The sequence below is a fragment of the Euleptes europaea genome, chromosome 21 (assembly GCF_029931775.1).
Source record: "Euleptes europaea isolate rEulEur1 chromosome 21, rEulEur1.hap1, whole genome shotgun sequence".
In the NCBI taxonomy this organism is placed as follows: Eukaryota; Metazoa; Chordata; class Lepidosauria; order Squamata; family Sphaerodactylidae; genus Euleptes; species Euleptes europaea.
This window is the reverse complement of record NC_079332.1, coordinates 19,230,225-19,356,163: the sequence shown is the minus strand read 5'-3', so window position 1 is coordinate 19,356,163 and position 125,939 is coordinate 19,230,225. Positions and strand designations below refer to the sequence as shown.

Sequence of the window (125,939 nt, the reverse complement as noted above, 5' to 3'; positions counted from 1 at the left end):
CCGTCCGGCCGGCCTGCGAGCGAGCGTGCGTGCGTGCGTGCGTGCGGAGGCGAGCCAGCCAGCCAGCCTGCCTGCGAGCGCGCGCCTGCCTGCGAGTGCGGGCGCGCGCGTGCCTCTCGCAAGGCGGGAAACAGCTGGTGCGAGCCCAGCCCGCCCCTCCCCCCGCCCCCCGGCGCCGCCCCCTCCGCCGCCGCCAGCCCATGTCAACAAAGGACCATGGGCCCCCGCCCCCGACGACGCCCGCGCCCGGACCCCCCCCCGCCCTGCTCTGCGCAAGAGACTCTCGTGTCCCTGGGACCCCCCCCCATCCATCCATCCCCCGGTGGAGCAGCACAGGGCTGGAGGGAGCCGGGGGGCCTGAAGCCCGCGCTCGCCCAGCCCCTGCTCGCTCGGAGACGGGGCGCGGGAGCCGGCGGTGTGCCCCGCTCTCGTTGCCCGCCCGTCCCTCCCTCCCCCACCCACCCAAAGCAGGCCCGGCCGGCCGGCCAGGCAGGTGACGTTGGGGCCTTTCCAGGGTGCAACGATCCCGCTGGCCTGCGCTTGTGCAGCCCCCTCCTCGAAACAAGCGCTTGTGGTGCCCAGGGAAGGGGTCGGGTCCATTTCGGGCCGGGGGGGGGGGCTTCAGCGCCTCCTGGCTTTGGCAGGCGTGCCAAGCTGACCAGCTGCCTGCCTTTTGTCTGCAGCAGCGGAGGGACCCTTGCGGCGGGGGGGGGGGGTCAACACCCAGCTTTCCCTTTCTGCCCAGGTGTGGGTGGTCATTTCGGGGGGGGGCATCCATTCCTTTCCTGGACATAGGCACCGGCAGCTTGAGCCCAGGAGGCCATGCCAGCCCTCGCGTGCTGCTACGGGTGCCAGGGTGGCTCAGTCTGGAAACTGTCCCTGCTCTTGCACTCTGATTAAAACACTCGCTGGTTTCATTCCTCGATTAATTCCAGAGGAAACACCCCCGGAGAAACAGGGCAGGACCCCCAAGTGTTGTGCCCCAAAGTCTCCCCACGTTCCTTGCTCAAGGCTTCTGCCTCTTCCCTGCCCCACTCCCAAGAGGGCCGCAGATGGCCTCTTTGACCAGAAAAGCTGCCAGGGCTTTCTCTTCCCAGCAGCAGCCCCTGTCACCCCATTTGTGGGAGGGGGCCACCATGTGGGGAGACTCCTATCACGGCACTGGGGTATCCAGCACCAGTGTGAATTTTCCGCCTCCAGCAACGGCCTGTGATGAGTAACACCTGCTTGGCACACAGGATCTGGTGCATCTCCAGATCAACTATTGCGGATCATGCAGGGCTAGGATGGGGAGGATTTTGCTGGACGCCTGGGGTCAGTCTACATAAGACTGGGCTGGGTGGACCAGTGGCCGGATCCAGCTTCTGTGACATTCACGGCCCGTGGAGGCGGTGGTGACCACAAGCGTGGATAGCTTTCAACATGGACTAGGCAACTGCGGAGGATCGAGAGGTCCCTCCATGGCTACTGGGCACTGGCGACTACAGGGAACCAGGGGAAAAAGGGACAAAGTACCAGGGGTCCGGAACAATAATTTAAAAAGAAACAAAAATTGCCAAAGTAAATATAATTCAAAAGTTTACAAAAAGTGAAAATACAACAAATTATTGTGATTCACAAAATTGGATTGTTGCACCACAATAGATCAAAAACTCTGCCAATCTCACGTCATGGAGGAGCGGTCCCTCAATGGGCATGGTGGCTAAAGGGAATCGCCACATCAAGAGGCAGTAAACCCCTGGATACCAGGGGAACATCAGGAGGCAGCCTCGGCCTCCGTGCCCTGTGGCTGGCCCACCAGGGCAGCTGGTTGGCCACTGTGGGAGACGGGATGCTGGACTAGATGGACCCTCACTGGTCTGATCCTGCAGGGCTCTTCTGAGGTTCCGTGCAAATTAAAAACTGCAGAGTCTCTTGGGCACCTGTTGTCCTTGAGGTGCCAGCAGCACACCACCTGCATTTTTGTGTGTGACTACAGACTAATCTGGCTCCCTCTCTGGCACTACTGTTGATCTGAACACACTTCCAACCACCTTCTACTTCACCTGGCCAAATCTCATCCCATCAACGAGGAATGCACACTTCCTGGTGTCCTCCGCCCCCCCCCCAAGAGCTCTGCTAGTGCTTTGCATGCGGCCCCTTCTCACTAAGGGCCTTAGTTTCAGTTTCCCTCTGCACAGCTGGCGAGGAGGAGCCGGATGCCCCCAGCGGCAAGGAAGGAGAGGAGTTGTCTGATCACTCTCAGCTCCCTCCAGTCCCCTGTTCTGCTTTATGCAGAGAGAGAACACTCTCCGGTGCCAGGCAGGCCTTTGCCAAGCAGATATGGCCTGCTCCAGATATTTGCACATCTGGAATTGGTCCCCCCCCCCGAGTTATTTCCCATCTGGCTGTGCTTTGACTCTGGCCAGCCTGCCCTGCCGAGCTAGTGGCCGGTGCCTCGAGGAAGACTCCACAACTGGCAGCAGAGTTGTTCATCGCATCAAGGCGACCTCCCTGGAAACGGCAGGATGTGCTGGATGAGATTAGGTGAAGCCGACAGCTGCTCCCTTTGTGCCCTGAATGTTTTGCTCGCTTGGAAGGATGGCTTTTGGCACGCTCGCTTGGAAGAAAAGGCGGCCTTCCGCTTCCGGAATGACTCCGTCTTCCACTGAGAGCTGGGTGCGCAGGAGAGGATCATGAGGGGCCGCAAAGTGGCGGGCACTGTGCTCTTGCCAGGCTGGTGCTAGGCAGGAAAACCCTCTGCTGAGATCCGAAGGGAGCAGAGAAGGGGGCTGAGTGGGAAGAATGGGCAATTGAGCCAGGATACAGCTGACCCTCCTCGGATCAGGACCAACCCAGAACCGGGGCAAGGCTGTGCAGAGCAAAAGCAGGCCGCTGAGTGGGATCGCCACCTTATTGCCCAGGCATATTTATATTTCCTTCTTTTATACCCTGCCTTCTTTCCAATGGAAACCCAAAGTGGCGTGCTTTGTTCTCCTCCCCTCCACTTTATCTTCACAACAACCCTGTGAGGTAGGTTAGGCTGAGAGCGTGTGACTTGTCCAAGGTCCTTTAGCGAGCTTCTGCAGTACTGGTGGGGATTTGAATGTGGGTCTCCCAGAGACTAGTCCAGTACTTTTAACCGCCACACCACACCGGCATAGCGAAAGGCAGAGCAGAGCCCGGCTTCTGCCCGGATAAACTTGACGGAACGAAGGCTGGGTGGGGCCGAGGGCAGATGCCCGCTCACTGGGAAACGCGCCACCAGCTCCACACTCACAGGGACGCCAAGCCCACCACGAGCCTGCTGGGAGCTCAAGAGGGGCCTCGCATGGCACCGCTGCAGCCTCTCCAAAGGGTGGGGTCCCTTCTGCCGGCACCCCCAGCCACAGGGCAGCGTGCATTTCTGGTTGCCCAGGTCCGGCTCAGCTTCTTTGCTCCCTGAGACGAGCCCTCCAAGTCAGGCTGGGCGCTGCTACAGGGCCCCATGCTTCAGCTCTGTGTCTGACAAACTCACATCCAAATGTCGGGTCACAGTAAAATCCCGCTGTGTGTGTGTGCTTCTGCATGTTCTGTCCCAAATAGGATAATAGAAATGGCAGCACCATTTTTCAAGTGGGGAGCAGGGCGCTTAATCTTGGGGGGGGGGCAGCCTGACCAGTCCTGTGCCCCGTGTGCCCGAGGGCTGAAGGGATATGGAAGAGAGGCTCCCTCGCCCATCCAGCCACAATGCAGGGCAGGGCAGGGTGCCCCAGAGCTACAGAGAATAGTATTTGTGAGTGCAATACAATCTGAAAATTACCTCTTTGCATCATGCAAAATTAACATGTAGAATTCACTGCTAGATTTCTACTTATGTTCTTGGCTCAAGATTGCTCAGATAGCTTGCAAACAACTTAATGGAGCCAGAGGTCTCTATCGGTAGCTGCGACAGTCAAATGGAACCTCCATATTCAGGGGCAGTCTCTTCTTGAATGTCAGCAGCAAAGGAGGATAGGCTTTGGCCTCTATGTCCTGCTCACAGACCAACTGGGGGCGCCTGGCCATTGGGGAACAGGGTGCTGGATGAGGCGGGCCCTTGACCACTCTCAGCACCGCTTCTCTGATGTTCTCGATGGCCACTGGCCGTTTTCCAGAGCCAGGGTGGTGTAGTGGTTAAGAGTGTCAGACTAGTATCTGGGAGACCTGGGTTCAAATCCCCACTCGTGCCATGGAAGCTCACTGGGTGACCTTGGATCGGTCACTCATCCTAACCTCCTTCACAGGGCTGTTGTAAGGATAAAATGAAGGAAAGAAGAATGACAAGCTGCTTTGGGTCCCCATTAGGGGAAGAAAGACAGGGATAAACAAATTAGATAAACACATTCCCTCCCAATCCCTGAGGAGAGTTTTAGCAACCCCAGAAAATGCCCTCCGAAATCCATGCAGAAGATGCAGATGGGGGAGCGAGGGAAAAGAAAAGCTTAGTTTAGTTCTGATGAGCAAAATGGGATTTGGGAGGGGGCAAGAGAGGTGGGGGGAGAATGACATAGGAACATAAGAAAAGCCCTGCTGGATGAGACCCAGGCCCATCAAGTCCAGCAGCCTGTTCACACAGTGGCCAACCAGGTGCCTCTAGGAAGCCACTAACAAGAGTGCAGCAGCACCATCCTGCCTGTGTTCCACCGCACCCAAAATAATAGGCATGCTCCTCTGATACTGCAGAGAATAGGTGTGCATCATGGATAGCCCTCTCCTTCATGAACATGTCCGCTCCCCTCTTAAAGCCTTCCAAGTTGGCAGCCATCATCACATCCTGGGGCAGGGAGTTCCACAATTTAACTATGCATTGCGTGAAGAAATACTTCCTTTTGTCTGTGTTGAATCTCTCACCCTCCAGCTTGAGCAGATGACCCCGTGTTCTGGTATTATGAGAGAGGGAGAAAAACTTCTCCCTGTCCCCTGATGGGACTTCTGGCCTTGCTGCATCCCCAAGCCAGAGGCAGTCAAGGGTCGGAGAGATTCAGAGCGAAGGACGCCCCCGCCCCTGCCGCACAGGCTTCCTTGGCGAACGCACCTCTTCCCTTTGGGATCCCAAACGCCCCCGCCCCACCCATCCCCAGCAAGGGCGCTGTGGAAGTGAGCAACGCAGAGGAAGCCTCGAGAACCCACTAGCGGCTGAGGAAGTCCACCGCAGCCTCCCCAAAGCCAGATTCAGGCAAGGGAGGCCAGAGCAGAAACCCTCATTCTCACCAGGCGGCCCCTTTCAGCGTCTTCTTAGACACGTGTGGGCACTCTAACCTGGGCTCAAGACACTGGCCCAGAACCAGTTCGGGGAAAATTAAGCTTTGTGTCGGGGGAAATCTCCTCCCACCTCCACAGCCTTGGCTAGCTTGAAAAACTGACACACGCACCAACGAGGGTGAGCTCACTGTGGTTTTGGGATGCTTACCTGAATAGTCTGTGAGCGAGCTCAAAGTGCCTCTAATCAGCGACCAGTAACCAGATCTTTGGAGCCTTGTGGCAGTACTGCAGTCCAAGCTCTGCTCACGACCTGAGTTCGATCCCGACGGAAGTCGGTTTCAGGTAGCCGGCTCAAGGTTGACTCAGCCTTCCATCCTTCCGAGGTCGGTGAAATGAGTACCAAGCTTGCTGGGGGTCAAGGAAAGACGACTGGGGAAGGCACTGGCAAACCACCCCGTAAACAAAGTCTGTCTAGGAAACATCGGGATGTGACATCACCCCATGGGCAGGAATGACCCGGTGCTTGCACAGGGGACCTTTACCTTCATTTAACCAGATCTTTGCCAAGGCAAGGTTTAGAATTTATTGAGGGAATGTGGGAATTGAAAGGGTAACACAATGGATGGGTTCAGAAGTTACTTGAGAGGAGAGATGGGGAAAGAGAGCCAAGTTTCTGGAAATTCTGCAACAGGGAAGAGCCAAAAGGAGGAGGAGGCAGCGGGGGGGGGGTTAACAAAGGAGAAAAGGGAGCTTTTAAAGAGAAACGGAATGGACCGAGAAGGCATTTACCTATCCTCAGTCTGCTGTACTGGTAGTGGTCTGTGTAGGCAATCCAGAGATTCGGTGTAGGGGGCAGACAGTGTTGTGTGGCAATAAAATATCCCAAGGTCCCAGAGAGCAAAAACAGAGCTGGCGGCCTCTGTGCCAGCGGAGGGGTGAGGGGGGCACAACTTTGGCTCCCAGAACTGTGACACTTACAAAAGAATCCACGGTGAGAATCAGTGGGTCTCCTGACTTTGACTGAGTAAGGAATTGGGGACTTCCCAGAAAGGTAACAGCAGGTGACCGGTGGGCAAAAGGGCTGGCTGGGTGGAGACATCTCCACGAGGTCAGCAGGAGCAATTGGGCCCACCTAGGAACTGGATTTTGCGCCCAGGAAGACTTCCATTTGCTGATGCCATTACCTTGACAGACTGAGGTGGGTGCCTGGCTCTGCAAGCCCCAGTGACGCTGGGCAGACATGCAGAGATCTTCCCAGCAAATCAGTTTCCCACCCAAGGTTTTGGCCACTCGTGAGCATAGCTTGAGGAGACCCTGAACTCGAGAGCTGCACCCAGGAAGGAGGATCTCTTGGGTCATGTGGGAGTACGGTAAACTCTACTTGTGGGGCAGCCACTGAAAACCAGGCCACTCCACGCCCTCTTGGCTGAGGGAGACCCTCTGGAAGGGCCTTTGGCTCCACACCCTGAGAAAGTGACTGTTCAGGCTGAGGGAGCCCCCCCCCCCCAGGCACGCATACATGGTGGCATTTAGAATCAAAGAATCATAGAGTGGGAAGGGACCACCTGGGTCATCTAGTCCAACCCCCTGCACAGCGCAGGAAATTCATAACTACCTCCCCCCCCACACCCCCAGTGACCCCTACTCCATGCCCAGAAGATGGCCAAGGTGCCCTCCCTCTCCTGGTCTACCTAAGGTCATAGAATCAGCCGTGCTGACAGATGGTCATCTAACCTCTGCTTGAAAACCTCCAGGAAAGGAAAGCCCATCACCTCCTGAGGAAGCCTGTTCCACTGAGGAACCGCTCTAACTGTTAGGAAGTTCTTCCTAATGCCTAGCCGGAAACTCTTTTAATGTAATTTCAACCCGTTGGTTCTGGTCCGACCTTCTGGGGCAACAGAAAACAACTCATAAGAACATAAGAAAGGCCCTGCTGGATGAGACCCAGGCCCATCAAGTCCAGCAGTCTGTTCACACAGTGGCCAACCAGATGCCTCCAGGAAGCCACAAACAAGATGACCGCAGCATTCTCCTGCCTGTGTTCCACAGCACCTAAGATAATAGGCATGCTCCTCTGATCCTGGAGAGAATAGGTATGCAGCATGACTAGTATCCATTTTAACTAATAGCCATGAACTCTCCTCCATGAATATGTCCACTCCCCTCTTAAAGCCGTCCAAGCTGGCAGCCATCACCACATCCTGGGGCAGGGAGTTCCACCATTTAACTATGTGTTGTGTGAAAAAATACTTCCTTTTATCTGTTTTGAATCTCTCACCCTCCAGCTTTAGCAGATGACCCCGCGTTCTAGTACTATGGGAGAGGGAGAAAAGCTTCTCCCTGTCCACTCTCTCCAAACCATGCATAATTTTATAGACCTCTATCATGTCTCCCCTCAGCCGCCTTCTTTCCAAGCTAAACAGCCCTAAGCGTCTTAACCGCTCCCCATAGGACAGTTGCTCTAGTCCCCTAATCATTTTGGTTGCTCTTTTCTGCACCTTCTCAAGCTCTGTAATATCCTTTTTTGAGGTGTGATGACCAGAACTGTACACAGTATTCCAAGTGTGGTCTCACCATAGATTTGTACAAGGGCAGGATGATATCAGCAGTTTTATTCTCTATTCCTCGTCTAATTACGGCCAGCATGGAATTTGCCTTTTGTACTGCAGCCGCACACTGGGTTGACATCTTCATCGAGCTATCCACTACCACCCCAAGATCCCTTTCTTTGTCTGTTGCTGACAGCACAGATCCCATCAGTGTATATGTGAAGTTGGGATTTTTTGCTCCAATATGCATCACTTTACACTTACTCACTTTGAATCTCGTTTGCCATTTTAATGCCCATTCTTCCAGTACGCAGAGATCCTTCTGGAGCTCTTCACAGTCTGATTCTGTTTTAACCACCCTAAATAATTTGGTGTCATTTGCAAACTTGGCTACTTCACTGTTTAACCCCAACTCCAGGTCATTGATGAACAGGTTGAAAAGCAGTGGTCCCAGCAGTGGAAATGCTGGGCTGTGCCAGCCAAGCGAGGAGGGGGGGGGGGTTCAGCAGCTTGCCTCCCTCCCTCCACCAGGGCATACTCCCCAGTTGGGTGCCTGTTGACTCTGCCTCCGGCACCTTCTTAGAACCCATCTTCCATGTTGTCAACCGTGAGCCCCCTCCTCCTTTTCTCTCTCTGGCTTCCAAGGGAGTTTTGGGTCTCCCAGCAAGCCGGAGCGACTCCCCCTGCCTGAAGGGGGAAGGGCAGCGTCCCTCCTTGGGGGCCCTGGAGCCGCCCCGGGGCCAGCAAGCGCCCGCCCAAGGCCCTGCGGTGGCCGGCCCGCTCGACTGGCAGCCCCGGGGCGGCAGAGCCCGGCTGGACGGCTCCCTGGGGCGGGGGCGGCGGCGGGGCCTGGGGAGGGGTCGAGCCGCTCCCCTGCGCAGGCTCTTCCCGGTCCGCGGCGGCCCCCCCTCCTCCGCCGGGCGGCCAGCGAGGGCGGCTCCCGCTTGGGCCCGGTTCAGGAATGCATCTCCGCCCCGGGCCTCCCGCGGGGCCGCCGCGCTCCCGGCCCCCGCCTCCGGAAGGAGCCGCGGCCCCCGCGGGGCTGGAGCGGCGGGCGGCGTCTGGCCCGGCAGGGCCCCCCGTGGCAGGAGGCTCCCCGCGCCCGGGTGCGCCGGGCCGCCCCCCGCCCCCCCCGGACAAAGGGGTCGCCCCCCTCCGTGCCCCCGCCGAGGGCACGCATGCGCGCCCCTCTCCCCGAGGCCGGCCGCGAGCCCGACGGGGGTTGGCGCGCCCCGCTGCTGCTGCTGCTGCTGCTGCTGCTGCTGCTACGGGCAAGGCCCCCTCCCTCCCTCTTTCGCTCGCCCCCCGCCCGCCCCGCCCTGGGAACCCAGGAGTCTGGCCCTGGCCCCGCCCACCGGGGCCCCCCACGGCAGCCGCAGCAGCCTCGGGGGACGCGCAGCCAGCCCCGCCCGCCCGGGGAGGGGAGGGGGGACGCGGCGGCGGCGGCGGCGGCGGACCCCCGGGCTGCACCCCCGCTCTGCCGTCTTGGCCCGCCCCGGCCCGGCCCGGCCCAGGAAGGGGGCGGGCAGGGGTCGGGCGCCGCCCCTGGCCGGCGGGCGGGGGGCGAGCATCGGGCGCCGCCTCCCAGCTCCGGCCCTGCAGAAGGGCTCCGGCGGAGGCCGCGCGGGTGGCGGCGGCGGGCGGCGGGCGGCGGGCGGCGGAGGGCGCTGTCCCGCGGAGCCGCGAGCGCGCAGGCCGACCAGGGCGCCGTCCCGAGCAGGCAGGCGGGCAGGCGGGCAGGCGGGTGGGCGATCGCCGCGCTCGGCAGCCCCTCCGCGCCCCAGCCGGCGCCCCTCGGCGGCCCTTCCCCGCCCGCTCGCCCGCGCTCCGGGGCGCAGATGCGGCGCTGCGGAGGGGCGCCCCGTGGGAGCCGCTGGGGCCGGCCGACCCCCGCCGCGCCCCCGCCGCTCTGAGCAGCCGGTCCGCCCGCCCGCCCGCCCGCCCGCCCGCCCGGGGGGAAGAAGCAGCAGCAGCAGGACAGCCCGCCCCGCCGCCCCGGTAAGGACTGCGCCGGGCGGCCGCCCCCCCCCGCCGCCGCCTACCCTCCCCCCCCCCTCAAGAGGGCAAGAGGCCGCCCCCTCGGCCTGCCCCCTTCCGCTCGGCGGGGGGTTCCTGGGACGCGCGGAGAGCCATGCCCGGAACGGCCGGGCGGGGGGGGGGGTGACGCTTTCTTTCCCTCGCCTGGACGCGCTTTTTATCCAGCCCCCACTTCCCCCCCCCGAAAGACGGGCCTCTGAGCATGTGCAGAGCGCCCGCGGCTCAGCCGCCCCAGGCTGGAGGCGGGGCTTCCAGGCGGGCCTGAGCCCTCCGGGGGGGGCCCCGAGATTTCCCGGGCCAGAGCCCTCGGCTGCACGTCTGAACGGGCAGGGTCCTGACTCGGGGCTCTTCCGCGCCCCAGTCCCGGCCTAGGTGCCCGAGAGGGGTCCCGTGCAGCTCGGCCGCCTCCCTGGACCCCTCTCCGGCTGAACCCCGACCGGCAGCGCTCCGCCGCCGCCCCCGCGGGGCCCTGAGCTGTGCGCGCGTCATGGCGCGGGGTGGGCGGCCGCGGAGAAGCGCAGCCGGGCGGGGGGGGGTGGCGCGTCCTCTCCACACCAGCCTGCTCGCAAGCGCGCTTTGCACGGGGAGGATTAACGTGTGGAGCGGCCCTCCAGGGGCTGGCGGCTCGCTCCGGGAAGGCTCGACCTTAGGGCGCTGCCCCCTTCCACCGCCAGAGGGCGCTGTGCCCGCCTCCCGGCAGTGTGTGTGTGTGTGGGTGGGTGGGTGTGTGTGTGGAGTGGGGGGGGGGTTCCTGTGAAGCGCAGCCCCTCCCCATCTGCTCTGGAGAGGAAAGCCCAGCTGGCACCTGAAGGCCGGAGGTCTGAGCTTGTGGGGAGGCGGGCTGCCGCGCCCCTCTCCCGGCTGCAGTCCTTTGGCGGCTGGAAGGGAGAAGAGAAATGCCTTCTCTCCTCTCCCCTGACCTTTGCGCCTCCCTTGTGGTGGAGCAGCCCTGGGGCCCCTCCCGCCGTTCATCTGTGCAGCCCCCCCCCCCCACTTGCCCAGGCAGAACTGGGCAGATTTAGCCATGCTGAGGAGGGGGGGCAACAAATAGGCATGCGCTGGGGGTGCCAGACAGACACATCAGGGAAAGGGGCCGTTTGGATTCCCGGGGCCCGTGCATGCGTCTGGCGGCTGCCTCCGAGCGCTGATGCCCGGCTCCCGTGAGCCATGGAGCTTAACGGGTGCACCTCCCTCCCCTTCCCCATAAAGGTCTGTCATCCCTCTTCAGAGCCTGGTGGCCATGGCCCCCTCTGGGGGCTGGGAATTCCATCCCTTCATTGTGAGAAAGGAGAGCTTCCTGCTTCTTTGGACCCCCCAGCATCATCATCCCACAGACCCTGTGCGCTGCCTCCCCCCTTCCTAAGCTGAAAATCATCCAGCCTGTCCCAGCTGCAAGGCCTCCACTGTGGGTGGGTAGGGGGCACGAGACGGGTTCAGAGTTTTTCTCGTGCCCGTTTCTGCCGTTGCTTGCCTTGCAGAGAGCGAGTTGCAGGTGTGGCTACTGCCATGGAATGAAAGTTGGAGCTAAGCCGCTATGGGTCGTGGTGACCTCAGGCACTGGCAAGGTGGAGATAGATGCCAACGCTATCTTTCGCCAGGGAGTCCAGCCCCGGCTCTGCAGACTCCTGCACGCCTCGGGTACCCCTGGGGGATAAGCTGGCTGCCTCTCTTGGTACGCTCTCAGGCAGGGCCTTGATGTGACTTCTGGGTTGCCCCGGCACTCTGCCAGCGGCAGCTTTGGCCTTCCCAGGGCTGAACTGAGCCGCTTGTTGACAGTCTGCAGAAAAGAGGATGTCTCTGTTTCTATAACAAAGAGAAAAACACTCCAAGGGATGCCCACTGCTGACTTCCAAGACACTTTTTTTGGGGGGGGGGAGGGAAGACAGGGGTTTCCCAGCCCCCCCTCCCTGCTAGGCCCAGCAGCCTGCTGCTTCCTGTCCTCCTAGGGCTGGGCGGCTTTTGGGAGAGCCCTCTGGGGGGCCGTCTTGTCCTCTGCACCCTGTGGGGCACTCCCCCCCATGGGCCACCCACAAATCTCCAGTGTGACTGTTGGGAGGGAGGGTCCCCGGAGCTCCAGCATCATCTGAGATCAGCCTCCATTCAAACTGTGGGAGAGGCAGCGTGGTGTAGTGGTTAAGAGCAGTGGTTTGGAGCGGTGGACTCTGATCTGGAGAACCGGTATGGTTTCTCCACTCCTACACATGAAGCCAGCTGGGTGACATTAGGCAAGTCACAGCTCTCTCAGCCCCACCTCCCTCACAGGGTGTCTGTTGTGGGAAGGGGGTGATTGTAAGCCGGTTTGAGTCTCCCTTAAGTGGTAGAGAAAGTCGGCATATAAACACCAACTCTTCTTCTTCTTTGTTCACCAGAGGCTTTCCCCAAACATTTTTTTTGGGGGGGGGCCAACCCCAAGTCCCTTCCGCCCTCTTGCTGGAGGAGAGCCAGTGCTGCCTCAGCTGCCATATGCTGGAGTGACTAGGGGGTGTGTGGCCAAGATCTGGGCAGCGGGTGGGCCTGGGGCTTCCACGGCCCCTCAATGCCCCCCTTCCTGACCAGCCTGGGGCAAACAATCAGCCCTGTGCCTTCAGGTCTGTCCCCCCCCCCCCGTCGTCGTCGTCCCTGCTATTTCTGGCTGGCTCAGTCTCCCAGCTGCGCCTCTGCAGACAGTGTGGGGGCCTGCCTGGCACCCTCCCCTTGGCGTCTGCCCAGGTGGAATGCTTGGCATACCACTGGCTCATGGTGTCTAGAGGCGGAGCAAGAGTGGCCGGAGGGAGGGGGCAGTGCAGGTGCCGAGGGGCGGCCCAGTCATGCCTTCAGCGTCCAGCATGGTCCAGCCCTCCAATTGCTCCCTTCCAGGTGGCTGCCTGACGATGCCACTGCCCCCCCCAGACCCTCCGGAGGGCCCCTCTCCTGGGACCTGGCCATGAACCACAGCTTCCCTGCGGGTTCCTACTGTTCTCCTGGCCTCGGACCCCCCCTCTTGAGGAGCAGCTTCAGACTTTGCAGGGGCCGCTTGCCCAGATGTATGTTTTCCTTGTAAGAAATCCCCCCCAGCACCACCATGCTAGCCTGAGTACTGGGTGTGAAAAGAACTAGAGCAGCCCTGGAGAAGCAAGCGTGGGGGGTGGGGGCTTCTGAGCACCTAGGCTTGCCCCCCATATGCTAGCTGGACTGCAGGTGGTGGAATTGGTGTGTGTGTGTGTGTGTGTGTGTGAGGGTTGTGGCCTGGCAGCTGCAGCAACCCTGCCCTGCTCTCAGGGGCTTGAGTGTGGGCAGAGACAGAGGGCGGGGTCAGTAGACTGCTGCAGGGGTCAACACAGGCAGGGCAGGAAGGGGGCGCTGCCTCCCGAGGAGAGGGGGCAGGGGGCCTCCCCCAGATGACCTCTGCAGAGTGTCACCATCCCTTTAGCCACCGTGGCATCTATTTGGGGCCAAAGTCTGGTTTGGCTGCTGCTGGTTTTTGGGGATACCTTTAGAGTGGAAGCAGAAGACGGCCCCCTAACACAAGCTCCCCCCCCCCCCCGCCTTCAGGTCTGAAATATCCCCTCCCTTCCCCCAAACCTGGCAGTGGTGATGGAAGCTGCCTGCTTTGGGAGGGGGCAAGTCTTCTCCCCCTCTCCTGGCAAACCGGCTGGGACGGTGTCAGGCCTAGCACCGGTGCCCGGAGACTGGCTGTCTGTCCTTGGCTGTCCCCCCCAGGTACCTTCATAGGGCTTCCCCCCCCCCAACCAAGCACTGCTCTCCATCCCTGTCGTGGAGGAAGCGGAGGGGCCATCTCGATTTCAGCCTGGCCCCAGTGTCGCATCGCAGTGCCCCAGGTCAATGCCACCAGGGCCCATGAGGGGGTGGCAGGGCCCTGTAGGGGTGGGAGGGACTAGACTGACGGGGGGGGGGGAGAGAGAGGAGCCTCTTTAGCTGGACTGGAGCTGAAGCCCTGCAGCCACCCAACCGCAGCTGTGCGCAGGAGCGGGCGATGCCCTCCCTTGCCCAGCAGGAACCCCGGGGAGGGGGTGGCAGTTGGCAGGCGGGCTGGGCATCCCGTGGCCTGAGAGTGCCCCCTGTCTGGGTCAGCGGAGGAAGGAAGGCGGGGGGGGGGGTGGGGGGTTCCTTGGGCCTGGGGCTTTCCAGCACCCCCTCCCCCAATGGGCTCATCTCTAGGGGAAGCCCCCCCCCGGGCTCTTGGGGGGAGCCCACTTCCGCGGGCCCGAGGAGGCCTCTTTCTCCCCCCTCCCAACCCGGGGGGGCCGGGGGCTGGGCGAGGCGGCTCTTCCGGCCCGCGTGGCCAGGAATGCTGCGCTCGGGGCCCAGTTTGGTTTGGCAGCCGCGGCCGCCCAGGCAGCGCCGCTTCCCCGCCCGCCCCCCCCCCCGCCCCAGCCAGCCAGCCAGCCAGCCGGCCGGCCCCACCCAGGCGGGCTCCCGGGAGGGGCGCAGGAATCCGGCGGGAGGGGGCCACGCCAGCCCGCTTCCTGCCCCCGGGGGCTGGGGAGGGGGGGAGCTGGCACGCGGGGAGGGGGGCGGGCCGGCGGGCGGGCGGAGGCGCCGCTGGCGCGGGCCCGTGGGGGGGGGTCTGCCCCCTCCGGCGAGGCTCCGGCCGCCTTCTGGTGGGAAGCGCTCCGTCCGGGGCGGGGCGGCTGGCCCTGGCCGGGGAGCGGCGGCACACCCCACCTAGCCGCTGCCCCCCCTCCCCAGCTCAGCGCCTCCTGGAGGGGCGGGGGCGCTGGCAAAGGGGGGGAGGGAATCCACCGCGGGAGGGGAGGAGGGGCAGCGCCGCTTTTGTGTCCTTTGAGGACAGACGGGGAGGGTTGGGGGGGGCGGATTTGCTGCAGAGGGAAAGCCGAGCGGGCCTCTCAATGCAAAAGTCACCCGCGGACCCCCCCCAGCTGCTGCCTGGCTCCAGGGGATGCGCCCCCTCCCCACCGAGCAGGGTCCCCTGCGCCCCCCCCCCCCCGCAAGGTGCAGCCGTCTGGGCTGCCTGGTCCGAGCCCAGCGCCTGCTGCGATGGCTGGAGGGGGGAGACGGCGGGACCCCTCTGCCCACCACCCTGCAGGGACGCCCCCACCCCCCAAACGCCCGTTCGGGGGACCCCGTGGGGCGACCTCCCCCCGCCCTGCGCCTGATGGATGCCTGGCGGCCACCCCCCGCCCTTCCTGCCTAGCGCCCCCCGCCTTGCCCCGCGGCAGAGGGTCGCCTGCCTCCCCCTCCGAGGGCGAAGCCCGACGAGGCCCCCTGGCCCTGGCGGCCAGCGGTGGGGGGGGGGCGGTGGGCAGCGTGCCAGCCCGCAGGCCCCTGTGCGCCGGCCCGGCCCCACGCGCGGCGCGGCGCTTCTGCATTCCAGCGGCGCTGAGCCGTGGCCGGCGGGCGGGGCGGGCGGGGAGAAGCAGGAGCCGTCCTGCTCCAGCCGGGCCGGGCCGGGGCGGGCAGGCCGGTGGCGGCCGGGGCCCGGCCGGGTGGCAGGCCTCGCTTCCGGCCGCCTGCCCCCATTCACACGCCTCTGGGCCGCCGCTGCGGGCGATCGGGCGGGGAGGCGCTCCCCTCCCTCTGGCCTCTGCCCTGCGGGGCTGCGAACTGGGAGTCCGGAGGAAGACTCTCCCCAGCTTGCTGGGTGACCTGGGGCCAGGCCTGCACGCTCAGCCTAACCTGCCTGGCAGGGTCGTTGTGAGGAAAAAAGGGAGGGGAGCCACTTGAGCCACTTTGGGGGGGGGGAGAGGGGGAATGATGGCAATAAAAATGCACCAATAAAAAGAAAAGGACCCAGCCCAGTGGTGTGCGCATGTGGACACCTGTCTGAACGAGCCCCCCACTTTGTTTTCCGCTGCAGCCCCCACCCGGATGTTTCATAGGCCCCTCCTCAGCACGGCCCTCTTCCGCCAATTCCTGGGCATTTGGGGGAGGGCGTGGTTTGGGGAGGGGCCACAGCAGGGTAGAATGCCACAGAGACGCCCCCCTCCGAAGCAGCCCATTTCCTCCAGGGGGACTGGTCTCGGGTAATGCTGGGAGCTCTCCAGGGCGTACCTGGAGGTTGGCAACCCTACTTTAAGGGAGCCCTTCCCAGACGTATCCCCTGCCCAGCAAACGGTCCTGAAGGGAAATGCTTGCGGGGGGGGGGGGTCTGTTTTCTTGCACCCTCTGGGTTCAGAAGACTTTGGGGGGGGGGGAGAACAGGCAGCTGCATTGTAGGGGAAGCCAGCTGTGCAGGGATGGCTGCTGCTCCCTGATTGGCCAGTTTTGGTGGGCTGCAGCCCACCTCCCAGAGGGCAAGTGGGGCAGAGAAAGGGCACAGGTGGGGTTCCCAATGGACAGGCGTCTTCAGCCCCTGCTGCCGGCTGGAGGGACCTGCAGTCGACTCCTCCCTTGCCATGGGGGGGGGCAGCTCCCTCCTTCCTGCCTGCCTCTTTCGGGATTTGCCCCCCCTCTCTAGCATCCTCTCTCAGTGTGAGGTCTGTGCCTTGGGGAGAATCTCCCTCTGCCGCTGATTCTGCCTCCTCTTTCTCCGTCTCCCCCCTCCTTTGGGACTGGGGTTGGTGGTGCCCCCCCCCCCGCTCCCAATAACTTGTACCGCACTTGGTGGGAGCCTGCCTTCATTATGCATGTATTGCTATGGCAATATAGTTCGTTGCTTGCCCAGTCTGGAAAGGCTAGTCGTCTTGTGGATCTGCTGCAGGCTGACCTTTCTTGTTTTAACAGATTTATAGGCCTGCCTGGCTGCCAACATTTGGGACTCAAGATGGGTAACAGCAAAGTTATAAATAGTCACCGTAAAACAATAACACTGAAGGCGGCAAAACCCCCAACCATTCCCCTTCCCTTCCAGATCATATCCCTGCCTTGAGACAGCCGCCCTCTTGGGAGCTCTTCTGAAACGCTGCTGTGACCGAGGGGGCTTTCCTTATTCTCCCAGGCAGGCTGTCCTGAGGCTGGGGAGCCACCACCGGAAAAGGCCCCGATCTGCCAGGCAGCATGTGATCCACTCCGAACCCTCAGTCAACCTCTAGGGGCAGGCCGTGCCCTTGGCCTGGGAAGCAGGCAGCTATGAGCATTCAGATGCATCCCTTGTGCACCCAACAGGTCTCCCCCTAGATGCCCTTGCCAGAAGGCAGGGAGGGCAGGCGGGCATGCTCCCAGCGGCATGTTGCTCCCTGGTCATTGACCGGGACACACAGGCGTGTTCCGAAGTCTTTGTCCCACCTGCCTGGGCAAGCGCAGCCGCTCAGGAGGAAGGCGGAGATGCTTCTGGCAGAGTGGGGCTGCTGCCCCAAAGGCCACGGAGCTAGAGGGCAGGTTGGCGTTTCCAGAGGTGTCAGTGGGGCTTGGCAGCCTACCTCTGCACACCCCACCTTTTGGCAGGCTCTGGGGGGCTAGGTGGGATCGGGGAGGGGAGAGCGAGGCAGGCCCTTCCGGAGCCTAGGGTCTGCCCCCCTTTTCCTTTGCAAAGCCAGGGGCACCAGGATAGGGGCAGAGTTTCTGCATGCGCCACCATGGGCCCAGTTGCACCACATAGGGATTGGGGCCCAAGCAAGGCCGCACAGCCGGAATGTCGTCACACCTGCACAGCACGCACACACGCCCCCCCCCCGGTGCTGCAAGATCACCTGTGTGCGCCCAGTCCTGGCCACCACATGGATGGGCGGCACAGCATTGCCAGGGAGGTGGGCATGGGGGGATCAGAAGTGGATTTAGCTGGCCTTCGTGATGCCCAGGGGTGCAGCGAGGGGGTCCGGCTGCCTGACCCGCTCTGCTTTCTGCTCCTCCGTCAGGTTGGGCACGGCCTCCTCCCTGCTCCCCCCCCAACTGACCGGAGCGTCCCGTCCCTCGCTCTGCACCATGCACTCCCTGGACGAACCCCTCGACCTGAAGCTGAGCATCTCCACGCTCCGGGCCGCGAGGGAGAAAAGAGACAAGGAGCTGGGCGTCACGAAGCGCCGAGGCCTGCGCCAGGAGCTCCCGGCCCTGGAGGATGGCCCCGCTGCGCCCAGCCCGGGCTCCCCCCCTGACGGTTAGTGCAGGGCCCAGGCAGGGAGGGAGGGGGCCGGGGTGGAGGGCACCAATTCTTTGGGTGAGGCAGGCACAGATCTGTGCCTCTGGCTGGCCCTGGGGATTGTGGGAGGGGGTGCCTCACTGGGCAGCGGCTGCCAAGTGCTCTCTGCTTCCTCCCCCCCCCCCGCCCCATAATGCCTCTGTCTCCCTGCAGGCCTCCTGCCACACTCCAAAGGACAGGATGGCTTCTCCTCGCCCCCCACCGTCGACCTGAGCCTGTCCCCTCCTCCTTCGGGCCTGGACTCCCCCAGCGGCAGCACCTCCCTCTCCCCAGACAGGCCGAGCAGCGGGGAGCTGGTGAGCGCCTCCACCCTCCGAGTGAGTGGCGCAGCCCTCTCGTGGCTGCGTGTGCGGGGGGGGGGCTGTTGGGGGGGGGACAAGGAGTGGGCCGAGGGTCCAGAGGAAAGCCAGGCGGACTGAGGCCTGGCGACAGCCTGGGAGGGAGGGGGGGCTGCCAGACTCCATGATGGAAGGAAAGGGGGGGACCAAACCCATAGAATCATAGAGTTGGAAGGGACCACCAGGGCCATCAAGTCCAACCCCCCGCACAATGCAGGAAATTCACAACTACCTCCCCCCTCCACACACCCAGTGACCAGAAGATGGCCAGGATGCCCTTCCTCTCATCATCTGCCTGCCTAAGGTCACAGAATCGTGTACAAAGGGCAGGGATTTCTTCTGGCATTGATGGGCTGGGCTTTTTCAACTTATTTCTGTTGCCTCCCTTTGTACCTTGCCTTTCCCCCTGCTGGGAGACCCAAAGTGACTCACAGCATTCCACGCTCCTCCAATTTAACATCCCTGCTGAGCGTGCGCAACCGGCCCAAGGTCACCAGCAAGTGGGGATTCGAACCTGCGTCTCCAAGATCCTAGTTTGGCGCCCTTAATCACTACACGCCTCGCTGTCTGTCTGGAGTGGTCCAGGGACTCCCGGTGGAGATCTGCGCTCTCCCTCTCCCCCCACCTCACACACACACACACACACACAGGGTGCAAAGTACTTTAAAAATGCTGCTGTGCTCTTTGCTACAACGTGCCTGCAAGGTAGGGCCATAATGACCTGCTCTGCTCCCCCTGCTCAGGAGCTCCAGTCTCTGCGCTACATCGAAGGGCTGCACCGTTCCTTCCAGTTCTTCCTGCCCCTGAGTTCCGGGGGTTCGCTGCACCTGCCCACCTCGGCTTTCCTGAGCCCTCCCAAGGAGAAGCGGCTCTCCTCAGCCCTCCCCCTGCAGAAGCAGCTGGTGTGCCGATGGGCCAAGGTGAGCGATGGCCAGGGGCATCGGCCTGTGCCAGCGCCGGGCACACAGAGCCCTGGCCAACCTGTGGGGCTGCCTCCCACGTGCCCCACAAGCCACACAATGCCCCCTGTCCTCTTCCCCCCCACCCACAGTGCAACCAGCTCTTCGATCTGCTGCAAGACCTCGTGGACCACGTCAACGACTTCCACGTCAAGCCTGAGAAGGACGCCGGCTACTGCTGCCACTGGGAGGGGTGTGCGCGCCATGGCCGGGGCTTCAACGCCAGGTGAGCCTCCCCTTCTCAGGGGCCGTCGCCATGCCGCTGCCAAGGTGTGCCCGGAGAGGTGGGCTGCTGGTGGCCCGTGCCGCTGCTGGCGTGGCGTTTGGCTAGAGGGGTGGATGGAGCGGAGGGAGAGCCGGGGTCATGGCCCACTTGGCCATAAAGCCATGTCACCTCGCAGGGTTGTTGTAAGAATGAAAGGGGGGTCCCTGCCAAGCACACCTGCCAAGCAGGTGTGGGTCTTTCCCCCAGACCCACACCTGCTCCTTCGCAGTCCTGCCTCCCTCGTTACCCCCACCCCCAGTCTTCAGGCACCCTCCAGCAGCCAGGACATCACCAGGGAGCTGCCAAGACCTCCCGGGTTTCCCTGCTTCCTTTCCTCCCTCCCTCCCTCCTCTCTAGCACTCCACCCTACATGGCACCCTTTATGGCCACTGTAGTGGCCCCTCCTGCCTGGGGAAGGCTTGCTGTGTCTGGGAAGGAAGCACGGTGGCCTCCTGCTGACCCACCCGTTACTTACATGGGCCACACTCAATCCGGCTCCTTCACATCAAGCCAGAGAAGCGCTCCTGCCCGCCTCGGGTGACCTGTGCGTGGGGGCAGGAGGCTGAGAGTTGCTCCCTGACCTGGTTGGCCCAGGCGAGCCTGATCTCAGGTCTCAGAGGCTAAGCGGGGTCGGCCCTGGCTAGTATTTGGAAGGGAGACCTCCAAGGATCACCAGGATCGCTATGTGGAGGCAAGTCAATGGCAAACCACCTCTGAACGCATCTTGCCTTGAAAACCCTGGTGGGGGGTCTCCATAAGTCAGCTGTGACTTGACGGGGGGGGGGGCAAAAAAGGAGGAGCCGGCCAGACGTTTCTTCCTCTGTTTTGGAGGCGGCTCTTTGGCCGTCCTCTGGGCGAAAGAAGGCCGGCCAGAGCGGACCCACGGGAAGGGCAGTGGCTCCTTATTCTTCCCCTCCCGCAGGTACAAGATGCTGATCCACATCCGCACCCACACCAATGAGAAGCCGCACCGCTGCCCCACCTGCAACAAGAGCTTCTCCCGGCTGGAAAACCTCAAGATCCACAACCGCTCCCACACGGGTGAGTGGGCGGCAGGGGAGATCTCAGCATCTCCTGAGCTCTTCATTCTTTGCGCACCGTCGCAAGAAAGGCAGCCCCCTATCCACCTCGCCTTTGAGCTCTGGCATCCTGCCAGCATGCGCACACTTTGTTGGGATTGCAAGAGAGGAGAGCTTTTATCGGTCTGCCAGTTGGTTCCCTTTGGTGCCGCTTCAGGAGATGCCATTCGGTGCTTGTGGGGACTGCAAAGCATTGGCTGCCCTTAGGCAAAAGGTGGCATGAGTGGGGGTGGGGTGGGGGAGTTCCCAGTGCTCCCACTTGCTGAATCTCTCCATGGTGCTATCCCCCCCCCCCCCAGTCAGTCGCCTGACACCAGCATGGTGTAGTGAAGAGCGGTGGTTTGGAGTTGGGGTTGGTTTCCCCACTCCTACACATGAAGCCAGCTGGGTGACCTTGGGCTAGTCACAGCTTTGTTAGAGCTCTCTCAGCCCCACCTATCTCCCAGGGTGTCTGTTGTGGGGAGGGGAAGGTGATTGTAAGCCGGCTTCCTTAAGTGGCGGAGAAAGTCGGCATATAAAAACCAGCTCCTCCTCTTCCTCTTCTTCTTCCTCTTCCCCCCTGCCAGCCACCGTGGCTGGGAGAGTCCCGGCTGCTTCCAAAGCTCCTTCTTGTAATCAGCGTGGTGTGCTTGGAGACAACCCCGGCGTAACGAGAGATTCCCTCCCGCATCCTATTAAAGGACCTGCACTAAACTCTTTTAAAGGCTTTTGCCTGTGCACAGTTCTCCAGGATTTAGCTATTAAAAGGAGATTAATAACTTTTAATTGTGATAGTACAAAAAAGGGGGTGGGTTCAGTTCTCTGAACTATTAACCGGCAAACCAGACAGAACACCTGTAAGAGACTTTTATCATTTTACTGAGAAAACAAAAGATTCTTTTTATTGAGCAAGACAGAAAAATACAGGCGTGAAAAAGCCAGCCCTACAACTACTGTGAAGCTAAATGCTAAAATGATCAAAGTTCCTGGCATTGCTTAATTGTATTATAGCAGGTAATAGTTTTAAAAGCAAACCAGCTTTTGTCTCACTGCTTTTAGGGGTTATCGAAAAGCCCAGGTTACCTCACCTGGGTCTCCTTCTGAGACTCCCACCCAGAGAAATCTGAATTGCTTGCCACAGGAGTGCATATCTGTAGAAAAATTATCAGTTTTATCTTTCTTTAAATCTGTTCTAGCATAATCGTGTGGTTATTTATCTAGACAACTGATTGGTTCATAACTAAATATGAGATAATCAACATAAGTGCAAATTAGCTAATCGGCAGGCGCACGTGAATTACATCCGATACAGCAAGATACGAAGTCCAGTCTCAACTGTTAACCCCTGTTAAAAAGCAATTAGTCTAATTTTTCTGTGACTGTTTCAATTAACTGTCCAAGATGAAAGCCGCTCTAAGCAAATACGGTTCATTGAGGGTTGAAAAGTGCTTGAACTCTGTTAACTTGCAAACTCCGCAAGAACAAAGTAGCGACAGTGTAGCTACCACGCCAGTATCAAGTAGCCAGGCGGGGAGTCCCAGAGTGGTACAAGACCCCCATACACCCTGGCAGGGCTGGGATCCTGCCCCCCACGTTCTCTTCTCACATGTCTGTGCGTTCCCCCCCCCCTGTAGGCGAGAAGCCCTATGTCTGCCCCTACGAGGGCTGCAGCAAGCGCTACTCCAACTCGAGCGACCGCTTCAAGCACACGCGCACCCACTACGTGGACAAGCCCTACTTCTGCAAGATGCCCGGCTGCCACAAGCGCTACACGGACCCCAGCTCCTTGCGCAAGCACATCAAGGCCCACGGGCACTTCATCTCCCAGGAGCAACAGGAGCTTCTCCAGCTGCCGGCCCCCGCCAAGGCCCACCCCGCCGGTGCCGCCGACCTGCCCTACATCAGCGGGGCGCAGCTGGTCATCCCCAACCCCGCTGCCCTCTTTGGGAGCCACGGTCTGCCGCTGCCCCTGACGCCCACCCCACTGGACCTCAGCACCTTCGCCTGCGGGGGAATTGGGGGGGCCTCTCTGCCCAGCCTGCCTGGGCCCATGATGGCGCCCCTGAACTTGGCCAAGAACCCGCTGCTCTCCTCCCCCTTTGCTGCCAGCGGCCTGGGACTGCCCGTCGTTTCTTTCCTGGCCGGGGCCGCCAAGGCTGGCTCCGAGAGGGGCTCCCGGGGCAGCGGCCCCCGACCGGCCAAGGGCGGCTGCCCGCAGGGCCCCGAGAGCTGCAAGGAGGCCAACGAACGGGCCAAGCTGGCCAGGCGGCGGCCGCCTCCTCCAGAAAACCTCTCACGGCTTCCGGGGGGCGTCTTGGACCTGTCAACGGGTGTGAACTCCGGGGGGAGTGCTGACCCCCTGCCCCCAGGCTGGGTGGTCATCCCAACCGGCTCCGTTCTCCTGAAGCAAGCCGTGGTGAACTGACGCAGGCGGGAGGGACTTTGGGCTGCCCTGGGAGGACTAGCGCTGGGGCAGAGGGCTGCCATCGCCCCACCTGCGGGGCTCACGTTCTGACTCATGATGGTGCGGGGGAGGGGGGGCGGAGGAAGAGGGACCACTGCTCTTCCGTGGAGCATCTCTGTGCCTTGAAGCTCACAAGAAAAGGTGCACCATCTTGGGCCAGAAGGTTGTCTTTACGCCCTCTTGTCTGGCATCATGCCCTCACTGATGCCCCCCCCAGGGCACCTTCCGCACGCCCACCCTTTGGTTTCTTACGAAGGAAGAGCCTGGCTCTTCCGAGAAAAGCAATAAGGCCACCACCTTGACTGACCCCATCCCCAGGAACTGGGGGATGGTTGACCCGGGGGGGGGGGCAGCGGCTTCCCCCCCACAACAACCTCAACTCCTCCCCAGTGCAGGGCTTGGCACACTTCCTGCTTCAGCTTGCCATTTATCATGGGCGGGGGCACTTTGCAAAACCCTGGTGGGGAGTTCAGCCATCTCTGCCTCTATTCATACTTCTCTAGTCAGGGAGAAAAGGCAGGCCTGGATCCAAGCCCCCCCCCCCCTCGTTCACACTCCTCCATTAGCTTTGGTAGGCAAATGCTCTTGTCAGGAGTCTGGTCTCTCCATCCGCACCTGCCCTCGGCCAGGGCATGAGTATGTGTGTGCAGGGGGGGTGCCAATCCGCTGCCCTGCCCAGACACAGAACCACTTTGGATCGGAGCTGCTGTCACCCCCCCTGCTTTCAAGCGCCCCCCCACTCCCTCTGCCCTCCCCGACAAGGCATGCCAAGGAGGCACGCTGCACACCGGACCCCTTCCCCTGACGTGGAGGAAATGAAATAGTCACTTCCCCCTAGCTGTAGGTTTTTTGAATTAAAGCTGCAAAGCAACAGGCAGAGAGAAGGGGGGGGGGGGAAGCCAGCAAATAAAAGTGGTTTTGAGCCCTCCCTGCACTCAGTGGCCTGCCCCTTTTGCATCCATGAGCCCACCCCACACCAGGACGGGTCACAAGCAAGAAAATACTTGCAGTGCTTGAAAGTTGCCAATTGCTGGGCTGGCAAGCCGGGGCCGGCGCCCTGTAGCTCAGCAATGCATGCTGGGACCACAAGAAGGAAGTCCTGGGGGGCACGCTGGGTGGGGCCGTTTGTGTACTTTTCTGGTTGGCTGAGGTGGTCCCTGCCTCCCGGCCTGACAGCTGGTAGAGCAATCTGCTCTCTCCCCCCACCCCTAGCCTCTGCTGCCTCTCTCCCGCCCCCATCCAGCAACGATGCCCGCAACTACTCACTCTCCCCATACCCCGTTCTGTGCCGGAGGAGCCCACGTCGCTCTCGACTGCCCCCCGCTTTCGGTGGGGTCACTCCGTGTCTCGATTTCTGAACAAGGGGGTCCCCCGCGAACCTCTCCCTGTTCCTCGTGCAGTGGGACTCCTGCAACAGGCTTCCCCTTGCTGCTCTCTGCTGCAGCTGTTGCCTGGAGAGGTCCCCGGGGCCACGCTCCTGCCGTAAAACGTCCGGGTGCCGCGGGGGAGTGTGCCACAACCAGGCAGGGGAGCCGGCCTCCCAGCCATGAACTGCCCCCCCCTCCGTGGACCCGGCGAGAGAGTGGCGCTTGGAGGGTCCCGTGCGTTTCATTTCGCTGACCGACTGGCCGGCCTCCCGGCTGGTGGACATTTCCGTTTCATTTGCTGTCCATCGTCCTCCCTGGCCATCAGTATTTTAAAACTTCCTAAGTGCCTTTTGATTGTAGTCTGTTGTTTTATTCTCCTTCCTCGTCCCTCGTTGTTAGTGTAGTTTCAGACCGAAAGAGATAAGCTATGACCCTCACCCTCTGCTCCTCCGGGAGAGAGGATGTTTATCAAGGAAACAATAAAGAGAATTTGAACATTTTCTGAGTCTCCCTGCTGTTCTCAAGGGGTGGGGAGGAAGAAGCAGTAAGCTGGGTTTCCACGGGGCCGGGGGCTCCTCCGTGGGGTGGCCAGCTTCTGGGGGGCGGGGGGAGAGGCAAAGCCATGCAGAGATCGTACTGAGCAGACTTCCTTAAGAGGGGGGAAACAGCTCTGGTTTTTGAAAAAACCAGAACGCTGACATGTGGGGAGGGTCAGCAGAAGCAGCAAGCTTGCTGGGGGGGAAAGAGGCTTCAAATTCTTACCAGCCACAGCTGCCCAGCGCTGAATGGCATCACCCCGCAGGTGCATACCCCAGCCACCCCCCCACATAACACTACACCCGCAGCCATGAGCTACAGAAGGACAAATTTATTAGTTCGCTATAATGGGGAAATGGCGCTCGTGGGGAGAGAGGGGGCGCTACGTGTCCGGCTTGCGCGCTGCGTCTGGGTCTCCCTGGGACTGGATCCGTAGTTCATCGTCCAGGCGCTCCTTGGCTCTCACCACCTGCAGAAGAGAGCACAGCTGCGGCACGGCTAGCGAAGGACACCTGTGGGGAACAGCCCAGCAGCCAACGCAGAACCCCGCACTCAGGACTACAGAAGGCACGGGGTGGGGGGGGCACAGCGAACAGGGCTCCAGTTGCTGCCAGGAATTTCCGTGCAGGTCTTCCGAGGAGCAGGGGACCTCTCAGACCAGGCAGAACCATGGGGCTTCCTCATGTTTTGATGCTCTAGAACAGCTGTCATCTAAACCTACATGGGGACTGGATTGATTGTGGTGTAGTGGTTAAGAACGGTGGTTTGGAGTCGTGGACTCTTTTTGAGAACTGGGTTTGATTCCCCACTCCTCCACATGAGCAGCGGACGCTGATCTGGAGAACCGGGTTGGTTTCCCCACTCCTACACAGGATGCCAGCTGGGTGACCTTAGGCTAGTCACAGCTCTCTCAGCCCCACATACCTCCCAGGGTGTCTGTTGTGGGGAGGGGAAGGTGACTGTAAGCTGGTTTTATTTTCCCTTAAAAGTAAAGAAAGCCGGCACAGAAAAACCAATTCTTCTTCGTTTACACCCCACCTTTCTTCCCAACAAAGACTGAAAGGGACTTCCAGTATTGTTCTCCTACCCTCCATTTAATCTTGAAAATTCGCACCCGGCCTCCCAGACCCTCCCAACCTCCACACCGCCCTGGAGAGCCGTCCATGGGGAGGGTCTGCCGGCCTCCAACGACAGCAGCCAGCATGGCAGCCCCAGAGCCATGGCTCCTCTCCCCTCGGGTCAAGACCCTGCAGGCCCCCCTCACCTTGGACTGCAGGTAGAAGGAGCCCCCCACGGACTTGTCGTTCACCTTAAATAAATGCTCGTAGTTCTGCAAGGAGAAGTCAGAGAGACGGGCGCCTGAGCAGAAGCCTCTGGGAACTGCATTAAACGCAGCAGAGGAGCGGGGGGGGGGCACCCCACCTTGCCCAGGGCTCATGCGCACGGGGGGGGGGGGCGAAGCAGCGAGCCCAGCCCCCCCACCCAAGCCCCGCTTTACCTTCTGGAGGTCGTCTGGGTTCAGCGTGGGGAGGTTGAGGATCTGCTGCGCTTCCTGGAGGCTGATGCCGGCGGCGCTGGAGGCGGCCTCCGACGGAGACCCCGGGGGGCGGCCTCGGGCCCCCGCCGCCGCCTGGCTGGCTGTGGGGGGGGGGGCGAAGGGCGCGGGTCAGGGGCCGCAGGGGAAGGCGGGGGGGGCGCCGTCGAGGAAAGCCCTCCCCCACCCCCACGGCCTCCGGACGGACAGCCGAGGAACCCGGGGGGCCCTCCCTCCCTCTCGGCCCCCCCGGGGCTAAAGCGGGGCGGGGGGGTGCTTACCTGCGAACTCCTGCCGCAGGGCGCGGGCGAAGGCCCTGCCCACCACCTGCACGCCCACCAGCACGATCTGCGCCAGGTACCGGGCCTGCGGGGGGGGGGGGGCGGCAGCTCAGCTCAGCCTCTGCTTTCTACCCCCCCCTCCTCAGCAGACCCCTCCCCCCGGGCGCCTTCGGGACCCCGGCCCACAGCTGCTCCGCGGGGGGAGGGGACACCCATCCCGACCCCCCCACAAGGGCCCCCGCGAGCCGGACCCCCCCCCCCGGGCCCTGAGCGGAGGAGCCTGAAGGAGGGGAGGCGGGGGGAGGGCCTGGACGCCTGGGTCCCTTTCCCGGGGGGGGGGCCAAGATAGGGGTGGTGGTCGCGGAGGCCTGCCCCCCTCCCTGGGGGAGGGCCCGGCTGCTCCCCCCCCTCCTCTCACCATGGGGCCCGGCGGGCGAGGGGGGAGCCGGACACGCGCGCGGACGCCGGCGGGGGAAAGGGCGACAACCATCGAGGCGGAGCGGCCGGAAGCGGCGCCGGAAGCCGCGCGGGGGGCCGGAAGCGGCGCCCTCTGGCGGCCGGAGGCAGCTGCGGCAGCGGCGCTCCGAAGCGCGTCGCGTGTGAACGCCCCCCCCCCGACACGGGTGCGGCGCCGCAAAAGCGGGCTTCAGCCCCTCCTGGCCCGGGGGGGGAGGGAGCCTGGCCAGGTGGAGCCAGAACTGGGCCTGCCAGCCGGGGGGGTGGGGGTGAGCGACCCCCCCCTTGGCGTGAGGGTGGCCAACCTGCTCTGACCACTGATCTCCAGCCCACAGTGAGATCCGTTCCCCGGGAGGAAAACGGCCGCTCTGGCAGTCGGACTCTACGGCACCGAAGCCCCTCCCTCCTCAGGCTCCGCCCCCAAAAACCTCCCGCCAGTGGCGAAGAGGGACCTGGCAGCCCTGGGTGCCCCCCCCCCCTGGAGAGTGCAGGTGGGTGGGTGGGCTCCGGGCCCCTCCCTGAGCCCCCCACCCCACCGGCCCCCCCTCCCTCCACAGGCCCCACCCTCAAATGTCCAGGAATTGTCCAGCGTGGCGTTGGCCACCCTAAGGCGCACTGGGGCCGGCCCCTCGTGGGTAGGCGGAGCCGGGCACAGGCCCTCCCTGGCTGCGGAGGCCACCCTGGCCCAGCAAACGGGTGCCCAGGGCACGTCTGGCCCTGCTCCGAGGGTCCGGCCATGCCGCTGGGGGGGGGGCTTGTGTTGCCCCCCACAGTGGGCCAGATTGCAGCCACACCCAACCTGGAGTAGCTTGCTTTGGCGGGGGAGGCGGAGAGAATGTCACCCCCCTGCCTCCCTCCTGTGTTGGTGGCTCCGGTGGGTCTTGTCGACTCGTCCATCCCTGCCCGCTGACCCCCACCCCCCTCGGGGGCCACAGCTGCTTCCGGGCCACACCTGCTTGTCTCTGCTTTCTGGAGGGGCAGGGGAGTGCCAGGGCCATCCCTGCAGTTCCCACACAGGACAAGAGGGCCCAAGGGCACCTTTGCCAGCTGTGCCTCGCTGCCAGGGGGCGAGTGGCAGTGGTGGAAGCCCCCCCCATTTCAGTGGACAGAGTCTGGTCACCTCCATCCATGAGTTGCCCGCAGCTTCCTGGTGTGACTCAGATGCCCAGCGGGCGGTGGGGAAGCCAGGGAAGATTTTTCCAGCCTGGAGTGGGTGTGAACGGCCAACGTTTGGCATCAGTGAACAGAGGTTGGAGGAAAGCTGGCACAGGCCGCGTGAGGGGGGTGATGCCCGTGTGGGGCGAGCGGGTGTGCCAAGTGGTGGCAGCAGGGGGGGTTTTGTGGGGGATGGGGCAGGACGGGGCCTTTCCATGCTGCAGGCCAAGGCGGAGCGGCTTCCCCTGGGGCCACCGGCTGTGCTTGGAGCAAGAGAGACCCAAGAGAGAGAGAGAAGGAGCCAAGAAAGAGTCTGAGAGCTGAATCAGTTTGGTCATGTTGCCGCCGCGTACACAGCTATGCCAAAGCAGCCACCGAGGAGGCTGGCAGGCCGGCATTTCCATCACTGCACCTGGGAATCACCCGAGAGCCCCGCAGGCCAGAAGGGAGGGGCCTCCTTGCTGCTGCAGCTGTGTGAGCAATGGTGGGCAGGGGGCTTTCCAGACTCCCCCAGGGCCCGGCAGGCATCAGGGAGCAGGCAGCAGTCCAAGCAGGGTGGCCAGCAAAGCCAGGGAACGGGGGGAGGGGAGCAGACCACCGGCCAGGTGCTTAGCCTTCCGCTTTGGGGCGGGTGCAGAAAAAGTGTTGGGGGGCCGCTGACCAACCACACACAGCTGCTGAGCTCATCCCTCGGGGGGAGGGGGGGCTCGATGCTTGCAGGGTGGGGGCAGGGCTTGCTGAGGCTAGCCTTCAATGTCAACCTATGACAGGGGCCAGGCTGTCCAGGCAGGCAGGCAGGCAGGCTGGATCCTTGGCCAGCATGGCAGCAAAGCCGGGCCCGGAGGGGCACAGCGGGACAACGGAAGGGCCTTGGCATCTGTGGAGGCAGCAGGGAGCCCATCGGGGCGGCCGTGGGGTGGCCCTACCCCCCAAGGCCTCTGGCTCTCCCACTGAGAGGGCGCCTGAGGGGCGAGGTGGTCCAGTTCGTCAACGTCGGCCATGCCAGACTCCAGCTGCCAGTTGGGGTTTGGGGAGGTCCGATCCAGGCAGGGAGGCGGTTTGTGGGGTCTGGAGTGCAGCTTGCCAGGTTAGTCCTGTTGAGCAGCAGAGAGACGGGGCCAAAATGAAGAGGGCGAGAACCTGGTCCTCCTTGGCAGTGACCACCCCCCCCCCCGCACTCAGGTTAGCAGAGACCCGGCAGCAGAAGCACCCCCCTCCAAAGGGCCGCCAGCTGCCCAGGGCTGCCCACTGGTGCTTCTGCCAGATGGGCCGACCTACCCACTCCTCCTCATCCACGCCTTCAAAGGAGTCCTGGGGTAGGGGGTCCTCACGGTTCCCCAGCCTGGCCACCATCGCGTTGAGCAGCTGGAAGAGAAGGAAGCCGTCACGGGCAGGAGCCCCCAACACACACACGGTCTTGCCGACCCACCCCAGACTTCCCTCCCTCCCTCAGCCAAACCTGGCCGGGGGAAAAGGCCTCACCTCCTCTTTCTTCTGCTCGTCGGACTTTTCCTCCAGATAGACGGAGGACGGGACGTATTTTCTGCTGGGAACGTCCTTTGGGGCTTTGCTCACTGCAGAAGACACACGCCGGAGATCAGACAGGGGCCCCGAGGCCCACCCGGCCAGCTCTCTCAGCTTCCCCTGAGGTCCTTCTAGCTGGACACTCCAGGAGCAGAACCCGGGACTTGCTGCATCCACAACATCACAGAGCAACATCATCCAACATGCCCGGGGCCGGTCCTGCGCCGCCCGCCTTGCCCCAGAGGGTTGCCACACGGCGGCCTTTACAAAACCCCAGAGGAAACTTAGCCAGGGCGAAGGCGGCACTACGGCCCACCATTCGCACAGCAGGGAGGGGCCTTTCTGAGCTCCGCCCTCCCCCGCCGACCCCAGCTGCAGCACCTCCTGCCGGCCCCCGTGGTTTCTCACCCGGAGTCATAGCTTTGGGCTGAAGGCTGATCTTGCGGTGTTGCCCATCGGAGCCCTCGAGCCAGGCAGCAGCTGATAAGGCGGGTTCCCACCATACCTCTGTGGCCGGGTAGAGGTCATCCTGGAAGAACTCTTTCTGCAAAGATTGCGGGGGGGGGGCTTTGGTCCTTCTCTTAGAAATCTGTGATTCATTTGTCCATCACTTGTCTTGACACACAACTGACCTACATGCTGCAGGCCAGTGGAGAGGAGGCCTCACATCTGCACAGAGACCGGTGGCAGGCCTAGAGCGGCTGATGTGCCTGCTGGTGTCTGCTGGAGCCAGATATGGCACTTCTCACCCGTCACTGGTGCGCACACAGCCAGAGGTCTCGCATCGCCCAAATGCCCTCCAATAAGAGCTCCCAAGTAAACTCCGGGCCGAACCAGACACGGCATTTTCCACATGTCTGGTTTGGTTCGCGTCTCTCCCTTTGCTCTGCAAACCTGTGCTGGGGGGCTCTCGTTTCCCCAGCCCTGAGTGCTCCACAGGACATCAACCCTGGTGGGCCCCTTCCTTCTTGGGCAACTGCTGAGCCTGTGCCAGTCACGTGGGGCAGCCCTGGTGGCTTGTGGAAGCAAGGGGGTGGGTGCGGCAGCGGCAGCTTTTCCAAAGAAGCAACCCTTTGGGCTGGAAAGTGTGCTCTGGCAAGGTTTCCTCAAGGCAGGTCTCAAAGCAGGTCTTGGCCTCAAAAGGGATTGAACTAGACGTGACTCTGATGGTGCCCCGTGAGTAGTGCACATGTGGAAAGGGTCGCTTCTGATTAGGCCCTCAGCAGCCGTGTGATAAGAGAAAAGATCTGCTGCGGGACATGTAACTAGCTACCGTAGCTTTGGCCGGAGGAGGGCAGGGTGTAAAACAAATTAAATAAATAATAAATAACGTGCATGGAACAGAGTAATGGGCAAATCCTCCCAAGGAAAATAAGCAAGCCGAGAAGTCCCCAAAGGGTCTGTACTGGGGTTGGTGCCATTTAACCGGGTCATAAATGGTCTAGGGAGGAGCCGTGACAACTGGTCACATTTGCAGAGGACTCCGTATTGGTCAGGATGGTGAGAATCCCAGCGACTGGGACGAGCTGTCTCCAAAGCGGGCCACACGACAGCAAACGAGCTCAGTGTCCAAGCTGGGGCAGGAAAGACACCCTGATTTGGCTCCTTCTCAATCAACCACGACTGTCCTAACAAGGGGTCATGTTGAAAAGCAGCCTGGTGTGGCGTGGCGGTGGAAGAGACACGGCCCAGTCTTCAAAACGGTTCCGAACACCTGGAACTGCTCCAGCCTCACCAGCAACACTTGGGCCAAAGAGAGGGTGCCCACCCCCGCCCAGCTCTGCACAGCGCCCCTCCCCCCACCTACCTTAATCCTGGGCACGCGGAAGGCTACTGGCTCGATGGAGCTCTGCCTGAGACGCAGGGCCCGGGCTACCTCCACCTCCCTCACGTCGCACTCCGGCTTGGGCAGGAACTGGAAGCCCTGGAGAGGTGCATGACGAGCACATGGTGCATGGCACAGGCTCCCTTTCTCTCTCACAAACACACCTGTCATCTCTGGCCACGTTCATCCACAGCACCATGGATACACCCCCCACCCAGGTTGAAGCCTGCCAGTCCAATGACACACGTGCCCTGCCTGTAGACAGCCACTAGGGGGCAGGCTCTCAATACGGTTTATAGACCACAGAAACTGGGCAGAGGGGGGGGTGTGGCTTCTCCCCTGCCCTGCCGGAGGGGGCCTTTCCCCCCCCCCCAAGGAGGCGACGAGTTACTCAGGCTGTCGTTGCCACCCCAAGGGATGCAACATCAGTCTTTCCCAGGCGGTGACACCCCTCCCTCATCGCAACACCCCTGCTGGATCAGGCCTTCCGGCATCCTGTTTCCAGCCAGAAGCCAGGCACAAAGGCTGTTTGCCTCCCATCAGGAAAAGTGCTTCTGCATATGGAGGTTCCCTTTAGCTATTATGACCCACAAATGCCCCCTTTGGGGGATAGCTTCATCTCAGTTCCCAGCTGCAATCCTAGTCGGCAATCTTTTTTTAAAAAGAAAAACAGCAAGGCTGGTTTTCATGGGAGGGGCGGAAGGCAGGGATCGCACCAGCGGAAGCCGGCACAACTCAAGGGGCCTGGGGTGGGGTGGCAGCAGAGCAGGGAGAAATGGGGCGCTCTACCCTCCTTCCTGCTTGGCTGCCCTCCCTCGGCTGAGGCTTCCCGGCTCCTCTGCTCCGCTGTCCCCACCGGCCTCCTCACCTTGTGGGGCTCATTGGAGAAGAAGCTGTTACACTCCAGAAAGAAGGGCGCCTCTGGGACGATTTCGTACATGAAGACGCGGGTGTCGCCCTAAAAACGGGGCAGGAAGGAGAGGCTGGAGCCTGGGGCGAGGCATCGAGAGCTGCCCTGCCCAGCCCGTGGCTCCGCCGGAGACCGTGGTGCCAACTGTGGCCAGCGAGACGAGGCAGCGGAAGAGGAGCAGGCCCTTTGGCAGGGCAGCAGCCAGAAGCCGGGCTCCCTCCCTCCAGCTGCCTGGTGGGGCCTCCTTATGAAGCCTCCCCCTCCCCTCCCTCAAAGGCTGCTTGGCTTCCATTGTTCATCGGAGAGGCTCACGGGAGTGCCAAACCCCCTCCCAGCAATGCAGAGCAGAGGATGCTGGGACTGGGGTGCGCTCCCTGGGTTCCCTGCTCACCTTGCCCGTCAGGAAGACCATGCCCGTGTCTGTGTCGTAGAAGGGGATGAGGGTGGACGGAGAGACGTCGAGGCTGATGCGCGCTACGGGCCCGTCCACCACGGTCTCCACCTGGTAGATGGAGAGCTGGCGCTCGCTGTGGCTGAGGAGGGAGGAGGGAGAGCGGCTGAGCCCCACTGCGCCAAACCCGCCAGCCTGTGGCACCTGGGCTGGAAGGGAGCGCACCGGCCCTTACCTGTCAAAGCCAGACACCAGCAGGTTTTTGCCTCCACACACCCAGGCGATGCGGGCACCCCGGCCTCCCTCAGGGCCCGGGCCTTCCTGCCGTGGGAGAAGGAGAGAGACGGGAGCCTTCGGGGAACGCGCTGCTTGCTGTCGCTAGCCCCCAAACCCCTCTTCCTGGTCCAAAGAGGACTCTCGGCCTGGGCCCAGCAGCTGGCCTCTGCTCTGCCCCTCCCCACGCCTTGACCCCCTCCCTTCTCCCACCCCAACTCTGCTCCCCCAGGAGGCCCAGGTGGCAGGACCTCAGACCAAAGCCAGGAAAGAGGGGTCAGAAGAGGAGGAGGAAAAGAGCTGGCTTTTATACGTTGACTTTCTCTACCACTTAAGGAGGAATCAAACCGGCTTACAATCACCTTCCCTCCCCCTCCCCACCACAAACACCCTGGGAGGTAGGTGGCGCTGAGACAGCTCTAAGAGAGCTGTGACTAGCCCAAGGTCACCCAGCTGGCTTGATGTGCAGGAGTGGGGAAACCAACCTGGTTTACCAGATTAGCCTCCGCCGCTCACATGGAGGAGTGGGAGAATCAAGCCCGGTTCTCCAGATCAGAGTCCACCGCTCCAAACCACCGCTCTTAACCACTACACCATGCTGAACTCTTCCCCCGCCTCCATTTCCAAAGCACCCACAGAGACATGCCACTTCCCCGCCTGACAAGGCCCACTCACCTGCAGGGGCTCAGACGCTTGCCGGGGCTCATAAAGCCGCACTTTCCCATCTTTGCAGACTGTGGCCAGGCGGCGTCCATTGGGGCTCCAGGCAATGCCGAAGATCTGCAAGGCATCCGGTCCCCGCAGGAGGTCAGCTCGCTGGCCAAAGGGGCACGGGGCTTTGGGCAGTGGGCTCAGGCCCGGAGGACCCTTTATCCAGCCCCTCCCCCACCCCACCCCAGCAGAAGGGGTGTCAGCAGGGCTGACGGTGAGCCAGGGGCCCACATGGGGTCTGGGGTCCTCTCCCTGCTCCTTGGGGGATACGGAGGCCATCGGGCCCTTCCTTGGAGAAATGGGGAGAGCCGGGAATTGTCACCGGGGGCCCTCCCTTCTCCCTGGCCGGCCCCTGCTCTCCCACCTGGTCCTTGTGTCCATTCAGAAGCAGCGCTTGCCTCCCGGAGCGCACATCCCAGATCCGGACACTCAGGTCATAGGAGGAGGAGGCCAGGACATCTGCGGCCAGCGGGTGGAACTTGACGGAGTAAATCTTCTCTGTGTGACCTGGGAGAGAAGGGGTCACACTGGTAGGATTCGGGGCAGGGGTCCGGCAATGCGCTTTCCTTCTACCGTCCCTTTGGAGGGCAAGCAGATCCCCTAGGCCAGGGTGAGCAGAGCCCGGGGGTGGGGGAATCCCTGCCACCACCCCTCCAGAGTAGCCGCCCCCCTACCTCGCAGCACGGCCTCCGGTTCTCGCAAGCTCTTCCGCAGTCCTTCGGGTGTGACTCGCCACAGGCGGATTTTGGCATCTTCCCCAGCTGCGCCAAAGAAACAGCAAATGCACTGAGCCACGCGCTGTCCTCGGCTGCTGCGGCTGGATGTCAGCCACGATGGCACCCAAACGCCCATGAGGCCAATTCAGCAAGACACCCCTTCCCCCACACACACACACACACAACTTGGGCAGCTTCCGGTTTCAGCCTCCAGGCTTGGAGGTCTGAGGGCAGAGGCACTCACCGATGGCCAAGCGCTCCAGATCAAAGGGGTCCCAGCACAGATCGGAAACCGGGCCCCCGTTTTCGATAGTGGGCAGGGAAACGTCAGGCAGGCGACCCGGCTTGGACAGCTGAAGAGGAACTGTGTGTTGGCGCTGGAGAAGGGCGCTCGCCCCTCCACTTGGAGGATGGAAGCGGGGGCCCGCCCACCCCTGGGGCCTGCACAGACGCCCCTCCCCAATTTCTCAAGAGGGAACACCTGGGCAGGAGGGAGGGCAAGAAGGTCCCCCGGGTTTTGGAGCCGAGTGAGCCAGGGCCCAGGCAATGGCTGTGTCCCTTGGAGGGGCCATGGACTGGGGCAGCTGTGGGGCAGGAGGCAGGCCAGCTGCTTAGGGAAGCCCTGCCCATTGAACAGCCCTTCCGCCCGCCTTTACCTCCAAGATGGCCACCTGCCCTCCTGCAGAGAGCAGCGGGACGGCCACGTGTCGCCTGTTAGCGCAGAAGCCGTCGGACTCGCCTGGCGTGGTGAGGTTCAGCCCCTTGAGGTTGGTGATGTGGGTACTGCGGGGCAGCACGGTGCCCTGGATGTGGCGGAAGCCGGAGCTGGGACCTGAAGCAGAAGGCACAGAGAGTGAGAGGGCAGCATCACAGGGAGCTAGTGCCCACTGCCCACGCTGGCTGGCCAGGGCACAGGGGCAGAGAGCCTTGCTGGGGGACAGGGCTGGTGCAGTGGCTGGCGCAGAGGGCTGGCAAAGGCTCAGCCTCCTGCCTCCGGGCCCCCAAGCAGAGCCGGCCAGGCCGGGGAGAAGAGGGGCCTGCTTACCCAGAATGCTCTGCAGGGACCTCTGGCTGGGGCTGGAGGCAAAGCCGCTGGTGGCGGAGAGGGACGCTGCCGCGCTGGAGGGGGACGTCAGGGAGCTGGTGGGGGAGGACAGGCCACTGCCAGCCTGGGAGAGGGAGAGAAACATGGCCTGCATATCAGAGAAGCCACAGCCGAGGGGAGAGGGGACCCGGCCAGCAAAGGACTTCAGGAAACATGGGGTGGGCGCGAAGGTTTGGGGCAGAATGTTCAGGGAGGGGGGTGCTTAGGCCAAGGGGCCTCTTCCCAAAATACATTGCCCAGGCCCTTGCACAGACTCCAGGGATGGCCTGGCTCTGCCACAGATGGGTCCGCCCCCCTCCCTGCTTGGGAGTATGGGGGCATCCCCCCCAGCACTAGGAAGCCATGGCCCCAGCAGGGGCCCCGTCCCACTTGGCCGGCCACCTTGCAAACAGGGAGATCCCTACATGGGGGGGGATGCATTCCAGTTAGGCTCCGCATTCAGAGCCAGGGAGGGATGCCAGCTGCAGGGGAGGGGGGCACTCACGCTGATATCCAGGTCCTCTGCCTGCTCCTGCTGGGGGTGGTCCGGGGTCCGGCTTTCTGGGGGGAGGCTCGGAATGCAGGGGGAGGAGAAGCCTCGGCTGGGCCTGTGGGCAGGATGGAGGCTGATCCGCTGAACCTGGGGGAAGAGATAGGAGAAGGGTGTCTGTCCCGGGGGGATGGCAGAGTCTGCGAGGCGGGCTGGCTCTGGACACAACCCTGGCCTCCTTGCCGGGAGGGGGCGGGCAGCTCACAGGCTGGCTTTGGGCCAAGGGGGGGGCACCCGGCCATGCTTCATAGAATCATACAGTTGGAAGGGGCCACCAGGGTCATCTAGTCCAACCTCTTGCACAATGCGGGAAACTCACAACTACCTCCCCGCACACACTCCCAGTGACCCCTACTCCATGCCCAGAAGATGGCCAAGATGCCCTCCCTCTCGTGATCTGGTCACAGAATCAGCATTGCTGACAGATGGCCATCTAGCCTCTGCATAAAAACCTCCAGGGAAGGAGAGCTCACCACCTCCCGAGGAAGCCTGTTCCACTGAGGAACTGTTCTGACTGTTAGGAAGTTCTTCCTAAAGGTCTTCAAAAGCTGCCAGAGCCCCCTCCCCCCCAGTAAGGACACAGCCGACGCCGAGGTCTGAAGGCAGCGGTGGGGTGGGGGGAGTGCCCAGAAGAGCAACAGGAAGTCGAGAGCTGGCTGGGAGAGATGTCACCAGGCAGCTGTGCCCTCTGAGGGGAAGCATTCGCGGGGGGGGGCATTCCACCTCTCAGCCCACCCCTTCCTCCCTCTTAGGAAGCCTGTGCTTTGGGGGAACCTTGCCAGGGCTCTCACCTGGCTGTTGTCTCCTGCCCACCAGGCCTCAGCAGAGGTTGCCGGGATGTTTCCAGCGCAGCAGGGGAACAAGTCTTCGTGGAACTCCTGCATGGACTGCAAGGCATGCGCTCGGTGGGTATTGCTGCGTCACGGCGTGGCCTCTCCCTCCGCCCCCTGCCCGCCTCGTTACCTTCCGTGGCACTGTGTAGCTGACGGGAACGATGGCGCGGTCTGTGAGCTGCAGGACCCGCATCACTTCGCACGCCAGGACATCCAGGGCAGTCTTGGGCACCCGGGCAATCCCGTGGGCCTTGCTCTCGGTCCGGCACTGGGTTACTAGGTGAGAGCACAGAGAGTGTGGTGAGGATTGCCCCCTGGGGGGGCAGGGGGGGCACAGCTACCAAGCAAGTGCCCGGCAGAAAGGTGGCGACCCCTCAACCTGCCAGCTCCGCCGAGCATCCGACTGGTGCTCCCCTCTTTCCCCAGGTCTGGGAGCTTCCTGTCTTTGCTGAGAAAATGTGGGTGCCCCCTTCCACCGAGGGCTTACCAGCAGGGGTCTGTGCCGCCTCTCTGCCTGCTAGAGCTCAGCAGGGTCCCCTCTTGGCAAACAGGTGGTCCCCAGGGCCCCTCCCTCGGTGCCTCTCCCTGCGACAGCCTGGGACGGGGCTGGGGGGGGGCGCAGTTGGTCTGCTCTGAGGGGGCCCCTCCCTCTCTCAGGCGGGCACTCCCCGGCTGGGCGGGCACCAAGCTAAGAGCTGTGTTTGAAGGAGAAGACCTCTCTCTGGGCCCGGGGGGAGGGGGGCATGAGCCGGGGCACACCGAGTCAGGAGGGTCCTCGGGTGCCAAGAGGGGCAGAGACCCACCTTCTGTCAGTGCCGGCTGAGCGGGCAGCACCTCGTAGCAGAAGAGCACGTCTTCCCCCTGGAAGGCAAGAGAAGGAGGAGAAGAAGAGCTGGTTTTTATATGCTGACTTTCTCTACCACTTAAGGGAGAATCAAACTGATTTACAATCACCTTCCCTTCCTCTCCCCACAACAGACACCCTGTGAGGGAGGTGAGGCTGAGAGAGCTGTGACTAGCCCAAGGTCACCCAGCTGGCTTCGTGTGGAGGAGTGGGGAAACCCACCAGGTTCCTCAGATTAGCCTCTGCCACTCATGTGGAGGAGTGGGGGATCTAACCCATTTCCCCAGGTCAGAATCCACTGCTCCAAACCACTGTTCTTAACCACTACACCACGCTGGCTCTCTTAAGGCAGCCTGAGCCGTTTGGACAGGGCGGGGGTGGGGGGGCGAAGGAGGGGCACTCACCTTTCCCATCAGCACCAGCAGGCCGGTGTCTGGATCGAAGAGGGGGATCAGGGGCCTGCGAGACAAAAGGGGGGCCTCTAGTGGAACGGCTGCGGCCACGCACAGGCCAGCCAGCCCACCCATGCGCAAGCATGCGCGCGCGCACACGCTTCCTTCCTGTGCCGTTGCTTCCTCCAGCTGAATCTTCCCTCAAGAAACGAACCTGGGAGGCTCCCAGCCCAAGTCCTCCCCGTGGGTTCAGAGGGCCCACGTGAGTCTCCCCTTCCACAACCTCAGGAGAGCTTTCACCTCAATCTGGTTCCAGACCCGGCCCTTGGCTTTGCTAGCTGGACGCTCCTCCCAAACCCCATGGGCCTCCTTCCCGGGGGGGGGGGGAGGGGGCAGCCCCAGAGGCCCTCTGGCCCGGGGCACTATTTTGCAGCCCAGAACTCGAGTGCTTACAGGGCTTCTAAACGACCTAAATCCCTTTTCACATTCAGAGATTCAGTTTCTCCTCTCAGATATCGATCCATTTGTTTCCTATAGAGCGTCACGCTTTGCCTTAGCAGCCAAAGAAATTCAGACTAAAGTTGTATTTAATTAGGGCCTTTAATGTATTTAATGACTAGCGTTTTTTGGTCAGACTGTTTTTAATGTTATCATTTATGACTTGGCTTTACGTGACAGATTGTAACAGCCTTCGGCCATAGACTTACCTTGCTAGTTATCAAGGGAGGGGGAAGCACCCGTGCCTCCCCTTCCCCCTGCTGGCTCTGTGCCTGAAGAGCCCCCCTCCCCACCCTCCTTAGCCCTTCCCTCCCCAACCATTCCCAACATCCCTGTCCTGTCCGGCTATGTGACTTGCGGCAAACCCAACAGGTGAAGTGTTGGCCACCATGCAGTGGAAAGCATCCTCTGCTGAATACTCAGGCCTCTGTGCATGGGTTTCTTGCAGCGGCTGGTTTGGGCGTCACGACCAGGGCATCCGCTGGCCAGGGGGCTGGGCTGGAGGGCCTCTGGCTCTGATCCAGCATGGCCCCTCTGACGCTCGCACGCAGCCTCCCCCTGAGGCTTAGCCCCAACGGTGCCATTTGGGATCAGGGCCAGAGCCCTCGTCCCTCGAGTGGGGAAACCAGTTTCGGTTCTGCCTCCTCCCCAGACAGGCCGGGCCGGTTCCTTTGCGGCTGTTGGAGAGGCCAGGAGCTCCCCTGGGCGGCAGCGTGCCTGACGGGCTGTCAGATCATCCCGGCACGAGGCCCGGGTGTGGCGCTGGTGCCAGGGCACGTTCATGACCCCGTCCATTGTGGTATCAAAGGAGACTCGAGAGGCACCACAGTTGGCACCACGTGGGCGGGGTGGGCTGGCTGGTCCCGTTTTTGCAAGAAGAGCACAGGGAACCAATGGGGGGGGGAGCTGCTCTGAAGAGGACAGGGACATTATTCTGTCTCAGCAGTGGGAAGGGCCCAGCCAAGAAAGGGCACCACGCTGTGCCATGCTCAGGAACATGGGCTCACCTGGCATCCTACAAAGGCAAATATTGCCGAAAGACGGGAGGGAAGAAGAGCCGGGCTGGCTCTCGAAGGTACTGAGGCCACAAGAGCCATAATCCCACCCCCCAGCGGCACCAGCATTCTCACCCGGCCCCTGGGATGAACACACATGAAGCTGCCTTATACGGAAACCAACCCTCCAACCATCAGTCAGTGTTGTCTACTCAGACTGCCAGCGGCCCCCCGGGGTCTCAGGCAGGGGTCTTTCCCACCACCTACTTGCCTGGTCCCTTTAACTGGAGATGCCGGGGATGGAACCTGGGACCTTCTGCATGCCACGTAGTCCCTTCCAACTCTATGATCGTATGACTCTCAGCTAGCCTGGCCTGCCATTCTGAGGCTAGTGAGGCCAGCGGAGGGAGGATGTCCAAAACCTTGGCGCTGCCGATGGCCTTGAGGCCCCTCCCCAAACCCCCAAAGAGGCCATTGTCTCCAGGGGAGCTGACCTCTATTGGCCGGAGATCTCCAGGTGCTACCTGGAGGTTGGCAACCCTAGCCACCCAGTGCCCCCGCCTGCCTTGAAGGTGACGCCTGCTCTTCTGGGGGGGGCGCAGCACGCCGCCCCTTCCTCTATGCTGCACGGGCTGTACGGCATTGAAGCCCCACCGCCGATCCCGCCCCCTCAACCTCCCGGCGGTGGGAAGAGGGACCCGGCAGCCCTACGGAGGGGGGAAGGCTGCCCAAAGGGCCAGGCAGCCTGGCAGCAGGGGGGGGCGGTCCGTCCCGCCCCGCCGTCCCCGCCCCAGCCAGCCAGCCAGCCAGCCAGCCCGGCGGACGGGCGGACGGGCGGGCGGGCGGCGCGCAGGCACAGCCCGGCCAGGCGGGCAGGCGGTCGGTCGGGCAGAGGCTGCGCGCTCCCTCTGGGCGGTCGGTCGGCCGGCCGGCCGGCGGCGAGCTGCAGCGGCTGCCACGCGGCGCCGGAGAGGCCCTTCCCCGCGCGCGTCCCGGCGGCGGCGGCCAGGTGAGTGTGGCGGGGGAGCGGGCGCTTGGCTCGGCGGGCAGCTCCCGGCGTCCGCCGGTGCTCGGGGAAGGGAGGCGAGGGTCCGTCTGTCCGTCCGCGGGGGGATTCCGTACAGAGGCCGGGTGGCGCTCGGACAGACCCCTGCGAAATACCTGGGCTGGGAAGAGGAGGAGGAGCGGGTACAGTGCCCCCCCCCCACTGCCAACTCTCTCTGCTTCCGAGACCTGGGCCACCCCCTGGAAATGGATTGGGGGGTGCTTCGGAGTCCCCCTGCCAGGCAGCTGGCCTTCAAGCTGTGTGTGTGTGTGGGGGGGCAAGCAGACTTAACCGGGCGGGGGCTGACCAGAGCCAGAAAGGGGTCTGCAGGGCCCTCACCCTTGGGGACCTTCTGTGATGGCTGTCAGAGGGCAGGACATCTGTGACTTCCAGCTTGTGGGCAGCACGCCCCCCCCACACACACACACTGGGGGTGGACGGGCAAGGAAGGAGGGCAGAGGGAGATGCGCTCCAGGGGTGCTCTGGGGTGCCTGTGGAATCTCCAAGAGACCCACCATACGGATCCCTGCAGAGGCTGGCGCCGGTTCTGCACCGGGATCCTGTGAATGCCGGCAGAGTGTGGACAAGGGTGCCCCCTGGCCTGCCCTCTGATGCCCCAGTGCCACCCCACCTGCCTGTGACCTCTGCTCCCTGCGAGTAGTACGGAAGCGGTAGAACAAGAAAGGCCTTGGGTGGGGTCACTACGCCCCACACTTCTCAAACTCGTTTTGTAGTCATTCCCAACCCTCGGTTGCTTGTTGCATCTAGTAAACAAGCGCTTTCCCAGCACCTTCCCTCCCAGAGCCCGCGGAGGGGAGATCCCACTGGATCCTGCTACAGGAGAAATGGAGGCAGGGTCGCTGGTTGTTCTCTGCCATGCCTAGAGCATCACCTGAGCGAAATATTACCGTTATCTAATTAAAACATGTATATGCCTCCTTCTTTTCCTACCACAATAACTTTACAATCAAGAAAAAAATCCAGTAAACCGCCTCAGTATCGCAGAAAGGTGGACTCATAGTTGGAAGGGACCACCAGTTGGAAGGGACCACCACTAGTCCAACCCCCTGCACAATGCAGGAAATTCACAACTACCTCCCCACCCCCAGTGACCCCTACTTCACGCCCAGAAGATGGACAAGGTGCCCTCCCTCTCATCATCTGCCTGAGGTCATAGAATCAGCATCGCTGACAGATGGCCATCTAGCCTCTGCTTAAAGACCTCCAGGGAAGGAGAACTTACCACCTCCCAAGGAAGCCTGTTCCACTGAGGAACCGCTCTAAGTGTTAGAACATTCTTCCTAATGTCTAGACGGAAACTCTTCTGATTTAATTTCAACCCGTTGGTTCTGGTCCGACCTTCTGGGGCAACAGCAAACAACTCAGCACCATCATCTCTATGACAGCCCTTCAAGTCCTTGAAGGTGGTTATCATATCACCTCTAGGCCTTCTAGGTGATTGCGAAACACGCTCAATATAAACTTGAAAACTAATTTTCCTCTCAGGAACACATGAAGCTGCCTTATACTGAATCAGACCCTTGAAGTCAGTATTGTCTACTCTGACTGGCAGCGGCTCTCCAGGGTCTCAGGCAGAGGTCTTTCACATCACCTGCTTGCCTGGTTCCTTTCCCTGGAGATGCTGGGGACTGAACCTTCCGCATGCCAAGCAGATGCTCTACCACTGAGCCACAGCCCCTCCCTCTGACCACAGTAGGAGACACAAACCAGCCCCCAAAGACTCCAGAGAACAGAAATGTCTTTGCCTAGCCCCCCTGCACCAGCAGAGGGACGCCACAGGGCAAAAGGCCTGCCCCTGGCAGGGGGGGGGCTTCGGGGGGCTTCTGCAGCAGAGGCTCTGGAGGTGGCCAATGTTGCAGAATATACCCATTGTCTCTGCTGCTCAGGTGAGCCACAGGGCACGCTCGGTCCACAGGTAAGCGAATGCACGGGCAGCTGTAGCCAGGCGCAGGCTCAGCTCGGAAGTGTGGATCGCAGCGGGGCTGGGGCCCGCGTGTAGAGAGGACCCGGAAGCCTGTTCGAGGCAGCACGACCTGCCCACGAGTTGCAAGCGGGAGTGTTCAGGGTGGTAAGAATAGTTCTTTCAGTGCGTCCACGCAGATCAACAGCCCTCTCGCCTGTTCTGGGTGATTATGATACCTGCCGGGTCAGACCTCAAGGGGTCCCTCTAGCGGGGGGGGGGGATGGGGACAGCCAGACACCATCTTTGTAGGTAGCTCCCAGGGAAGGCCAAGAGGGCCGGCCTTCTCCGGGGGCATGCCACCTCCTTCATAGCTCCAGAACATCGGCCTTCCCTTCAACTATCATCAATTTGAGAGACCGCTCTGCTGGATCAGGCCCAGGATCCATGGCTCAGTGGTAGAGCATCTGATTGGTCTACAGAAGGTCCCAGGTTCAAACCCCAGCATCTCCAGCTGAAGAGATCAGGTCGTAGGAGATGTGAAAGACCTTTATCTGCCTGAGAGCCTGGAGAGCCGCTGCCAGTCCAAGCGGACGAGACTGACCTGGATGGACCAAAAGTCTGATCTGGTGTCAGGCCGCTTCGTGTGTCCATTCAGTCCAACATCCTGTTTCCCACAGAGGCCAGCCTGATGTTTCCAGGAAGTTCAGTGTGGTGTAGTGGTTAAAAGAGCGGTGGTTTGGAGCGGTGGACTCTGATCTGGTGAACTGGGTTTGATTCCTCACTCTTCCATATGAGCGGCGGAGGCTATTCTGGTGAACCACGTTGGTTTCCCCACTCCTACACATGAAGCCTTCTGAGTGACCTTGGGCTAGTCACAGCTCTCTTAGAGCTCTCTCAGTCCCACCGACCTCACAGGGTGTCTGTTGTGAGGAGGGGAAGGAAAGGTGATTGTAACCCGGTTTGAGTCTCTCTTAAGTGGTAGAGAAAGTCGGCATATAAAAACCAACTCTTCTTCTTAACACCTGGTATTTAGAGACAGGTTGCCTCTGATCATGGAGGCTTCATTTGGCATAATGGTGGATATCAAGGGTGGCAGGTGAATCTGCATGGCACCCACGGATGCAATCTTGGTTATTACAAATGCGGTCTGCCACCCAGGGAGTTCATCCAGCAGCCTCCACCTTTCCCCAGTCCAAGGGCTTAATGGGCGTGGCCGTCTCAGACGGCCGGTCCCCTGGGCAGCCCTGCAGAAAGGCGGCTGCCTGCCAGCCATCAGGGCCCTGGAATTCTCATTAGGGGTGAGCCTGCGAGTGCGTCGGGGCAGGAGAGGGCCTGGGTGCGAGAGCCGAGCCTCCTCCCACGCAGCTGGCTCCGAAGCAGGCGGGCGGCTGGAATTGGTTTCTTTTTGGAAGGCGGCCGCCCTGCCTGCTCTCCTCCCGAGCACCTGAGGGGGAGCCTGACGGGCGGGGGCGGGCCGGAATGCTTTGGCGGAGGTGGGAGGCAGGCCGGGGCCGAGGAAGGTTCTGGAACGATGGCAAATCGATTAGAAAATGGGGGCCTGCGGGGGATAGGGGTGGAGAGGAGGCAGAGCTGGCCGGGGAGGGTGGGCAGCCTGCGGCATCGGTGAGGAAAGGGGGCAGAAGGGAGACCCGAGAACGGCTCTGGGGCCGGCACAAAAGTGTCACGGGGAAGGGCTGGTCATGGCCGCCAGGTCAGGCTATGGAAACCATTCCGTCGGTGAGCAAACAGAGGCCGCCAACTAGCAGGCCCTCGCACGCAAGCGCTCGGCTGGATGTGGCTGCCGTCCTGCAGGCAGTCTGGTTGGGGCCCACTTCTGCAGCCAAGCTGAAAGCCCCCCCCCCATGGTCCTGGCCCCTCGACCAGTTTACCAAACAGGCAAAGGGTTGAGAGGAAGCAGCCGAGGAGGGAGCGCCAACACTTGCAGCCTCCCGCAGGGCATTCCAAGAGGGATTCTGGCATTGCCCAGCAAAGGGCGCCAAATCCTCGCCTTCCTCCTCCTCCTCCTCCGAGGTGGATATGTGCCAGAGTGTTGAGTGTCGTCCCCCCACCCCAGTTATGCTCATTCTGGATGCTGCTGGCAGCAACCTCCTGCCTCCAGGAGAGCCGGAGTCGAGGCAAGTGGCCAGTTCCTGCGCGAGACAATAGCGGCCTTGTCCATCCTGGGTAGGGGCCGGTGAGAAAAAATGGCCAGAAAGGTAAACTGGCAGAAAAGGGTATTCACCCACCCAGCAGGTCCCCCCAGTGCCGAGTTGGGCAGAGACGGTGGCCCTGCTGAAGGGAGGCGGGGGAAGAGGCCCCCAGGCATCTCCTAGCAGCCAAATCCCACATCTGGGGCCAGTTTGCGGGGCTGAAATGCAGGAGGCGTCTTAGCGCAAATTCGCACGTGCAGCTTAATGCATGGCTGTTGCTGTGTAGGTGTGAAAAGCGGTTTGTCTCGCTTCTAAATGGATGGGAGGCCACACAGGAAGAGACCCCGTATGCCCCTGGCCAACCTTCTGGCGATTCTGGTGGCATCTGGGAACCAAGGCGTGTACTTTGCCATTCGCTGTTGTTTTGCCCAAACACTTTTGGGAATACCTTTTTCATGCTAGTGTAGCAAAGAGCGGGGTGCTCTGCAAGGTCTTGCTTGTGTTTCAGTCCGAAACGTGCAAGACGGTGAAATAGCGCAAATGACCGAGAACTCGCAGAATGTGTGCGTGGGGCAAACGGTGGCTGACGGGTCAGGACCAGGGCAGATGCTCCTTCTCGCTGGCTTCGTGCTTCAGTGCTTGCTTGTCAAGCTAGAAAGAAACTAGCTGAAGCCGCCTGAGAGCAGAGAGAGGCCGGCCGGGAAGGGGGCAGGATCCCTCCCCAAGTGGCCATCCTCTGGAGCAGGCAGTAGGGCCGAGCCTCCTCTCCTGCCTGGATTCTTGCCCAGTGGATTCTTGCTACCCCCTTTTCCATGTGTGGGGGGTGGGGGTGGTCATCTGGCACTGGGGACTTCTGTTCATGCAAGAGGGCATCTTTCAAGGAACCAGAAAGCACCCAGTGCCAGAGGAAGGGCCCTGTGCAGGAGAGACCTCTCTGCCACGGACGAAGAGCCCCCCCCCCACGGAAGCCAAGCGAAGGCTCTTGCGCCGCACCTGTCTGGGCCACCATTGTCCTCACTGTCCTGCAACCCTGTCTCAAGCCACTTCCAAGCGGGTTGTTCCCATAGGGCCAGTTTTAACTCACGGGCGGGGGGAGCCCCTCACCTTCTCCCTGCCCTGAGCCCCATCTGCAAGGAACTGCCCACCTCTGACACAGCCGAGGCAGCCAAGAAAAGTAGTTCTAGTGGCGCTGCTGTTCTGGTGCTGCCGCCGCGGCCACAGCCAGATCCTGGCCACAGGAAGGCAGGAAGGGATGAGTCTTGGGCAGCAGCTAACCCCTCCCGGCCTAATGAGGGGTTAGATCTGCCCGGGTGCTAATGATAGCCTGCTGCTCCGGCAGCTGTGGTCAGGGGGCCCCACCCAAGGCAGGCAAGCAGGGTGCCCTGTGGGTCACCTTCCCTGCCCTGCAATGGGGAGGGGGACGGCCACAGGAGAGGCTGCAGGGTTGCGGGAGGCTGGAGCCTCGGGAGGAAGGGGGCAGCCGGGTTTGGGCAACAGCAAGAGAGCCAAGGAGAAGGCCGGTCACTCGGCAGGGCGGGACGGGCGGCTCCGTCAAGCTACGAGGGGCCGAAGCTGGAAAGGTGGTCTTGGAGGTGGAGGACGGGAGCCAGGGAAGGTGCGTTGGAGGTGATGGGGGGCGGAGAGGTTTGCCTGCTGCCTTGGACGCGGCCTTCCCCACGCAGCCTGCTCATCTGTTGCTGAGGGGAGACTGGAAGGGGGCAGGCAGTGGGGTGGGGGGGATCCAAATCAGCTCTCCAGTTGAGACGTGGGGCAGTCTTGGGTGAAGGAGTGCCAAGACTGGTGGGCCTGCAAGGCCCCTCTTTGGCCTTCAAACAACTGAGGAATGGGGCAAGCAGGAAGACCAGAGCTGGGGGGGGGGGTGTTTCCCACAGCCAGGCTCCCTCTCCGCCCTGCCTGCCCCACTCCTGACCCAGCCAAGGTCGCTCTTGCGGGAGAGCTAATTAAAGGGGCTGCGACGCGCAGCAAGCGGGTTGTGCTGGAGATGGAGCCGCGAAACCCGAGAGCACAGAGTTGCCAAGCGGCATTCCAGCAGGGCGAGGCGGGCTCTGGCTGGGCACTCCCTCCAGCTGGTGGCCATCCAGCAACCAGGGCCACGTCCTCAGTGGCAAGGCGGTGAGCCAAGGCACCCGCCTCACCCGTCAGGCAGGGTGGCACGGCACTGTCAGATAATCACGCGGCAAGGGTCAAGCCCCCCCCCCCAGAACTGTCCAGGGAGTCCCAGACTGAATAGCCACGTCCAGTGGCTTTGCTGCAGAACAGGAGGCCCAACCAATCCCGCATAGGTCTTCAGACCCATTCTGCCCCGACCCGGCCCAGCCGGATCCTCCGGTTCTGCCCGTATCGCCTCCTCCTCCTGCTCCCAGCCCTCTCGGCTTTCCCAGCCGTCCAGCACAGGGGTCTTCATCCCATCCAGTCCCTGAGCTGACCCCCCAGGACAGGAAGTCTCACAGGACAGGAAGAGGGGGCAGAGCCCTGACCTCGCTGATGCTGAGGCACCGGGGTCTGGGGAACACAAGCCCAGCAGGAAGCCAGCGGTCAGAGCTGCGTGAGACAGCGGGGGCTTCCAAAAAGCAGCCTTCCCCACCCACCCCCACCAAAGCAAGCTGACTCTAAAGGGGCTCATGAGCCAGAGTTTGGGACTCCGCACACTAAGTCCTATGGGTAGGCTAAGAGGGAAGCGGTGCTGGTCTGCGGTAGAAGGGCCACATTCGAGTCCAGGAGCCCCTCCGAGAGCGACAAGATTGTTGGGGGTGTGAGCTTTCAAGGGCCAAAGCCCCCCTCGCCGGATCTATGTTCGGTGGAGGCGCCCACCTTAAACCTGGACCTGGGGCTCAAAAGCAGTTCAGGCTGCATCAGGTTCCGGGGACTTTGTGGGCAGCAGGAGTTTGTTTGTCTGGCCTGGAAATCTTTGGCAGCTGAACTGGGAAGGGAGACTGGGTGGTGGTGGGGTGGGGGGCTCGTCTAAGCAGTAAAGGTCACCAAGGGATTTCAGTGGGACGTCCCTGTAGGATGATTAGGAGCAGGAAGCCCCCTCCTCCACTGAAGCCCTCTGCACCACTGGGAAGCAGCTTCCTATGATGAAGCTTTGCACCTAGACGTTGATTCTGCAGCGAGAACGCGTCCCCCCTTCTTCCCCCAAAGAGCTCCGAGCAGTGACCAGCCCAAGATCTCCCAGGAAGTTTCATGGCCAGCGGATATTTGAACCCGGGTTTATCCCCCCACGCGGCCCTCGTCAAATGCCCCCCCAGCGCTCCCTTGACTGCACTGAGCCGGTTTAGCCGAGGCAGGACCCAGAGCAGATTTTGCAGTGGAGAGGGAGGGCAGGGGGCATGATTCCCCTCCCCCCAACCCAAGCATGTGCAGAGCAAAGCCCCCCTCCTCCCCCCCAGCTGTGGAGAGCCCCAGGTGTTTCTAATGCCTCTTGGCTACTGACAACCCCCCTGCGGTGTCTCCCCCTCCTCGCCCCAGTCTGGCAGTTTAGGAGGCGGCTGGTGTAGGGAAAGAATGCAGGGGGGGGTGCCCTCTGATGTGCTGCCAGTCACTGAGCCAGCACCCCGCCTGAGGCTTTGGGGGTTTTTTTTAGAAGGAGAGGGGGGAGGGAAATGTCAGGAGGCGACGCCTCTGGTTCCGTCGCCACATCTTGGGAGCAGATGCCCTTGGAGGAGGAGGGGTTGCCACAGCGTCCCTGCAGGATCCGAGCCCTGGAGGTTTTTAAGCAGAGGCTAGATGGCCATCGGTCAGCAATGCTGATTCTATGACCTTGGGCAGTTCATGAGAGGGAGGGCACCTTGGCCATCTTCCTGGCATGGAGCAGGGGTCACGGGGGTGATAGTGGTGAATTTCCTGCATTGTGCAGGGGGTTGGACTAGATGTCCCTGGTGGTCCCTTCCAATTCTAAGAAAGAGTGTAACAGGGACCCGGGGGGGGGTTCAACTGGGGCTAGAGGCTAAGCCCGCCCCTGGCAAAGCCACCCAGTATAGAAGAAGCCTGTCGGATCCTGCAGCCTCCTGCTCAGTGTGCAGCCGCAAAGCCTCTGGTCACCTGGCTCCAGCCTGGGGGGTGGGGGTGGCTAACCCCTCCCAGCCCTCCTCTTTCACCCTCTGAAGGGCTGGCAAACAGCGCCGTCCCCTCCCCAGCCCCCCAAAAGAACTCCCAGTTCACCTCTTAGGGAGGCCCCAGAGCAGGGCCTGGGTCTAGGCCTGTGTTCAGTGGGGTGGGGGGGAGAGGGTTCAGCCCCCAGAGTTGAGCTCTGTGGGGAAGGGGGCTGTTTGGGAGTACGCTTTGGTTTCCGATGGGTTCAAGGCGTGGGTCAGAAGCCATCTATATGAACACTTAGTGTGCGTGCGTGTGTGGGGAGCTGATACAATGGTTATATAGGGGCTCTGAGGTTTGCTCTACGGGGGGGGGATGTGAAACTCTCAAGCAGTTGGTGGCAGCCCCCTCCCCCAGACAGCTCTTTTAATTGACTGGTCTGTTCTGGCAGGGGGGCCGAGCGGGTCGTCATCCTCCGAAGGGAGGCTGCCCGCTGGGGGGGGGGGGAGTGATACTTGCGTGGATCCAGCCTGCGCACCTCCTTGTGTATTTGGTCAGGGGAGGGGGCGGAAGCCAGAAACCTGCGGAAAGTGGGGGCCGTGTTGCAGGGGCTGCTTGGGGGGGGGGAAGAGGGGCGGCCGCTCTGCTGGTCTTCAGGAGCCTTTTCTCCTCCAGAAGGGAGCCGTGGGAGAAAAGCCCCGAGCCCCTCCCGGGGGTCCCACCAGCCTGAGAACCTTTTCTGCAGCGAGGAAGCTGCAGCCGAAATGAGTTCTGGACGGTTGCAGAGGACGGGGTGTGTGGGTTTTTTTAATTTGGCAACTCCTTGTCTCAATGGCAGCAGTCCGAGGGGCAGCACTAGCCCCCCCCATGGAGGAAGCAAAGCAAGGAGACTCACAGCAGCCCCTAGGAAGGGGGGAGGGAGGAAGAGGGGGGAGGGCCCACTCCTTCCTCAAAGCCCCATGTCAGCAAGAAACCGGATCCCTGGGCCAGCCAACCCGCACAGAAACCCCCCCCCCTTACCATTCAAGCCGACCTGTCAGCACCCCCCCCCTCGCCACAGCTGGCTCCCATTACCCAGAGTGCTCTGGGGTAGCCCTTAGCCCCACACGGGGCTTATAAAGGGTCTTCTTCACCTGAGAGGTTGAGAAATGGGGGCTGCCCCACGCAAGCCAAGCAGGGGGGAAACAAGGGCCCCATTCCCAAAGGCAGGCCAGGATAGCTCATGTTGTTCTCTCCGTTTTACCCTCACAGCAACCCTCTAAGGTAGGCCAGGCCGAGTGCACGCCACCAGCCCGAGGACACCCAGCGAGCGTCCCTGGCAGAGTAGGGATTTGAACCCGGCTCTTCCTAGTCTGATGCTCTAACCACGACACCAGGCAGGATCTCAGGGTAAGGGTCTGCTTTCTGCCAGGAAGCGACTCTTTCGAGAGAGAGAAATGGGACCTTCGCTCAGGCAACAGAGCTTGACGGGGCTTTCCTTGACGGCAGGATGAATTTAAAGCCTGCATTTACATTCGGTGAGACACAGCGTGGTCAGCCCACCGGCCCAGCGTGCCTCCGTCCCCCGAGAGAGCGCGAAGGTGCCGGCCGGCAGCATGTCCCGAGCCCCTGGCGTTCCCCGGGCAGAGGGCCTCTGCCCACGCAGGGTTCCCTCTGCGACTGAGCTGGCCGGCTGAGATGCCCGGCCTTTTCTAGTCTGCGGCAGGAGTCCTTTTGGCCTGTCCTGCAACCCCACCGCCCCAACGCAGTCTTAGAGCAGCTCTCACAGCACAGCGATGTCCAACTGTGGCCACGGAGCTCCTTGCTGGGTGTTTTTCAGAAAAACCCCGGGCTCAAAATACTTGTATCTGCGGTAGCTCAGTGGACGGTCTACTCCATTACCTCCTGGCCGGCCCTCTCTACACCGAGCCTCAGAATATGTTCCTGGCACATATTTACACTTTTTATCTGATGCCAATACTTTCTGATACTGTTTTCCCGGAAAATGGCACTTTATGGCCTTGCGGCCAGGAAAATCAGGGCAACGAAAGCCATCGAATGAGGGAAGGAGCCAAACTGGTGTATTTTAATCTTATGACTTGGAATGGTTTTATATATATTTTAAAGTTGTTGTAATGTTGTCTCGATTGTAAAGGCCTATGGCCATGCACAATAAACATGACTGACTGACCACAGCCCCAGCTCAGTTAGGAAAGGGTGGAAGGGTTTTGCCTGGGAGGTCATGTTCTCCCTCCCCTCCCCTGCCAGGGAGGGAGCCGTTCCCCCCCCCCCGTCCCCCCCTCCCAGCTCCTCCCCACTTCCTCCAGCTGCACATTCCAGAGTTTATTACCTGTCTGTGTCGTGCCTGCTTGGAGCGCCCCCCCCCATACGGCCCACTCCTCGGCCAATATTAATTCTCTTGCTTATTCAAAGAGCTGACAGACAAGCCAGCAGCCCCTAATTCCATCACACTGGGAGCGGGCTGGGATCCCCCTCCCCTCCCCACAAAGCCCCCTCACGCTTTGCTCGGTACAGCCACCAGTTCCATTCCCCCCAGAAACGCAGGCAGCCCCCCCCATGTTTAGTGAGGCTAAGAATGCCAGGGAGTGGGGCAGGCCCCAAGGAAACCTGTCTGCCCTGGGAAGCATCCTCACCAGCTGGCTCAGAGGCAACTGCCGTGCCCCTCCGGGCCAGGCAGCACCTTTGTGTTTTTAAAGAAGTGCGCCTGGCTTTCCTGGACCAAACATGGGCTCCTCCGCATAAGAAAGCCCCTGGAAGAACATCCCACCAGAACTGCAAGCCCACGGCGCGTCTCTCCTCTCAGAGTTCACAAACGGGACACTCGGGACACCCACTGGATTTCTGGGGTGACTCTTCTGCGGTGGGGACGCCTCTGCACTGAATAACTGAAGCCCGTGATGCAGGGAAGAGATTTGCTGTATGAAACCAGGAGGGAGGGTGGAGAAGGGTTGCCGGGACACTTCTGTCCCCTTCTTGGGGGGCCTGATCTAGAGGGGCATGGGGCACATCCGACCCCTCTGGAGCGGGAGTGGTGAAGATCAGTTCCCCAAGGTAGGCGAGGAGATGGGGGCCAAGGTGGGACCTCCTGTGCCTGGAACGGCCGTGCAGGAGGAAGCTTTGCAGCTGGTGGGGTACGGGTGGGCCGTGAGCGGAATATGAGCAGCCAGCATGATGCGACAGGAAAAGCTAATGCGGTCTTGGGGTGCATCCACAAAGGCATAAGCATCCAAATGACAAGATGTCAAAGTTTTGCTGTACACCATGTCGGTCAGGCCGCACCTGGAGTCCTGTATGCAGTTCTAGAGGCCTCCCTTCAAAAAGGATGCTAACAGAATGGAGCGGGTGCAGAGGAGAGCGACGAGGATGGTCAGGGGCCTGGAGACCCAGCCCTACGAGGAAAGGCTGAGGGAGTTGGGAATGCTCAGTCTGGAGAAAAGGAGGCTGAGGGGGGACAGGATTGCTCTCTTGAAGTATTTGAAGGGCCATCACTGAGAGGAGGGCAAGGAGCTGTTCCTCTTGGCAGCAGAGGAGAGGACTCGCAATAATGGGTCTAAATTGCTGGTGGGAAGGTACCGGCTGGATATTAGGAAAACATTTTTTACAGTAAGAGTTGTTTGAGAGTGGAATTGGCTGCCTAGGGAGGTGGTGAGTGAGCTCCCCCCTCACTGCCAGTCTTTAAGCAGAGGTTGGACAAGCACTTGTCAGGGATGCTCTAGGCCGATCCTGCATTGTGCAAGGGGTTGGACAAGGTGGCCTCTATGCCCCCTTCCAACTCTATGACTCTATGAATCTTCCATCTCGTGACCCTGGCAGGGGGGTTGGGGAAGCTGCAGCCCCCCCCCCCCCAGTGCAGGAGTCCTGCGCGTCCTCCTGGAGAACCAGCAGAGCAAGTCTGAAGGTGGGAAGAGGCGGTGACAGGCGGAGTCCCGCTTGAGTCAGCCCTTCCTTGGTGACCTCAGGAGGCGGCGGCGGCTGACGGCAGGCGTGGGATTGTTGGCACCACCGAGGAGGAGGCTGGTGGGGAACAGATTGATTCATCCTGTGTCATTTCCCCAGATGAACTCATCCATCGGGGTAGCAGGAACAGAACAAAATGCAGTGACACAAATTGCTGGGAGCCGGACTGCTCTTTGCCGTTAGGGCTGCCTAGGGAACAGTCAGCTGGAGGTGACGGAGGAGGGAAGCACAGCGGACAGCTGGCCAGCCACAGTGGGGCAGGCAGGGGCAAAACAGGGCAGGGGAGGGGCCCTGGCTCAGTGGCAGAACATCTGCTTGGCATGCAGAAGGTCCCAGGCTCAATCCCCGGCAGTTTCTTCAGTTAAAGGGACCGGGCAAGCAGGTGACCCTGGAGAGCAGCTGCCAGTCTGAGTAGACAATACTGACTTTGATGGACCGAGGGGCTGATTCAGTAGAAGGCAGCATCACGTGTCCGTGTGTCCAATCCTGCCCCAATTCAGTTAGGCGCTGCCCATGCAGCTTTAGAGCCCCACCCCATGGGCTCTAAAGCTGCATGGGCAGCGCCTAATGGTGCTGTAGTGATGTACAGGGAGGGGAGATCCCTTCGTGGGGCCAGGAGTCCCGGCACGGACCTGGGCAAGACGTGCCGCTCTGGGCAGCAGGGCAAGGGGAGTCCCAGGCTGGCCCAACCGTTTGGGGCGGAGGGCAGAGGGTGCCCTGTGGGGCTTTCCCCACCCTTGCTGACCCGCAGCCACTCTGGTGGGGGTGAGGAGGGGAGCTCCACAGGAGGCTTCTGGCCAGGCTTGCCTGGTCAGGGGAGTGGGGGCAGATGGCTCTGCCGCTGGGGTTTATATTGGGGGGGGTTTGGAGGGCAGCCGGGGTCAACGGCATCCTAGGGCATACCATGGTGTCCTATTGCCAAAGAGGCCATTTTCTCCAGGGGAACAGATCTCACTGTTGGCTGGAGATCAGTTGTAAAAGCAGGAGATCTCCAGCCACCACCTGGAAGTTGGCAAACCTAGCCGGAAGGCTTGAAGGGCAGGCGTCATCTCCCCTTGCTGGTGCCGAACCTATGCGGGAATGGGGTTTTCTGGACACACGAGCTTCTTGAGCCCCCTCTGCAGCTGGGGGGGGTTTCTGTGTGTCCCCCCCAGGACAGAAAGGCCTGGCCTCCTTCCCAACCCCCCTCCTTATGCACCAGGCAGGGGCTGTTTGCTCAGGCTGGGAGCAGGAGGGTTTTAAAAGAAGCCGGGCAGCAGCAGTAGAGAAGGCGGCGGCGGCGGGGGGGGGGGGGGCTTGCTTCTTTGCTTGCTCAAGTTTGCTTCTTCCTCCCACAGGGAACGGGGGAGGGGCTTCTGCCGACTCCCCCAGTGAGGCTGCAGCAACCCTGTCTGACTGGTAGAGACGGCTTCGGAAGGGAGTTGGCCTCCTCTGGGGACAGAGGCCCCAAATGCCCCCCTCCCGTTGACTCTGTGCCCGGAACAGATCCGAGAGGGCCTATTGGGAGGGGGGGTCCACCAGCTGGCCTCTGCTGGGGTCTTAGCCCCCAGCAGCAATCCAAGGCCCTTGTCACTCCGCGCTGACTCCTGGCAGGGCCAATCTTTGCACCATCGCTCTGCACAAAAACTCCCGGGGCGGAGCGCAGTGGAAAAACAGCCCGGCCGGCTGGGGAGTCACGTGGCCTGCCGGGGTCTGGTTCCCTCCCGTCCAAAGTCCACAGCGCAGCCAGCCGGTGCCAGGTTACAGCCCTCCCTGTTGCAAACTGTGGGGCCAAATTCCTGGCCTCTCTCCCTGGCTGAGAAGGGACGGTGGGTTGGAGGTGGGGCAGGCCCTGCCTTCCGTGGGCGCCGTTGCTCGCAGATTCTCCTCTTCTCCGCTGCGGAGGTGGGGGGGTTCCCAGCCAGGCCCGGGACGGAGTGTGTGGGCAGGCTCGCAGCAGCAGCAACGGCCCCCTCTCAGCACTGTCCTCTTCCTCCCTGCAGGGTCGGCGCCATGAGGTCACCCGTGCTCTGGGCACTGCTGCTCTTCCCGGCGGGACTCCTCGCCCAGGGCTGCCCGGCCAGCTGCCAGTGCAGCCAGCCCTGGACGGTCTTCTGCATCTCCCGGAGGAGCCACACGGTCCCTCGGGGTCTGCCGCAGGAGACGGTCAACTTGTACGTCTTCGAGAACGGCATCCGCTCCCTGAGCGAAGACTGCTTTGCTGGCCTGCCGGCCCTGCAGCTCTTGGACCTCTCCCAGAACCAGATCTCCAGCCTGCCCCGGAACGTCTTCCAGCCGCTGGCCGGCCTCTCCAACCTTGACCTCTCCTCCAACCAGCTGCACGAGGTCACCAACGAGAGCTTCCACGGGCTGCGCTTCCTGGAGCGCCTCTACCTGCACCGCAACAGGATCCAGCGGATCCACCCGCAGGCCTTCGACTCCCTGGAGAGCCTGCTGGAGCTGAAGCTCCAGGACAACCAGCTGCAGGCCGTGCCGCCGCTCCGCCTGCCCACCCTCCTCCTCCTTGATGTCAGCCGCAACAGGATCGCCACCCTCGAGCAGGGCACGTTCCACCTCGGCAAGCTCGAGTCTCTGAAGATCGCCGGGCTCAGCCTGGACCACGTCGATGAGGCGTTGCTGCAGCAACTCCACAACCTGCACGAGCTGGACATTTCCGACAACCGGCTGAGTGGCGTGCCGGCAGCCCTGAAGCAGCTTCGCGGCCTGACCAAGCTCAGCCTGGCTGGGAACACCCGCCTCTCCCAGCTGCAGCCGGAGGACTTCCAGGCGCTGCGCAGCCTCCAAGAGCTGGACATCAGCAACCTCAATCTCAACCGTCTCCCCGAGGATTTCTTCAGCGCCTTCCCCAGGCTCAAAGCTGTCGCTGCAGCAGAGAACCCTTTCAACTGCGTGTGCCAGATGAGCTGGTTTGTCAGCTGGCTGAGCAGCAGCCAAGCTTCGCTCCAGCGCTCGGAGGAGACCCGCTGCCACTTCCCCCCCAAGAACGCCGGCCGGCTGCTCCAGCGCCTGGAGTACGCGGATTTGGGGTGCCCTACCACCCCCACCATCTCCACCTCGAAAGCCACCAGCACTCGGCTTGCCACGCCTGCTCCTAGCAGTGCGCACATCCCCCCGGAGACCAGCACGGCCAGCCCCACGCTCAGGCCGGACAGCTCCACTCTGGCACCGGTCACCACTCAAGAGGGCCGAGCCAGTCCGGAGGCACGCCTCTGCCCTCCCTACGCCTGCCTCAATGGCGGCACCTGCCAGTTAGATGGCCACAATCGCCTGGAATGCATCTGCCCCGTTGGCTTCTCGGGCCTCTACTGCGAGACCACAGCCCCGGCGGTAGCGACGTCGCCAGCAGCTGCGCCGGCACCAACGCAGCCCAAGCAGATTGCCATCAAGCACATTGGAGGCACCTCCCTGAAAGTGGATCTGCAGAACTACATCGAGTCCAAGAGCCGGCTGAAAGGGATCCGGCTCACCTACAGCAACCTCTCTGGGCCGGACAAGCGGCCGGTCACCCTCAACCTGCCAGCCACACTGGCGGAATACACCGTGCGGGAGCTGCGGCCCAACTCCTCCTACCACATCTGCGTCGGGCCGCTCGGGGACAAAGCTCACGAGGAGGACTTCTGCGTGGAGGCCCACACCCTGCAGCTGACCCGCCAGCAGCACGCCCCCGTCACCCAGAACAGGCCTGCCGATCTGACGCTCGTGGTGGTGCCAGCCGTCATGGCCGCACTGCTTGTGGCGGCAGCCGTAGCCGCCACCTTCTACTACATCCGGAGGCGGAGGCGGCAGGGGAAAGCAAGGGCCGCGTTTGGAACCGGCTCCAGTCCACTGGAGCTGGAGGGGGTGAAGGCCTGCCTTGAGAACGGAGACCTGGTCGGACCGGGCCTGAAACTGCCAGGGAAAACAGCCGCGCCAAACGGCTTGGAGTATGAAGTACCCCTCATGGAGCCGCAATGCACAGGCGCCTCCACGCCCCGGGCCCCGAGGCCTTCGTACTTCTAGGCCCGAGGGTGGCCTTGCGATGCAAGAGCCGGCCCCAGAACCCACGGCCTGACGAGGGAGGCGCCTCTTAGACCGCCAGAGGCTAACCTGCATGAAGAAAAACCTCCTGGTGTGTGACACGCAGCCTCCCGAGAGGAGCACACGCTTAGGAGGCAGAAGGACTCAGAGCCCTCGCTCAGTGTGGTAGCCCCGGGGGCCAGGATCCGAGCACAGCCCTGCCCACCGGCCGAGGGGTGGGTCTCCGCTGAAGCAAGAAGGATCTGTGTTCCTGCAGCCAGGAACCGTCCAGCCCCACCGGGGGCCGTCTGAAGGCGATGAAGGAAGGAGGGCGCAGTAGGACATGGGCGGGCGGGGAGGGGGTCCGGGGGGGGGCACGACGGAGCTCCTTGGCCGAGCCCCTGGGGATCAAAGCTTTAAGGACCTGTAGAGAGTATTTATATAATTGCCGGATTATTTTCCCATTTCTTCTGGGAAATTTCTTTTCTAACACAGATTGAGGTACTTTTTTGTAAAACCAGACTATAAATGCTTTTGTACAAAACAATAAAACGGTGTTTGTGTCCAGTGTGTGTGTGTGAGGTGGCAGCAGCACAGGAAAAGCTTGGAAGGGAAGCTCCCAGTCCCTTCTGGAAGGCAGGAATTAGACTGGTGGAGCTCCAGGATGCCAAGTCGGTTGCTATTTCAGAAGTGGAGACGTCAGGAATGGAACCCGGGATCTGAGTCATGCCACACACCGGCCCTGGCAGTGGGACTGCGGCCCTCCCCCCGCCCCATCTGATGACACCAGGGAGCTGGTGTATGACCCTCCGAGGAGAAATACCTGGGTGGGCCAGAACCTCCAGGGCCCGGAAGGACGGCCCATGTCTGGGGAGACCAGGCTCCGTGCCGCAATGCGTTATGGGGTAATCCCAGCTCTGGGGCGGGACCCTCCCAAGGTGCTGGAGGTTGACCACAGTCCCCAGCTCCCGGCCACTTCTGGCCGTTACGAGGACAAGAGGGCGGGGGCCTTGCTGGGACATCAGTCCTTGCCAAAACCCACAGGTCAAACCCTGAGCTCAAAATGAAACCTTCACTTTGGGAGCCAGTTTGGGACCAAAAAACCCCTCCCCACAACAGCCCAACCCTGCCAAAGTCCCCCGGCCAGTTTCTCCATTTGGTTAACCCGCTTAACAGTGATCCGGTACCCTCAGCGTCATATGGGGTGGGGGGTGGGGAGATGTCGTGCCTCTGCAGGAGGCCACTTCTGCCGGCGGCTGTGGAAAAGGGCCCTTCCTTGCCCCGTGAGGACTTTAGGGGGGTGGTGAGCGGAGGCCCAGAGAGCCATGGCTGGCAGCGCTCCCTGGGGCATGGCCAGGGGAGGTGCCAAGGCAGACCTGCCGCTGCCCCCCCCCCCCATCGGTTCAGGAGGCCACTCTCCCCAGCACAGCCCCCTTCCAGCCAGTCCAAGGGGGAGAGCGTAAGTTCCCTGTTGCAGCAGGGGTGGCCGCAGCAGAGGGGATTCGGCAGGGGTCCCCCACCCCAGGACTAGCACAGAGGAGGCACTTCCAGCCCTGGATTGGGGGGGGGGGTTCACTTGGCTCAAGGCAGGTATGGCAGGGTGTTTTTTTTCTTAAAGTAAACTTTCCACCGCCATGGTGTCCGGACCACGTTGGCCAGCAACGCAGCTCCGAGCTGTAATACGCGTGAAAGAGCTCGGCCCACCGGAGCAAACTGCCGACGGTCTCGAAGGCCCTGCTGCGAGCAGCTTGTTAAACACTGTGAATAAACTCACTTGTTCCATTCTCGCTCAGACACCACAGTCTCTGGCCGGGTTTCTATGGATACTTTAAATTAGCACAACACGAGGATGCAGACAGGAGAGTCGGCGGATCTCAGAGCCACCGTTTGCTCGCTGGAGCCGGGCAGAGGGAAGAGTCCTCCCTCGCCGGCTTTTTGAAGCTCTTTGAGAGCCTTACCAAGCGTGTGGATGAGGGCCATCCAGCAGATGTCACATACTTGGGGGGCCCAAAGGCTTTTGACCAGGTCCCTCTCCAAAGACTCCCGAGTAAGCTCACCAATCATATGACAAGAACTGGTGGATCAGACCCAGGTCCATCAAGTCCAGCAGTCTGTTCACAAAGTGGCCAACCAGGGGCCTCCGGGAAGCCCACAAAGGGATGCGGTCACTGGCTCGATGCAAAGTCAGGCTGGTTTTAAGCCAACAGCTGCTTGGCTCTGCAGTGCCTTGAGGAGCGCCTATTCCTGTCTCGGCCCTGAGGTCAGCCTTCGGGAACTCTCGTTACCCCAGTTTGCCAGGGACTCTCAGAAAGGCTGCCCGAGCAGCTCATTTCTCCTTCTGAGTGTGAGTCATGAAGGCTCACATAGGATATAAACCCCTAAGGATCCCAGTGCCCAGCCTCTGTGTAGAGGTCAGCAAGGGTTACTCAGGGTGATTGAAAAGAAGAAGAGTTGGTTTTTATATGCCGACTTTCACTACCACTTAAGGGAGACTCAAACCAGCTAACAATTACCTTCCCTTCCCCCCCTCCCAAGAGACACCCTGTGAGGTAGGTGGGACTGAGAGAGCTGTGACTAGCCCAAGGTCACCCAGCTGGCTTCATGTATAGGAGTGGGAAAACCTACCCGATTCACCAGATTAGCCTCCACCGCTCATGTGGAGGAGTGGAGAATCAAACCCGGTTCTCCAGATCAGAGTCCACCGCTGTGCACATGTTCAAAAGCACTGCATTAATATTTCACAAGGGTGAGTCTTTGCCGCAGTGCCAAGCAGACCACAAGGAGCCGGGCACTTCACCCCCCCCCCCCCACTGAGCTTTAGGGTAGTGCCAGATGCCAAAGAGGCAAACAGGGAGCGAGAGACCAAGGGGCACACACGGCGCTGAGGCACGGCCGGGCTCCGTTCTCTTCCTGGGAGCAAAGCTGTGCTTGACATGAAGCAAAAATATCCACACCAGGGAAGGCACATTTTGTATGCACAAATCCAGCATCTACAATTTGAATGCATTGCAAAATTATTTGTCTCTCTTTCACACAATTTATTTTACTCCTCCTGGCCTGTGCTTCTGAGAATACTGCCTCTTTGGCCCACTGGAGGTCCACTTAACTGGGCCTGACTTCCAAGACTTCCCTGGGGGTTTGCAGAATTCCCTGCATAGAATGGAAAGGGATGGAAGACCCCTGCCTCCCCCCCTCCCCGCCCCCAATTCTGAAGGCACTGAATTCTGTGCCTGGCACAAAAATGGAGAATCCACAGCCCCGGCAACCCAGCTTTTGCCAGCAACTTTCTCCCAAGAGTTACAGGCCGTGAAAAGAACAGCACCTCCTCAGACCGGGATGGCCCCACCATCATTTCACCACACTCTGGGAGCAAGCCATTTGCTGAGAGGAGAAGAGGAAGAGGAGTTGGTTTTTCATATGCCGACTTTCTCTACCACTCAAACCGGTTTACAATCGCCTTCCCTCCCCCTCCCCACAAGACACACCCTGTGAGGGAGGTGGGGCTGAAAGAGCGGTGACTAGCCCAAGGTCACCCAGCAGGCCTCATTTGGAGTGGGGAAATCAAATCCACCGCTCTTAACCACTACAGCACCGAAGCCCTGCCCAGCGCTGCAGAACTGCCCACCTCGCTGGGCATGGCCGCCAGGGCACGGGCAACCCAGGCAGGGCAGGGAGGGTTCAGGCCTGGGGCTCTCTTGCTTGCCTGAAGCCCAACTCAGGCACTGTTTACACAGCTGCCTCCTATTGCCGCCCCGCCCTGCAGGGGCCAGAGATGCCTCCCCCCCCCCTCCACCGCAGCTGCAGGCGGATCCAGCTTTGAGCGCCACATGCGTTGGATTAGCGGGGGCTTTTCGGAACTTGGATGATGGAGCCTTGGCTCCACCTAGCTAGTAACGGGATTCTTTCCCTTTGCGGTGATGTTGCAGGGGGGGCGGGCAGGGGGGGAGCAGCGTCTGGGCCAGGCCGGCTCTCCTTCCACTGGAGCTCAGCAGGTTTTCAGGAAAAGCTGACGAGGGTTTGTCTGGGGCTCCAGCCAGAGGCAGAGGCGCATGAGATGCAGCGCACGGCCCCCTCTGCCCGGCTTCGTCTTACCGAGCAATGCCCTTGGGGCTTCTGCCTCTTGCATCCAGCACACCCACGCACACCCACGCACACACACCCCTGCCAAAAGAGGGCTTTCCCCTCATGGGTCACCCGGACCAAAGCTTCGCTCACAAACAGGTTTAGCTTGGGGGAGGAGGGGAGTTAATCCAGCTCATCTGATCCCGCAAGAAGAGCGCCCCGCGCTGCCAGGCGGCAGGCCCTGGCGGATCTGCAGAACAGAAAGTTTCCCCTACCAGTTGCACGTGGCAGACCTGGGGGGGGGAGTGGGCCCTGGACCACCCCCCCCAGAGAAAAAGACCATAGGGCAGGGGGGGGGAGCTGCAAGTCCCTCCTCCTCCCTGCAAGGCAAACACTTCCTCCCCAACAAGTGAGAGGGGATATGGCAGCCATCTTCCAAGGACTTGAAGGGCTGTCGTATAGAGGAGGGTGCCGAGTTGTTTTCTGTTGCCCCAGAAGGTCGGACCAGAAACAACGGGTTGACATTAAATCAAAAGAGTTTCCGTCTAGACATCAGGAAGAACTTCCTAACAGTCAGAGCGGTTCCTCGATGCAACAGGCTTCCTCGGGAGGTGGTGAGCTCTCCTTCCCTGGAGGTTTCTAAGCAGAGGCTAGATGGCCATCTGTCAGCAATGCTGATTCTGTGACCTCAGGCAGATCATGAGAGGGAGGGGCAGGAAGGGTTTGGCTCTTGTGGCCCTTTCCTACATGCCCAGGGGGTAAAATGCCGACCATCACTCTGGGGTCAGGAGGTTTTTTGCCTTCTTCTGGGCACAGCAGGGGGTCACTGGGGGAGTTGCATGGGGAGGTAGTTTTGAATGTCCTGCGTTGTGCAGGGGGTTGGACTAGATGACCCCGGGGGTCTCTTCCAGCTCTGTGTGTCTCAAGTCCCAGCTGCCCAAGCTACAGGTCCAGCTTCGGACCTTTGGATGCTGCTCCTAGCAGGTTTGTGGACGAGGGCCGTTTCAGCAAACCGACAAGGAGTGGGGAGCAGAGGAGAGCCAAAGAGATGGAGCAGCTTGGCTGAAAAGGCTTAGGAGAGTGGCAGGGTGCCCCCCTGGCACTAGGGCTGAGACGACGGGAGAGGCCCTGCCACCGTCTGCAGGCTTGCTGGCCATGCCCTGGGGGGGGGGTCCGAGGAAAGGCAGACAGGCTCAGTGTGGCAGACGCAGAGGCGGCGAACCCAGAGGCTTGGGGGACACTCCCAGGGCAAGCATTGCTTCTCCGCCCTCAGCCGCAGGCCTCTGCTGGATGACCAGAGGGTGACCCTTCTGCCGTGGGCGGGCGGCTGCCAGCTGGCCTACCCCTCTGCAGCAAGGTGGACCAGGCTGCCGCCGCATTCCCCACTCAAAGGGAAAGCCGCAAAAGGACTGGGCTGGTGGGCAGACGCGCCCCCCACCCCCGACTTGCTGACCCGTTGAAAGGCCCTGTTGTCAGCCTCCCGGCAGATTTTTCAAATTAGCGTCCCAAATTCCTGTGAAAATTGCTGCTGAGCAAATATTTTCCTTCTGAGCCACGTGGATTTTCCAACCTCCAACCGCACCAGGGAGGGAGCACAAATCGGTGCCACGAGCCAGCCTGGGAGGGGAAGCGGAGGGGCCAGGCGGAGGCCCTTCGGCCAGGCCTGCGCAAGGGGACTCGCTCAGGGGGGCGCCGGCAGCTGCTTCCAGACAGATCTTGCAGCACCCATTTGCCAGGGGCTTTGGTAAAGGGGCCCACAGGCAGAGGAGGAAAGCTGGACCCCAAGCGAATGGCCAAATGCAAGCCCCCCCCCCAAGACAGCCCCCAAGAACAGCTCAAAGTACCGAGTGCAGAGATCAGCCAGAGCCGGGGTGGGGGTGGGAGAAGACAAAGCAGCCCCCCCCCCACTCCTCCAAAACAGAGAGCTGGCAGCAGAGCAGGCCAGCGGCTGACTCCGCAATGCTGACTCAGCGCCAGGGAAGGATTTCAGAAATCCCCCAAAGGAAACCAAGATCCAAGCCAGCCCCAGCCCCAGCCCAGCACAGAGGCAGCCGAGAATGTGTTTGCCGCTGCCGCAGGCGAAGAAAAGGGCCCCGGGTGCCTTCCGGAGGCCTCTGCCAAGACCCTGTCGGGCCAAGACAATCTCCTGCCAGGGAGGGGAGCTGGCAGGCTGGGCCCAAAGCATCTGATTTGCCGAACACCTCCAGAAGGCACAAGGGCAAAGGGGCCGCCCGCTTTTTAGGGTGGGCTTTGCCTGGGTACATACCCACTGCGGGAGAGCTTGGGGTCCTTGCCCACTTCAACGCCCCCTCCCACAGCAACAGCCCTTTCCCATTAGCTGTCAGCTGCTGGGGGCCAGTCTTTATCACTAGCGGGGGGGGGAGCTGCCGAATGTTCAGAGTGGACATTTAATCAAGGGACGGGAGAAGGCGGCCCTTCCCCCTAACCAAGGGAAACATCCCTCACTCGGTTACCAAGCCCATGCGTGCATTTAAGTCTCTGGACCGGAGGATTTTTGCTCTAAACTTTTGCCTGTCATAAGAACACGAGAAGAGCCCTGCAGGATCAGACCAGCGAGAGTCCAGCATCCCGTCTCACACAGCAGCCAACCAGTTGCTCTGCAGGGCCAGCAGCAGAAGGGCACAGTGGCCGAGGCCCCTTCCCTTGATGATGCCCCCCGGCACTGGGGTTCAGAGGCTTATTGACTCTGAAGTCAATTGACTCTGGAGTCACCACAGCCAGTAGCCACTCCGCCTTGAATCTGTCCAATCCCCTTCTAAAGCTGTCACAAACACCTTCCTTAAGGGAGTGAGGACTTCCTTAGCTTCTCTCTGGCCTCCTTGAAGCACCTTACCATGCTCACGCTCTCAGGTGCTACAAGGTGTGGTGTGCTTTTTTTTCTGCATAAGGAGGAAAGAAGCAGCCAGAGGACCTTATTAAATTTGCAGATGATACTAAATTGGGAGGGGTAGCAAATACTGTAGAAGACAGAGCCAGGATACAGGATGATCTTGACAGGCTGGAGAATTGGGCTAGAACTAATAAAATGCACTTCAACAAAGACAAATGTAAAGTTCTGCATTTAGGTAGGAAAAATCAAATGCATAATTATAGGATGGGGGAGACTTGTTTGAGCAGTAGTGTGTGTGAAAAGGATCTTGGGGTCTTAGTAGACCAAACACTGAACATGAGTCAGCAGTGTGATGCTGTAACTAAAAAGGCAAATGCAGTCTTGGGCTGCATCAACAGAAGTATAGTGTCCAGATAACACTAAGTGATGGTATCGCTTTATTCTGCTCTGGTTAGACCTCAACTAGAGTACTGTGTTCAGTTCTGGGCACCGCAATTTAAGAAAGATGTAGACAAGCTGGAACATGTCCAGAGGAGGGCAACAAAGATGGTGAGGGGTCTGGAGACCAAGTCCTATGAGGAAAGGTTGAAGGAGCTGGGTATGTTTAGCCTGAAGAGGAGAAGACTGAGAGGGGACATGATGACCATCTTCAAGTACTTGAAGGGCTGTCATACCGAGGAGGGTGCCGAGTTGTTTTCTGTTGCCCCAGAAGGTCAGACCAGAACCAACGGGTTGAAATTAAATCCAAAGAGCTTCTGTCTAGATGTTAGGAAGAACTTCCTAACAGAGCGGTTCCCCAGTGGAACAGGCTTCCTCGGGAGGTGGCGAGCTCTCCTTCCCTGGAGGTTTTTAAGCAGAGGCTAGGTGGCCATCTGTCAGCAATGCTGATTCTGTGACCTTAGGCAGATGATGAGAAGGAGGGCGTCTTCGCCATCTTCTGGGCTGGAGTAGGGGGCACTGGGGTGTGGGGAGGGGGAGGTAGTTCTGAATTTCCTGCACTGTGCAGGGGGTTGGACTAGATTACCCTGGTGGTCCCTTCCAACTCTATGATTCTATTCTATGACCTGTAGACGGGTAGAGCAGACCAGAGAGCCCTGCCTCTGTTGTGGGGGGGGGGGGGGAGCTCAGAGAGCTGCCTGCTCCGGACCCTCCCCACTGCGCTTCACACCACGGTTTAATTAGAAGGCTCCCTTCTCTAAGAACAAGTTCGTGGTGCAGATTAAACAGCCCAGATTCTCTCACATCTGCTTTTGTTCTCAGCATATGGGGATGGGTGGGGGGATCTGCTGCAGCCCCCTGCACTCCATTTTTCTCCTTTTGTTACAGCAGCAGGTAAAGCCAGAACCAGATTTTCCAAGCCCGGACTTTGCAGAGAGTGATCATGGACTCAAGAGACAATTATGATCAAGGCAGCGGGGTGGGGGGGTGGGGGAGCAGAGGGGCGTTCAAGCAGGCAGAGAGACAGACCAGGGTTTCGCCTGATTCCCAGGGGGCCCATCTAGGCATCTGGCACGTGCCTAATAGCACATCTGGGGCTCCGTTTACCCGAAGGAAAGTGCTCAAGCCCAGCCCTGAGAAAGTCCAGACTGTACAGCTACCTAGCTAAATCATGCCCAAACCATTTCTTATAGTACCGCACACTTATTCGTTTCCCAAAAAAATCCCTTTAAAAATGCTGGGGAAATCCTAGCTCTTTTTCCACAGCTCCAAAATTCCCAGGAATGTTATATGGGCAGGGCTGCCTTTCTTTCTCCTCCAGAGATCCTTCCCCAACAGCCTATAAATCTGTCCAGCACCAGTGGTGGCTGCTCCCGTCCGGCCACGCTCAAAGCCCTCTAGGGGTCCAGAGGGGTCAGCCCTGCTTCCGGCAAGGGCCTCCCCCAGCTGCTTGGCAGAGGGTCTCCTGGAAGGCAGGCCGCAGGCGAGGAACAGGATCAAGGCCCGTGCCCATCTCCGACGAACACCTGCCTTGGTCAGGCAACCCAGGGAAAGCAGAGCCTGCGAGCTGCGATTGTACGTACGGGGTGCCAGCGGAGGTCAACAGACAGCCACAAACAACCCCTCACTTTCGTTTCAAAAAGCCAGGCTGGCTGTAGTACTCACTGCTCCTAAGAAACCCTCAACAGGAGCCAGAAAACAGATGGTGCTTTGGGCAGCATCTGTCAGTGTACATCTGACAGTAGGTAGTGTACATCTGCCTTCCAGAACACGAGAGCAGCCACACTGGATGATCGCACCAGTCTGTCTAGTCAGCCTCCTGCTTCCGATGCCAGTCCGGATGCCCGGGAAAGCTCGTGAGCCGGGCTGATGGCAACACCCTTTGCCTGCTGCTGGCTCCCCTGCCTCCAACCGCCGGGGATCTTCTGAAGCCTCTGAACCCGGAGAGGGTCCCATGCAGATATCATGGCTAATCTAACACACTGGGGGGAAACCCTATCATAGACTCACAGAATAGAATCATAGAATCAAAGAGTTGGAAGGAACCACCAGGGTCATCTAGTCCAACCCCCTGCATAATGCAGGAAATTCACAACTACCTTCCCCACACACACCCTGGGACCCCTACTCCATGCCCATAAGATGGCCAAGATGCCCTCCCTCTCATGATATGCCTAAGGTCATGGCTAGCAAGGAAGGAGAGCCCACCACCTCCTGAGGAAGCCTGTTCCACTGAGGAACCGCTCTGTTAGAAAATTCTTCCTGTCTAGCTGGAAACTCTTCTGATTTAATTTCAACCCGTTGGTTCTGGTCCGACCTTCTTGGGCAACAGAAAACAGCTCGGCACCCTCCTCTCTGTGACAGCCCTTCAAGTACTTGAAGATGGTTCTCATGTCCCCTCTCAGTCTTCTCTTCAGGCTAAACATTGCCAGCTTCTTCAACCTTTCCTCATAGGACTTGGTCTCCAGACCCCTCACCATCTTTTTTGCCCTCCTCCATTGTTTTGCCTAGCCCCCCTTTTAAACCCACCTAAGGCAGTAGCCATCCCCACATCCAGTGGCAGTGAGTTCCACCAGTCAAGCACCCACTGTGTGAAGCATTCCTTCCTTTCCCAAATCTACTACAGATCGGTTTCATAAGACGATGCTCAGTTGTAGGTTTATGCGAGAGGGAGAAAAGTTTCTCGCTACCCACTTTCTCCACACCAGCCTGAATTCTGCCGGCTCGGCCACCGTGTTGCTCCCCTCTGCCGCCTTCCCCCTCAGCTCCAAGCCTTGCGCCTCCAAGGGCAGCGTCTCCGCCCGCAGGGTCAGGCTGCCTCCCCTCGGCTGCCCTCTCTCCCCAGCTTTCCAACCTCCTTTTTGAGGTGCAGCCACCAAAAGCCGGCCAGCGTTGCAAAAGGAAGCCACACCAGGGAACAGTACAGGGGCAGCTTGTATTCTCGGTCCCTTTCTTGAGGACTCCTAGTGCGGAATGTGCCTCTTTTAAAAAGCTGCTCCCCACCCGTCCCCGGCCAACACACACACACAGGTGACAACCGAGCGAGCCACAGCCGTCCACCGCAGCCCCCGGCCACTTTTTCTTAGTGCCTGCAGTGAAATCAGGATGCTCTAAAGTGGAGATCTTTTCACTCACACTGGACTTCACCGAGCTGTTCCTGATCCCTTTGCCCAGCTTGGAGGGGTCCTTTCCACCTCCCCAACAACTGGACATCGGTCACACCTCTTGGCCCCTCACTCCGCAGCTCCAGGGCCTTCTTCGTCTCAGAGGTCTGAGCTGCAGGGTTACGCAGCTCTCCACCCCTGCTTTCAGAAATACAAAATAACCCCCCCACCCCTGGACGAGCTGGGCAGCGACTGGCATTGGTGCCAGCCGGCCAGCACTGGCCAGAACTGACCAGGAGTCTGACCCAAAAGCCAGCGTGGTGTAGTGGTTAAGAGCAATGGTTTGGAGCAGTGGACTCTGATCTGGAGAACCGGTTCGATTCCCCACTCCTCCACACGAAGCCAGCTGGGTGACCTTGGGCTAGTCACAGCTCTCTTAGAGCTCTTTCAGCCCCACCTACCTCACAGGGTGTCTGTTGTCGGGAGGGGGAGAGAAGGTGACTGTAAGCTGAGTTGAGTCTCCCTTAAGTGGTAGAGAAAGTCGGCATATCAAAACCAATTCCTCTTCCTTCTTCAAAAAGGCTTTCATAGGGATCTCCCCTCAATCCTACACAAGGGGGGCTTCATTAACCTTCTCCCAGAAGCCAGCACTGGAGAAGGGGGCTGCTGCCTGCAGGCAGAGCAAGACCCTAAGAGACCCTTGGTTCCCTGTCCCCGCAATGAACCCGGGTAAAGTCTGGAGGGTTTCCAAGGAAGGAGTGGGGGGCGGGTCAGTTGTCTCTACGCCTGGAAAAAAGCACAGAGAGAAGCTATTGGGGGGGGGATGACAAACGCGGGATCAGCTGCAAGCAGTCTCCTTATAGGAAACAGACAAACATTGAAGACACAGGCTAGAGCCCCATGGGGCAGCTGGGGAGGGGGTCAGGGGCGCCCCCTCCTGCACCGACTCTTTTACCATTTGCCTCTGATGTGCTCCCCCCACTACATCTGGATCAGCAGCCAGCACCTCCAAAATCTGTGGGCTGCTCCCCATCCCCGTCTTTGCCCCCCCCTTGCTAGCTCTGGTCCCAAACGTCTGCTGCACATTAGCCAAGAGGAAGGGGAAACGGTTGGAGTTTGCTTCTGTTGGAAGGAGGGGGGAACACACACGCGCGCACACACACACCACTGATTTCGCACACATGGCTGCCTCAGTCCAGGCCTTCCGAGAGAACCCCCTCCCTCCCTTTCAGTTCAGAGGAGTCAAGAACAGAAAGGAGCCTGCAGGGCCAGGAGACCCCTACCTTCCCCTGGCCCCTCCCGCTAAGCCCCCACGAAGCTGCAGAGAAGCCATCTTGCCTGCAGCCCCTGTGGCCCCTGTTGAGCCCCCTTCCTGCGTGGCCTCTAGTGTGACAGGGCGCCCTGTGTGACCCAGCACCCCCCTGATCCAGCCCAGGGTGCTACGCCAGCTATGGAGGGATCCAGAGGAAGAGTCCAGAGCTGCACTTCGGCCCATACCACCCGCCGCTTCGGCCATTCTGCTGAGCCATGTCAAGACCGCTGGCCCGAGGAAAGGTCCATCCTTTTCTTCCCACTCCCCATTTCATTCCGCAACAAGCCCCAAGGAGCAAAATGTGCTTTGCCAGCATCTGTGAAGCCGGTATGGGGGTGCTGTGTGTGTTTGTGCGTATGTGGGGGGGCGAGATTTGCCTGCTACTCTCTCCTCAACCCTCCATGAAAGGTGAAAATCCAAGGAGCCAGAAACTCCATCCACAGCCTGAGTGGGGGGCGGCGGGGGGGGGGGGAGGCAAGCTGCTCTCCCTGCAATCGTCAAAATGCTCCAACTGACCTGGTGGAAGGGCTGACATTTTCCAGAATTCTCTCTCGGAAGCCAGCGAGTGGCAGGTTTTGATTAAAAAAACTCCCAAGTTTCTAGTCCTTATGGTTAAGCCCGAAATGTAACTAGGCTTTCTCTGCTGCATCTGTGCTGAGAACCTCGCCTGTCCTCTGCCTGCTCTTCCACACACCTCTGCTCCCTTCCACAATCCCATTCTTCCCACACCTGATAGAAACACAAAAGCTACTGTTGGGATAAGGCTGATTTGCAAAATTAGCATTCTGGTTGCCTGCAGCTGTGGGGGGGGGTGGAGGGGCACGCCAGGAGAGATATTCTGCAACCGCCCCAGCACATCCGCCCAGGAGGGCAGAGGAACAAGGGACCACCTTTCCAGGGAGCGGCCAGAGGTTCAGCTGTGCAGAATGGGGAGAATGCAGCCAGCAATGGGGAAGACATACGCACCCCCCCCCCCATGGCACCTCTCCTGGAGCTTATGGAGAGGTAAAAAAAAGGTAAAGGTCCCTTGTGCAAGCACCGGGTCATTCCTGACCCATGGGGAGACGTCACATCCCAACGTTTTCTAGGCAGACTTTGTTTGTGGGGTGGTTTGCCAGTGCCTTCCCCAGTCATCTTCTCTTTACCCCCAACAAGCTGGGTACTCATTTTACCGACCTTGGATGGATGGAAGGCTGAGTCAACCTTGAGCCGGCTACCTGAAACCAACTTCCGCTGGGATCGAACTCAGGTCGTGAGCAGAGCTTCGACCGCAGTACTGCAGCTTTACCACTCTGCGCCACGGGGCTCCTATATGGAGAGGTGTCTCTCCTATAATTCAGTCCCAGTAAACCAGATGAACCCCGTGAAACACCTTCCGACCAAACCAATTCCCAGACCGATCAGAACAGGCGAGGTGCAGGGCCAAACTCATCCTTGTCTGGAGAGGATTCCCACCCGCACGGAGTCTGGGCCGCAGGAAACCCACCTAGCCCCCCCCCCCCGAGACCTCCTGCTGGGAGCAAAATGTTGTGCAGCTGCCATCCACTGTGGGCACTCAACAGCCCCCTTCCCAGCTTCCTGGGGTCTCCCGAGCAACAGGGCCTCCCCCCACTCAGGTTCACAGGCGGGCAACCCCCTCCCCCCATCTGCGGAACCGACACGCACTTCATTAAAGGGCCCCTCCATCCCCACCAAGTTGCCAGGGAACAAACCCGCCGGCGCGCCCTGGCTCTTGCCCAAAGGCTGCACCCAGCATCCTGGCCCATTTCACTGAGCGCCACGGTGGAAGGGGCACGGCAAAGCACAGCATTCGTGCCACGTTGCCACCACTCTGCCTCGGCCAAGGGCACGTTTCCCAGGGCCACCAACACGCCAGAACCTGGGCGGGGGGGGACCTGAATCATGTAGCTTCCGCTGTGCAAAGGGGCATGGCCATCCAGGAGGGACCCTGGACGCGGCCACTGGCACCCACCCCTCCAGGCCGCCTACCACTGGCACCTCACCTGCCCCCCCCCCGCCCCCGCAGGTCCGACAATGCAACCTTGCAAAGACCCGGAGTGACGCGCAGATAAGGAAAGCGCACACCACACGCCACATTCCTCTCCAGCTCAGATAAGGGCCCCACAGCCAAAATAAGCCGGCAGGCTGGAATCAATTTGCTCTCTTGCTCCACGCTCTGTTTTCCAAAGGGGGAGGGAGGGAGCCGACCCAAATCCAGCACCCGCCTCTTGGCAACAACCTGAGCCAGCTGCAACCAGGAAAGGGTTATGTGTATGGGGGGAGGGGGGTCCTGCTTCCTCAGTCCCCTCCCCCACTGGTGCTTTTAGGAAGCTTTAACAGGGGGCTTATCCAGATTCAGGGAATTTGTGGCACACGCCTGGCTGGAAAGAGGAGCGAGGGGTGAACGCTGCCCCACCAGGGTCAGCAGGGGGCTGCTCTCAGGGAAGCGCCTAACAGAATACCCCAAGGCGGCCGGTTTTTGATGCAGAACTGCTCAGGCCGAGGGCCGGCCGGCCTCCCTCCTGCCTGCTCCCCCCACACATGGACCGGAAATGCATAAGAACATCAGAAAGGCCCTGCTGGATCAGACCCAGGCCCATCAAGTCCAGCAGTCTGTTCACACAGTGGCCAACCAGGTGCCTCCAGGAAGCCCCCAAGCAAGACGGCTGCAGCAGCATTTATCCTGCCTGGGTTCCTCAGCACCTAATAGAACAGGCGTGCTGCTCTGAGACGGGAGAGAATAGGGATGCATCATGACTAGTGTCCATTTGGACTAGTAGCCATGGATAGCCCCATCCTCCATAAGAACATAAGGAAAGCCCTGCTGGATCAGACCCAGGCCCATCAAGTCCGCAGTCCGTTCACACAGTGGCCAACCAGGATAAATGACTAGTATCCATTTTGACTAGTAGCCATGGATAGCCCTCTCCTCCACGCAGAACCCTGGTAGCCCCCAGACAGCAGAGAAAGGTGGAGGGAAGACCTCTGTGGCTGGGCCAAAGCAGCAGGCCCAACACAGCCTGCAACCCTCTCACGGTGGAAGGGACCATGACCCCACCCTTGCTCTTGGGGGGGGGCAGAATCAGTCCAAGCCCCCCCCCCCAGCCACTCCAGCACACCAGAAGCTGGCCGAGGGACAAAAGCGTCTCGCCGTCTTAAAAACACCCCCACTCCAAGGAGGCAAAGTCCAAGACAGACAGACAGACCAGCCGGCCAAAACACCACCTCCCTCTCCCACATGACCCCAAGAGCGTCTGAGGCACCCCAGAAAGCCCCGCCCGTACCCTCCGGGATCCTACCTGGGGGAGGCATCCAGGGTGACAGAAGCCAGCGAGCCAGTGAACGCCCGCGTGTCCCAAAGCCGCACCTCACGCTCCCTCACCTGGAAGAAGAGGAAAGAGGTTATGGCCTTGACTGCATTCCTGCAGCACTTCCAACAGATATCCTGCTTAAGGAGAGTCAGAGAAAGAAAAGCCGGAATCCGAGTCCAATGGGACCTTGGAGACCAGGCGCCCTTCATCAGATACAAGCAGGAATGGAGATCCCCGAGTCCTTATATCCCAGTCAGAAGGTGGGAGGTGAACTGGGATATAAAGGCCCAAGGATCTCCACTCCTACTTGGATCTGACGGAGCTTTGATTGTCAAAAGCTGTTCAGGCGGCGAGCAGATTTAAGCTCGGCCGCGGAGACTTTTATGGATCCTATTGGATTCCAGAAGGCTCTGCAGGATCCAGTCCCTCCCACCCAGCGGTTCCTTAGATGAGCTGGTGGAGGACTGGTGCGGCCGGCTCTCCGAAGCCATCGACGGAATTGCTCCCCGATACCTTCTTCGCCCCCATGTAAACCAAGCTCCATGGTATACCATGGAGCTTTGGAATAGAAAGTGGGAGCTTAGACGGCTAGAGCGAGTCTGGCGGCGGTCTCGCAAGGACGCCACCAGAAGCCTACGAGGAGGCAGCAAGCCCCCCCCCCCAAAAAGAGAAGGTCCGGTGTGGCCTCTGCTGCATCCGCTAGCTGTCGCCCAGACCAATCTTAAAGTAATTAGGTCGCTTATGTCCCTCCCAGAGGGATCTTCTTGTTCTAATTCGGCTATTAGCTGTGAAGCTTTTGAGCTATTTCGCGGATAAGATCTTGTCACTCCGCCATGACCTCCCCACCAATATGGACACAGCAAGTGAGCCGGAGGCCCCTCGGCTGTCTTCTGCTCCAGCGCAGGACCAATTCAGTTGACTCTCCCAGGCAGATGTTGGCAGGACCCTGACTGCTGTGAGGCCCGCCATATGCCTCCTTGACCTGGGCCCTTCCTGAATGGCCAAGGCCAGTGGGGACGGGGTGCGGGCTCCTCTGGGAGACACTGTCAATCTGTCCCTAAGCACAGGGGTCTTCCCAGGGAGTCTGAAAGAGGCAGATGTGTCTGCTCTTAAAAAGACCATCTTCACTCCCCAGGTGCATTTTATCATCAAACCTTCATTACGAGTTTGGTCTTACCTCAGTAGAAGCTTGTGCCTGGGTACGGGCCTTTAATGAATGGTTTCATCTATTTTTTGAGGCCCCGGAGGATAGCTTGGTAAGCTTAACCCTCAAGGACTCTTATAAGGCTCCCCTGGCTCCAGCATTTTGAACATAAGCTGTCACTTGTAAATTTGAAGGTGGAAGACCTTTACCCTTCTTTTGTAGATCAATGTAAAAAAACATGTGGCCAAATTGATCTATGCTAGAAATAAGAGTTACACCCATTTTGATGCTCAGAGGACATGTTCTCCACTTGCACTGGGCCTGTTATCTAAGGGTAATCTTCCTTCCTATCAGGATTCTCTGGTTAGTCCAAAGTTATGTAGAATCTTTATGCATTCAAGATTCATTTGCCCCTTTTCAATGGTTTTGCTGGGCCGTCTGCTAAGGACCCCTTTTTCAGACCGGCTGTGTGTCCCCTGCCCTCTTCAGTCAGTGGACTCCTTGGTACATATCCTTTTGCATTGCCCTTGTGTCCCACCTTAGGTGAAAATGGATTATACCAGGTTTTAACAAATGGTCCGCATCTTCTTGAGCAACTTTGGAGCAAAAGGTTCAGTTCCACTTAGAGGTCTCTGACCCTCAGCGTACTTATTTTGTTGCTCATTTTTTGGAGGCTGCAGAGGAGATACGAAGGGAGGTGTTTTTAGAGATGGGTCTTATTTTAGTTTTATTGTTTGAGACCCTGGTCTAAGAACAGGGGGGGGGGAAGAAATAAAAGACCATCTTCAGATCCTAGGGATCTAGCCAACTACCGCCCAGTGTCAAATTATCTTTCCTGGGTAAGGTAGTTGAGAGAGAGGCAGTGAAACAGCTTCAGGCTTTCCTGGAGGACACACCGGCCCTGGGCCTGCCTCAGGCTGGCTTCCGCCCTGGTCATGGGACACAGACAATCTCTGACGGCAGCTGGATTGAGGCGGGTCAGTGCTGCTGATTTTATTACATCTTACAGCAGCGGCTAGACCGGCTAGACCCACCACCTGGCTGACACTGGAATCCGGGGACAGCCCTTCAAGGGCTGCGCTCCTTTCTCCAAGGTCGGGGGCAGAGGGTGGCGCTTGAGGAGAAGGTATTACCGCGATACCCCTTGCTGTGTGGGGTCCCTCAGGAAGCAATCCTCTCCCCTATGTTATTTAACATCTATATGCGCCCCCTTGCCCAGCTAGTCTGGAGTTTCGGGCTGGGTTGACATCAGTACGCCAATGACACCCAGCTATACCTGTTGATGGACGGCCAACCGGACACCGCCCCGAACACACTGGCCAGGTGCTTGGAGGCCGTGACAAAATGGTTGCATCAGAGTCAGCTGGAATTGAATCCATCGAAGACACGAGGTCCTGCGGCTGGGCCTGGGAGGGCCAGAGACAGCGCAGTGGCTCCTGGCTCTTGATCGGGTGCAACTGACCCCTGTGCCTACCGTCAAGAGCCTGGGTGTGATCCTGGATGCCTTCCTGTCAACGGAGGCGCAGGCCCTGACTTGGCCTCGGTGATCCATGCAACGGTCACCTCCAACATACACGACTGTTAACTGGCTCTGCGCAGGGCTGCCCTTAAGACGGCTCCAGAAGGTTCAGAATGCGATGTCGAGGGGCCTTATAGGGACCCCGCTAAAAGCACATATTCAACCAGTGCTCTGTCAGCTGCACCGGATCAGGTTCAAGGTGTTGGTATTAACCTTTAAAACCCTAAACCGTCTGGGACGATCATATCTGCGAGACTGCAGCTCCTGGTCTCCCCCCCACCCCGAGAGCGCTACGCTCAACGAATAACAACCTTTTGGTAGTCCCCGGCCCGAGAAGTATCCGGGTGTCCTCAACCAGGGCCAGGGTCTTTTCGGCTCTGGCCCTGGCCTGGAGGAACTCTCTGTCCAGTGAGATCTGGACCCTGTGGGGTCTGGTGAAGATCCACAGGGCCTGTAAAACTGAGATGTTCCGCCAGGCCTACGGCTGAGGGCAGTGAGGGTCTCAATCATTGCTGGTCTCCCTCCCCCTACCTGACGTGTTATACGGAGGGATTTGGGTGTTCCTGGCTGCTTTCTCTCTTCCAGTCTGGCCGCCGACCTTTGTGACGACGTAATGGGCGGAAGCTGGTTTTAGAGTTAGGTTCAGAACTGTGGGTTTTAACTGTTAAATTATATTTGTTGCATTTTAGTATAACCTGAAATGGTATTGTAGTATATAACCTGAAATGGTATTGTAGTATGATGTTTCATAACGTCAGGCACTCTGAGCCTGGTTTTGGCTGGAATAAATCCGGGGCATAAATCCAATAATAAATAAATGAATTTTTTAAAACCTCAAAAATTTGGTTGGTCTCTAAGGTGCTGCTGGACTTGAATCCCGCTCTTCTACTGTGGACCTCTGAAACTGCCTTCAGAGAAAGAAAAGCCCCCCACTGCCCCCCAAAGCCCACCCTGCTTGGTGTTCCAAGCCCACAATGTGGGATGTGCCCCTCCCGCCCTCACCATGGCCCTGTCACAAGACTGGGGAGAGCCTGATTGGTGTGGTGATTGGCGTTAGGCTAGGATCTGGGAGACCCAGGTTCGAATCCCCATTCTGCCATGGAAGATTGCTGGATGACCCCAGGCCAGTCACGTGCTTTTGGCCTAACCTACCTCACAGGGTTGTTCTGAGGATAAATGGAGGACAATCTAAGTTGCTTTAGGTCTGTGCTGGGGAGACAGGCAGGGTATCGATAAATGAATGACTGGATGGAGTTGGGCATCATACCTGGTTGAACCCGATGGAGAGGAGGCCGCCTGCGGAGTTCACCCAGACCAGCCGGGAGTCTCTGCCGTTCTCGTGGGCCTGGACACTCTGCAGGGCAGAAGGGAAGAGAGTCAGGGGGTCCCAGCGCCCCCGCTGTCTCCCACCCACCTCTCTGCAGTGGCCTGGATTCTGGGAGCAGAAAGGGACACGTGCCCTTCTTGGGAGTAGTTCACTGACCTGCAACAAAAATCAGCTCAAAGCGGCCAAGATCAACCAGGAGGGAACCCCGGGGAGAGAGCTTCGAACTAAAGAAGAACCACCAGCTCAGAACAAGGCCCATCCTCCCCACCCCGTGGCCGTCATTTCCACTGGCCGCTCCCCACTGTACCCCTCGGTTTTCAGGCCTGGATCCCCGGAAGGTCAGGTGGCCAAGGAAAACGAGGCCAGAAGCAAAGGGGACAAAAACACGAGACGCTGATAAAAGAGGAGGCAACCACGCAGCCGAGTGGTCAATGGGCAAAGCAGCCCCCCCCCCCGTTTACTCTTTCAATTATCTGAAGAGTTTTCAGGTATCGAGACTTTGCACACCACGCACACACAGGCTCTGCACACTTCAGCTGCTATGGTTAACGGGACACACAGGTTCCTTCTTCTGAATGTACAACCCCCCCCCCCCCCCGCCTCAATCTGGGAGTGGGAAGAGCAACATCCTTGGGGCAAAGCGGGACGGAGCTTCCCGTCCGCTGCAGCTGTTGCCAGCAGAACTCCGGGTCGGCTGTGGCAACGGCCAGCTGTTACCAGCTCCAGGCATTTGGATGGGAGGAGAGAACAAAGGGCAGACCTACCTGCCTGCCTGACCCGTCCCCCCGCCCCCCACCATGGCCCCCCAGCTGAGCCACTGCTTCTGAGCCACGGAGCGGCACTTTCCCACCTGGGGAGGGAGGCACCTGCAGGCCAGGGAGAACAGAAGGAAGGCTGAAGAACAGGCCGGCCACACACACTGCGGGAGTGGCCAGGCGCCACCCTGCAAACTCCCCTGCGTGAACACAGACTCTTCCCCAGCGAACCCCCACCCCTTTCCTCAAGGTAGGGAGCTCCATCCAACACTGTGCACCATTAAGAAGGAAAGCTCTATTGCCCCAGTGCCCGGGTGGTTTCCGAGCCAGGGCCTCTGGAGCCAGGGCCTGAAGTTGCCCGGTGTCTGAATTCAGCTGACCAGGAGAGGTAAGAAGCCAGTGTGGTGCAGTGGTTAGAGCACCAGACTGGGATCTGGGAGAGGCAGCTTCCAGTCTGCACTCGTGCCACGGAGTCTTGCCGGGTGGCCTTGGGCCAGTCACACAGCCTCAGCCTAGCCTGCCTCGCAGGGTTGTCGCGAGGATAAAATGGAGGAGAGGAGAACGATGCATTGGGTCCCAAACCAGGGAGAAAGGCAGGGTGTAAGGAAACAAACGAGAAGACAAACAATGCAAAGGCTTTTAAGGCTGGGGAAAGCCCATCTGAGGAGCACCTGCGAAGAAATGCACAGCCGATTCCCACCAGCAGAAATGGATGGAAGGGGCTAGGTGGTGGTGGTGGGGGAAACCCTCTTCTGGGAAAAGGAGCAGAAAGGGGGGGGCGCACACAAACAACCCCTCCAACCCCCCCTCCAAAAGATCTGCTGCTTGGTCTAGAAAGTTTCAAACACAACTGACTCCAGATGTTTTGCCAGAACCTCCTCCCCAGCTTCTTACTCATTTCCGCTGCCTGGTTGCAGCAACACCACCCCCTCCCACGTGTGCCCCCCCCCTCGCCGGCTGTGACACTCCAAGTACATGCCACTCCCCCGCTTCCCAGAGAACCCCCCCTCTCAAGCACACGCCCAGCAAGCCTGCCCAGGCTCCAGATGTGGAGGACAGAGGTTTTGGACACTCCGCCTGAGCCCCTGTTCCCCGTAGCCCCCTTTGCCTGCCGTGCCAAGAACACCCCCCCCCCCAGCACAGTCTGGATGATGACTGGGGCTGGGGGCGGCGGCTGCATGCTCCTCTTCCAGCATCACAATTCGATGTTCAGGCTGCCTGGAAATCTCCCCCCCCGGGTTGCCAACCTCCAGGAACTAGCTGGAGAGTCCCACTATTACAACCGATCTCCAGCTGACAAGAGATCAGTTCCCCTGGAAAAAATGGCCAAAAATGGACTCTATGGCATTGAAGTCCCTCCCCTCCCCAAGCCCCGCCCTCCTCAGGCTCCACCCCAAAGACTTCCCGCCAGTGGTGAAGAGGGACCTGGACCCCCCTACCTCCCCCCGCCCCCACGGCCGCTATGGGGGGACTTGGGCCTCCCTCGGAAACAGCGGTTTTAGCCACAAAGACTCTGCAGAAGGTCCCTGCCCAGAGGAGGGCTGCTAAGTCCGGACTGGAAAATTCCTGGAGATTTGGGGGGGGGGACCTGGGGAGGGGGAGGGGCCTCAGCAGGGCACAATGCCGTGGAGCCCCCACTCGCCAAACCAGGCGTTTTGTCCAGGGGAGCGGATCTTCGTAGCCTGGAGACCAGCTTACAGATCCCAGAAGATCTCCAGGCCACACCAGGAATTTGGCAACTAGGGTTGCCCGGTCCCTCTTCGCCACTGGCGGGAGATTTTTGGGGCAGAGCCTGTGGAGGGCGGGATTTGGGGAGGGGTGGGACTTCAGAGCCATAGAGTCCAATTGCCAAAGTGGCCATTTTCTCCAGGGGAACTGATCTCTATTGGCTGGAGGGCAGTTGCAATAGCAGATTTCCAGCTAGTACCTGGAGATTGGCAACCCTGTCTGCTGGGTTCTCCAAGAACTCATTACCCCAAACTGATTAATGTGGCGCTGAAGGGGGGGGGGCAGTTTCTTTCCATGTATTCCCCCAGCCCCCAGGGAACTTTGCCGCAGACCCGACTGGCGTGACGTCCGGTCCCGCGGCTTCCTCATCCACACAGCATTCCTGGATCCCTGGTGTGTGCGTGTAGGGTGGCGGGGGGGGGGAGAGGAAGTCCAAAGCCCTTGCCCCGCTCCGCTGGGGAGCAGAAGCCTGAGAGCACAACTTTGCACACAGCTATAAATAGGTTTCCAAAAGTGGCCCAACTCCCCCCCCCCCCAGCTTCCCACGGCCTGCTTGGGAACGAGGAGAGGAGCGTTGTGGATGGCTGCAGAGGGTGGGAGCCAGGTACCCCCAGGGTGACCCCGGCAAGGGGGGAGAGGGAGTTCAAGCCACGGCCTCCCTGGCCCTGGATGCTCCCACTGCGGGGCTGGGATGTTCCCCCGGGGAAGAGCAAGGCCCTGCGTCATGCACACCCCTAGTCCCTGGCGCCCTCGGCAGCTGCTCCTTCAGAGGCCACCTGAGCAAAGGACGGAGGAGAGGGGCCTGCCCCAGCGAGCAGCCTTCCATTCGAGGGCCCGGAGGCAGAAGCGGAGACACACAGGGCACCGGGGGCCACCGAGGCCAGGGCTCTGCAGCGGAGAACTGACTTGCTTGGCATGCAGGAGTCCCCTGGCCGAGCCCCCCCATCACCCCTCCCTTCAAGAATCACAGGTGGCACCTGGGAGGGAGGGGCTGTGGCTCAGTTTGTTGAGCCTCTGCTTGGCGTGCAGAAGGTCCCAGGTTCAATCCCCGGCATCTCCACCTAAAGGGACCAGGCAAGTAGGTGATGGGAAAGACCCCAGCCTGAGACCCTGGAGAGCCGCTGCCGGTCTGAGTAGACAATACTGACTTGGATGGACCCAGGGGGGTCTGATTCAGTAGAAGGCAGCTTCATGTGTTCATGGCTTTACTTATAGGGAGGGCTGTGGCTCAGCTGCATGTGTGTTCATGTGTTCACTGAGCAGGACATTCAGCAAAGCCCCACGGCAGACCTGCTCAGCTGATTGCTTGGGAGGAAAAATATTCACGCCTCCCCACACACAAAAAATTCTCCCTTCACACAGAAGAACAGCCTGTCAAAGCAGACGAAACCTCCCTTGCCCACACGGCTGTTTTCCAGGGGAAAGATGATTGTGGTGTCCTGTCCAGGAATTAAGATCACAGGGAGAGGCCCTCCTGGCTGTCCTATCAACCAAAAAAGCTAGTCTGGTGGATACGGGAGAGAGGGCCTTTTCGGTGGCAGCCCCGTGATTATGGAACAGCCTCCCCAGAGAGGTGCGCCTGGCCCCCGTCCCTGACAATGTCGCGCAGGCAGCTGAAGACAATTTTATTTAGGACAGCATTTCACGGACCTCCGTTTTTATTTACTGGCAGGTCATAATGGCAGTTTTTAAACCCACCCTGAGCCCGGCTTGGCTGGGGATTGAGAGCGGGCTAGAAATTAATTAACAACAACCACAACCACAATAAAAAATAAAAATAAATTACTATCTTAGGGGTTTTTATTGTTGTTTTCGTTGTGTTTTTTAAAATAATGCTTTAATTCTCTCCTAAGCCGCCTTGAGTTCCGCAAGGGAGAACGATGGTGAATAAATATTTTAAATAAATGAATAAAAGAAGAAAACAAGAACGAGGGAGCAAAGACTCCCCCCCCCCCCCACGGCAGCCAAAGTGGCCGAGTAGCAGAGCAGCCATGCGCCTTGGGGGGGGGGGCAGCCCCTGCCCTTGCGTGGCTCCCACGACCGCCCCAGCTGCACCCGGGGCACCCTTCGGCCACCCTTCAAGCCAGGCCGCCCTTGACCGAAGCATCTCCACGTGGGCAGCCATGAAGGACCGAGGGGAGGAGACCGGGGCCCTTCTCCTCTCACCCCTGCAGGATCAAGGGAAGGGGGGGCATTCCGGCAGACAATGGAGCATCCCCCCCTCACCCCGCCAAGAGGAGGGCACGAGGGAGGAGCTTTTTCACAGGCCCCTCAGAACTGCTGGTGGCTCCGGCCACGAGAAGCAGAGCCACGGCCAGGCCGGCCCTGCCCGCTGGACCCAACACAAGCGCTGCCCACGCAGACAATACGCGAGAGGAGGTGGCTCAGCAGCCTCGCAGAGCAAGAGGGGATCGGGGCTCCTGGCCCCAGAAAAGCACGATGCCAGCAGCAGAGCAATGGCTTTACTCGGGGGGGGGGCAGCGAGCAGCACATCCCACCCACTGTGGCCGGGGTCAGCCCTGAGGCCTGGGCCCCCCAGGGAGGCACCCTCCCGCCGCCTCACAAAACACATACCTGGCAGGCTGCAGGCCCGGCACGGGGGTCAAAGATCCGAAGCATTTTATCCTGAGAAGACACAAAGGAGAGAGATCAGAAGCCCCCCCGCAAAAGAAAGCAAAGGTAGAGCAAGGATCCCCCCCCAGGTCCCTAAGGTCTTTCTGTGCCTTTCTGAAAACTCCCCACAAAGACACCCTCTCCGCTGCCCGCCCAAGACGCTCTCCAAGCCACCAGACCTCTGCATCATTTAGAGCACTGGTTCCCAACCGGGGGTCCAGGGACCCCCAGGGGTCCGCGAGAACTAAATTAAGGTCCGCGAAACAAACTTATAAACCCATAATAAATTAATATTTTCAATTAAAAGTTCTCTATTATAAAAAAACATATTCAAATATTATTCTAAGTTTAATGTTTAACTAACAGTTATGATTAAAGTTTATTTTCAAATTCTCTGAATTTTTATTTTGAACCTTGGGGTCCCTGCACCGAACAAAAAAGTCCTAGTGGTCCCTGGTCAAAAAAAGGTTGGGAACCACGGATTTAGAGCAACAATAAATCTGACTTGGAGCTGAATAGGGGGATTGGAGAGCCAGTGTGGGACAGCAGGCGGGGGCAGACGAGGACCCCGAGGACCCCGGGAAACATAAGAACATAAGAAAGGCCCTGCTGGATCAGACCCAGGCCCACCAAGTCCAGCAGTCTGTTCACACCGTGGCCAACCAGGTGCCTCTAGGAAGCCCACAAACAAGGCGACTGCAGCAGCACCATCCTGGGAAAGCCAGCCTCATATCTCCCCTTCCACCATGGAAGCTCGACGGGTGACCATGAGGCCCATCATCAACTCTCAGCCTGGCCTACCTCACAGGGCCATGGTGGGAAAACCAGAGGAGGGGAGGACAATGTTCTAAAGGCTGCTTTGAGTCCCAATTGGATATAAATAAATAAAATGCAAAACTGCAAAATGTGTTGTGCCACTGCTGGAATTCCTCTGACTGGCAGGAGACCCCCCGCCCCGGCTGCGCTAAGACAACAGAGCTCAGCCCTCTGCCCCCCCCCCCATTCCCCTTCCACTCTTATGGTCTCCTGTCCCGTCTGATCCATGAAGGACCCAAATCCAGGGGCTTCGGGGGGGTGGGGACTCTGTTTAAGGAACAAAGGTTTTATTTCCTACTTTAGCAACATTCCATTATTGTATTTTATTTTCAAACTTGTAATAAGGAACGTATTAACGCATGCAAAAGGTAGACCTACACTGTATTTCAGATTTATCTGGAAGCAGTAAATTCTGCTCCACGTTGGCCTCCAAGATTAACCACTAGCAAGTCTGCCCGGAAGGACATTCTGACACTTAACTGCCCCCCACCCTCTCCTGGCCTTGCCTTTGGGGGAGGCAATCCTGAACCCGCCACAAGAGGTTGTGCAGTCCTCGAGAGAAGCTTATCAGGGTGAGATAAACCATACTGGGTGTATTTGAAAATCTTGGGAGGCGCAGGCGCTTCTCCGCATTTTGTTTCCAGAACCGACATTAAGGATCAGGCTTGGGTCTAAGAGACCTGGGCTCAAATCTTCCCTGTTGCCCTGCCATGAAATTCAGTGGGTGACCTTGAGCCACAAATGCACAGCAGCCAAATGGGATAAATGGGGGGGAAGAGGCTCTGCGCTCCCGGGAGAAAGGGTGGGGTAAAATGTACGGGACAAGGGGGGGAAGAAAAAGGAGGAGGAGGAGGAGAGTTGGTTTTTATATGCCGACTTTCTCTACCACTTAAGGGAGACTCAAACCAGCTTACAATCACCTTCCCTTCCCCACAACAGACACCCTGTGAGGGAGGTGGGGCTGAGAGAGCTCTAAGAGAGCTGTGACTAGCCCAAGGCCACCCAGTTGGAAGCAGGGAGCGTCCCTGGATCTTGGGCTGCAAGACAGCCAGTGGCTGAGGGAGCAAGGGGACCGGGTGCAGCTGTGCTCTGCCCCCCCCCCCCCGCAGACCCCAGACTCCGGTGCGCTCTTCACACCGCAGTGGAGTCAGAGAGGTGGACTGCATGTGCACACAGCGCCACCCAGTGCTCACGTGAGGTACAGGCCCAGCGGCACCAGAGGTTGGAAAGGCGGGAGACTGCAGCAGAACGCCCAGTTCAAGCAGATGTTCTTGGCGGGTGGGGGCACGGAGAACTCAGCTTGCCAAGTGGGGCGGGGGGAAGCAATCGTCTCATGCACAATTTGCTTGGAATAGCACTTTCTGCAAGCAGCAAATTCCCAGCGAGAACAGCACAGATTAGTTGACAGATCCTTAGAGGCTCACCTGGGTGTCATAACCTGTGAGGTGACCCGTGCACAGCGGGCTCTAAGACTGCTCCCCCAGGTGCCTCACAGAACAGCACCGCACAGCTCAGACTACCCACCTTGCAGGAACTTCCCAAGAGGGTACCATCCAGGCTCCAAGCCAGACTCTGGAGGAGGTCGCCGTGAGGGTCCAGCTCTGGGAGAAGGAAGGGAACGCATCAGCTTCCTGGCACCAAAGCTCCCAGCACAGTCAACTGAGCAGCCATGTGGGCATCAGCATGCGGGCAATCAACAGCATTCAGGGCCTGCCATCTCGAGGCCCCGCTATCTCAAGAGTGGGGCATGCAGGCAAGACACAACTCCTTTGGGAATTACAATTTCAAACACTAGATTCCAGTCCAGTGGCACCTTAAAAAAGTCAAGGTCTTTAAAAAGTCCCCCATGCAAGCACCGTGTCCTTACTGACCCATGTGGTTACGTCACACCACAGCGTTTACCAGGCAGACTTTGTTTACGGGGTGGTTTGCCAGTGCCTTCCTCAGCTGTCTACACTTTACCCCCAGTAAGCTGGGTCCTCATTTTACCGCCCTCGGAAGGATGGAAGGCTGAGTCGACTTTGAGCCGGCTATCTGAAAGCGACTTCTGTCAGGATCGAGCTCAGGTTGTGAGCAGAGCTTGGACTGCAGTACAGCAGCTTACCACTCTGAACCACAGGGCTCCCATCAGTAGCACCTTAAAGGTCAGCAAAACTTTGGGGGTATGAGCTTTCAAGAGTCAAAGCTCCTTTCTTTCATCAGCTATCTGACGAAGGGAGCGTTGACTTCCAAAGGGTCACACACCCCTCAAAAAAAAACACATGTTGGTCTGTACAGTGCTCCGGAACATGGGCACGCATCAAGGCAAACCAGCACCACAAAACCCCAAAGGTGATAAAAAGCCACCGAAGACTTCCCAGTTGCTCTTGTAGGCCGAGCAAAACTGGGATCACCTTCCACCCTCTGGCTGGAATTGATTTATTCAGAAAAAAATTATGCTGCCTCTCCAGGGAACCTGTCCAAGGTGGCTTACGAAATAAAACATTAAACATTACTAAATCCCACAATTAAAAAACCCAGCTAGAGTATAACAAATATATTTGAGTAGCTTATAACAACATTTAAAAACATGCTACTAAATGTATTAAAAGATCAGCTCCCTTATTAGGAGCCTGGGTGAACGGATTTGACCTGGCGCTTAAAAAGACAGTAGTGTAGGTGCCAGGTGAGACTCGAGGGGAAGGGGATCCACCACCCAGGTGCCCCGTCTCTGGTTGCCACCTGCCTCACCTCTGAAGGTGGAGGTGCCAAGACCCGGGCTTGTGAATCAGATCTTCACTGCCGGACTGGGCAGTAGAGGAGACGGCAGCACTCTTTCAAGTACCCTGGGGTCCCAATCCATTTACAACTTCAGAAGTAGGAACAAGCTCTTTGAATTTCACCGGGAAGAGGCAGGTGGCTATAGCAGACCTTGCAACACTGAAGTGGTACAACGGCAGCATAAACTGTTCCAGGGACTTTGGGCCGGCTGCCCCCTCGCGCTCGTTGCCCCCTTGGAAAGGACCAGGGAATGCCACGGCCACTTCGAACAGCACAGACCATAGCCACTCCACAAACTCCATCCTCACATTTATATTTCATCCGTTCATTGATACAGTTCAGGGTGGCACACAAGTAAGGGTTCCCCTAACCCCGCACAACACCTCTGCGAGGTAGACTAACCCAAGAAAGGACCACCACGGAGGCTTTGGGATCCAAGACAGAACAAAAACAGGCTATAAAACCTCATCCATAAGGTTACCTACTCATGTGCAGGCCATATGGAGTAGCAAGCCGTGGAAATGCACAGAACTCTTCCCCTGTACAACTACAGAACTCGCCGTCCTTCCAGCAGCCCAGTCAAAGTTCCCACCCAAACCATTACAAGTGAACACAGGAAGCTGCCCGAGTCTGAATCAGACCCTCCTGGGTCCATCCAAGGTCAGTATTGTCTACTCAGACTGGTAGCAGTTCTCCAGGTCCTTCCCATCACCTATGACCTGGTCCTTTTCACTGGAGATGCGGCCGGAGGTTGAACCTGGGACCTTCTGCATGCCAAGCAGAGACTCTCCCACTGAGCCACGGCCCCTCCCAGAATCCCATTGGTCAGTCTTATGCAAAAGAAAGCCACAGCCCCTTTTCTGAAACACACACCGGACATGGAAACACAGGGCCTTTTGTGCCAGGAAAAGCCATTACCCCCCCCCCCATCATCAGGAATGCCATCCCGCCGCTTTTCAACGTGGGGCTGGGGGGGCTCTCCAGAGGGTCCTCTGGCCATGTGACTGGTTGCCGTGTGACTGGCCCCTTCATTTCCCACCTGGGCAACATGGCCGGCCCATTCTCTCCACAGCAGCCCCTCTGGGCCTTTCCTGCAGAGCCTCTCCATCCTTTCCCATTTGCATCCGATGGCCCGATCCCCCCTTCAGCTGCAGACTCAGAGCCCAGCCCACGTAGGCAGAAGGGTACTTAATCTGTGGCAGAGTTGTCACGCTGAGGGTCAGCGTTGACAGAAAGGTCAGAAATCCAAAGACAGCCTCTAGAAAACTTGGCAAAGGCGGCTTTGGGAAATCAGCAGCAGTAGCTGCTTCTTAGAGAGCCAGCATGGTTAATGCTAAAGGTAAATGGAAATAATGGGAGCAGCTTCCTGGAGTAGATGAAAGGAGCAGTGGATTCACAAACTTCTGACACGGTTGTAGGAGACAGAAGATAAGAAGTGTGTCTAGTCTCTAAACACCGATTGTTCTATTCGCCTGCAGATGAGGTCGTCGCTTCGGCCAAGGCCAGAGTAAGAGGCGTTTACTTCATTGGCATAGTAAATTGCCCACCCTAAAGGCAGAATAGCCTCCATTTTCTGATCTTGGGTCGTATGGAAAGGTGTGATGTGGGCTTAACATGACTTGGTATGTCTACAGTGGGGAGACTATGATGTAGAGAGGAGAAGAACATGACGTTTGTAATGATGGACATCTTGGCAAGTATATAATCTTATGTTGGACTAAAAGTGGTTGCTTCTGCTTTGGACTCGAGCCTTATTCAGCTGAATAATAAATCTTTAAACCTCCTTTGCTAGAGGACCGAGTCGTCTCCTCTCTGCCTGACTGCCTGGGGTGGGGAGGAGTTCCACTTTTGTGGCTAACACTAGGACCTGGGAAACCCAGGTTCGAATCCCCACTCACGTGCCATGGAAGCTTGCTGGGGGACCTTGGGCCAGCCACACACTCTCAGCCCCGACCCTGGCCAGTATTTGGATGGCAAACCTCCAAGGAATACCAGGTGCCGAGGCAGGCCAGGGCAAACCCCCTCCAAACGTCTCTTGCCTTGAAAACCTTACAGGGTCGCCATAAGTCAGCTGTGACTTGGCAGCAAAAAAAGGTGCTTCTTAATGGGGGGAGGAGTGTTGAATTGAAAAAACTAGGCTGCTGAATTTTATACCTTTTGGTTTAGCAATCCACCCTCTTGGGAAATAGCTGCCATCTCCCAGAAAGGTTCTATGGAAGGGGATGGGGGGGAATAATTGTTGGCAATCAGGTGTGTGTGTTTTTTTCTAAATGGAAAACACTCCCTGCATCTGAAAGCCCAAGCAGCCAAATTTTCCACTGCACGGCGTCACTGCCCTTCACGCCCCCAATAAGGCACACTTACCGTTGCTTAATCTTTAAGGCTTGCCAAGTGGGAAAATTATTTTTTTTACAGAAAATGGCTTTGTTGAGAGGTTTTTACGATAGCCAAGTAACCATTCACCTGCTCCTCTTCCAAATGAAGGCATGCCGCTAACTGTAAACACGATGACAACTATTTAAAGCAGAAAGAGCCAGATCCTGCTACTCTATGCCACAAAAGGCACTTACAGACCTGTCCCCAGCAGCCATCTCTGGGGGCTGAAAAGGAAATGGGGGGGGGCATTGCTTCCACATGAGGGCATGAAACGACCACCCCATAAGTCAGCACAAAGGAGGTTTTCCCTTTGCTCCAGCTTCAACAGAAGAGGAGGAGGAGGAGAAGGAGGAGCAAGAGATGGTTTTTATATGCTGACTTTCTCTACCACTTAAGGAAGAATCAAACCGGCTTGCAATCACCTTCCCCTCCCCAAAACAGACACCCTGGGAGGTAGGTGGGGCTGAGAGAGCTGTGACTTGCCCAAGGTCACCCAGCTGGCTTTGTGTGTAGGAGTGGGGAAACCAACCCAGTTCACCAGATTAGCCTCTGCCACTCATGTGGAGGAGTGGGGGATCAAACCCAGTTCTCCAGATCAGAGTCCACTGCTCTAAACCACGGCTCTTAACCACCACACCACACTGGCTCTCCCTGGAATCCCCACAAGTCATGCTTGGAAGGAACACAACATCATCCGGAAGCTCCCCCAGAAAGCAGGAGAACCCATCTTGGCCAGAAACCAACATGCGAAACTGACCCTGCAGAGAGCTGAGAATCCGCCCAAAACGGGCGGCTGCAAAGAGGAAGTGGTTGCGATGGCTCTTCCTGTCTTGCACCAGCACAGGCTCTGCGGAAGGCGGTTTCAAGCTCCTGCAGAAAAGAGGCAGAGGATCCCCCCCCCCCGGGCCATGAAACAAACACGAGCTCCCCTCTGCGATGGCAGGAAGCCCTCTGGGGCACTTGCCAAGCTGGCTGCCGAGTCTCAAGGTGCCCAAGGAACAGGGAGGGAACAAACGTTCTGGCTGTTGGGTTGGGGTGGGGTGGGGGAGAGGGTGGCACCTTGGCTGGCCCAGCCGATGCAGGACTTTCAGAAGCAGCAACAAGATGCTGAATAATCTCTCTGCCTTCTTCATGAATAATTCCTTCCCACCAGTAATCTGCACAAACCAAAACTACATCTAGGTGTTTCACAAAGAGGTCTCTTGCAAGAAGAGCCTTCCTTCTCACGAAGACGCCTCTTTTATTGGCATGATCTTCATCAGACACGTTGAGGGAGACGTTGAAACAGGTTGAGCGGCAATGAACCGTCGCTTTTGTCAAGTCACAGTTTCTGTTAATTCACCATATGGAATGCACAGGGGTTCTTAGGAGAGCCAGCGTGGTGTAGTGGTTAAGAATGGTGGTTTGGAGCGGTGGAGTGTGATCTGGAGATACGGGTTTGATTCCTCCACTCCTCCACACGAGTGGTGGAGGCTAATCTGGTGAACTGGATTTGTTTCCCCACTCCTACACGCGAAGCCAGCTGGGTGACCTTGGGCCAGTCACACTCTCTCAGCCTCACCTACCTCACAGGGTGTCTGTTGTGGGGAGGGGAAGGGAAGGTGATTGTTAGCTAGTTTGATTCTCCCTTAAGTGGCAGAGAAAGTCGGCATATAAAAACCCACTCTTCTTCTTCTTTTTCTTAATAGAGGTTTGAGATTTCCACAACAGGTATCCATTGACTCAAACTTGCAAACATCTGAGACAGGAAGACAATTCTGCCTCCCCTTTTCCCCAGCCAGCTACACCGGAGCAGGGTCACCGTCAGCCTAACTGACCTCTTGAAGACAAAGGCTCCAGTTTGGAATCCCACAAGGGTGTTTGCTGGCACTTCTACAGTTCCAAGACTCCAACCTCGAGTAGTTGTAGCGATCATAACGCAAGAAAGGTAACAGAGAAGCAACTGAATGGGTGTGAGGGTCTCCTTGAGACCGTGCTCCGGAGCATTTCAGCCATTTCCATGCATCCCCCCCCCAACCTGGGAGAAAAGACTGAAAGAATTAACTTCTACACAACATGCTCAGTATCATGGAACACTGAGTGGTGAAGCAGATGGTTTCCTTGACGGTGACTTTTATATCACGAGGTATACAAGTTAGCACACTAGATGTTTGGTTTTTTTAGTTCAGCACACTGTTTTTTTCAAATTAGGTGCCACCAATTCCTGCCCAAATATCACCACCATCCACAGCAATTTCTGAAAAATGACAACCATTTCCAAAGACAGCAGCCAAACCATGGCATGGAAAACTTGGCATCCTAGATTTAATTTTCCCTCCCTTCAGAAACACCTGATGGCCCACTAATTCTCACAGAACACTGTGGACACTAGAAACATTCTCCAGAACATCAACCAGTCCTGTCACCATCTTCCACTGTCCGCCCACGGGCACCTCGTGCGCTCCATGCTGTCTCATGTTTATTCCAACTGTGCACAAGGCTAAGCAGATTTGCAGTTTGTGGCAATTTATGCCTCTTCCACAGTTGAGCAGAAGATGGCCCTGATGCCGCTCTGGAACGTCATGCAGCCCCAATGTGGACTCTTTCTGTGTTGGGGGGGGGGCGGGGGAGGTAGTTGTGAATGTCCTGCATTGTGCAGGGGGTTGGACTAGATGACCCTGCTGGTCCCTCCCAACTCTATGACTCTTTCCAGCCCCTTGACAAAACAGGACTTGCTCCTGACATACCTGTCAGAGGTTGCTGCTGCTGCTCCACATCCCAAACTTTCGCTGTCCTCTGAGCCCCACTGGCCAGGATGCCATCTGCTGTGGGGTGGAAAAGGACCATGCCTGCCTGGCCCCCCTTGGGCCCCAGGGTCACATTGAGGGAAGAGGACAGATCTGGATCGGAATCGAGGAGACGCCACACCTTCACCTGTGGAAAGCAGAGGAGACAGTGGTAAGAAGATTCCTGTGGTCAAACCCCCAGGAAGAGTGCCCAGCAGTGGGGGCCCGAGAGACTGCCCTGCCCCCCAGACCCCTGGGAAGAGCCGTGCCATCCCCTTCAGGAGATTTGCTGCCGCTGAGGTAGGGAAATGTTTCTGGACTCTCATGACCCCGTGCACGCCTGCATTTTTCTAATGCTAAAGGTCTCCTCTTTAGTACCCAGGAAAATCCGCCCCCCCCCCCATTTCCTATCCACAATATTGAAGCAGCCCCATGGCACACAGCCCAGGGAGTGCCAGCCAGCAGCTGGAGGTTTCCTTGATGTTCCACACAGCTCCTTCCAACCTGAGCATCACCGTCCTTGCAAAAGCTAAATGTGCGGCTGGAGGGGAGTTTTGCCAGCCGCTCACAAAGGCCTTTATGGGGGCTTTTTGCCCCCTGACTCACCAAACTCCCCCCCCCACCAGCTGCTCCAGCCCCAAAGCCTCTTTGGCAGCATCTGATCTTCCTGCCGCTCCCGCACCTTGCCCACGGCAGCATTCCTGCCAGCCTTGGCCCTCTCCCGCTTCCCCACCAACACACAAAGGGCCCCCTGCAGGGACCTAGGCAGTTTGCCAGAGGACGGAAGCAGGATTCGGTACTCACAGCTTCCTCGGCAGAGCACGTGGCCAACACCTGCTCGTCAAAGGGGGAGAAGTCAAAATCTGCCACCACACCTGGGGGGGGGGGGAAGAGAGAGAATCATAGAGGTTTACTTATTGCATCGATAGCTCACCTGCCTTCTATCAGGGAACCTCAAGGGCAGGGCCTATGGGGAGATCCACTAGCTCAACCCACTGGTGCTGGGTCAGACCCCCTCCAGCCACACCAGATTTCTGTAATCTTCACCCTACTACTTTGCTTATCAGGTGACTTGCCCTATCGATTGCACTGACTCACTACGTGTAATCTGCACGGCAGACTATAAATAACAAAAAATAAGGAAGAATATATACTTTGCACTCTTATTGAGAGCCAGCATTGTGTAGCGGTGACAGTGGATGGAGTGGGAGCAGAGAAACCCGGGTTCGAATGCCTGCTCTGCCACAGAGGAGCTTGCCAGGTGACCTTATGCCAGGCACAAACTCTTGGCCTAACCCACCTCACAGGGTTGTTGTGAGGTTAAAATGGAGGAGAGCAGAATGACGTCAGCCGCTTCGGGTTCCCACTGGGGAGAAAGGCGGGACATGAACAAAGTCAATAATATTCAGAGATCCAAGTTCCAGGAGCCGGCAGTCCTGCTGCCTGTAACCTGGGGCCTCTTGGGGGCCAAGGATATGGGGCCGGGGAGAGAAGAGCCCCTTTGCAGCTCTTAGGGAGCAAGCCCTCCTGGGCGCGGAGCAGGAGTCTGGGCCAGAGCAGCAGTGCAGACCAGGAACCCCTACCAAGATTCAGATTCAGCAGGAGGAAAAAAGCGGGAGAGGAAAAGAGGCACCATGTGATTTCCCTTTCTGAAGGTAAGGACTCAAATCTGTAAGTCACCAGCAATGCCAGGCAGGGTGGTCATGCCAGCCAAGTACTGAGACACTCCTGCCATTGGGGCTAACCACTCTTTTCATGGTGCCCCAACTAGGCATGCAAGCCCACGAGTCGCCATCTAGAAGGCAGCCCGGTCATGCAATTCACAGGCACAGGCAGGCAGCCGGCACACCCGAGAAAGTAGGTCGCTGCGGCGTTTGCCTTTTCCCCGGGACTGCAACAGATGCCAGCCCACACGGTGGCAGGAGGCCTCTTCTGGCTGGCATCAGCAGGGGCGGGTCTAAGCCCACGTGCCAGGCAGTGGTTACCCCAGCAACACGTCCTCCTGCTTCCTGCCTCTCCTCCCTCAGCCCCCTAAACCACTGCGGGAATGTGGCCTGCCCGTGGCCTGCTCCCACAAGGTGGTTCCGGTCTGCCACCAGGCCACGCTGGAAGAGTCGGTAGCTCTTTTGAGGTCAGTGAGGGAGGGGCCTTTTTCTTTCCCCCACCAGCCCCTGAAATGAAGCGCCCCGTGCATTAAGAGCATCTTTTCTCCCAGGGACAAGGGCAGAACCAGCACTTGAGCTGCTCAGGAACCGAACGCAGGACTCCAGAACCTTAGCGGAGACCCAGCCATGACTTGCGGCCACACCTGCTGGCAGAGGGAGACCCAGGTTCAGATCCCCCACCCCCACCAGGAATGCATTTTTTAAAAGGGAACAGGGTGCTTGTGAAATGCAAGGCAATTTTCAGTGCATTTATTACATATTTTACATTGTTCTACTGCATTGTTCTACAATATTTTACATTGTTCTACTGCAGCGCCCTCCTCCCTCTCACGGGCTGCAGGCTGGGCCTTGCAGTCCTTCTTTATTTTCTGCACCATACTTGTGTTTTCAGTGCATTCCCTGATGCTGAAATGTGGTTCTACTGTATTGTATGGATACATTTTGCTATTCTTACTTCTTTCTGGATTGCTTTTAATTGTGTAGCCAACCTTCGGTTTCAGCAGAGCGGCCGGCCATAAATGAATTAAATAAAAAAACTCAGTGAGCACCCTTGGTCCAGTCCCACCCTCTTGGGCTGGCCTACCTGGCAGGGTTATTGAGAAGATTAAATAGGGAAGGGGAAACCCCGAGTGCTTCCCTGAGTTCCCTGGAGGCAAGGCAGGATAAGAAGTAGACAAGAGAACCCCGCAGAGCAGGCAGATGGAGGCCCGCTTGGCCCCCAGACTCACCTGAGTAGCAACGCAGCTGAGACACGGCCCTCTGGCCCCCATCCCGGCTCTCCAGCGGCACAGCCCCCAGCACACCTGGGAGAGAAAGGGATTGAGCAAGGAATCACAAGTCACCCCCGTGACAGCCCTTGTGAGCACCCAGGTTAACCCCACACACGAAGCTGGGAGGGGCCGTGGCTCAGTGGTAGAGCATCTGCTTGGCATGCAGAAGGTCCCAGGTTCAATCCCCGGCATCTCCAGTTAAAGGGACTAGGCAGGTAGGTGATGGGAAAGACCTCTGCCTAAGACCCTGCAGAGCTGCTGCCGCTGCATGAAGCTGCCTTCTACTGAATCCGACCCCCCCTCGGTCCATCAAAGTCAGTATTGTCTACTCAGACCGGCAGCAGCTCTCCAGTGTCTGAGGCAGAGAAAGGTCTTTCCTTAACAGGTTCCTTAACAGGAGATGCCAGGAATTGAACCTAGGACCTTCTGCATGCCAAGCAGATGCTCTACCACTGAGCCACGGCCCCTCCCTCTCCAGGGCATGGTGGATGCACGCAGACAGGGGGTCACCTCCCAGGGAGCTCCTTGATCCACACATGATTGACTAGCGGAGGCCAAGCAATGAGAGGCCAAGCAAGCCGGGTGGGAATCCAAACCCTTTTCCTTTCCGCATTTGCCCAGAAGAGATGCTCCGGCTTCTCCTGTGAGGCGCTGCAAAATCCCAGTTTGGCACTCGGCTGAGCAGCCCCCATGCCGAGCCTGACGCAGGTCAAAGTGTGCCGGGCAGGTGTGCCCCTCCGCCCCCTCTCTGAGCCAGCTCTTGCCGACTGCTCACCCGCAGAGTTGGTGCTGAACACGATCCAGCGGCGGCTGGTCTTGATATGGTTGCTGGAAGCAGCAGGAGAGCCACCGTGAATGCCGCCGATCCAGGCCTGGAACCCACAGACAAAAGAGAGCGGGAGTGAGGGAGAGGCATGCTTTGGGGGGTGCTGCCCTGCGGCGTCGCACAGAGAAATCCAGGAGCATTTTTGTGGTGAGGAAAAGACAGGAAACCACCTCCTCCTCTCCCCTTCCTTCTCCCTGAAATCATAGAGTGCAAGGGAACCCTCTGTACACTCACAAACAACTCTGTGTCTGCTGCTTCCTCCCCCCACCCCTTTTCATACTCCAGACTGTGGACAGGAAGGCACAGGGCCATCAGGACAAAGAGGGCCCCCCCGAATCGGTCCCACAAAGTGCCCGCTGGCACAGCTAAATCCTTGGCATGGGCTCCCTGGGCAACATCAGCGTTCTGGGTGCACCTTTTCAGCCACAGAAACAACCCAGTCTTTGAGGAAGAATTCTAGCCAATGCAGCTTCTCCCATCTGTAGTCTCCCCTTAGCAGGTGTTTTCTCCGTCACAAAGCGTCGAGGCTTCAGGGGCAGGGAGGCTGTGGGCACGGGAGGGGGGGAGCTGGGCAGCGGGGTCAGAACCCACCCTGAGGAAAGAGAAGCTGGGCCGGGCAGCTTCTCGGCACACCCCTGCTCCGTCCGTCTGATCTTCTGCACATGGCTGCCCAGTGCCAAGGCCAGAGAGGCTTCTTACAAAAGCCCACCCCTTGCCAAGCGTGGAGCCATTTGCAACCGCGGAAGAGAGAAACCCTCCTCCTGTTCGCACGCTGAACCGCAGGGGAGGAGGGTGTGCCCCCCGCCCGCTGGGGCCTTGGCACAGCCTGGGCATTTCAGCCTCATTTCGGCACCCCTTGAAATTGCAGGACTGGCATCCAGCCTTAGCATGTGGGTCGGGAGATGCCTCCCCCCCCCGCACGCGATGCCCGCAAGAAACTGAGGCGAGGCCCCCCAGGGGAGGGCTGAGAAGCCCCCTGGCAGCCAGCCCCAGAGGCCAGCCCCGGGACGGCTGGCACAGAAAGGCCTGGACCGGGCAGTGGCGAGGCAGCTCCGGAGCGCGGGCCACGGCCGGAGCCAGGCTGCCACCCCCGCCCCACGGCCTCGCCCGGGGGCTGCCTGGGGCGGGGCGGGGGCCAGCCGGAGACCTGGCATTCGGGCCAACCCCCGAGGTCTCGGATGCCCCCCCTTTCTCCTTGGGCAGCCAAGGGAGGGGCGCGGGCCGAGCGCCCCACCCGACGGGGCGCCCCAAGCGGCTGCCTGGCCGAGCCCCGCGCAGCTGCCGCGGGGGAAGGAGGAGGAGGAGGAAGCGGCGGCCGGGCAGGCGGGCAGCCCCGACGGGAGGGAGCCGCCGCTCGCCTCCGGGGGCAGGTGCGCCCCCCGCCCGGCCACTCACCTGGCGGCGGGCCGGGCGGGCCTCGGCGCGCCGGAACTTGGACCCTGGGAAGCGGCTCATGCTCAGCCCGCCGCCGCCGCCGACTCCGCCGCGCCTGCCGGGGAAGCCCCGCCCGGGGGCGGGCTGGCCCGGCCCCCCAGCCCCGGGGGCGGCGGGGGGCCTGCGTGGAGCGCGCAGGGCGGCGCTCCCCCCGGCCGCGGCCGCCTCAGCCTGGCGGGGGAGGCGGGGAGGCGGCCGGCCGGCCCCGGGGCCACGCGCGCACCGGCACGCCGCCCCCACGCCCAGGTTGACGGCCTCTGGAGGGGGTCGCCCTGGCCCCGAGCCGTGGAGGGGCCCCTCCCTCCCTCCCTCCCTCCCTCCCTCCGCCAGCAGCCTTTCGGGGTGCCCCACGCACACCCCCTTGACCTGGGGGTGCTGCCGGGGCTGGAACCTGGCGCCTCCCGCCTGCCAGGCACACGTCCTGCCGCGGAGCCGCAGCCCCTCACTTGTGCAGGGCCCGAAGGGGGCCCGGACCGAGGGCAACCGTGAGGGGAGGTGGGAACAATCCCACTGAACTCGAGGGAAGCAGAAGCCAACCCCCCCCCCTCCCACGGTGCCCACGCAGCCCTGGCCCCCCGAGGACACCGCCCCAAACACGCAACCAGCCACGGCCGCCCCGAGCACTGGCCTGGACACCCATCGCTCCAGCGAGATCGGGTGCACAGCGCCTCGCCGCTCCGCCCGTCCGGCCGTGTCGGCCACATCTTGGTGCTGGAAATTCTAGGGAGCCGGCGCAGCAGTTAGAGGGGGGGAGCGGGGTCAGGGAGATCCAGGTGCGAATCCCTCCTCTGCCAGGAAAGCTAGCTGGGTGCCTTGGGGCCAGAGTAACGAACCGAACCGAGGGCTTAGAGGCCGTGTGCCTCCATTGTGGAGGGAAATGGCATCCCATCCTGAGAGAGGGACATACCCGGCCCTCCCTCCCTGGGGCCCTGAGAGCCCCTTCTGCAGGCCTGGTAAGGTGGGGCACTGCTGCCATGTGTGGGGGGGGGAGTGCCTCCATGCTGAGGAGGCCTGGGCCATGCCAGCCTGTTTTAGACCGGGACAATGAACTCCAGATGCGTTTGGGAACTTGGGTTGGTTTGTCTTTGCTTGGCAGCTTTTACTCCAGTAATGGGGGGGGGGGGGGAGGATGGACTGTTTGACCTGTCCTGGACTGAATTCTGATCTGCTAATAAAATGTTTTCTAACTTTTTTTGGGGGGGGGCTTTTCTGTCTGCCTCAGCCAGAGTGGCTGAGCCAGGCCGCTTCCCCTTGGGACAGGAAGGGGCTCTGCCAGGGGGTGGGGCAGGCCACGGACGGGGGTCTGTAGCCGAGTCCTCACACTGACAACTCCCCCAGCTTCTGCGACAGCCAGTCACACACTCTTAACTTAACCTACCTCATAGGGTTGTTGTGAGGATAAAATGGAGGAGAGGATAATGATGCTAGTCAATTTGGGGAGAGAGGAGGGGGTAGAAATGAAGGAAATAACCAAACAGATGCAAACTATGCCTTCCACACCAGGGTGGGGTGGGGGGAGAGAACCTGACTGAGGCTGAGCTTAACAGGGGGGAGACCTTTCACCAGCCTCACGGAGGGGGGCTTTTTACATGCATATGGGGCAGGGGGCAGGGGCCAAGATCCTGACATGCGTCCTTCCCTCTTCAGAACCGCGCATTGTGCTGAGGGGTCCTGGCCAGTGCTGGAGGGGCCCTGGGTGGAGCAGTGGGGGATTTGCACTCCTGGGGTCACCAGGCAGCCCCTAACTGGCCCATCACCAGCCCTCCCCCCACCCGAGAGTGCAGCTGAGCGCTGGAGGGACTGGCACAGAGACTGAGCAAGCATCATGCCGGCCCCTTTGCCCGGTCCAGCCACGCCGCACCCATTTTCCTCAGCTTCCTAGCCTTTCAGGGAGTTGGGGGGGGGGTCCTCAATGTGACAGGGTGGGCAAGACTCCCTGCGAGAGTGCTTTCCCAGCTGCCCTCCCCCCACGGTGTGCCACCATATGGGGGAGGGGGGTATTCTGGGATGCTCCCTTGAGTCCTCTAGGTTGACCGAGAGACCTGGGCAGAGCCATCCGTGAGCTGAGAGCGGACATACGACCAGCCAGCTTGGTCAGGCCGGTGGCCGTCCAGTCCAGCAGCCTCCTAACTGCCGCACAGGGCACAGGGGGCCGAGGCCTTCCTCGGACGTTGCCTTGCGCCGCTGCTACTTACAGCATGGTGTAGTGGACAAGAGCAGTGGTTTGGAGTGGTGGAGTCTGACCTGGAGAACTGGGTTTGACTTGTTGTGACCCCAATTGTCATAGAGTCCAGTGAAGACAATAAGGAGGAGGTTGGATAAACTACAGCTCTTTATTTTGGCCAAAGCAATAGAACCGGGTGCACAGACTCCGAACCAAACAGAGTCGGGGGAATGCCACACCCGAGTAAAGGAGAAACGGTACTCTTTATACCACGAAGGCGGTTACATTCCATTAAAAGATACATTCGACCCTTACAGTCTCTAGTAGCATCATTGCATATTAAAGATACAAAGTCGGCACTTTCATTTTGTGCAGGCGCGCCTAATCGGTCTTTCGCTTTATTGAAGGAACAAAGCCATCTATATGGGAGCAGAGAGTTCTTTGTGTGCACGAACGGGAAAGGAGGGAGGGCAGCCTCTGTCCTTGGGTAAAGACAGTTTAATCGGATGTGTGGCGTGTGTCTGCAGCGTCTGTGCTTTCAAACAATGGAGTGTGTGTAGGTGAGTGTGTGCCTGTATGTGCTGTTTGTGCTTTCAGGCAACGGTATGTGTGTGTGTGCGTACGTGTGTGTGTGACCTATATGATTTCAACGGACACAACAGATTCTCCACTCCATGTGAGCGGCGGATGCTAACCTGGTGAACCGGGTTGGTTTCCCCACTCCTACACACGAAGCCAGCTGGGTGACCTTGGGCTAGTCACCGCTCTCTCCAAACTCTCTCAGCCCCACCTGCCTCACAGGGTTGTCTGTTATGGGGAGGAGAAGGGAAGGTGATTGTAAGACGGTTTGGTTCTCCCTTAAGTGGCAGAGGAAGTAGGCCTATAAAAACCAGCCCTTCTCCTTCTTCGTCTTCTACTCCCTCTGAATAGGGAGGTCCCCTCGATTCTCCATTGTGCACTTTTGAATATGCTCCAGAATCCTGAGCAGATTTGTGAGTGACCCTGAACAGACAAGTAAACGTAGGGCGCACGTTTCCTGAAGGAAGAAGTTTTGCACAGCAGCAGGGCAGAGGAAGTCGATTATTATGTCCAGAGACGCTGGTTCCTGGCAGGCAGGCCTGTGCTTGGAAACAAGCGGGAGGTTCCTTTAACTACTAAAGAGGCCCGCGAAAATGAAAATTAGCCATTAGCCTCGTTTGCTTTTTCCCAAGCACCCAGCAGCAACCGTGTCCTCAGTTTTGCAACATGTTATTTAGGAAGTCATGGCTGAGACTAGAACCCTCCCACATGGAATCGGAAAGTATCAACCGCCCGTGGTGCCCGGGTCCAGCGCCTCGCCCTGCTTGGCCAGAGGAATGGCTAACCGGGTCTGGCCTTGTTCCAAGGAACAGCGTTAGGTCCGGAGCGCTAGAAATCAGAATGGCTGCGATCCATCCCGCGGGCCCTGGCTCACAAGCGCTTGTGCCACCATAAACTCATGCAGGCCTTGAAGTGCCACGGAATTATTTTGGCCAGGCAGACGAACACAGCCACCCCCGGGAACTTGGGACTGCACAAAACGCAGCTTCAATCCCAGGCTTGTATTTTAAAAACAAAACGTTTCTAGATCTCATAGCTGCAGAGAAAACATTAATTTGTCAGAAAAACACAGAGACAAAAACAGAAAAAGAACCCCCCAAAACGGGCAGAAGTTGGCATTTTTTAAAATTCCTTGGTGCGGAGGGAGAGGGAAGGGTGTGTGTGTGTGTGTGTTTTACACTCCCTAACTCTTTAAAAACAAAGCAAAGAAGGCTCTTCTCCCTCCGCACTGGAGAGGATTGTTAAAAATCCGTATGCTCCGATGCTCTCCTTCTGCAGAATTCAACCAGAAGGCCCTGGAATATAAGAGGTACAGGAGGTCTGTGACATTTCTGTGCAAATATATATACAAGATAAGAACAGCGTGCCCTGTTTCTATCTTTCTCGCGGGGTAGCTGCCTTAAGCTGTTGTCTCAAAAACAAACAGGAGTCTCGTGGCACTTTGGAGACTAGCAATATTTTATTCCAGCGTCGCCACCGTCAGACTTCAGTACCTCGTTGCATGCCCGACTGGGTGCCCTCGCTGACAGTCGGCTTCTGTTGGCAATAGTCTGCCTTTAAGTAGGAAGAGGGTTCTGGCCACAAAAGCCCATGCGGTGAGAAATAAGCCTTTTAAGGTGCCGGGAGACTCTTGGCTGTGTTTGCTGCAACAGATGATCCCTCTGGCATTTGTTATATGTGCAGTACGATGGCAACCTTAGCGGAGGGGCCCTGGCTCAGGGCTAGAGCCTCTGCTTGGCATGCAGAAGGTCCTGGGTTCAATCCCCGGCATCTCCAGTTAAAGGAACGAGGTAGGTGATGGGAAAGACCCTTTTCTGCCTGAGACCCTGGAGAGCCGCTGCCGGTCTGAGCAGACCAGACTGACTTGGATGGACCCTCAAAAGGTCTGATTCAGTATAAGGCAGCTTAATATGTTCATGTGTTCAGACCATTGGTCCCTACAGCCTCAGCCAGGAAGGAAAGCCACCTCTGCAGCCCCTCTCCTCCTTTTCGTTTCATTTTTGCCGTGATTAACCAGAATCCCTCCCACAAGTCGCCTGTCCAGCGGTGTCCGCTGTTCCCGATAAAAGACCACCCCGCCGGCTAAGGTCGAAAGCACCACGGCGGAAGCGGCGGGCTTTAGGACCCCGGAGCGCGCAAGAGGGGCTGGCCGCCAGAAGAGGTCTAGGAAGCGACCGTCGGGCCCGCGCACGCGCCTTGCGGCCTCCGCCGGCCTCGTCCTTGCCGGCGCCGGTTGTGGAGGACGCGCATGCGCCGTGCGCCCGCCCCCCCCCAAGATGGCTGCCTTGTGCGCCTCACGCTGGCTGCGGGCGGCGGCGGCCGAGGGGTGGCGGGGGCGGCGGGGGTGTCCGCCGGCCCTGCGCCTGGCCCGGGGGCTGAGCGCGGGGCTCGGGGCGCTGCCGCCCTGCCCGGTCCCGCGGCTCGAGAGCCGCTCCGGTGAGTCCTCCGCGGCGGCCGGGCCGGGCGAGGGCGCCTCTGGGCGCGTGCAGACTGCCGCTGCGGGACGGCGGCCTGGCGCAGGAGGGGAGGCGGCTGCTCGGCTCCCCCCCTCCCTCCCTCCCTCCCTCCGGCGGGGGCGCCTGGCAGGCCGCTCCGGTTGCCAGCCTCCAGGTGGGGCCTGGAGGTCTCCAGGCGACAGACATCCGTTCCCCTGTGGGGGGTGGGGGGGTGGCGGACTATACGGCATGATGCCCTATTAGATTCCCTCCCCAAGCCCCACCCTCCGTAGGGTTCATCCGCAGGAAGATCCCAAACCCCAGAGCCCTCGGGGGCCCCTCTGAGAAGAGGCCCTGGGGTTTGGGGGGGGGTGGGGCGTCCTGCTGCTTCTAGCAAACTTCTCTTTGCTCCTCACACACACACACACCCCAAGCCGAAAAGAACTTTCCTGTGAGGGGCTCTTTGTATTCGCCTCTTTGAAATAGAAAGGCCAGGACTAAGTCAGGCTTCTAAACAAGCGGCCTTGATACCAGTTTGCATAGACGCTTCTGCAGCTTATGTGACCTGTGCATTTCGCGGGCAGCCAGCCCCGTAAACCCCGTCTGTACCTGACTATGGCAACGGTTTTGTGGGCCCCTGAGATGGCTGACGCAGGACGTCCTGCTTTGCTGTCAGACTGTGCAGAGCAGTTGCTTTACGTGCCGCATCAGTTGCTTGACTTCTGTGTGACCTTCGTAAGGCAGGGGTGGTCAAGGGGGCAGGCGGGTCATGGGGAGGCGGGCAGCCGCCCTGGGCCTGGCCTCCGGAAGCCCCGGCTGCGGAAGGGCCCGGTTGTGCTCTCGGTGCACGGCGCTTGGCGGCCGCCGTATCATTCTGTTTTGTTTTCTGCAGGGCTTAGACCTCATCCTCTCGTCCACGCTGCCCCGTTTCACACCAGCGCCGCGGCCTGCGCCAAAGAGGATTATTACCAGGTTTTGGGAGTCCCTCGCACTGCCAGCCAGAAGGAGATCAAGAAGGCCTATTACCAGGTATGTTTGCTGAGGAGGATTGGGCCAGATCTCAGCTCTTAAAATAGGAACGCCGGCCGTGTGTGTGTCCTAGGGCTGATAGCATGACTGTGTGTGGTGTGTTTATATGTATATATACGTGCGTGTGTGTGTTGTAGTGTTGTTGCAAACAAAATGAACTGTGATCTGGGGCTGTCCCAACTCAAATCATGCCTTTGCCAGGAACTCACCTGGTGACCTGCAGCTGGCTACTCCTATTCAGCTCTGACCACCATTTGTAATATGACTGCTCCACTCATGTGCTTTTAGCTGATTAGGCTCCTCACACACACACACACACACACACACACCCCAAGCCGAAAAGAACTTTCCTGTGAGGGGAACAGAAAAGCTGTCTACTTCAGAGGATTATTCTGTGTTAAGCTGCCTGGGGAAACTGATTCCTAGGAAACACAGCAGCTCCTGCGTTTACATTTAAAAAAAAACATCCTTTCATTCTCTGAAGAGCAGAAGCTCTGCATGCTGTGGGCTGCTGATGGAATTAAAGCCTGATATCCCAGAGCCTTTCCTCATGCCCAGGATTGTCAGGCTGTGTTGACAGACTCTGTGTGGGGCAGGTGTGCAGTGGTGATGACATTTTCTTGGCCTCATAAGCTTCCTCAAATGTTGTTCTCAAGGCTGTGGCTGGAGATGTGAAGAAAAATGCAGGACTCTTTTCTTGTTCAAGAATACAATTCATATTGTTCAGGCTATTTCTGGAATCATTTTGCATTGCAACCAGGTTTTTTTTATTTAGTTTAGCTACCAGGGTAGATGTGATTTAAATTGATTTGATTTAAATCAAAATTTAAATCACTGTTCAATAAGACTAGATTTAAATCATGTTTTTCTATATAAAGACCGGTATCATCTTAATATTTACAACCAGATGAAGGTTTCAGTTTTAGAATAATAACTCACTATTTTGCGAATTGTATTATGCCAATAAAGGTATTTGAATTTTAGAATAATAACTTTTCAGATTAGTTTTACATTTATATAAAAATATTGATTTGGTTATACTATTAGTACATAGTTCACCTTGCAATAATTTCATAATTATCTATCTCCAGTTTCATTCGGGTCACCAGGCCCTTGCATTTCTTTGTTGCAGCGTTTGCATTTTGCACACATGTCTGCCTTATCCATAGGTAGAGGGACTTCATTAAAATATTTTCAATCTGTGTCTCTTTTATTGCCTGCTACCGTTATAGAATTTCTCCTTCAGGGAGAGAATAACATGATAAACCTCAGGCTATACACGCAAAGATTCCCAAGACTTGTGAAGTATTCTACTCAAAAGGTTTCAATTTAATTTTTACTGCTTGCCCCTCCCTCCTCACACTGAGCTCCTTGTGCAGATCTATTCTACTCCAGACAATCTTTTATTCATTGAACTTCTTGAAATTTAGCATTTAAGAGGTATAGATTTGCAAACAATGGGATTAAGGTCTTTTTCTCAACCCTGTATGTTTATTGTATAACATTTTTGCTGTGAAGAAGAGGCATGTTATCTCTGCATACACAAATTCACCGCTTTGAGAACTGCAAAACCAAGTATCTGTGATAATACCTTCTAGATAGAAAAAATTGCCCAAAATAATCTTACAGAAACCTCTGGAAGAACATGGCATAGTGAATAGATTAATGGAATTCATTTACCAAAAAATTTAAACATTGCATTTATATACAGCCATATGCTATATAATTACAAATGAATCCTTATTTCACCTTTGGACTATAATGTATTTTAAATAGAAAACTATTTAAATTATCTTTAAATAGATATTTTTCTCAGAAAGCATTTTATTTTTTAAAAAATCCGATGTAAAGAAAAATTGATTCAAAGAAAAAAATCCATTTATTTTAAATCATTGATTTTTTTATTTGCCCTGTTAGCTACATATTATCCAAAACAGACAGAAATTGCCAGTAGCCATATGGAAAAATCTCCAAAGCCACAGAGAATACCATTATTAAGACCAATTAAAATACTGGAAAGTATGGAGCTGACATCTCAAAACTCTTTAATGAGGCTGGGTGGGGAGCCTAGCTGAACAGCATCTGCTTCGCCCTACCTTGGCTTCATTTAAAATGATCAGTCCTCACCTCCCCCCCCCAGGTTGTTATCTTTATATGTTTAATATCTACCCTGAAAAACTGTTCTATTGGACTCAAAAGCTTGCTCAGCATGTTGTGATATTTCATTGGATCCTAAAACCGGTGTTCTGGACTGTTGCTTTTGGATAAAAGAACTGATCAGCAATTGAAAGGATAAAATTTAAAGAGAGGGATTATGTGAGATATTAACGGAGCAATCCATAATGGGGGGCTGAATGTCCTTAGGAGCCAGCATGAACCCTGTGCTGACGTTAGTGCCACTTGCGCCGGCTAAACGCACTAAAACCATCTCAGGGACACTTACACCGGCGCAGCAGTGCCATGCTCAGGTACCAGAACAGCCATGGCAGCAGCATATCTCCACTGCAAGGGCTCCTCCAGTGCCAAAGAGGATGTTCCTGTAGGCGGGGCTGACTTTAGTCAGCTTCTCTGAGCCCTGTCACCCTGGGAACACCCCCTTTTGCAGGTGTGAACTTGCGCCTGCAAAACACATGGCCCCGGGAAACTCTATGAAGCAGTTTCATGGGCATTGGGGGGAATTTATTTTATTGTACCTGCTGCACTGCTGCAAACTGCTCAGGAGGCCACTTGGACCTGCACCGACCCCAAGAGTTTAGCTACCACCCCCCCTTAGGATTGCTCTGCCAGATGCCTGATCTGGTCAGGTTGAGAGAGAGAGGAGAAATTAGTGGAAGACTATGTTGGGTAGTTGGAATTAATGTTTCTTGTCCTGGTATTTCTTTGTTTCTTTACTTATTATTTATTCATTAGATTTTTTAACATCGCTGCTCTCCCAAAGGGTCTCGTGGCAACTTACAACTTTAAAACAGTATAAGTGAGTTAAAAACAACATCAAAAGCAGATAACAAATATAAAATAGTAACATTCACATGAACATGTGAAGCTGCCTTATACTGAAACAGACACTCGGTCCATCAAAGTGAGTATTGTCTGCTCAGACCAGCAGCTGCTCTCCAGGGTCTCAGGCAGGGGTCTTTTGCATCGCATCAGCTACTTGCGTAGTCCCTTTACCTGGAGACTGAACCTGGGACCTTCTTCATGCCAAGCAGATTCTCTACCACTGAGCCATGGCCCCTCCCCATGTTAATGTTAAACTATTAAAATATGTGGCTAGCACCATCCCTCTAACAAACCACCCCAAACATGTGGATTAGACTCCTAAGGTCAACCTGAACAATTCAGCCATGCTGCTGTGCAGCAATTAAACAAGTCTGGTAGGGTTCCTTCTTGAAATTGCTTTTTTTGTTAAAATCATTTTACTTTGGATTATGCTTCTTTTGTTTAAAGAGTCACTATCTTAAAAAGTGGTGATGTTATTGTTGTACAAAATTGTGTAAAATCTTACATAAGTAATGATTTATCTTTGTTTTCTAATCTGAATTACACATCTGTACAGTGAGTTTAAAGTAACCCCCCCCAAAAGCAGAAGTTGTACTAGCAACTCTTTCTTTACTTAGCTTGCCAAGAAGTACCACCCAGATACCAATAAAGATGATCCTAAAGCAAAGGAGAAGTTCTCCCAACTGGCTGAAGCCTACGAGGTAAGCTGGCTGCTGCCTTTGGGGGGGGGTGGAGTCAGGAGGGGTCGTGTGTTGTGTGGCTGCTTCTGGAGCAGCCCCTCAGTGGGGCAGCTTCGCAGGGAAGCGATCTGGACAAGGGAGTCTGACGGCGCGGCCTTCTCCGTAGGTCTTGAGCGACGAGGTGAAGCGGAAGCAGTACGATACCTATGGCACTGCTGGCTTTGACCCTGGTTCAGCAGGGTCTGGCCAACAGTACTGGGGGAGGGGGCCCACTGTGGACCCTGAAGAGCTGTTCCGGAAGATCTTTGGGGAATTTTCTGGGTCTCCCTTTGGGGACTTCCACACCATCTTCGACCAGCCGCAGGAGGTGAGCATTGACTGTTACAGAATCCTTCATCTCTGTGGAATCTGTTTCAAGGGCAGAACATGTTGCAGCCTCCCTGTGGGGTTCCTTATAAGGCAGAGGCTGGGCGGGGGGAAGCTTTTTCAAAGGGGGCCTAGTGGCAGGGGTGGTTAAAGCTTTTCTCTGCCCAGTGATAAGTCCCTTGGAAACCTCCACCCCAGCCCACTGTCAAGAGAAAAGAAGGCTTTTATTTCTGGACGCTGTGACTGATTTCCCTCTTTCGGACGAAGGCCCTCTGGTTAGACAGGGTCTTCTGATGCCCTCTGCAAGTGCAGGTGTCTCCTACTTTCTCCTTCCCTGCGTGTAAAGTGATGGGTTGGCTGGAAGGGCCCTGATCCTGACCTGAGCACGGGGTGGCAGCTGACCCGCGTCCTCTCCCTTTTCCCCCCTGCCAGTACATCATGGAGCTGACATTTACTCAGGCGGCCAAGGGCGTGAACAAGGAGATTGTGGTGAACATCAATGACGCTTGCCAGCGCTGTGACGGCCGAGGCCACGAGCCGGGCACCAAAGTGCAGCACTGCCATTACTGCAACGGCACTGGCATGGTAAGCCCGGCCAAGTGGGCAACCCCTTCGAAGGCCCTGCTCTGTCCCTTAGCTGCCACCAAGAGAGGCTCTTTGCACATCCGCTTTTGGGAAGGAGACTCCAGGGTCCAACAGATGCAGAAGAGAAGCACCCTGAAGACCCTGAATCTGCTCCTCTCCATTTCCCCTTTAGGAGACTATCAATACCGGCCCCTTTGTGATGCGCTCAACATGCCGGAGGTGTGGGGGCCGTGGCTCCACCATGACGAACCCCTGTTCGCTGTGTCGAGGTACCGGCCAGACCAAGCAGAAGAAGACGGTGATGGTCCCAGTTCCAGCAGGTCAGTGTGGGACAGCTGGTCCCTGCAGAAAGCATCAGGAAGGAAAACTGGCCTCTTGTCCAGTGGGGTAGTGAGTAGATTGTTCCAGAAGCAGTGCGATCTCTGCTCCTGGGCCTCTTCTTTCCCTCGTGGGGGGATAAGGCTTTGTGTGTTGGGCCCCAGCGTCATCAAAAGAAAAATAATCAAGCGAAAAACAACCCCCCCCCCAAGAAAGCCTCAGAAAATGTAATAAAATCTTGCTTCTCTGAGGAGAGCTGAACCGCCCCCATGTCCTGAGCGAGCGCCAAGAGCCCCATCTGCATGCGATCAAGTGAAAGCAGAGGAAGGGGAGCTGGCCAGGGCCGTGTCAGGCGCGGGAAGTGACCATTCTACTCTTCTTTGGCTTCAGGTGTGGAGGATGGACAGACGGTTCGAATGCCTGTGGGGAAGAAGGAAATCTTCATCACCTTCAGGGTAGGTGTCCCTTTAGTCACAGCCACGCTGGGCTCAGTTTCAAAACTGGGTGTGTCCTGTGCGCCCCCTCCCCCACCTGAGAACCACATCTGCTCTTTGTTCTCAGGTTCAGAAAAGTTCTGTGTTCAGGAGAGACGGCGCGGATATCCATTCGGATCTCTTCATCTCAGTGGCGCAGGCAGTCCTGGGAGGGACCGCCCGGGCTCCTGGCCTGTACGAGACCATCAGTATCACCGTAGGTAGCAGCGGCCCACCCGGGGGAACTAGGAGGGGCTGTTCCACCTGGCTGAGCCCAGCCGGGACTGCCTTGCGTGGGGCGATGCTGTGTTCTGCTGGAGTGGTTTGGGCTTCTGGGAGGGTTCGGGCGCCAATTGTTCTGCCTTTATCCAGAATTGTTTGGGATTGTTTTCTGTAGGAGATGCTGCAGAGGCAGAGCAGGGGGTCAGCCCCTTTGGTCCTATTTGCCAAAGAGAGGCAGACTGGGGTTCTCTCCTCTTGCCCATCCCCCACTGCTTCCTGCCGGCATTGCTAACTTTTTTCACTTTTTAGATTTTTAAAATTTTCATTAGTCTCCTCCCCCCGCCCCGTTCTGTCCCTCTTACAGATACCCCCTGGTATTCAATCAGATCAGAGGATCCGGATGAGTGGGAAAGGCATTCCGAGAGTGAGCAGTTATGGTTATGGAGACCACTACATTCATATAAAGATCAGGATTCCCAAGTAAGTCAAGGCTATGGTTGTGGGTGGGGGGATATTCTCTGAGAACATACTGAGAAAGAGATACATTTATAGAGCACACCAAGATATCCTCATCAGAGGGTGCTCTAGAAGCCCTGGGATTTCTGCCAGGATCATCTGCCCTCGTCTTTATTGCTCATTTCCTTGGCCTGGGGAATTTCAGCCACCTGGTTTTTGCTTGTAACGCGAAGGCAGGCACCTGTTTCCAGGACTTCTTCTGCATGTGCTATTTAGCAACTGGGTAAGAGGCCCCTTGGTTTTCAAAAGACTACTTTGGTGGAAGCCTAGAGAAATGTTGTATTGTGTTCAAATCTCTCTTTCCTCGGGAGCCAGAGTGGTGTAGTGGTTAAGAGTGGTGGTTTGGAGCGGTGTACTCTAATCTGGAGAACCGAGTTTGATTCCCCACTCCTTCACATGAGCAGCAGAGGCTAATCTGGTGAACTGGATTTGTTTTCCCACTCCACGAAGCCAGCTGGAGGACCTTGAGTCACAGTTCCGTCAGCCCCACCTACCTCACAGGGTGTCTGTTGTGGGGAGGGGAAGGGAAGGTGATTGTAAGCCGGTTTGAGTCTCCCTTAAGTGGTAGAGAAAGTTGGCATTTAAAAACCAGCTTTTCTTCTGTGTAGGAGTCTTTTCCCAGGGCTGCAAGTCCTCCAGGTCTGAATCCCTTTCTTTCCACACTGCAGGAGACTGACAGACCGCCAGCGATCTTTGATGCTGAGCTATGCGGAAGATGAAACGGAGGTGGAAGGGACTGTGAACGGTATTGCGAACACCACCACTGGTAAGCAGAGCCCACTGCCGAGGTGTGGGGCTGGGAGGGGGTCTCTCACTGGCCAGTGCTGAAGCCTAGCGCTGATGGCGCTCCTCCCTTGAGCAATGGGGCCTTGTGCGCCGGTGACCGGCTGTGCCACACTGGAGTGGAAGGCCCTCCCTACAGAGCCTGCCCCAAATAGGGCTGGAACTTGCAGCTGGGAGGGTGGGGCCTCGGTCCTGCCCCCGTCACAAAGCTCTGGGCATGCCCCCTCTGCCTCAGTGAGGTTCACCTGCAGGCTTTTAACACTCAGTGGGGTAGAGAGGGGTTTGTATGTCCGGGCCTTCCTTGTAAATGCTAAAGGTGAGGCAGCATCCAAAGTTCTCCTTAAGCCGGGCACAGGCTGACTCTGGGGCCAGACAAAGTAGGAAAAGGACATTTTATTTACGTATTCATGTATCGCCCACCTTTGTTTCTCGCTGAGATTCAAGGCAAGTTACAGCATACAGAAAACGATTTAAGCAAAGCTCTCAAATAAATAGTGAAGTAGAACGGGGTGACAGAACTGGGAAACCAGGCCGACGAAAAGCTTGTCTGAGGCATGGCATCCCATAACGCAGAAAGTGGGTTATGAAAGGGAAGCGATCCATACCACAGGCGTTGCCATAGAGCGCAAGATCTGCTCCCTGGTAGAGGCGGCCTCCTGAACTGCTCCGTTACGAGACAGAGGTAGTTAGCCGAGCATCCCAGCTTCTTTGTGGGGTTTGGTAGCATCACAGTGGCCATAGCAGGCGGGCCACTGATTGCCCCTTACCCTCTGGGGCGGCTTTCCAACTTGTGCCCAACTGTGTTGAGCCTGCGGGCAGTTTTGGACTTTCGTTGAGGGGTCGAGCATGCCACAACAGAGTGGTTGCCGCTGCGGAGAGGGGAGCACTTCGGTGTATCTTTTGTTGGCATGAGAAAGGTCAGTGCACAATACAAGAAGCGAAGTGGACCGGAAACTATGTCTATAGAAACTTAGGTGTGGGGCGGGGGAGAGTATGGGCTGTTTTTTCACCAGCCGCCTCCCCCCATTCTTTATTTTCTTACATAAGTTTCGGACAAAGGGGAAATGGAAGGTTCGGTTTTTGTAAGGGGTCACCAAAACTTTCAGCACAATTGCCTGAGCTGACTACTGCTGATCCCCTTTGAAAGAAATTGTGGTGGGTGGTCTCAGCTGCTGCCTGCAAGTCTGCAGGGGAGTTGGGGCCTCTGAGACCGGCCTGTGCTGGGGAGTCCAGAAGCCTTTGTCTAGGGGGATTTATTTGTGGGGTGTGTGTGAAGGTGTTCTTGAGGCGGGGTGGGTTTTCCAGTCTGTGAAAGGTAAAGGGAGTCCCCTGTGCAATCACAGGGTCATTCCTGACCCAAGGGGTGACGTCACATCCCAACGTTGACTAGGCAGACTGTGTTTATGGGATGGTTTGCCAGTGCCTTCCCTAGTCGTCTACACTTTACCCCCAGCCAGCTGAGTACTCATTTACCTGACCTCGGAAGGATGGGTCGACCTTGAGCCAGTTACCTGAAACGTCGGGATCGAACTCCAGTCTGAGGGAGGTGTAAATCCTCCTTCCCTTTGGCTCTTGTATTTAAGTTCTCACAGTGGGGGGTTGTACTTTTCCTACTCCCCACCCCCTGGTGTTTTTTTGCTGTTGGTGAAGCTGTTGCTATCAAATGGTTTCAGTCAAGCCATGAGCTCAGACACCTGCGACCTTGGAAGCAGCAGCTGCTGCCCTGACGTGAAGGGGGGGGGGCGGAAGCTTGGCCACAACCCCCCCACCCAAGCCAATGGCATCCCCACCACCTCAGCAAGCAGCCTCTCCTTGCCTGCTGGGGGAGAGGAGTGTGGGGGAGGGTTGAAAGGGAGGGACAGCAGAAGGAAGGAGTGCGAAAGGTGACAAAGTGACCAAGGGAGGAGGATCAGGAGGGGGCTGGCAGTGGGGGACTCAGTGGGGTTGCCCTTCCACATTCCTTCCTGGTCCCCTTTTGGTGGACACCATGTGGAGGATCCCTGGCTGGAGACTCCTCGACAGGTGGTTTTCCCAGCTGATGGGATCTTTGATCCGCCAGGCCCATCTCAGCCACACGGTGGGGCTCAGCTGAGGTTGGGATCCCTGTTGGTGTTGTTTTTAACTGTTTATTTACCAATATATAGTTAAACAAAGGGCATGCTGGCTTAATTTCAAAATACTATAAAACAATAAACAACAAAATCAAATAACAATGGAAGTTGCAGCAAAAACACACAAAAGGGATCCCTGTTGTGTCGCTGGTGGAGGTGCCCTGCTCTGAAGCAGATTGGCAGGAGCTACGGGGGTGGGGGGGAGCTGGAAACAAGAGCTTCTGAGTGACTGATGGCATGCCAAGGTGGCGGCTGAACGTGCGCACAGGTTGCTGGGGGGGGGCAGGATCGAGAAACGGCAGCAGAAAAGCCCCCGGCAGCTCCGAGCGCTCAAGGCCAGGCCACGCTGGCTGGGCTGAGTTGAAGACGGGGACGTGCTGGTGGGCCCTTGGCCACCCTCTGGGCTTCTCTGAGGAAGAAAGAAGGAAGGTGGAGGTCCCCCTCCCTTTAGTGGGTGGCCGGGTGTGGGGGGTAGTGGGGTGTGAGGGGGTGGCAGCGCTGTGTGCCAGCATGTGCCCTGATGCCGTTCTCTGCTGTTTGTGTCCAGGTGGCTGGGGTGCGGCTAGAGCTGGGGCAGGCAAGGACAGGCCGGAGGCAGGGGACGGCAAAGAGGAGGGGCTCCTAGCTAAACTTAAGAAAATGTTTAGCTCCTGACGCCCCCCTCCCCCCCCGAGGTAGGAAGCCTCTTCTGTTGTTTTCACACACAGGCCTCTGTGTCTGGCGGCAGAAATGCCGGCCGGCGCAGCGTTGGTCAGGGTGGAGCATGCAAGACCCCCACGGGAGGCGGCTGTGGTCTCTGCAAGCAGCACGCACCCCCTGGCTTCCTCTGCGTGCCCAGGGGATGCCCACACGTTGCCCCATTGGGGGAGGCAGAGATTGAGCAGGCACCTCCTGGAGGCTCGAGAGAGACGAGGGCAGCGGAGGCGGGAGGCAGCCAACGCACAGAGGTGCCTCTTTGCACCACTCACAGCAGTGAGGCCTTCAGCCCTGAGACAGGCTTCTGCTGGACCCAGGAGCCCTGGCAGGGAAGGTGGAGTACCCCCCCCCCCCCCGGCCCAGCCCAGGCAGAGATTAACTCTAGGTGGTGATGTGCAAGACAAGAGCTCGGCACTGTTGGTTATTTTGGGGGAGAGGAGCTCAGGGCTAGACCAGCTGGCCTCTTCCTTTCACCGCCACGCCAGTTGAAGTGTTGACCTGGAGGCTTTTGCTAGCAGTTGAGCTAGAAAGAGACCTCACTTCGAGTACTGTGTTCAGTTTGGGCACCACAATTGAAGAAGGATGTAGACAAGCTGGAGCGTGTCCAGAGGAGGGCAACGAAGAAGATGGTGAGGGGTCTGGAGACCGAGTCCTGTGAGGAAAGGTTGAAGGAGCTGGGTATGTTCAGCCTGGAGAGGAGAAGACTGAGAGGGGATATGATAACCATCTTCCAAGTACTTGAAGGGGTGTCATAGAGAGAAGGGTGCCAAGTTGTTTTCTGTTGCCCTGGAAGGTCGGACCAGAACCAACAGGTTGAAATTAAATCAAAGGAGTTTTCGTCTAAACATTAGGAAGAATTTTCTGACAGAGCGGTTCCTTGGTAGAACAGGCTTCCTCAAGAGGTGGTGAGATCTCCTTCCCTGGAGGTTTTTAAGCAGAGGCTAGATGGCCGTCTGTCAGCAATGCTGATTCTATGACCTTAGGCAGTTCATGAGAGGGAGGGCATCTTGGCCATCTTCTGGGCATGGAGTGGGGGTCATTGGGGGGGGGGAGATGTGAATTTACTGCTTTGTGCAGGGGGTTGGACTAGATGACCCTGGTGGTCCCTTCCAATTCTGATTCTATTATTCTATTCTGTCAGCTTGGGGCATGTCGACGGACTTTCCTTTTTGTTTTTGGGCTCCAGGGAAACGCTCTGCTGGAAACTAGACTTGGATGGCAGCAGCCCGGGGGCTGGAGGAGAAGGAAGACCAGCCCCTGCCTGCAAATCCCAGCCCCGAGGCCCTCTCGGCCGTGCCACAGGAGGAGAGACTCTGGAACAGCCGTCTTTGCAACTTCGGCCACAGAAGGGTTGAAGGACTGGCCAGCTGCCGGAGAACTGGCCTCCTCCTGCTCTTCTGGGCGGACAGGGATCTGAACAGGCCTGGCTGAATGTGGCCTCTGGCTATCCCAAGGTTTTGACCAGCCCCTTGGAGAACTGAGCAGCCCCCTGCCGAGTCCCTGGGGAGGACGACTGTGCACACAGCAGGTCTCGCTGACCCTTTCCCCTCCTGCCCCCTGGGTGGGAAGCCCGGTGGTGGTTCTGGAGGAGAGGTCTGTCGCTGTTTTCTCTCGATCGCCTAGCAGTGCTTAGATCGCTTCCTCTCAGTGAGTTTTGCCCTTTGCTCTAAAGCTTAGCTGGAAGGGACAAGGAGGGACGAGCTTTAGGGGCGGCTAGATGCGATCCCTCCTGTGCTCTCCTGCAAAGGATGACGGCACGGAGGCCGCTCCGGTCATGGAGGATGGCCGCACCCATCCCTCTGGGCCCCGGCACCCACGCTGGGAAGCCCTGGCTGGCCAGCAGTTGCAGGATGGAGCCCATGCGGGCTGAAGCCCATGTGAATGTCCTGGGAGTGTGGAATCAGTGGGGGGGGGGAGGGCCCCCTTTCCTTTTGCATCTTGTTGCACTCCTGGCTGGGGAGGGGACAACTGCCAGAGAGGGTGGGGCCTGAGCAAGCAGTCTCTGAATCGTGGCCAGGTCTGCCTGCCAGTATGAATGGGGGCCACCACAGCCAGACATTTACGTGCTCTCCATCTGACCCCCGACCTGTTACCAAGCAGCCTGCGTCGCCGCCCAACTAAGATGTTCTGTCAGGTGATTAAACATTAATGTAAATTATAAAATTGCTCTATTAAAGATGTTAAGTCTGTTTAATTTTGCTTTTCAAAGCTCCCTGAAATTTGGGGATGGGGAGAGAGAAGTGGGAAGGGATGGTCATGTTGTTTAGATTCCCTGTCAAGCATCCCCCTCCTCACCCTGGTCAGGAGGTCTGTAGCAGACTCCAGCCACAATTCTGTTAGTCCTTCCTTCCCTTATCCTCACCCAGATGCTTTCCACCGGGCCTTCACCCTCCTCCGCCTCCAGTATCCAAACAACATGACCTAGTAGTTATGGGTGACTTCAACTTCCCTGTTGTGTACTGGGAGACCAACCCTGCAAAGTGACCACAGTCACACAAGTTCCTCCCCTGCCTGGCCGACAACTTCCTTCATCAAACGGTGGAGGAAGCTACTAGGGGCTCAGCCATACTCTACTTAATATTGACTAACAGGCAAGAGATGGTAGATGAGGTGAAGGGGTGGGGACCTTAGGGGGAAGTGACCATGTCCTCCTAGAATTCCTTTTGCTGTGGAGGACCAAGGAAGTTCGTAGCCACACGTCTCTGTTAGATTTTGGAAGGGCAGATTTTAGTAAACTCAGAGGCCTGATGAGAATCATTCCATGGGCAAGACTGCTGGAAGGGAAAGGAGCAAGGGAAGGGTGGGCTCTCCTAAAACAAGAGCTCTTGCAAGCTCAAGGCCTCAATATTCCAACAAGAAGGCAACATGGTAGAGGATCCACAAAGCCAGTGTATGATCAGAGAACTCCTTGATGAGCTAAGGGAGAAAAAGGAAATGTTCAAGAAATGGAGGCAAGGACATCCCTCTGAAGAAGAGTATCTGCGGGTTGTCAGGCACTGTAGGTCAGCCATCAGAGAGGCCAAAGCTCACAGTGAGCTGAGGCTGGCCAAGGAGGCTCGCTACAACAAGAAAAGCTTCAGATATGTGAGGAGCAAACGCAAGGGGAAAGAGGCCATAGGCCCACTGTTGGGTGAAAACGGAGAAACTCTGACAGAAGACCGAAAAAGCAGAAAGGCTCAGTGCCTGTTTTGCCTGAGTTTTTCCTGAAAGAGACAATGGACTCATCCATAGATGACAGTAGGCAAGGCTGGCCCCGGGGCACCCCGGGGCAAGAGGTGCTGGAGTCTGATGAGGAGAGGTTCTCCCAACGGTCCCCTCCTGGCAGGGCCTCTTTGAGGGGGAGGTGGGAGGGAACAAGGAAGGAGGGAGCCAGGCCCTACTGGAACTGCTTGGCCTGCACTGCAGGGGCTCAGCATGGGGGTGGGGTCCTGAGTGTGCACACGGGAGAGGCCCGCAGGCTCAGACTAGGCTCCGGGAGACCCACTCTGCCGTGGAAGCTAGCTGGGTGGCCTTGGGCCAGTCATGGACTCAGGCGAGCCTACCGCACAGGGTTGTTGTGAGGATAAGACGGACGTGAGAATAATACCGGCTGCTTCGGCTTCTCACCGAAGAGAAGGGCGGGCTCTAAACGAAGTCCGTCAATCACGCTTCGGGGGGGTCTCCCGTCTGCCCTCTCCTCCACCCAAGATTAAAGGGTGGGCTGCCCTGCGAGGAAGGGGCCCACCCCCTGCCCCAGCGTGGCCCACCCCTCCCCCTGCACGGTCCCAGCCGCCCCCCGCCTGCAGACCCCGGGAGGATGCTTCTCGGTCGCCCCGTCAAGGCAGGAGCTCTACGGTGCGGCTTTGCAGGGCATGAGCGAGGGGCCCAGCTCGGCCTGCTCCTGCGGGGCTCGTCTCAGCTTCGCAGGTTAACTAACCCAGGCTCGGTGACGTTGCACGTGTGAACGCGGGCAGGGACCGCGCGCGGAGCCTGGGGCTTCCTCCCTTGCAGCTGCCCGCTGCGTCCGCCAGATGGCGCGCCTCCCTTGACGGGGCTGCCCGAGAGCGCAGGCGCGCCTCCCTAGTAGCTCTCCGACGGCGCCTCCAGAGGGCGCGCCTGCGTTCCTTGCCGAGGCTGCCGAAGAGCGCAGGCGCGCCACCCTGCCCGCTTCACGCCGCCGCCGCCAGAGGGCTCCCCTCCTTCAGCAGGGAGGAGGGGAGGGCGGTGAGTGGCGTCACACACACACACACGCCCCGCCCCCCGATACATATTCAGCGAGCGGCGCTTGCGTCACAGAGGCGGGGGCGGGGCTTGTCCGGCGCGCGCGCTTCACTCTCCCAGTCGGGTCCGGCCGAGGCGCTTGACCGGAAGTGCCGCCGCCGCCGCCGCCGCCGGGGCCCAGCAGGAGACGCGGAAGTGGAGCCAGGTGCCCGCAGGTGAGCGGGGGCGCCCCGTTAGCCGAGCTGCCTGTGGCGGCAAGCCGGGCCGAGGGGAGGTAGACTGCCCCTACTGGTGGAGGCTCCATCCCTGGTCTTTGCCGGGGCCCGAGCCGGCGCAGTGGCCCCGCCCCTTTCTGCTACGTGGAGCGAACCGGCGGCCGCCTGCGGGGGGGGGGCTGCAGCCCTGCGAGGTAGGCCAGCGTGGCCGAGGGCGAGGCGGCGGGGGGGGGGCGGCCCTTCGGAGAAGCAGCCCGGTGCTGCAGACGGGCCCTGGCGGGACTCGGGGCAAGGGGGGCAGCAATGGGCAGGTCTGGACCCCCTCTCCCGAGGCCCCCATTGTTCCCGGCCGCGCACGTGCGGGCCCCCGCGGGGCTGGGGTCCTCCCGCCTTGGCTGCCCGGGCCTCCTCCCCTCGCCCCCCCCCCGGCCGCCCTTGCCCGTCCTGCCTTGCGAGGTGGGCCTCTTGGCCGGCTGGGGGATGCGCGCGGCTTGGAGCGTCAGCGGGATTCCCCGGCGGCGGCGGCGAGAGGGGAGACCCCCGGAGGGAGGGAAAGGGGGGCGAGAGGGAGGGTCCCGCCGGGCTCTGCCTGACCCGCCCTCGTTGTGCCCGGGGCAGGAGGCAGGCAGGAAGGCCGGGGCTGGACTGGGCTGGGCGAGGCGTCGGCGGGAGCAGAGCCGGAGGACGATGCCGTCGGAGGCCGCCGAGGGTCCGGGCGAGCCGGAGAGCCTCTCCTACGAGGACCTGGAGGAGGAGGGCGGCGTCAGGTGAGCCACCCTCCCCCGTGCTTTTCCTGGGTGGGGGGGTGGGGCGGGGCTGGCTGGGGAGGGGGCGCAGACTCGACCCCCAGCCCCAGCCCCCCGCAGGCATCTCTGGCGCCCCAAACAGGCTGGAGGGGGCCACCTTTCGAAACGGCCCTCCTTGCCAGGCAGGCGTGACTGCTCTGCTGTGGAGGAAGCAGGGCCTGGAGGGGGCTGCCGCTCGTTCAGGGACTGGGTCTCCCCCAAGGCAGGATTCTCACCCTGGCCCTGAAGTATGGGCAGGCACAACAAGCCCCACCCCAAGGAGGTTGTTTGGGAGTGGAGGGCTCCTATACGGGAACCCGGCCCATGCCTTTGCCCGCTGGAGGGCCCCTGAGAGAGCTCCGTGGCCAGGGAAGGTGGACGGGGCTCTGAGGTCCGGAGCGCTCAGCCGCCTCTTACGGGCTGCAGGGCTCCTGATCTTCTTGGAAGGCAGGCCTGGAGCCCTTCCGGGGCTCTGAAGAGACGTCCTGCCGGTGCTGTTGGGTCCCTTCTGGAACAGGCATCCCTTCGGGATGTGGGGCCGCCTCCTTGGGCTCCTTAAGTAGCAAGGAGGCTTAATTGGCCCCAGGGCAGTTTCTGGCCCTGCCCGCTTGGGCCAAGAGTAGTTGCCTGTTCCTCCTCAGCATCCTTCACATGCCGGATTCCTTTGCCTGCGTTGCTCTCTCAGAGTCCATATCCTGGGGCTTACCCACGGGGCAGCTTCCGCACCTCTCCTCATCAAGGCCTCCGGCCACCCCAGCATGTTGCCCTCAAGGCTGGAGCAGCTCCAGAACCCAACAGGCAGAGCTGGAAAAGCGGTTGGAGGTCAAGCCGAGGTGTTCTTGATGGGGTGTTTTTAGCCTGAGTTTGGATTGGGGGGCGGGGAGAGTTGCCATGGAGTGCCTTCCATCTTGGCAGGGCCCACTCATGGGTCCTCTTTGGGAGCGTCTGGCAGGGCCAGAAGTTAGTGCTGTTGGAGAAACCAAAAGCATGACAAATCCACCCCCCTCTCCTTAAACTCTGCCTGGAAACTAATACCTGTTCTGCAAGAAAATAGTCACACAGAATTTAGAACCGCAGAGCCTGCAATCCGGCATACGCACCTCTGGCAGTTTTGGGTGTTCTGGCTGAATCTTGGTGGAACTGCTATTAGTTCATTTTGGATTACCCTAATTCTTGGGAAACCCATTGGCACAGAAAACCAAATACTGAGTAGCTGACAAAGTTGGTGTGCATAGTCATGCTGTTGAAAGTGTGCGTGCGCACAGCTGTGTATATTACCCTTGACAATGGCCAGGAAGAGTCCCTCTGGACAGCACCGCAGCTGCCGAAGGAACAGAGGCACCCTTGAGTCGTGGAGCCTTTTGTCCAGTAGGCCAGAAGCACAAACAGGCCGAATCAGACGGCTTCTCCTCTGTGCCCCCTCGATACCAGCTCTCTCATAGCTCGTATTCCTCTCTCTCCCAGTAACCCCACAGACCTGTCAGAGCTGCTGAAGGAAGGGACCAAGGAGTCGCACGACCAGGCAGAGAACACTCAGTTTGTCAAAGACTTCCTGAAAGGGAAAATCAAGAGGGAGCTTTTCAAGGTGAGTCCTGCTCTGTTTTCCTGGTCCTCTGGGTATGTGGGAATATAGCCTGTTGCTCAGGTTGGCAACCTTTTATCATTAAAGTGTGCTAATGTGGAATAAGAGCTGAGCCACTATTAGCTATTTGCTTGGCTTAAAATAGACATCTGAACATAAGAGCTAATTGCAAGGTTAATGACCCATGAAGTTCCTGCACCCCAAACGCTGGTGAAGCCTTTATTAGAAAGTGGTGTACTCAAGGTCTCTCAATAAGTAATAAACATACACCGGGTGTGATTGTGTTTGTGCGCTGGCCTGAAATTGTGTTTGCAACTACTGGCAATTCTTCACCTCCGCAATTTCCCCTTTCTGTAAAACCTCATTGAGAAGCCCTTCAGTCCCATAAATCTATGCCTGCCATTCCCTTGACATGCAAAACAAACGTTAAGGAGGAGGACACATGTAAAGGAATCCAAACTGCCACACAGTGGGACAATCCAGGGGTGTGCTTTTATAGTGGAAACAGGACTGTAGCCCTATTGCCATATTTATTGGATACATCTTGTAGCTTCTTGTAGTCCAGTCTCGGCCTTGTTTATGGTATGTTGGGCATTAGAGAGCGCTTCAGCTCGCACTATTAATTCACAAATTCAGACCAGTGGACCCCCCCAGGGTTGAATAGGGACAGAGTATTCTTATCTCACCACAGATGTGTTTCCCCTCTGCTCTAATCAATTACATTCCTGCTTGTATCTGGTGAAGGGAGCTTTGACTCTCGGAAGCTCAGGCCCTGAAGCTCCTGTTGGTCTCGAAGGTCGTACTGGACTCAAATCTAGCTGTTCGGCATGCACCGTTTGCTAATTTTGTTAGTCCTGGAGCTGTTTGCCCTGTCTGTCAGGGACCTTAAGCCATCTGATTGAATTGCTTTCTGTATTTTGTAATCTGCCGTTGAGTCTTAGTGAGAAGAGCGGGCTCTGAATGACATAAAACAAAACAAAATCTCTAAGCATCCTACCTACCCGTCCACTCTACCTGAGTTTCCTGTTTAATGGTTCTTGTAGGTTATCCGGACTGTGTAACCGTGGTCTTGGTATTTTCTTTCCTGACTGCTGCTGGCGAAACGTCAAGAAAGAAAATACCAAGACCACGGTTACACAGCCTGGATAACCTACAAGAACCAATGAACTCTGACCGTGAGAGCCTTCGACAATATTTCCTGTTTAACTTTCCTGTTCTTTTAAAGAGGATTTGTTCAGTGGGTGGGTTCTGGACACAGCCGTGCCTGGCTTCTGATCCTGGCGTCAGGGTGGGTGGTGGGCCACCCCTGTCCAGCTCTCCTCTCCGGCAGGGGGCTCGGCCTCCACCACTGGGGCAAGGTGCCCCTGTTCCGTTGGTGGAATTTGTGGGGCACTGGAGAGTGGCGGGGTCCAGGGAAGGGCTAGCCGGGCATTAAGACAGAAACCCAGACTGACTTGCCCTCTGCGGCAGCCAGTTGACAACCCGCTGAGCCAGTGACAGCCCCCCCGCCTCCAACTCCTCTCCCTCCTGCCGAATTCCCCACAGGGCACCTTGAAGCAGCCTCCGGACTGGCAGGGGGTGGAAGGGCATGTGCCCCAAGCAAAAGAGTCTGATTGGGGGGAGGCAGGCCAAGTAGGGGGATGAGGACCAAACCGTCTGGTGGCCTTCCATGTCAAGGCCTTCTCCTTCGTTGCTGGCTGGGGTTGTGTCCCCTGGAGGATGTTTCTGCCGGGAGGAGCCCGTGGTAGGACGGGGCCAGGGTTTATATGGAGCCCCTGACGGTACTTCTGCTTGGTCGCAGCTGGGGACAGTGGCTCTGTTCTACACCTACTCCGCTCTGGAGGAAGAAATGGAGCGCAACAAGGACCACCCGGCCTTTGCGCCCCTGTATTTCCCACTCGAGCTTCACCGGAAGGAGGCTCTGGAGAAAGACCTGGAGTATTTCTACGGGGACGGCTGGCCGGGGAAGATCCAGTGCTCGGAGGCAGCTCAGCGCTACGTGGACCGGATCCGGCACGTCGGGCAGAATGAGCCGGAGCTGCTGGCAGCCCACGCCTACACCCGCTACATGGGGGACCTCTCCGGGGGGCAGGTGCTGAAGAAGGTGGCCCAGCGGGCGCTGAAGCTGCCCGGCACCGGCGAGGGGGTCCAGTTCTATGTCTTTGAGAACATCCCCAACCCCCAGCAGTTCAAGCAGTTCTACCGGGCGCGGCTGAACGCCCTGGACTTGGACGAGGGGACCAAAGAGCGGATCGTCCAGGAGGCCAACAAGGCCTTCGAGTTCAACATGCAGGTACGGAGCGGGGCGGCCAGTGGCAGCTGGAGGGTGTGCACACTCCTCCAGCTGCAATGAAGTCCCTGCCGCTGTTGCAGGGTGGTGCTGCTTCAGCTCCTGGGTATTTGTGGAGGCAAGAGGGGTTGTTGTGTGTTCAGGGTGGGACCAGCATTCCCTCGCAGGAGTTTCAGCTTGATGGTGTCCCATTGTGGCAGCCGGGCCCTTCAGCCATTGCAAGTGGGGGTGTTGATGACAGCGTTTCTCCCCCGCTTTCCTCACTGTCCACAGTGGTGCCAGGCAGGTTGCGAACCGGGACAGAAATCCTGAGGCCGAGAAGTTCCCGCCTCGCTCCGGGGGAGAAACGGGTCCACCCTCCTTGGCTTCCTCCCAAGGCACCCGGTGCTGTGCACAAAGGTCACCCGGCAGCCACGGCCAAGGCAGCCACGGTTGTCTCACCTGCAAGTTTCTAATCCATTTAGGAATTCTTTAAAAATTCTTATTCTTTAAAAAGAGCTGCTGCACAGCTGATGGTCGGTGGTTTCAGAGTACTCTTGCAGCAGCATTCCCCCCCCCCAATATACTTGCCTGGCTCCCCCAGACGACTTGGCAGCTGCTGGCAGCAGGAGCTCATCTGGGCTGGAAGCCGAGAAAGAAGGAAGGTCACGAGAGGGCGGGAGAACAAAAGGGGCCCCCAGGCTCACGTTCTTGAATTTTTCTGCAGGTTTTCGACGAGCTGGACAAGATTGGGGCCCTGCTCACGGAAGAAGTCCAGGACGGCGGCCTCCCCCTGCACGATGGGAGGGGAGACCTGCGCAAATGCCCCTACTATGCCGCCAAGCTCGGTGAGCTTCCCCTTTCCGCCCCTTTCCTCGCTCACTCGCGCCCCGTCCTGGGGCTAATGGCACGTTCCCTTTTCTCTCCCTCTCGCAGCTGGCAGCGAGGGCTCCGGCTGCCCCTTCGGTCTCGCCCTGGCCCTGCTGAAGCAGCCCCCCGTCCAGCTGGCTCTGGCTGCCTGCCTGGCCGTTGTGGCGGGGGTGGCCGCCTGGTACATGATGTGAGGCGCCCTGCAGCAGCTGTGGAAGAAGAGGACACCTGCGCTGGCTTGGCAGGACTGCGCCTTCTTCCCACACAGTTAAGGAACAATTAAAATCCCATGCACAACAAACAAGCCCCTGACTCTTGCGTCTGAGGAAGGAAGGGACCCCTTGGGGAGCTGGTGACCAGGGTCTCCCCCCGGGCTGTTGCACTTAGGATTGTGGAAGCTCCTCCTCATCCTCTTTATTTTGCCTCGTGTAGAGGCGGGGTTTGGTTTTCCCCAGCTGTCTGCTGGGGGGCGCGCAAGGGGGGCAGCCCCCATCCCCGGCTTGTGCCTCCCCCTTGGCTGTCCTGCGTGGCTGCGGAATTCCAGGCACAGAAGGGTCCTGGCCCCGAGATCGGGGCGAGAGTGACTTGCGTGTACATAGAAGAGAGAAACTAACTGCTTAGTTGTCATGTAACTTATGGATTGGGACGGGGCCTCTGCCTCAATAAACTTATTATTTGCTGTCTTCAAAATTGTTTTCTGACTGGGGTGGGAGGAGGGAGAACACCAGATGCCCAGGCGGTCATTGGCACCTGGTTCGCTGTTGCCCCGGGCAGCCCACATGCCAGGAAAACCGCAGCGTCCGTCTCTGAAGACGCTGTGGGTGGGCGGACGATGAGGGTTTTGCATGGCCAGGCCCGGTTGGAGCAAAATTACCCCAAGGCCGCTGCTGGGGCTTGGCGAACCAGCCCTGTGCCCTGAGCAAAGTGGCCTGGAGTCAGAACTTGCTCGCCCCAGGGAAGGGGCTAGACTGGGGCTGGCAGAAGCTTCCACTCCCTGCAGCTGATGGTAACCGGTGGGCATTGTCAGGGCAGCACGCTGGGTCACAGCAGACCGGCCAAACAGCTCCCCCACCTCAGCACAAGGCCATGGGCTCCCCCCCCCCGTGGCTGTGGAGCTCCTCTCCCACTCTGCAGCCCCCCCCCCAACTTCCTGCTTTCCCTGGCCCAGAATTTCCCTCTGGAAAAAAGATGCTCTCCCTGGGTAGGATTTCAACAGGGATGCCCCTTCTCCCCGTGCCTGGATTAGAAATGGCTCCCCCTCCCCACGGCAAGCTAGTGTCATGGCTCTCCTTTTGGCACTTGGCCCCTGCAACTGTCTTGCACTTCCGGCCTTAGAAATGCTTCCAGGGAAGCTGAGGAGGTGGTAAGGGGGGTGTTGGGGGGACACCCTCTGCAGACCCTGGTGGAAGAGGTCGTGGTGGTGAGAGACACACTGGAAGAACGGATGCAAGGACTGAAGGGGCATATTGAGCCATGATGCTCCTGGGATTTCCCAAAGAGCTCCGAAACGCAGGGGGCTTCCAGCAGCTCTCCAACCCCTCCCCGCCCCCCCTCTGGTCAGAAGGATCGCTCAGTCTTCTGTCTAGGCCTAGCCAAGCAACACGGGTGCCAACCAGCCTTCCTCTTCTCCCTGGTGGAAATCAGCCGAGCACACACACAAGTTGTGGGGGGGGTGTCTGTCTTTTATTTATATACAAACATGGAAAAGGCCCTCCGGTGACTTTTGCGCAGGCAGAGGCTCAAAGCACAAGCCCCCACCCACCCCAAACTTTTGGAGCAGAAGGGGGTGGGCGCGGGCTAAGGAGCAGGTGCCCACGCCACGACAGCCCTGGCCAGGGGCTTTCTCTACCCACGCCAACCTACCTATATTGCACATCCATGCAAAGATTTGTGGGGCTTTCCCAAAGGAATTAGTGCAAAACCGGGGGGGGGGGGGGGCTGACACGGGTTTCACATTTCTGTTAAGTCACAGTTATAAGAACAAAAACCAGACCGACAGGCAAGCACATTCCTACGCAGGCTGGCCAAGCTATCTACACGCGTGGGATGGGGCAGAGTGGGAGGTGGCTCAGCCCCCCCAACCCCAGGACCAACAGAGAAGTAGCAGAAACCAGGCCGGGAAGGAGGAACCTCAGAGGCCCTCCACAGTGGCAAGCTGGCACAGGAACGGGGCCGCAGGACGGATGCTTGCAGGGAACAGGGGCCCCAGCCCCCAAGGGCTCAAGAGACTTCCCTTGGCTCCTGCCTCCCACAAGAGGCGCAGGACACTGCATATTCCCCGGGGGTGGAACAACAACAGAAGATCCCGGATCCACTCAGAACTAAAACCACAAAGTGCATACTGAACCTAGCACAAGGCCAGGATTCACCCCCCTCCCGAATGTCTCCTTTCAGGTTGCTTCTCCTAACGGTGTGCAGGAAAGCTGGTTGTTCTGAACACAATGGAGCAACCAGGGCTCTCCAGCGCCCTCTCCTGGAGGGGGAACGACCCTCTTTTCAAGCGCAAACTGAGTGGGAGAAGTGAAGGCTGGGAGATGCTGGGCGGGGAGGCCGTGCAGCCTCCAGGAGTAGGCTTGGCCCCCTCCCCATCAGCCGCAGGGCAAAGGGGCATTCCAAACAGCGAAGTGCTTGAGGTAAAGAGTCTCTCCCCCACAACCTCCTTGGGGGGGGGGGGGGGACAAGAGAGCCGCGCAAGACAAGACCACCAGGCCAGCCACCCTTCCGTCACCTCCCCTGTCCGATCTCGGGTCCCGTCCACCAGATGACCGGCTGGCTCCAGAGTTCCCAGAAGCTCTCTACGGTGGAGGGAGAAGGGAAAGGCGAACAAGGAAGCGTTCAGTGGGGCGGGAGAGTCAAACCGGCAGCGCGAGGAAGAGAAGGAAGGGGCCGAGGGGCCACCCAGCCCAGTGGGTGCCGCTAGCACATGCGCTTGTATGTGTAGATGTAGCCCTTGCAGTTGGGGCAGGTGTGCGTCACGTCCTTGAAGTCGTCCAGAAGGCATGGGATCAAGCAGCACCCCAGGTCACACCTGGTTGGGGGTGGGGGAGAGCACAGTTCCATCAGGGCAAAGCCAAGACAGTGTCCGGGGGGGCGGGATCTGAACAGAAATCTCTCCTACCATTCACTGGTGCAGTGGGCCAGAGAGATCCTGTTAACTCTCTCACGCAAATCCCAAAGGAGATAAAAAGAGCAGGAGCTGGGGCCTCCCCCGCCCGCCCGCTTAGCGGCAGAGGGTCAGCTGGGCCTGAAAACGTGCAGGGGAGGCTGGGTGGGGCTGCCAGACCCATCAGTCTGACAGAGGTGCCCTTTTGAGCAGGGGAACGCCCCCACCCCCCTGCAGCAGAGGCTGGCCTTTTGCTGCACACGGTGACCAGCAGGCAGCCATGGCCGGGCCCAGCCCCCTCCTCTGCAGCGTGACCCCAGCACCTCCCTCTTCTCTGGCCCCGCTGCCAGCACTTCTTCCTGCCCCTCACATACCCGACAAAGCAGCAGAAGAAGCCCACCAGGAAGCTCATGAAGCCGATTTCATGGGAGATCTTGGTGGTGATGGCCTGCTGGCAGTGCGGGCACACCGTGGGCACGGGGGCTGCCTGGAAGATCTCACCCTGCAGCACCGTCACAGTCGTCGCTGTGCCCGAGGGCACCAGAACCGTTGCCGTGTGGCTCCCTGGAGGCGGGTAGGGGCCTGTCGGGGGGTAATAGCCCGTCGCGCCATGTGGTCCCGGAGGCATGTAGTAACCCCCTAGAGAGAAAGCACAGGCAGTCACTCCGTCCAGGCCTGGAGACACAATGACTTTCTAGAGCCCCGGCAGACAGCCAGAAAGCGTGGCGCCTGTCACCCAGCGGCTCACAGGAGGCTCCTTGCAAAAAAGGAGGCTCCAAATGAGGCCCTGCACCAGAGGCAGAACTTGGGAGGCAACTGGGCAGCAGCACAGAGGAAAGCCAGGGGCCCCTTCCCAGGCCCGCTGGGAGACCGCGGACGTTGTCCTCTCCCAACATCCAGGCGCTATTTCGTCCTGCCAAGACCCCGGCCGCCTGCAACTCCCCAGAAGGCTCTTCTCAGCCTTGTGGCCCCCTGACCTGTTCTCGGGCCGGTTCCTTCTGTGCGGTGTCCACACGCTCCCTAGAGCCAGAGGCGAGGCTCCCATGGAAGCAGGGCTAATTCTGCCCTCCCTTGGATGGAGTCACTGAGGGCTTATTTATTTATTATTTCATTAATTTGTACCCTGCCTTTCTCCCCGATGGGGACCCAAACCGGCTGACATTATTCTCCTCTCCTCCACATTATCTGCACAACAACCCTGTGAGGTAGGTCAGGCTGAGAGAGTGCGACTGGCCAAAGGGCAGCCAACAAGCTTCAATGGCACCAGTGGGGATTCGAACCAGGGGCCCTCAGATGCTAGTCAACAGCACTCTCAGCCTCAGAGCCTTACGTGTGCGAGACCCCCAGAAGAGAGAGATCAAGCCGTCAGCCTGGCACAAGTACAGTGCCCAAGTGAGGGTCCCACACTCAGCCACGCCTCCCTCCCCTTCCAGCACAGCCCTCTGACTCACCGGGTGGCATGTAGGGCACGGATCCGTCAGCGGGCATGGGGATGAACCCCGGCTGGAGCGGTGGCTCGTACGGAGGGGGCCCATACTCCGAAGGCGGCTGCGGGGGCCCCTGCGGCTGCACCATCGAAGGCGATACTCCACCTAGAGAAGGGGGAGGGCACAAGAAGGGCCTGCTCTTGATCACGGAACTCTCACGGAGGGGGGGAGCAGCAAGCTGAAGGGGGGGCTTTGCTTGCTGCCTGCCAGAGGAGCATAGGGCTGGACCCCGCATGCGTCTGAGGAGACCCCCCCTCCTGTCCCACACCTGTGGCAGCCACCCGCCAGAGAGGGTGTCTCATACGCAGCGCCTTACTTGCTGGAAAAGGGACTCCGTCCTTCTGTTCTAAGAGGGGGGCTGATGGCCCCCCTGGGTAGGGCGGGGGAGGGTCACTGGACATGCTTTCTGCTGGCCTGCAAGAGAAAGGAGGAGGCGGAGGCAGAGTCAGTGCGGCCCCAGGAAACAGGCTGCAGGATTGAGGGAACC

At 58.7% G+C, this 125,939-nt stretch overlaps 7 protein-coding genes across 8 annotated transcripts; 5 read left to right on the top strand and 2 right to left on the bottom strand.

Annotated features, from left to right (window-relative positions):
• Positions 1–4,923: 4,923 nt before the first annotated feature.
• Positions 4,924–9,664, top strand: LOC130492484 (basic proline-rich protein-like). Its single transcript, XM_056866234.1, has 3 exons — positions 4,924–5,097; positions 8,397–8,972; positions 9,125–9,664. Exons 1-3 carry the CDS (start codon positions 4,924–4,926, stop codon positions 9,662–9,664), a joined length of 1,290 nt encoding a protein of 429 aa, XP_056722212.1.
• Positions 9,665–17,609: 7,945 nt separating this feature from the next.
• Positions 17,610–22,868, top strand: GLIS2 (GLIS family zinc finger 2). Its single transcript, XM_056866276.1, has 6 exons — positions 17,610–17,781; positions 17,977–18,140; positions 18,905–19,081; positions 19,213–19,346; positions 20,308–20,426; positions 22,078–22,868. The coding sequence occupies exons 1-6, from the start codon at positions 17,610–17,612 to the stop codon at positions 22,866–22,868; spliced, it is 1,557 nt and encodes a 518-aa protein (XP_056722254.1).
• Positions 22,869–25,193: 2,325 nt separating this feature from the next.
• CORO7 (coronin 7) lies at positions 25,194–95,005 on the bottom strand. Its single transcript, XM_056866273.1, has 31 exons — positions 94,946–95,005; positions 93,500–93,596; positions 92,683–92,757; positions 90,594–90,664; positions 89,751–89,937; positions 83,413–83,489; positions 81,034–81,084; positions 75,917–76,003; positions 71,975–72,057; positions 38,303–38,357; positions 37,858–37,915; positions 37,185–37,330; positions 37,013–37,108; positions 36,177–36,311; positions 35,633–35,756; positions 35,244–35,419; positions 34,832–34,940; positions 34,546–34,632; positions 34,236–34,378; positions 33,836–33,940; positions 33,123–33,208; positions 32,888–33,029; positions 32,455–32,544; positions 31,569–31,685; positions 30,170–30,305; positions 29,720–29,811; positions 29,516–29,602; positions 26,627–26,711; positions 26,310–26,449; positions 26,076–26,141; positions 25,194–25,280 (listed from the first exon to the last, which is right to left on the bottom strand). Exons 1-31 carry the CDS (start codon positions 95,003–95,005, stop codon positions 25,194–25,196), a joined length of 3,150 nt encoding a protein of 1,049 aa, XP_056722251.1.
• Positions 54,899–56,911, top strand: VASN (vasorin). The gene has a single exon (XM_056866274.1). It carries the CDS (start codon positions 54,905–54,907, stop codon positions 56,909–56,911), a length of 2,007 nt encoding a protein of 668 aa, XP_056722252.1. The 5' UTR covers positions 54,899–54,904.
• Positions 95,006–100,003: 4,998 nt separating the features above from the next.
• On the top strand, positions 100,004–110,899 carry DNAJA3 (DnaJ heat shock protein family (Hsp40) member A3). Its single transcript, XM_056866233.1, has 11 exons — positions 100,004–100,163; positions 101,055–101,191; positions 104,809–104,892; positions 105,038–105,238; positions 105,670–105,822; positions 105,995–106,142; positions 106,531–106,595; positions 106,702–106,830; positions 107,200–107,315; positions 108,020–108,117; positions 110,793–110,899. The coding sequence occupies exons 1-11, from the start codon at positions 100,004–100,006 to the stop codon at positions 110,897–110,899; spliced, it is 1,398 nt and encodes a 465-aa protein (XP_056722211.1).
• Positions 110,900–115,659: 4,760 nt separating this feature from the next.
• HMOX2 (heme oxygenase 2) lies at positions 115,660–121,057 on the top strand. The gene is made up of 5 exons (XM_056866232.1): positions 115,660–116,123; positions 117,606–117,726; positions 119,525–120,016; positions 120,720–120,840; positions 120,929–121,057. The coding sequence occupies exons 1-5, from the start codon at positions 115,660–115,662 to the stop codon at positions 121,054–121,056; spliced, it is 1,326 nt and encodes a 441-aa protein (XP_056722210.1). The 3' UTR covers position 121,057.
• Positions 121,058–123,760: 2,703 nt separating this feature from the next.
• On the bottom strand, positions 123,761–125,853 carry CDIP1 (cell death inducing p53 target 1). Of its 2 annotated transcripts, none has more exons than XM_056866280.1 (4): positions 125,785–125,853; positions 125,414–125,591; positions 124,340–124,493; positions 123,761–123,890 (listed from the first exon to the last, which is right to left on the bottom strand). In XM_056866280.1, the coding sequence occupies exons 1-4, from the start codon at positions 125,851–125,853 to the stop codon at positions 123,779–123,781; spliced, it is 513 nt and encodes a 170-aa protein (XP_056722258.1). In that variant the 3' UTR covers positions 123,761–123,778. The 2 variants fall into 2 exon arrangements, with proteins under 2 accessions (XP_056722258.1, XP_056722257.1); XM_056866279.1 differs by having other exon boundaries at positions 124,340–124,604; positions 125,417–125,591.
• Positions 125,854–125,939: the final 86 nt, after the last annotated feature.

Coding starts and splice junctions, on each gene's coding strand:
- LOC130492484 (XM_056866234.1), top strand. CDS start 4,924: ATGGGACTTCTGGCCTTGCTGCATCCCCAAGCCAGAGGCAGTCAAGGG. Junction 5,098..8,396: donor CCAGCAAGGGCGCTGTGGAA/GTGAGCAACGCA, acceptor CTGGCTTCCAAG/GGAGTTTTGGGTCTCCCAGC. Junction 8,973..9,124: donor CGGCCGCGAGCCCGACGGGG/GTTGGCGCGCCC, acceptor CCCCCACGGCAG/CCGCAGCAGCCTCGGGGGAC.
- GLIS2 (XM_056866276.1), top strand. CDS start 17,610: ATGCACTCCCTGGACGAACCCCTCGACCTGAAGCTGAGCATCTCCACG. Junction 17,782..17,976: donor CCCGGGCTCCCCCCCTGACG/GTTAGTGCAGGG, acceptor GTCTCCCTGCAG/GCCTCCTGCCACACTCCAAA. Junction 18,141..18,904: donor TGAGCGCCTCCACCCTCCGA/GTGAGTGGCGCA, acceptor CCCCCTGCTCAG/GAGCTCCAGTCTCTGCGCTA.
- VASN (XM_056866274.1), top strand. CDS start 54,905: ATGAGGTCACCCGTGCTCTGGGCACTGCTGCTCTTCCCGGCGGGACTC.
- CORO7 (XM_056866273.1), bottom strand. CDS start 95,005: ATGAGCCGCTTCCCAGGGTCCAAGTTCCGGCGCGCCGAGGCCCGCCCG. Junction 38,358..71,974: donor ACCCTGGATGCCTCCCCCAG/GTAGGATCCCGG, acceptor TTTGTCTCGCAG/GCCCCTGATCCCCCTCTTCG. Junction 33,941..34,235: donor TGAATGGACACAAGGACCAG/GTGGGAGAGCAG, acceptor GATGCCTTGCAG/ATCTTCGGCATTGCCTGGAG.
- DNAJA3 (XM_056866233.1), top strand. CDS start 100,004: ATGGCTGCCTTGTGCGCCTCACGCTGGCTGCGGGCGGCGGCGGCCGAG. Junction 104,893..105,037: donor AACTGGCTGAAGCCTACGAG/GTAAGCTGGCTG, acceptor CCTTCTCCGTAG/GTCTTGAGCGACGAGGTGAA. Junction 107,316..108,019: donor ATAAAGATCAGGATTCCCAA/GTAAGTCAAGGC, acceptor TCCACACTGCAG/GAGACTGACAGACCGCCAGC.
- HMOX2 (XM_056866232.1), top strand. CDS start 115,660: ATGGGCAGGTCTGGACCCCCTCTCCCGAGGCCCCCATTGTTCCCGGCC. Junction 116,124..117,605: donor GAGGAGGAGGGCGGCGTCAG/GTGAGCCACCCT, acceptor TCTCTCTCCCAG/TAACCCCACAGACCTGTCAG. Junction 120,841..120,928: donor CTACTATGCCGCCAAGCTCG/GTGAGCTTCCCC, acceptor TCCCTCTCGCAG/CTGGCAGCGAGGGCTCCGGC.
- CDIP1 (XM_056866279.1), bottom strand. CDS start 125,853: ATGTCCAGTGACCCTCCCCCGCCCTACCCAGGGGGGCCATCAGCCCCC. Junction 125,592..125,784: donor TCTTAGAACAGAAGGACGGA/GTCCCTTTTCCA, acceptor TCCGTGATCAAG/AGCAGGCCCTTCTTGTGCCC. Junction 123,891..124,339: donor TTCTTCTGCTGCTTTGTCGG/GTATGTGAGGGG, acceptor ACCCCCAACCAG/GTGTGACCTGGGGTGCTGCT.